Source organism: Ixodes scapularis, unplaced genomic scaffold (assembly GCF_016920785.2).
Source record: "Ixodes scapularis isolate PalLabHiFi unplaced genomic scaffold, ASM1692078v2 PGA_scaffold8__174_contigs__length_109621045, whole genome shotgun sequence".
NCBI lineage: Eukaryota > Metazoa > Arthropoda > Arachnida > Ixodida > Ixodidae > Ixodes > Ixodes scapularis.
The window spans coordinates 103,579,482-103,706,927 of record NW_024609883.1 but is presented as its reverse complement, the minus strand read 5'-3'; the positions used below and the strand labels follow the sequence as shown (position 1 = coordinate 103,706,927).

Sequence of the window (127,446 nt, the reverse complement as noted above, 5' to 3'; positions counted from 1 at the left end):
TCAAAGTCGCGACTTTTGAAAATCGGCAAAACGTCCGAAGTCGCCACCAATATCCTTACAAACCAAATGCCCTCTCCCCCCTCCCCCCCCCCCCCCCCAAAAAAAAAATATATATATATATACCGGGTGAAACAAGGAGACGGTAGGCCCTTTAAATCGACCGGAAAATTCGGTTTCTTAACCTATCGCGCTACGACTTTGTGCAGCGTCGCCCACAGATGGTGCATTTTTTTTGTAAAATTTTCAAAGTGCGAACTTACCTGAGGAAAAAGTAAAGAAAGAAAAAGGCTTAGCTCCTATGGAAACGCAGCGACGCCACCGGTCTGCAATCAACACGGCGCCGTTTTGCACGGTAGACAAGAGATGGCGCAACGAACGCCGCCAACGAATGAGCATACGGCGCCGAGAGCCAGCGTTTTTAGCAGACGATCTTTTCGAATCAAAAGCGGCGCGCGTTCCGCAAACGGCGAGAGTTGCAGAAACAAACACAGGCGCGGTAACAACAAGCAACTGCAGTTCCTTGTCTGCTAAAAACGCCGGTTCTCGGCGTCGTCTGCTCGTTCGTTGGCGGCAGTTGGCGTCGCGACCGCTTGCGCCATCTCTTGTCTACCGTGCGAAACGGCGCCGTGTTGATTGCAGACCGGTGGCGTCGCTGCGTTTCCATAGGAGCTAAGCCTTTTTCTTTTTTTACTTTTTCCCCAGGTAAGTTCGCTCTTTGCAAATTTTACGAAAAAAATGCACCATCTGTGGGCAACGCTGCACAAAGTCGTAGCGCGATAGGTTGAGAAACCGAATTTTCCGGTCGATTTAAAGAGCCTACCGTCTCCTTGTTTCACCCGGTATATATATTTGTAAGTTTTTTTTTCATCACATTTAGTTACTTTCATTTTTACGCGCAATCGTTTTGCCAATCTCAGCCTTTCCAGCACGAAGGAACGCCTACCTGCTTGCAGGTCTGCTCACTGCAGCAAGTTTCGTTGGCGTTGGAAGCCGGTGAAACAGTGGTGAGTTTTAGTATTGCGTATACAAGGGCCGAGCGAACGCAAGCGCTGTGTTTGCGTTAGTTTTGCGTGTTCCACACTGCGCGTGCGCGTAACCCAAAATTGCGGTCTTGGATTGGCGCATGGCGATGACGCGCATGCGCAACATGGAGCACGCCAATCTAACACAAACACACAGCGCTTGCGTTTGCTTCTAAGAACAACACGCGGCCCTGACGTCACGAAGCTGCGGTGGCACTGCCGACGGCACTGCGCATGCGCAAACGCGTCACTCCTCCCGATTCAGGTTTCTGCGCTGGTGTGGGCTTGTTTGTAAACAGGGTGTCAGTCTATACGCTACGCACTACTAAAACTCTCTAATGAGGTATAATCCCATACCGGCTGCGGCACTACATTTGGGACAGTGAAGAGTGTTGTTTTGCTTTCGGAAATGACATTTCGCCAGCCATGATCGCGGCCAGTTCCGTCGCTGAGCAGGAGAACTGGGGGACCCTCACTAGAGCGCTTCCCGTTTCCGCCGCGGGAGGGCGAGCAACGAGCTGGAGACGGGATAGATTTCAGAAGGGGGCTGAAGCCCCATAAGCCTCCCCCGTGGCTACGACACTGCACTCCCGCTGTCACTCTTCATTTGGCCTTCAGGATCACGAATACCGAGATCATTTTTTTATTTGGTGCACTGAGGCTGCAGAAATTAATTTTTAAAGTACCGCGGAAGCCCTTCCTTCCCGGGGCGTGACGTCGTACTAGGAGTTTTCGGAATCCCTACTCTCGCGCATTTTCAGCACAGTGTCAAAGCTATGCACGCGCACTCTTTTTGCTTTCAAAAAGGTCAGAAATAGACGTCACGACTGGTGTCAGTGCGGAAAAATATACCTGGCAAGCTTGTAATTGCACGCGCAGCCCACACGAGCGACACGCGATTGGCGGCCCAACGATCCTAGTATGACGTCACGACTGGTCGGAGGTTTTTCCGTTTTTTTCTCGCGTTTAGTTGCATCTTCGGGGAAAACGAACGTGATATTCAAATTCACGGGATAAAAATGCGGCAAAATTCCTCTAACTCGTTTTTTTTTTTTTTTTTTTTTTTTTTTTCAAGATGTGTTTCAGCTTCCCTTTAAAGGAGCGACGAAACAATTTTTGTATTTAGCGCAAATACTGCTTAAAACGGATCCATAACGCTAATGACCTATGAAACACGCGTTCGTTCTTCACCCCACGCAATAGAAGTTAAGAAAAAAATTAAAGAAAAACGAGCAGCGTTCACCCCCTCAACTTGCAGCCAGAACAAGCGTCCACGTGATCTGGAACCGATTATATGCCGCCAATATTGATCATAGCCACGCGCTGGGGTTGGCAAAGCACTGGACACGCGCTGAGTTCCAGACATTGTTATGGCTCGGATGTTGTCGTCGTTGCAGCGATTGGACACGGGTCACAACCCGAATGCTTCTCGAGCTAGCAATTGTCACGAGCCCAATTCGAGTGCCCACGCAATGCTCGGGTCCAATCTATGAACCACATTCAAATATCGTCACTTGGGTGTACTGCGATCCCCGAGTTACGTCATCAAATTTTGCAAAGGAGAGATTGAAAGAAAATGATCGCTTTTGTCCTTAAGATTACACCGCAACAAAGGAGTTTCTTGGCCAATGGCGTTGCGTGTGAGTATCCTTGAGTCCCAGGTGTGCCAGTAAGCTCTTGTAGAGAGAAAAACATTCCAATTGAATATCGTTGCACAGCTCCTTTAAGATTCACGGCTTCGCACCGGCGCGCGAGCGCTAAGCTTCGCCACTTTGCACCGGCGTACTACGAGAAGTGCCCTACCTGTCAGAGCTCTCGGTTGTAACTATGGCCTCGGAAATTTTGCACACTATATTAGGATAACCGCCTTCACTTATTTTCCCGAGGCCCGATTTTAAATGACAGTACCGAAAGCGAAAATCCCAAGCTATATTCAAAATATCAGTAAGGTGGTTACTGCTTTGTTTACCATGTTACATTGTTTTACCCCACTCATTGTGGCCTTTTTTAACACAAGTATTTGGAATATTTTCGACGAAATTAAACTGTTTCTTTTCAAAGGTATGCTGTTTAGAATAATTCCAGCCGCGATATCTTGAACTGTCCTTCACATTAAATGTAAAACATTCGTATTTGAAAATATTCAAATTCGATATGTAGTGAAAATTCAATACCTATTCTCAACTTGCTATCAACATGCGATATTCACACACCTCTACAAACTTCTCATTTGCTTTGCTCTACTTTGAATTACTTTTGACTTTTCTGTTTTCCATGCTAGCCAAAGAGTTGAAGTAGCACACTGTCCAAAGAATTTAAAAGGTCAAGCTCCGACTGCACCAGTTTACCTCCTCGTAATTTTATCCTTTTGCTCGTCTGTGCGCAGCATTTTTTCTCTCCCAAGTTGTGCTACAGCGAGACTTCCACTTCGTGAGAGCAAGGTCGAACTGCATTTTCCACTAGACATGCATTCATTCATCAGGATGCTCCAAAGAAACTTTTCTACGGCGGTTTACCCCTTGTGGAAGAAGCACTGAAGTGGCACACAGTGCTCTAAGTGGTTTGTCAGTCAAGTTCTCAATAACTTAAAACCCGCCCCGCCACTTTTGGAGGCCACCAGAAGCATAACCAAAGGGAGCTTATCAGGCTCCCGAGTCCAGTCTCCTCCGCCTCTCCTCTCCCTCTCCCTCCCCCCCCCCCCCCAAAAAAAAAAGAAAAAAAAAAGAAGAAAAGTGTAGTCGATTTTGTATGCACGTACATATGGTGCCAAGTCAACACCACCTAGAACAATAAAAGCCTGTGCATTAGCATATCGACATCATTACTGCGAGATCGGACACAGACATAGACCGGACACGAGTGCTGCATCAGTGTTTAAGTGGGTCTTGTGTTCAGGGGACGCATCGAGGAACGCTCGGCTTTAGGCCCAATTGCCGAGTTGACGCCATTCGAGTGTTGACGTTACAGGGGGGTAGAGGGGTCGTTCACAGGCTTCCATTTTTCTAGGTTATGTTGGCACACCCCCCCCCCTCCTCCAATCATAAAAGTTCCAGCCATGCCCCTCCTCACCCCCCCCCCCCCCCCCCCCCCCCCCCCCCTGAAAACATTCCTTGCTATGCCACTGGAAGCCAACTACTACAGTGTCCAAGAAGCATGCTGTCATCTACTCAATGCCTCCAACACAAATGGCCCAGGCCACTTGCCCAGGGAGTTCATAGCAGTTGTGCCGCATTGCCAACAATGGCGAAGCCCATTGAGAGGGGGATAGTTTACACTGCATGGGACAATACACTTGGTGATGGCAGCTTCATTCCTGCAACTCAAGTGCATAAAATATGTAGAGTACCATCCCATCGGTTTCTACAGAAATTAGCACTTTCATGTAGTGCTACGTAAGAGAAGAGCCTGAAGGCCTAAATACGCAAAATAAATCTCCGAAATGAGATGTCGGCTTGCTACTGAAAAATGCTGATCTTCCTGTCCGACACAGCTTTTTACTGTTGGCATTCACGTTTGGCAGACATGGGTTTCCCACATCAAAGTATGAGGATCAAACACTCAAGCAATTCCAGAGTGCGCTCTCAAACTTACTGCATGGAAAGAATGAAACTGTGTTTATTAATATAATACGGTTACAATAGCATGGTAAGATCTCAGAGCGTATCCTTGTTCCTGTCATCCATTAAGATGCTCACTTTTACAGATGTGCACATTTCTTACCTTGAATGGCACAAGACGATAAACAAGCCAGATAACAATTTGTTTAGTGTTTTCTTACTAGAACTTTTCTTTGCAGGTCGTTTAAATTGCTTGCAAGTTTTGTCCCCAAGCAGAGACCTCTTCAAGCGACACAAAATGCATGCAGACGCATTAGGGCACAAAAGCAAGGACGCTTTTTAGAACCCTAAAGGCAACTAAAAGAATAGATGCTACAATGTGTATTGAAACACTCGGATATACTTAAATGCAATTGATGCTTTCCGTGACAGTGAGACCAACCTGTCTTGTCTGGTGCTCAATCCCCAGGTCCAGGCCAGGCGACAAGCTACTAATGGCCGTGATCCTCCCTGATGTGACTTGCGAGATCACTTAGATAAGCACATACCCTCAGACAAAAAGGGCACCTATGATGACTTGGCCCTCGGCCAGTCACTTCCCGAACAAAGGGCCTGTGGCTTAACTGTCCTGGGCCTGGCTGTCCTTGGCCCAACTGTCCTTGGACCAAATGTCCTGGAGCTAGCTGTCCTGGAGCTAACTCTCTTGGAGTTAACTCTCTTGGAGTTAACTGTCTCAGACCCAGCTGTCCCGGACCCAACTCTCCTGGACTTGACTGTCTTTGACCTAACTGTCCCCGACCTGCCTGCTGTCGGCTCAACAGGAAACTGCGCAACTGCCCCCGACGTTGGCCAATGCGTCCCAAGATCTGCGCCATCATGATGGTCTTCCGAGTCACACTGGAGAATGGCGCCTGTCGGGTTTGATTGCGGGCACGGAAAGTCTGGCCGCCTCTCTGAAGGAAGGCTCCCCGTTGCGAGACTATGCACTGCGTAAGCTTGTGCTGCTTTAGCCGGTCTTGAGTGAGAGTGAGACATCCGCAGGCATCACATCTGAGTAAAGGTGGTTGTTGGGCGGCTGCCAATGGCTCAGGTGTCGACGTTGGATGTGGCTCATCTGAATTGGCAAGAAAAAATGGCATCAATATTGTTGAAATCAAGAGAATGCAAGTATGGAAACGCTGCTGTACATACATGGCTTGTGTGTGACGCCATCGCATCATGCTGGTTGTCATTCTCAAGCTTTCTTGGAAGGAAAAACAAATTTGGTGCTGCGTAATGTATACTTCGAAAAGTATGTGCTCAGCAGCAAGGCCACCGGGGGCATTTGATGCGATGTCAGTGCAAGCCATGTAATGAAGCATGGCAAGAGTGAAGATGCTTTTGTTTCGAAGCTGACAGTCACCATTTTTTTTTATCCCAAAATGGACACCGTGATCTATCAGCACAGCTTCTGGAGATCCAGGTACTATTTCAGAATTACTTAGATAATAGTGGGCATTCCTGCAGATCAAGATGTCGATCACAGATGTCCATTTTGTCTCAGTCCCGGGAAAGGGCCGAGATGAACGTATCACACTTTTACATCATCCTGATTAGCTCAGCTTAAAAAACGACGTCGTTGGGATAAAATCTAAAAAGTTAGCAGTGTCTACTAAGGCATTATTCAGACTTGCACACATGGTATCATTCTTCTGTTTCCGACAGACATTCCAAAAGTACACAACGTGGCTACTTTAGCTGAGGAACAGCGTCGAGAGTAGAGGACAGTTGCAGGCACATGCATGGTGCTTGGCAATTGTTGCTGCTCATGATGAACGTGGACTGTCACCTATTTGCAGGTTTCTTCTACAGTGCATAAAAAATTGAATGTTATAACCCAAAGCATTAAGTTACCGAGTACATCTCTGTGCTTTTATTATTATAAGTATGACATGCGAGATATCCTAGAAACCACGAAGCACACTCTAAACTTCACAGCCACCCTTACATCAGTTTCCAGTTCACCTGTTAAAACTTTGCATTTGGAAAAAGGCAATCCGCTTGCTGTCAAAGATCACACACAATGAACATGAATGCTATAGTAATCATATTGCATATTTTCACTGATACTACAGGGTGAACTAATTCACACAAGCCCACCATATGTTGACTGATTCACAAAAACACATTGAAGAGCCTGAATGTCAATTTAAAACAAACAGCATACTGGTCTTTGATAGAAAATAATAAGTATTGAAATACAAGCCAGCTCGTTACATGGCCAAAGCTATGTTTCACCTACGTGCTATGCAGGGTTCCACATAGGAACAATGAACCCTACGTAACTAGTGCGTACCTCACGTGCAAAAAGCATTTGTCAGTCAATGTGACCGTTCATCCGATGCAAGAGAAGGCTATTCCACATTTATCCTAGTTTTGTTAAGACTTATGAATAAGCCATAAAAGTAGAATCAAAATAGAGTGTAATATACAAGAGAAACTCCAAACTGACTAGAAGAAAAAGTTAATGCCCTGGGATGAAACAAAACCAAGGAACAGGCATACTCAATTTTATAATTCCTCTCTAACAAAGTGCAAAGAACTGGTGCCATAGTCATCACACAACATCACCTGAAAAACTAGCAAGGAGTGCCAAGTCACAGACCAACTGCCGCATACAAACACAACAGATAAACACAATCTGAAAGGACACTTCTGCCCTCGTGCTCTGGTGCACTGCAGGAAAGCGACAAATGAAAAGTAGCAAACATTGATAACCATTCCTTTGGGCATTTCCCAGTGATTGCATTAAACAGTACAGCCTACCCTGCACTTGACTGCTACTTGCTCTTAATTTCAGGGGAGCCAGTCATCTAGATGTTGCAATACACAGACCTGGGAACTACACTACTACTAAATTAGTGTTTCGTGCTAGCTTACAACGAAATTCTGATATCTAAAGCGGAGCCCCAGCAGCCTGAGGACCATATCACTGATGCATTCAAGTATCCCATGGCGAACCTATGCTGAACAAATGTAAATAGCCTATGTGAGCCTCACTATACTCTGTGTCACTAGTTGCGTGCAGTACAGGCGAAGGCTATGCCAGGTGAGGGTGGAAAAGGCAAGCACTAGGAAGGTTGGAAAGGAGGAGTGAAACATCTCCAAACGTTCCTAGTGCTCTCACTTTCTCCCTTCACCCTTTATAGCCCTGCTCTCCCGTCCCACCTTCCTAGTGCTCAGCCTTTCTCTCTTTGCTTGGCACTGCCTTTGCCTGCACTGCACATAACAGGTGACACAGAGTATAGTCTGCTAAACACACCACATATGTAGAACCAACATTCAAAATGTTCACAGAATTCTAGACCAACTTACCTTCTCTGGATGCAGTCGCCTCACGGATCTTTTCAAAACGTTCAAAAACAATTAACCAAGTAACATAAGCTTTATTATTTCCGTTGCATACTGTGTTTTAGAAGATACGAGCATTTCCTCATAAAGAAGGGGTCTACACGCACGAGCCAAAACCGCTCAAATCAAATCCGACTACCCTATATTCCAGACAATAGTCCACACCCAGTGTATAATCTGCACCTATGGCATAGTCTGCAGCTGAAGCATAGTCCACAGATAACATATTTGAATACACAAAACAGCCTAAGAAATGCCCACTTTATGGGAGCGCAAAGAAGCTTGTATCATTCGGAATTCATTATGAACCTAATCTGTCATTCATAAAATCCGTCTATAGCTTTTACAAAAAATATGGCATACGGGAACCCATCTTCAGTCAAATTAGTTTGTATGAAACAATTTTTACTTTCAGTATAGGAGCTCCCAAAATGCTTGTAACCGTAAGACAAGCATATTTGACTCTGCTTCATGATACCATACATTCATTATATCTGTACTTCATCTCTGATCTCTGCTCATATAAAATCAGAATGAGTGTCATGTAGACATAGAGTCGTGTAATTCGTGCTGCATGACGCATGTTAAGGACTAGATTATTCTCCATTTCACCTTCCGACATACTAAAGCAGACGGTAAGAGCCATCAGAGCCAATACCCGGCCTGGAGCATGCCACCAAACCTTCTGCGGAGACACCGTGTAACCCTGCGGCCTCTAAACCTAAAATCAAATCTGACTCTTTTCGAGATCCATACTTATTCAATACTGCACACTTTTGCTACATTGTTTTCCACTACAGTAGACCCTCATTATTTCAAAATCCAGGATGCCACGAATTTTGCTTGAACTATCAGAAGTTTGAATTATCAGAAATTCATGTAAATATGATGCAAGGTAAAATTATGATTTGTTATATGGATGGCTATACATAACAAAGCAGATATTTGATGATTTCCTCTACAGAGGCTTACTAATCCTAAGCAGGTATGCCACACATGAAACATTGGTGAAGCGTATGAGATCAACTTATTCGTCCCTAAAATATGTTGTCTATTATGGACTGTTTAAACGGGACATGACACCTCAAAACAAAATCAAGTTTGTCCATTTACCATAAAAGTTGTCTATTGTGGACTATTAGCTCTGTTGAGCGCGCTTCTTACCGATCACCTCTGCACTGCGAAGAAGCAACACCTGCGGAAGCGAGCTTCGTGGGTGTTGCTTCTCCACAAGGCACCGGTGCTCGGAAAGAAGTGCGCTCAACGGGGCTCCAAAAACAAAAAATATGACTAGGGTTCTGCGTTTTCGGTTTCTATTTTTTCAAAATTCGGCGTACTTTTTTCGGTGTTTATTTTTAAATTCAATTTTCGGTTTTTTTCGGCGTATATTTATGCCCGCAAAAATTTATCGGCTTTTTTCGGTGAATATAAAATAAACACCAACGGACACCGGATCAGATGATCCTTGTACGTAGCTCTAATATTTGTGATCACTCAAAGAATAACGGCACGGATACATCGAAAAAGAAATGGACACTTCATTTGCAAATGTGTGCAACTGTAAAAGAAACGAGAAAAAAACGCAGAAGTACAAACAAGTCAGATATGAAGCCTATGCCCCAAAAACATGAAACCTCACCTTCTGTACATCAGGAATACGTGATCTCATTATAGTACACACAGACATGTACTTTCCCAGGTTCTCCTTCTTGATCCACACTATTTCTTTCCTGTTAATATATGACCCTGAGCTTCGAGAACGCCCTCTCAACGCTAACACTGGACGCTGGCAGGTTGAGGAGATGACGCGCTGCCTGAGCCAAAATCGCCGAAAGAGACACGGTGCGACGTTTTGAAGTACAACACAACATGCAGAGCTTGCATCCAGTAAGTCTTCCTCACAACGAGTTTGAAAACACGCTCGCCACGGCTCTGCGGTACGACTGAACGGTAAAAGTGACCTTTTACGGTTAAAACTGAATTTTAAGAAATGGATTCGACGAAATTTTGTCGGTCTTTATCGGTTTAAATCGAAACTGCCGAACCTAAAAACTGACCTTTTACGGTTAAAACCGAATTTCCGAAAATGGATTCGGCGTACTTTTATCGGTTTTTATCGGTTTAAACCGAAAACTCCGAACCCTAAATATGACTTACACGAAAATGACGTTTGAATTGTCTCATAAATACATTAAAAACCTTACGGAACAATCAAAATTTTAAAATTTGTTTGAATTACCGAGAAGTATTAATTATCCGAGTTTGAATTATCACGAGCCTACTTTATAGGGCGGTTCTACAAGACGCCTTTTCCCTTTGAGCAAGCAGTTTTCCACCACGTCGATGAACAGAGTCTGGCACTTTTGTCGTCTGTTTACATACACAGTTCACCAACATGGCTTAGTTATTGCTTCAAATAATGAAACACAGCGAGCAAGCGACAAGGAGACAAAGAAATAGAAGGACACAGGACTAGCGCCGACTTTCACAACTGACACGTTTAATGGAAAATAAAACACAAACAAACAGCGGTAAACAATTCAGTTGTGGTCTATCAACACATGTCGAGGAAGGGGGATTTCCTTCCAATGTAAATGACCTCATGTTTAGCTGACACATCAATCCTCCCTTCTTTCTTTCTTTTAATTGGGCAAGCTTTTACAATTTTTCTGGCACTCTTATTCCCGCCACTTACAATGACGGTGAATTTATCAAAGTCAAGGCGACACCCACAATCTGCACAGTGTAGTCAAAGGTGCTTCCTACTGTCGATTGCAGGGTTCAGTCATGCTCTCTCATTCTCCGGTTTACACACCTTCCAGTCTGGCCAATGTACACTCGTCCACAAGTCAGCAGAATCTTGTAGACAACATCTACTGTACAATCTGTATAATTTGTTTTACTGCACCCGTGGGTTATTGCCACTTTTTCTTGCAACTCTGGGGCACAGTTGTGCCAACTTTGATGGTGCTGAAAACACCATGGGTATGTCATACCAAGTACTATATGTTAATGTTTACGAGGCCTTACGGATGTATCGGGAAACCAGAGGTCTCCCCTTCAGCCTTTCTTTACGTACAAAGGGGCCACCCTTTACCTTCTTGAGTAAGGTTTCTGCTAGAGGCAACACAACACTCATTGAAAATCCTGCCGATTTTAGCCTCTCTACCTGCCTGCCAAAACTTACAGGCACTGAATGGTGGCACGTCGTAGCTAAAGCAGCCTCCAAGTACATAAAGAAAGGCTCAAGGAGAAACCACTGGTTTCCCCACAGCACTTGGGTAGGATGTACTCCTGGTGTTTTCGGCACCCTAAAAGTTGGCACAACTGTGCCCCAGAGTTGCAAACAAGAGTGGCAATAAGCACATGTGTACAGTAAAGCATAGAAAAAAAGTATACAGATTGTGCCGTCGGTGTTGTTTACAAGATTCAGCCGACTTGCAGACGAGAGTGCATTGGCCAGACAGGAAGGTCCATAAACCTGAGAATGAGAGAGCACGATCGGACCCTGCGATTAACAGAGGGAGGAACACCTTCCACTACACTGTGCAGATTGTGGGTGTCGCCCCGACTTTGATAATGTCACCATCATTGAAAGGGGTGGGTATCAGCGTGCAAGAGAAATTCTGGAAGCTTGCATCATCAAAAAAGAAAGGTATGACCAATGGGTCAGCCAAACATCGGTTTATTTACATTGAAAGGAGATTGCATTCCTTGACATCTGTTGATAAACCATGAATAAGTTGTTTACTGCTGTTTCAGTTTCTTTCTATTAACCCTATCAGTTGAAAGTCACCACTAGTCCTATGTCCATTTTCTTTGCGTCCTCGTCGTTGGCGTGCCGTGTTCCATTTTTCAAAGTATGCGCCGACTAGCTTGCATCGCCACCAAAATTTAGTTATTGCTGTTGTTTTTGGCGTTGGTGAAACACTGAAGCATGACCGAGCGAGTCCGTCGACGACAGAACTCTCCAAGTATGACCGGGGACACGTCTAGGATGCATAAATCCATGCTTATTCCAATTCGCTTCCTTTCAGAATCTACTGGGGCCTGCTGGGGCCTGTATGGCCGCCGATAGGTCGACTTCTCGATCACCGGCTCAACATAAGTTTGAATAAAGAGCGATATGTATGAACGTCGAAAGTCAGACAGTGCTCCTTTCGTCACCGACTGCTCCAGCAGACGCAATCGATCGCGACGCTAAAACAACCGACAGAGCTGGAAAACACTGCCCACGAACATAAAAAGACACCTAGCAAAATTTCACCAGCATGGCATCCGGCAAGGAGCCGGAAGTATGCCACGTGAAACCACTCAATAGCAGGGCCTCCCTACCCGTTGCGGCACCTCTTCATGTGCTGCGTCAGCGATGACCTCGACCTGAACCTGAGCGGACAGAAGTCGCACTTGTGCGGGCGTTCGCCCGTGTGCCGCCGAGTGTGCTCCACCAACGTGAACTTGCGGGCAAACGACATGGTGCACAGGTGGCACTTGAACGGCCGCTCGCCGGTGTGTGTGCGGTTGTGGTCCATCAGGTGGTGCTTGTACATGAACGTCTTGGGGCAGAAGCGGCACTCAAAGCAGCGCCCGCCCGGAAGCGCCATGCACGGCCGCACGGTCCTCCGCCCGATTGGCCGCTTGTTCACGCCGAACACGGTCCTGAACACGTAACCGCCGACGTGATCGGGCTGGAGATCGGGCACGCACGAGCGGCGTTGGACGGCGTCTGCAACAAACGTGCGGCATTCGGTTATCCGGCGGTGCCATGAATTTGTTTTCGTTGAGCTCCGCGTTGGTACCACACAGGGAGCGACAAGCTAAAAGCTTGTTCTCATGTACAGGGTGTCCCACCCCCCAAAAAAGATTTTTTTTTTTTTACCGTCGAAATGAACTGCTTTACACTGAACGCTCATTCTCGGTCAAAATGTAGCACTGGCAGTTTTCTGTTCAAAACTAACCGTTATCTTATTAAAAAGTTAGTGATTTTCTTCAATTTTCAATGGGAAAATGGCGACTGACAGAGCCCCCCATTACATGAAGATGAATGGCACCAGTTACCAAGAATGGGCCTCATTTACCCATTAAAATGTCCAGAAAATAACATAACTTTTGAACAAGGTAACGGTTCATTCTGAAACTTTGGCATCTGGTCCAGACTGCTAGCGCTTCATATGGTCGGAGCATGAACACTTGGCAATGCATGCTTCATTTTTGTGGCGAAATAAAAACCCGTTACTTTTTTGGGGAAAGACACGCCGTACACCACAGTGCTACCTCAGTGCCAGTGGCGCAGCCAGGTACCATTGTCGGGGGGATTTTCATGATTGGGGCAGGGGGTGGTTGCTTTGTATCATTTTCGCGTATAGTAGTAGATGTACTGTATGATACACGGGTACAAACACAACCGTCCCAAACCCCCCCAGCTGGCTGGAATAATTCGGTGGTCATTCAATATTTCTCTTCGTTTACTCAAAAAAATAAGTTAGGATTTTGGGGTGGGGGAGGGGGGGGTTTGACTTCCCCAGACCACCTTTCTGCCTATGCCACTGCTGTACGTCAGCACTGCAAACAGCACCGATTTTGTTGATGCAGCACTGACTTTGCACCATATTAGTCATACAGCACTGCATCAGTGCCAAGTTACGTTCTGCATCAACTCTGTTCATCGCATTGAATCAGCACTGGGATGCATGTGAACCAGCCTTTGTCCTTCCCACTTTCCGCTAAGGAGCAAACTGACAACTGTTGCGAATGAACAAACTACAATCGACAGAAAGTTAGGTTAAAGGGGCAGTGCAACAATATTCGCTTGGAATGTTTTTACTTTACAAAAGGTTACTGACACTAGTGACACCCAAGTACACTCGCATGCAATGCCATTGACCAAGAAACTTCTTTGTTACAGTGTCATTTCAAGAATAAAAACAAGCGTTTTCTTTCAATCTCTCCTTCGCAATACTTGACGACGCAGCTGGAGGATAGCCGTATCGCCCAGTGATGATATTTGAATGCGGCTCATAGACTGGACCTGAGCATCGCATGAGACCTCGATTTAAGCTCGTGATAATCAATAGCTTCACAAGCATTCAGGTAGTGGCCAGTTTCCTATCGCTGTAATGACAACAATAGCTGAACCATAACAATGTCTGGAACTCAGCACAAACCATGTCCTTTGACAACCCCAGCACATGGCTATGATTAGGCGGCATATAATCGGCTCCAAACCATGTGGCCACTTGTTCCAGCTGCGAGTGGAGGGGTAAATGCTGCTTTTCTTTAATTTTCTCTGCAGCTTCTATTGCGTGTGGTGAAAAACGAATGTGTGCTTCATATGTCATTAACATCAGGGATTCATACTAAGCAGTATTTTCGCAAACTATAAATATTGTTGCATCGCCCTTTTAAGTGTGCCCATACACAAGGTTAGCCGACGGTTACTAAAAAAATTCTTTGATTGAGGCAACTTAAATATTCAGTTTTGTGTAGACAAAACTTGTGGACTAAGTTAAGAATGTGAGAAGAGAAAGTGGTCTTTACAAAGAACATGAAAGTAGCGAATGACAAGAGTTTCTTACAACCGAGAACCCTATGCGTCAGGAACTGAACCTGAAGCAGCCACCTATGAAAGAAATGAAGGAGTGGGGGGAAATCTGAATATATCCCTAGTCAAAGTAATTTGGGGATATGGGTTCCTGTATGTTTAACTTCAGAGAAACCATGGCATACATGTCGGTCAAAAAGCTAGTCAACCCGATTTTTCATTACATGAATATGGTGTCTCCACAGTATAGTAAACTACCTATACTGTAGTAAATGCAATAAGTATAAGCTACAACATAATATGGTACACATAATGCAGAGCAGTATACATAGAAAATGATAAAATTTATGAATTCATAGAGTAAACATATGGGTCAAAGTCCTGTTGAACAAACTAAGTGTAGGACAAGCAATAATAATGTTGCGTGTATGTTCATACAGTCTGAAGTTAAGTCTGCCTCAACGGCGACTTGTCTCCAAGCTGTAGATGAGCAATTTAGTGAGTGCAGTACAACCGCTAGTTTGGGGTCTGTAATGTGCACCATGCAGTAGTGATGCATGACCGCACGCCGGTACTATGCTATTCCAGATCGAAACGGGCAGGGGTGGAGATTGAACCAAGGATCCTATGTTCTGCAGCGTGAGCTTCTGCTCCACGTGCTCCGAGCTGGTGTGCGCTAGGCCACTTGGCCACCGATCCCTCGGTGTAGGACAAGCAAATGGTTGAGACTGCATCTTTTTCTTGGCCCATGTCGAAAGCCACTTAAGTCCCACGTTTTAACAAATTTTTTTCTGGCAGTCTGGAAATATTTTGTCAACATTTCTTTCATAAAAATCACCTAAAAAACAATTTATGAAGAAACATGTATAAAAAGAATATCTGCTAAACAATCTATCAGTCCCTCTGTCCCACCAGCAATGTTAAAAATTAAAATGGAATTTAAGGAGACACCTTGGGCACAAAGAGTAGTTCAGAAACATCTGTCACAGGTACAACATGCGAAAAAGTGGCCAATGAAACAACCGGTGATGAAGCGTAACAGCACTAAACCATCTTCCAACATAGAATTACTGCGCTATAGTACATACCACGGAGTAAACAGAAAATAAATATGAAAGTGCTTGACCATATCAATATCACAGAATAGAACTCCTACCGGATCACGTATCATGAAAGCCTCGGTAACAACCTTGCTTGAGACGACCCACATGTTAAAAAGACTTCAATTGGCGCAGTGCTCATCACGTGTAATCCTATGAAATGCTCTAAGAAACAAGATGGCCGATTCCAGGTGACTTCAATGCTGCTTCTGGAGATTCAACTCTGAAGGTCCGCACAATGCCTATTCTCCGAAGATCTGCAGGAGGACCTTGCCACGGCTTATTGTGGGCCTCACTGTAAATGTTTGTAAGAATGTTGAAACTCGTATACCTCAAACCTGAAAAATAAAACGAATTGCATAAGTTTGAAAGCTCTTTGCAATGTACATTGCACCAAGGTCAATCATAAGTCAACAAAAACGATCTGTTCCAAGACAAATACAAATCCTAGTCACCAAATAAGCTACGCTTCAGAATAACAACACTTCAGCTGCTAAGTGAGTAGTGCCTTTCGCCAGGGCCGTAACCAGGGGGGGGGGGTTAGGGGGTTCTGACCCCCCCCCCCCCCCCCCCCCCCCCCGAAATTTTTTTCTGGGTACGGCCCTGGTCGGTGCACTGGCAGCCAGCCGATTTTAATCTCCACCTCTGCGCACGCGCAGTGGCGCCGGTTGGCTACCGGGTACCAAACCGGGACCGGTTCTCCGGTTTGCTGTAACTCCATTATATGCCACCGATGCACATGATTCATAGGCGAAAATAAGACAATAGACACTTTCAAAATGGCCGCCGTTGTCCCCAAAAACGCCCCCCCCCCCCGAAATGTTTTTCTGGGTACGGCCCTGCCTTTTGCTACTTCCTAGAACAGTCTGTCAAAGTATCATTACCTGAAAGATGGTGCATTAAACCATACACAAAGCCAGACTTGTGGCCAAATCGCATACTTATTGAATGTGATAGTCTTTGACCAATCGTGCCAGCCCAATTAATCTTCCTGGCCCTCCTGCCTGAGATGCCAAACTAGAATTCTATAGAATAGATTCTATAGATTTCTATAGAAATATAGAAAGAAACAGTCAGCAAAACACACAAAACAAAGAGGAAACAAAGAGGAAAGCATAAATGCATTAAAATCAGGAAAGCCTGCACTCACACACAATAGAAAAATATATATGGCAGTCAGAAAAAACAAGAAATTTAGGAAAAAATAGCAGTGCCCACCCCCTCGAATCGTATCCAGAACGGGCGGCCATCTGATTTGGTGCTAACAATATGCCGCCAAAGTTCATCACTGCCACGAGCTGAAGTTGGCAAAGCAGAAGCGCTTAGAGCTCGGCTAGTCTCATCGTCACAGCAACTGGACACGAGCCGCTACCCAGACGTTCGCCGAGCCATTGATTGTCACAAGCCTAAGTCCAGTGCTCATTCAGTGCTCCTGTCCAATCCTTGAATCGCGTTAGACTATCGTCGCCAAGCGGGAATTCCCTCGGCTATGTCAACGCTGCAATTCCCCTCGAGTACATCATAAGGTTTTGCAAACGAAACTGAAAGAAAAGCTCCGCTTTCATCGTCGAAATCGCACCGCGATAAGGAAGGTTTTTGGACCACTGGTGCTGGCTGAGAGTATACTTGGGTCTCACTAGTGCGAATAGGCTTGAGAAAAGTAAAAAAATATTCCTACCTCATGCACTGCCCATTTCGCTTTCCCACGAATGGTACCAACATTAGTAGAATCTATAGCAGACAAAAACAGAGCCGATTTGTTTGTTTCATCTAACTCTAAGAAAAAAATCTTGAAGATGGCTGAAGGCACTTAAATGATTAATTTTATGTTGCTGTCGAGAAACTTGAGTTCCTTCCAGCGGAATTTGTCTTGTAAGTGTAGCTTTTATGGGACACTGCAAGTAAATATGTCAGAGGTAGGCGGTTATTGTTCCAAACTTGCTTAGGGTGTAGGTACCGGTCAGTCTCGTGGTGAAGACAACAAGAAGGAACAGAAAAGCTGAAGGAACTGAACTCTGCCCTCCCTTCCCTTTTCGTTTTTCCCCCCACTCCTGCCTGGGCCCTAATGGGGGCCTGCAGTACAGTCTAAGCTCGTTATAACAGACCTTGATTTTGACCAAGATTTTGGTCTGTTGTAAGTGGAGTATGTTGTATGCAGATATGAAGTTGAGTCAATAGAATGTAGAGGAAAACCAACTTAACTTCACAAATCGGTATGTTATATCCAAATGTCTGTTGTAACCAGGTCTGTTGTAATGAGCGTAGACTGTATTGTGAAATAAATAAAATAATAAAGATTATGTTCAAGTGCAAAACAGTTGGAGAAAAGAAAGATGAAACTAAAATGCATCTTGTATGAAGAAGTCACCAGAAAGCTGGCTTTCCCCTCGCTTCTACGTAATATTCGGGAGTAAAATAAATTGTGTGTGACATCACATGAGCAAAGTCAATAAAGGTGCATTCAGAAGGGGTCACGATTATCACTGCATCCAAAATTTCTAAACTTTTTACTGACTATGGGGAAAATGCCTGTCTTGTGTGGCTTTCCATTATGCTCATTTCCTGGAGAAACCATTAGCTTTATAATATGATGCTGTATATAGAAATGAAGCTAAATAAATGAGCTTTTGAATGATACAGACATCAAAGCAGAGACTTGAATCATAATGCAATATATAATTCATCAAACACAATTGTTTTCCGAAAATCGGTACAAATTGGGTAAAGATTTTGTCACGCGCATCTGCGGCCGAACAGTTATCGTACTTGGCTCCCACGAAAAGTGCCGAGGTATGATTCCTGGGAGCAGACAGACATTTTTGTTATTTCTCTAAATGTCTCATTCCGGTAAATTTGAGAACCCTGACGCTTGTTCAAGGTCCGAATGCTCTACGCGCCGAACCTTCTACGCTGATTGGTCCAGAAGCCCACATGTGTACATAACGGGCTCCGCGTGGCAAGCCGGATTCAGTCTCACTTGCGCGCTCAATCCTGCTGTTATGCCACCATCGACGCCTGCGAAGCTTCGGCGAAGGCCGCCACAGCAGCAGAGCACCTATCCGCCCATTGTCGTATGTCAGTGTGTACCAGAGTTTTCTAGCCTAAACATCCTAGCAAGAAAACGCCACAAGTTTGCTTGAGAAGTCCTGGAGGCCCTCGCTATTGACGCAAAGGTGGACAATTGTATGAGTGCGCCTTCCATCGCGCTACACCACAAGGAAGTTTTGTATCTTAGAGGGGCCGCACCCATGGCAGACAAATGAAAGACGAGGAAGGTGCTCGGTTATAGGACTAGAAGAAAAGGAAGAAGTTCCTCAATTAAATGAAATGCAATTTAGATGTAGATAAAGAAAAAGAGAAAGTGAAACTCAATATAGATGAACAAAAAGATTATGTATTACACAGTAGCTAGTCCAGCGATGTGTATGCCTTTCTGTCTCTCTCTAATCCTTCTTTCATGTTGAGCTGGCACTATATATAGCAATGAATCAACCAGCTCAGCTTCAGGCCCATCACATCCTAGTCTTCTATTTCGTTTTGGTCACAAGTTTGCCACAATCAATGTTTAGCTTTCTTCAGTCATTCGTCACCTCATCAATTGTCATTCGTGACAATATGGCTTATCTCAAAAGAAAAAGTGCCAAAACGATTTTTAATATGCAAAATCTTTTTCATTTTAACAACATAAGCACTGCAAAATCTACAGTTCTAGCTCTAAAAATATTTTGAACTACCACTAAACTAGTCAAGTTTCTCAATGTAGTGAAGCACAGGTGATCAGAATTATAGAAGGGTATGCACTTGGGCTAGTTGGTGATCCATGTTTTTGAGGGTAAAAGTGCTAAAAACAACGAACAAGTAAAAGAAAAAGAAACGAACAACACAGATTGCTTTGTGTTCTTCGTTTCCTTTACTTGTCCGTTGTTTTTAGAGCTTTTACCCTCAAAAACATGACCAGAATTAAAATACGATTATCTAGCTGGCTTCATCATCAGGCCTACTGCTGCCATCCAAAAAATTAATCGAGGATTTGCCACTCTTGCAAGCACATGACGGGCGTATAGAAGCGGGGGCTATGGCGGTCTATAATGACGACGTGCCATCAGTTTCATGCCTAGATTAAAAATTGTTGTCATGCAGAAAGAGGAAGAGAAACACAAAAAACCCAAACTGTAGACTTCCAACTACCTACGAGATAGTGCAGCAAGCATGAGAACTCCGCGGGAGTTATGAAATGGGCCGTTATGCCCGTCGATCATGGTTGATCGACATTTTTTGGGCACGGTCAGGTGAGAGAGTTGCTGAAAAAGAAAACAAAAGATGTTTTTATACGATACGATTATGGTTTTGCATTTTCGGTGTTCATTTTTCTTCAAATTTGGGGGTGTTGTTTAGGGGTTTATTTTTATCCTACAGATTCTGTGCTTTTCAACATTAATTATTGGCGTCCGACAAGAAAATTGGGGACAATCGGGGTTTATATCGAAGAAAATGGTGCACGGACGTATATTTTCCCAACCTTCGAGGAAAATACGCGTGGCCGGGATATACTTGGAAAGCATCTCCATAACGATAATAAAAGAAACCAAAGTAATGTGTTTGGTTCCGAAGAAAACAGCAGCTTCGAGGGTGGTTCGTCAGGGGTTGTGTTCCGGGTGAACTGGAAACAAAGCCGTAGATCAAAAGTTCTTCCCGTGGAGTTCGAGTTTTTCTTCTTCAAGGACATCTCGAATTCAAGGTTTATTGCTTTTCCCAGATTTTGATTAAACCGACTCGGGGGTTAATTTTTGGGGTCTAACGGTATTCACCGAAAACATGGAACCCTAGATATGATATTCTTATCTTTGGAATAGACATTGCACCACAACATGAACATCTCTGTATGGCGTCACAAGTGAGATGCTGCAACACAGGTTTACTACACAAATGTCTGTAATATGCATTTCAAATGTATACAATGGTGCACTCTACACTCATGAACCAAAGGCTCTGAATCAAGAAGGGAACTCCCTCTACCTAATGCTGCATGCCCATCACTATAAGTATGGTACCTGGGATGCATCTCGGACCGGTGTGTTCACCTTCCTATCTCTCCCATGCATCCCAAGTGGTCTCGATGTGGCAACAAGTGCTGCTGCAGGAGCTGGACTTGGAGATCAGTGAGCTGAACTGTCTGTCATGCTGTAAGACATTGCAAACCTGGTGGATGGTCATACAAGTTCCAGCAAGAAAAGCGAGCAAAGGCAAGTGTCGCTGTCATGACGGCGTCCTAACTCGTCTGTGCTGAAGCTTTCGTGCATTAATTTTAAACAAAGCGCGCCGATGGATATTGCTTTCTCTACGTGACGTCGGAGAAATGGTGCGTTAGCGTTGGGCAATGTTACTAGATTAGCTCAGTTAGGGAACTGCCTATGGACGCTATTTGCACAGGCAGTACCCGATTTTATATTTTCGTCACCGACGGATGTTCATCGGTGTTTTTCGGTAAAAACCGGAAAATACACACCCTTAAAATAACCAATTACCGGTGTTTTTCGGTTTTAACCGATTTTGTATTTTCGTCACCGACGGATGTTTATCGGTGTTTTTCGGTTAAAACCGGAAAGTACACACCCTACCTATAAAGCAAGAAGTCCCGGCAGCTCAAGTGAGCGATATACTCAACTGGTCATAAACAAGCTGCGCTGACGCGTCGAAATGCGGTGCAATGACACAACCGGTATCTCCAGTTTTGGAATGTGTAGCAGACGCAAGTCATCCGCGAGCGCTATCTCTGAGGCGGTACCACGCGCCAGATTCCGAGTTAGGCGCCTCGTCACAGAAGAGCGGGAAAACACACATGTTTGCAGGCACAGTAGGACGCGCATGCGCTTTTGTGTGATCTCGAAACCAGGCGACCCGCCGGCAGATGGCAGAGCAATGCGTTTCAGTCGCAGCTCGCGCGTCCTGGAGACTTTTGTCCCCGACTGTACAATCTAGATGGCACTTCAAATGGCGGGAGGCGGAGTGAAGGGAGGGGGAGGGGATACCCCCTTTTCTGCGGGAGTTCCAAAACTGACCTAATCTAGTAACGTTGGCACTGGGTGGCGTAGGGACGTTATTCCTCCCCTGCAGCTTTTAACACTGAAATAGGCTCTAGAAAAATCTCAAGAAAATGTTGACACGGGCGACGTGGAAGTTTTGTTTGTGGTCGCAGAGATGACCACTGATAGGGCAAATGGATCGATACTTATACGGCGATGCGTCACACTCGGCTTGCCGTTTACTGTGGTTGTGGATTTTGAAACTCTCATGTAATTTAAATTTCTAAATCTTAGAGATAAACGTGTGAAGAAAGAAAATATTATTCGCTGCACACTGCATGAAGTGTGTGCAATGACACAACCCAAACCACAGGTAATATTTAGAGTAGAGCAATGTTAAATGTCCAGAACAGCAGCTCACCGTAAGGTCGATTCCCTCACTCCGACAGCCGTTAAGCTTTCAAGCAGAAAGGGAGGAAATATTCTACGAGTATTCTCAGAAAGTAGCACATGCTTGGTGGCTGTAGTCTTCGGGGAAATTATGATGACAACGAACTAACCTACGAAGTAAACTATCAAGCAACGACCAAACGACGACAGACGGCAGAACTGGCAGAATCGGCAGTCGGTTTGCTTGCTTGGATATTTGGATTGGATTCTGTTGGTTTCTTGAGGCCTAAACAACAGCAAGAGATTTGGGCAGTTTGGTGTGGGCCTTATTTGCCTTTGTAATAGTTTAGTTATTACGCACCTCTCTTTTAAATAAAATATAGTATGAGCGTAGTTTAATTTGTCATTTATTTAAAACGCATTCACCAAACGTGATTTTTGGAGTTTCAGTTTCGGTTACGGCCGCGTCAGCCAGTTTTGAGCGCTCACGTTGTGATGCTTGCAAAAATATGAAAAGTAAACTTAATAATCATCATGGAAGAATAATTTATTTTATTTTCTAGTACTCCCGCTTGAAGGTTGCTTATTATAGTAGAAATTATTTTTTTTTCTTATTCCACCGATTGCTTTCAAATGCATTGCCACCAATAAAGCTTCCCATGCGCGCGGATAGTGCTGAATGCTAAAATGCAAACGGTGACCGTCGGTAAATAAAAAATAAATAAATAAATAAAACTGTCTCGTCTTGCGATGCTCGGCGCTTGCAAATCAACAAGGTCGCTACGATGTATACCAAGAACCAGGACGACAATTCGCCTAAGTGGTCGTGTCCTTCGCCATCCAGAGAGGGCTTCGGGGAATATGTTGCTTTCGCTTAATGTCACAGCGGATACTCTCACACACACTCCTGTTTAGAAGTCAAATCAAATTTCGTCAAATGTTGACAGAGCGGAGATTATTCGAACATTTATCATTTTTCCGCGCAATCACAAAGCCAGAGAAGCGACAATATGACAACTCAAATGTATGTTGTTCTTTTTTATAAAAAAAATTCACAACAAGGATGTGTTACATTAAACCGCACACTCGCCTATTCAGGGAGTGGCGCATCGCTTACACGAATTTTTTGACGAGAGGGGAGGGGGCATTACCATACCCTTCACCTTATGTCATATGTCTGGTGCAAAGAGGGGGGGGGGGGAGCATTTCTTCCCCCCCCCCCCGCCCCTAAATCTTGACGCCAGACATAATGACGTTTTTTTGTTTGTTTGTTTCGACGCCACTGGCTTGGACTGCCCAGACGAGCGTATTATTCACATTTGACACAAATAAACGAAAAGGAATGGTTGTCTGCTATCGACACGTGATACGCCTGTCGTTGTTTTCATTCGTTCACCTTTTCCAAAGTGACTCATATCAGCACGTCAGTCGAAGCTGTTCGAGAAGTTTCCATCGTTGCCAAGGTTACAGCAATCGGTGCTCGCTCGAAATTGATTCGCTGCCGTTTTGAGCACGGCGCCTAGGTTTTGCAGACGGCGCGGGGGACGGCCTCAGCCAATCAGAACCGTTTTTGCGCACTGCGCGAAGACTTCAAATCTGGCTATAAAAAACGTGGCGCGAACAGGAAAGCTCCGAAGAGAGCCTGCAATTTCGAAGACCTTCTCCAAGGAACTCCAAGAGCAAGATATGGACCGTGTCTGCAAGTGTGGTGGTGAGTTGGCTTCGATTTTGACTTTTTGTTTTCCTATTTAGCGACTTTATCTTAGAACATACGTGACCTACGTGACAAAGTTCATTTTCCAATTTTTGACTTTGCCATTTTTTTGTCGCTTTCTGACATTGCCTTTTTTTTTTTTCTTTTTTTAACGTCTTTTGAGTTATTTTTCGTCGTCTTCCGACTCTGCCCTTTTTGCCGCTTTGTGGCAGTCATTTTCATCGTTTCCTACTTTTATCCTGTTTTGGCGTTTTCTGGATTTGTCGTTTCCGTCACTTCCTGCTTGGACTTGATTTTGTTTCACTTTTTGATTTCCCCATTTCAGTAGTTTATACCTTTTCCATTTCCACTGTTTTCTACATCAGAGTGAATGTAGGAAAAAGTGTAAATGGAAAAGTAAACAGATTTTCAACCGATGAAATGTCGCATGAATAAAATCTTAGTTCCACCAAGCACTCGCAGCAATTTGGTCAAAGCTGAAACAATTGAAAGAAATCGAACGACAAAATGTCACTGTCGTTTTTTTTTTTCCTTTTTTCTTGTTTTGACCGGTTGTTGTGGGTGTTTGGTGGAACTGCGAACATTTCATGTTCTCGCTATCCGCAATCAATACTAAATATCTAAGTGAATTCACCTACTCCACTTCCGCCTGTCAGTGCGCGGGGGTGGCACTCCGTTGGTCGAACGCCGACTTTTCATCGAAAGCCACTTCAGCTAAAAAACATATCAAGGGGCTTTAACTTTAGCGAATGGTCGACGCCGCCAAGCGGCGTTTTCGGGTGGGTCGCGTAGGTTCACATGTTTCGTATTTAGCCACCGCAGACCGCCGCCGCGAAGCGCCGTGAACGTAGCACCACAAGACCTTGAAATGCTTAGTAGAAGAGCGTGTTGGTTGAAGTCATGGATGAAGAAAGAATAAACAATTAAAACAGGGACAACACAACTACATCTTTTCAACTAGCAACAGACGAGTAAATTTTCAACAGCGAGCAGCCGACTATACCCAGTAGGAGTAGGGGAGAGAAGGGGAGAGAAGGAAAGATAAAACACGCGAAGTGCAAGTCAGGGTGGTAGGGTTATCTCGGATTTTAAAATTCAACAGCAGTTTTCGTCAGATGTAGTTGTGTTGTCCCTGTTTTAATTGTTTATTCTTTCTTCATCCAAGACCTTGAACTATGCAGACAAGGCTGGCGGCGCGCATGCGCAGCTGCGGCGTTAGGGAGTTTTTGTAGATCGTTTTCGCTGTCCCGCAAGGCCCTCCGCAACCCGCTACGATAGCGGGAACTCCACAGTCAAGGCTATCGGTGCGCAGGCGCAGTAGCAACTTCTTCGTTGCGGAACGCTTAGCGGAAAGGGCAGCGCGGTCTACGAAAACTCCCTGTTTTCTTCACGGATACCGTAGCGGAGGAGAAAAAGGGTCCTAGTCGCTCATGCGATGTGGACCCCTAGCCGTTTTTCACTGTGTTCTCTTATTTCTTGACGCAGACCCCAAGTGCACCTGCACCACCTCGTGCAAGTGCCCTGATGGCGATTGTCCCTGCGACAAGTGCAAGGCCAAAAGCCCCTCAAAGTAGTACGTATGCTCTACAGCCTCTTTAAAACGGCAACTGCCGGTCCTACTTTTTTTTTTTTTTTTTTGCCTGTCTTTATTGTTTTCACAATTAATGGAAGGTACAGCTCCAAGTGTTTTCCTGGGCAAAGCATGGTTCCCAATCCTAAACCCCCGCACTGCGATCTAGTCCAATTTGAAGCCCTAGAACCAGTGCTTAAAGTCTGGGGGGTCTCAAGGGGTCCGGGACCCCCCTCCAACTTTGGCGGGGGGTCTGAGACCCCCCTTATACCGAAGGTCCTTTTCTCTTAGTCCTGTGCTTGGGGAACAGAGATGACAAGTCCTGGATAAATTGAAAGAATGCATAGCTGTAGAAGTGTTGGTTGAATGTTACCCAAGGAGCATATATAGAGGCCCCCCCCCCCCCCCCCCCCCCCTCCCCCTCCTTTTTACGGGGCCTCTACCTGAGCTCGAGCTAGGAGAGACCCCCCCAGACTGGAGGGAGACTAGAACCTTTATGGAGCCAGTCAGCGTCCTTGATTTTCAGAGGCGCCAGGACTCAGTATTTTTTTTTATTTTATTTCTTTTTCTTAGCTTGTAGCTTTGAAAAAGTACATTCGTGACATCATCTAGAGGAGAAGGGAATCGGTGGCCTACAGTGCACAGGCCAACTTTATGCTGAAATCTCAAGCCCGAGTTTATTCGCTGTCAAGAAACAGTGTGCCCTTCGAAACTAGTTCTGATATCTTTCACGGTGTGTGTCTTACCTACTGTTACTTACCTGTGGTTCCTTCATTTGTGACAGAGCCCTGCTGCGAAGCATCGAGGCGTTCACGGACCCTGATCTCTTCTGCAAGCACCAGATCACGAAAGCGCAACATGCATGGTGCACGCATCGTCGATGGGGTTTGAATAAACGCATTTTTTGCGAAAGGACAATTTCAGTTTACGTTGATTGTTTTGATCGATTCTTGCAAGCATTGCTTGGGTCAGCCAAGAGGCGCTACAACGCCACATGTCGCAGGTTTTGTCATCTTCCTGTGCCTATGTGATCATCAGCGAGACTGATCAAGCAGACTGAATGTGGAGCGACTTCGGCGCTTTCAGTTTGTGCTTGGACGTCTTCCAGCCTTTCATTGCGGCACACCAACAAGCAAGCGCGCTTGCATACGCCAGAGCACCAGACACCAGTCTGGAACACGTCCGCGTCCTAAAAGGTTGTCCTTCGATTCCGATCTCTGGAACGATGCTCGCATATTTTTATGTGATGCGCACTAAGAGGCAAACTTCCGCTCGTGTACCCTTTTCATTTGCGCTCTCGACAGCCCGTTCCCGGATAAGATAACGCTACCTCGACGTGCGCTATCTGAAAATGAAAGATGGGAGTTGACGCGTATGGAAACGTTTGAATGCGTTGCTTCCCATTTGTAGTTTTCGACGCATAAAGTATTTTTTAATGACCGGATGATTAAAATGTTAACTTCGCTATTTCTTTATTTTCGTCAATGCAGCAGATATGATGACGTAATCGCACAGGGTAATGTAAAAACAAAACAAAAAAGAATAGCGATTAGCTGTGCACATTTAACGCAAACCTATCGGTTGCGTCGTGTTCTATGCTACTATTATTCAAATGCTCAACCCCTGGTCATGCTGTGACGTGCTTTCATCGGTTGACTTGACTCCGATTCGAAAATTCCGCGCTAATGCTGAAATGTCGATAGTACCATACAGGGTGTCTCAAATATCGGCCAGGCTCTTCGAATGCTTCGAATAGACTGCAAAAGTCAGTTTATTAACCTATCGCGCTACGATTTTGTGCAGCGTTGCCCACAAGTGGTGCATTTTTTTTTATAAATTTGCAAAGAGCGATATTACCGGTCGCGACGCCAAAATCCGAGTCATCCGAGTCGCGGATCGTTTACTCGCAACGTCCTTGTTTACCAAGGTGTTTACTCGCGATGTCACGTGGTACCACCCGCTGACGTAGGAGACGACAAGTCCATTCCTTCGGCCACTTCGGCTCTGGCGCACAAAACAAACAACTTCCTCGCCCCTACGGCTCACGTGCGACAGCCGCGAGTGTGCTCACTGCTCGCTGTCTTTGCATCTAAACTCTTAGCTGTAATCTTTGTCACTGCAAATACGGCACTTATCTCCAGCGTTCCTGAAGCCGCCTGAACAACGTATCTCATGAAACAACCCTAATTGTGTAAGTACCCCAAGATTCTTTAGTCAAACATACCGCATGTGACAGGCTAGGTATGACAAAGGAGGAAGATGAAGTAGCTCGGTTCATCGTGGTAAGAAAGAGGAGGAAGCCATGTAAATCGGCGCAGTGAGGTGGCTTACCCTGTCGCAAAATTGAATAGCGTGCACGCCTCGATGGAACCGAATTGACACGTCTATGTGTTTCAGAAATTGATGTGTATACTGTGCGTAGCCCAGCCAAGTTTGATGCGCCGTTGACACGATACGGAGGTTGTCTTTTTCTGCGCTCGGACGCGGTCTGGGTGTGGCGTCTAATTTTGAACGAAAAAAAAAAAAAAAATCGATGCCTAAACCCAGGTACGAGAAGACGACGTACGATGACCGTGCGAGACAGACAGTCGTCGAGGAAACTCCCCATATACCGACGCCGCCTCCGAGCCCCTTCTGCATCAAGGAGTCCGTCAAGGAATACAGGGACAGAGTGCGGCCCGACTGGTGGCAAAAGGTACGACGACGGGCTGACCTGCAGAGTGTCCCTTGTCTGTTTCTAGTGGAGGCGCCATTTTGCCTTTGTATTTCGTGGATTTTTTTTTTTTTTTTGGGGGGGGGGGGGGGGGGTGGGGAGGGAGGAGGAGGAGGGGTATTACTTCAGGGGGTAGGTTTACCCCCGCTAACCCCCACACCCCTGCCTACTCTACTGCCTTGGTAGAGATGCCATATATTATCTGCCAAGAACAACAATTTATGGCGAATTCGCGTGGTCAATCGTCGGCAACTTATTTTGCCGGAAAACCGGCAATAGTGTTCGCGTGGTCAGTTTCCGGCCGGCGCGCACCGTTCGGGTGGTGGTTCTCCGGCAAGCACCGGCAACTTTCCGGCGCTTTTTCCGCCCGAGCTCCGAACGGCCGGGCGAGTGGGCGCCAGACTGTATCCGGTGTCGTCACTTCCGAAATGAGAGAGAAGGTCAGTGAGAAAAAAAATGAACGAAAGAACGAAACTGGTCTGAAGTAACTTTAGCAGCCGCTACGAAAGTTAATCCAAGTCGTTGGGACATGAGTGACGGCGGCGACAGGCTCTCGCTAGCGGTGTCGCGCGGGCAAGAGGCGAAGTAAACTGCCACCGTGTGGCGTTTCGTGTTCGGGTGGTGAGGGTCACGTGGTGTGCCGCCGGCGCGTTTCTGGTTGCCGGTTCCACCGGCTCGTTCTCGCCGGCAACTGACCACTCGAATTTGCCATTAGATGGGGCAAAATGCAAGTTAAGTAAAGGTGCCCATTCAGACACTTGCGCTTGACTCCGACCAACTGAGACAAGACTGGTTTTTAAGCCTTTTGCGACGGCTTGACCGGCTGCATTGCTGTGCATCCTGTCGTAAGCCATCCTAAGGGGCTTAAAAACCATTCTTGTCTCAGTCAATCTGAGTCAAGTGCAAATGTGTGAGCGGGCCTAAAGTGTCGCAGAAGCTCAGAAATGCAAGTTGAGTAAGTGTCGCTGAAGTTCGGCGTCTGTATGTGCTCTGTGATAAGACTCCAGGAAATAGTAACACCCATACACCTTTGGCAACGTTTACAAATTCACATCGCAGCGTGTCATACAAACAAACTCTGGAAGTTGTGCCTTCCAGGTACTATCGCAGACAATATGAGCTGAAACAGTGCTCCGGCCTGTGCATTGCACTACCTGCGCCGCCTGTCGCATTGCTCTGCAAACATGGTGCACCCTGAGGCCGAGATAAATTCTCACTTGCGCTCCCTGCGCCGCTGCGCCCTTCCGGCCGTCTGCTAGCGAAAATATTCGCCTACGGAACCATCATCACAATGCCTGTGCCGTGCAACCCAATGTTCACGTTTTCAGCTATCATGCATTTCAGTGCATTTAAAGAAAGCTTTGAAGTGGAAAATGCGCTTTCACGCTCGTATCTCCTCGAGGAGCGCTGCCTGATGGAGCTGCCTTGGCTAACCCAAAAGGAGCCGATCTGAATGTCATCGAACACATTTGGAGGCGCATCAAGGTAGCCATGTCACGACGTCCCGTCCACCGCGCCACTGCCGACGAATTGTGGGAAGCGGTGAGAGGTGAATGGGAGAGGCTGCAGGCCGATTCCTTATTAGAGAGAATGAAAGCCGTGGATGTGGTATTAACTTCTTTCATACATTTTACTGCATCTCGGGACCCCCTTAAAGGGGTACTCCACCGATTTTTTGAGCTACCTCAACTAACTATATTTTCTGACTCCCCGGCCTTTACTCTCTCCGGTATGCTATTTAGAATCGCGAAATTCGTAATAGTTATTGCAAAATGGGCAAATGAAAATGATGCAAAAACCAACATTCAAATATACGCGCGCTTTTCAGGGCCGTGACGTCAGTGGCAGGCAGGCTTGCCAGTCGAGCAAGCAGCCAAAAAATAGAATATGCCAATCATTTGTTCCGTGCTGGAGCACGGGTACTGCAGCGAGCTTCCCAAGCATTCATTTGACACCATGAAACTGCTTCGAATCAGTTTAAAACGAAATCTACAGCCCAAAGAGTGAACCCCTGCCTTCCACTGACGTCACTTTTTCATTGTTGCCAGTAGAGACTTCGAGCTTGAAAAACACGGTGAGGACCAAAACTGTAAATTCAATAACTTCGCGAAAAAACAATATTTTGACCTAATATTTGGGATACTATTTTTGCGATGTTTGTTGGTTAGTTTAGCAAAATTTCAAGCAAATCGGAGACAATGAAAAAATCGGTGGAGTAGCCCTTTAACTGGACCTCTGCCGATTGCAACAAAGCTTGCTGCTGCAATTGCGATACACTGTTTGACGACGGTAACCAGCGCATACTTTTGAGTGGTGCATCCTTGATCCTGATCTACTTGTATAGTGCAGTTGAACTTTCAAACCGACTATTAATTTTTTCTGTCTGACATTGTCGTCTGCGAGTGTTCTTTCGATGGACTTTTAAGCTCCTTCTCTTGGCAAATATATTGCTGTTTGTTGCATTGTTGCACTTTATTAAGACTAGGAATTTGTAAATAAAACGAAAATGTCTTGTCAGCATTTGTTTTGTTTGAAACAAACACGTGGGCCCAGTAACAAAGAAATAATTATAAGTCTTCATACCAATCAAGGTTACCAAACCTCTGCAGTAACATGTAGGGTTACCGTTGTTTCATTTTTACACAACTGTGCTCAATAAAAAGAAAAAAAAAGTAAATACTTTGAAGTTGGCCTAAGTCCCGTATAGAAATTTTGGCCCATATTTTACGATGTCCTACTTTGGGCATGCACTTCATAAAAAAAAAATTTAAAAAACTTTTGTCTTTTGATGTGACTTCCGAAAAACGATAATCGCAGCTGCAATTTAAGATACTTCAACATTTTTTCTTCACCAGTCAGAGTTTTTTTTACGTGATTCTACACAATGGAATGAAGTAAATCAATTTCAAAAAAGGAATGACAAGTATAATCTTCTGCCCCCCTCCCTTTCCCGTCTTGCTTTCAGACGGCCGCAAGAGTGCAGTGGAGCGGCGAGCGCTGTACTTTGTTTCAGCTTTGGTCCGAGCGCGGCCGATGTTACGAGCTGAAGGGCCAATCAACAGCGAAAGAGGCACAACGTCATGGCGTGCTTTCTGTAGTTGATAGGACCAGCCGGCATTCGCTGTCTCTCTGTGCACTGCTCCTCCACCAGCTAGTTAAGCGCAGAGAGCACGCCATGACGTTGCGCTTTTTACGCTGTTTGATTGACACTTCGGCTCATAACATTGGCCGCGCTGAGAACTAAGGTGAAACAAAGTATAGTGATAATTTATCTCGGCCTCAGGGTGCGCCGTGTGTGCGAAGCAAAGTGACAGGCGGCGCAGGTATTACCGTGCGCCGGCCGGAGCGCAGTTTTAGCTTGTATGGTCCGCGACAGTACTTGAGATGGGCTGCGTGGGTGTGATCACAGCAAAGTTACTGTGTATGCTGAGTGCCATGCTGCTTGTTAGTAAATGGTTTGTTTGTCTATACACCAACTCTTCTTTATTACGTCGCACTTGAGACACTACACGCTCACTTCTGGTCTCGTTTCTGAGCAAACACACACCAGTGAGCCAGGCATTGCTAAGCTGTTTTGGTAGAAACCAGTAAAAACCTGACTTGTCAGTAAAACATGGTAGACTTGTGAAAACGGGCTGCACCAAAAGACCCGGAAAGGGCGTCGAGGTCAATTTTTTTTTGCATTTTCTGCCTGTCTGATCTGGCCGGGAATGTGGATAAGTGCTGTGAAAAGGGAAAACTAGGTTTCATTGTGTAAGGATCACCTTTGTGGGAAGCACTTTGCTACCGGTGGTTTCACTGGGGCTTGTCGTAACATTTATTTCTATTGTTCTAACATGGACCTGTGAGCATCGTCAAGTGGATTGTATGATGTGCACACCACGTCGACGTGGTAACTGTGACGCAAAGTAACTATGCCTCCAGTGACTTGCACACATTAATGGTGTGTGCAGTAAATCAGCATAGTGTTAACAGTAGGTACAAGGCAATGTTGGCCATTGTGATTGGTGGCAATCACTGATTTGTTGTGCCTGATTCACGTGGTACGGTTCTGCGTGCATTTTTTGGCTGCGATTCCGAGCCCTGCATGTTTCACCCATGCTCCTTTTTTGCAGCATGAGCAACTTCGCAACTGAAGGTCATGAGCGGAATTACATCACGTGAATCAAGCTTTATGTTCATTCTGAGGCACCCAGGTTGTACTAATTGCTGTACGTCGGGTCATTTACACAAAGTTTTGCGGTGTAATGAGGTTTGTCCATTTTGCTGAGGCCACTTCAGTTGTTGGACATTGCTGTGCTTTGCTTCACTTCATATGCGAGCGAAGCTGAAGCTACAAGTACGAAGCATGTTGCATGGCACGGCTCTATGCAGAGCCCAAGTTCGTCTGCTTCTTGTACAGGGGTTGCAGTGCCATCAGAACGCCGAGCTCCGATTGGTTTTGTTGGAAGAATAGTTGGCAGACCTCAATGCTAGATGCCTTGAGATCTACCCACTATCTTTCCAATCGAAGCTCTACGTTCTGACGTCATTGCATCCCCTGTGCAAGATGCAGACAAACTTGCACCCCTTATAGTCGGTGACGAGTTAAAGAAGCGGTGCAGCGATTTTCAGATTTCAGTCAAATAACTGCGGGAATTAATCTGTGCAACCTCTAAGAAACAGAAAACCATTTGTTTTTGCGCACGCTAGGTAAAGTGAGTAAAGGGTTCTTCAACTCTTGCGCCATCTTTCGAGTGACGTCTCTGGTGGACCACCTGGTTTCCCTTTGGGCTACGTCTTCAGAGCCCCCAGCCGCTTCCTCCGCGATTGTCAACTTCTCAAGGATTAGCATCGGCGGAGGTCATAGCGAGCGATTGACATAAATGCCTGTTTGCCACGGAGCTGACGGCGAGCGTCGCAGTGGATTTGTTCACTTACACGTGTCTTCCTGCGATGCGCCACAGTAGTTCCCGTAACCGCCAAACGTGGCTGCAGGTTGGCAAATAACATGCCATTTGAAATTACGCAGTAGAATATAAATTTCTGGGGAAGGTCACACATTTTTTTTCTCTCTTGTTCCTCTGTAAGCTATATAAAAAAATACAAGCTGCAAATTCTTTCAATGTTAAAATCGTTGCTCTGCCCCTTTAGGAATTTCCAAAGGAACTCCACTTTCCATTCTAGCAGAGAGAATGCCAGAGAGGCGGTGACCTCCTCTCCTGCATTTGCTCTGCTAAAGTGGAAAGGGGTGGGGGAGCTTCCCCTTATCTCCTGACTTGTAACCGACTACAGTGCTGCGCAAGCGTTCATGCTTGGCAGGGATGCTGAAAGCCCGGCCCTCACTTGTGTAGCTTTTTCTATGCTCAAGCTTAAAGTGAAGTAAAATATAGAAACTGGTAGGATCAACAATTTGAACACAAAAAAGAGCACGGGAACTCGCCCCGATCCTGACATTGTGTTACAATAGTTTATTACTGGGGGACGGCACACCTTTTGCCAACACCCCCAACGCGCTCACGTTGCGTCACTGGCGTCGCAGGGGCACTCCAGTTTTTGTTTTGGAGCACGAATATGTGTGCTCGGGGCATTTCACTGAACACCAATCAAAATTTAATGTTTAAATCGGCGTGTCCTTGGAGGTATGTTCCTCAGGCTGTGGCCGCCTTGCTGGGATTTCATTTGACCAGCTGGGGCCCACGAGGTCAGCATCTTTTCTCTTCCTGAAACAATGGGCTTGAAATGCTGACTAACAACAACGCATACCAACTGATCCAGTTATTCATTCTGTTAATCTCTTCTCCGAATAAATTGAGGCAGTGTACCAAGATGTTTCGGAGCTTACCAGCCGTATAGAATTGTACATGTGTCTAAAATTGATCTTTGGTTGTAATTGCTGTAGATACCTGGAACATGGGGTGCTATTGCACTTGTTGAGGGCAGGATAACTTTGGAGTATTTTTGAGGCACCAACATATCTGTGGCATTTTTGTTTGAAGCCTTAAGCTGTAAGTAGACATAATATTCTATCTATTTTATTTACAAAATTGAAACATGCCCTTTGCATTTGGAATGCGACTTGCATTGCTGACCCAAACCGGTACATGCAGGTGACCGAAGAAGACGACCAAGCCCTAAAGCTGAAGAGAGGCCAGTCCAGGTATTCCCCTTCTGCAGACGGAAGCGATGGCCCTTCAGGCAGCAAAAGGGTCAAGTCGAAAACCAAAGTAAGTCGGATTCAAATGTGGGCACGCCAGTCAGCTGCTGTTTGCGCAATGTAAACATCGTGGGGGTTCGAGAGTGTGACGAGTACCATATTTTCCGGACTATAAGTTGCACTTCCGTATATTGAGCCGTTTTCGCGGAAATGTTGGTGTTTAAAGGGACAATGAAGGCAATTTCGGAGATCTTTTTGGCGATTGAACTGGGTTCCAGGCTCGTCTCGGGCCACGTTGCCCAAATTTCAGCCGAAACCGGCGCTTGTGTGCCGCGCAAATCAATTAAACAGTCGCGGTAACAATCGTACCGGGATCGACTGGGGCGACGTCCCAAGAGTTGCGGGAGAAGCCAGGAGAAGCGGAGCTCACGTGACCGATGCGGGGCCAAGGAGCGCGACGTCACAAGAGACGCGTCAGCGATTGGTCGAAACGGGAAACATGCCCTTGGTCACGTTTTGGTTCGCGATTTTTAGAAATACTGTTCTACTTTCCGCTTGAATAACCATCAAAAGTATAAATGGGATCGGAAATGATTACTAACCCGTAAATAAAGCAGCATCATTGTTTTTTTTCTTTGCTACGCTGGACACGAAACCGGCAACAAGCAACTATGGACCAACAAATAAAATTAAAAAAGAACACTGTACTCGAAAGATTTTGCAAAATGGTAGCGGTAGATGGCTGTTCTAACGGTCGACTGAAGACCAGTATTCGTTTGGGCGACGCTAGTTTTCACGTGTGGGTTGCTGTTCGTGTTCTTTGACGACGAAAAGAGGAAGTCCGCGGAGGAACCGGATCCCGGAACGGCGGGATCGCTGCCACTTTCCCCTCGGCATCTCCCCCGCGTCCGTCCTTCGGCATGCGGGCCGCTCGTTGCCGGCTGGGCGGTCTCCGTCGGTTGATGGCAGAGGCCGCCGCACACATACTCCCATTCCGTTGGTGTTCAATCACTGAACGGAAGCTCGAACTCGCTCGCGAGAGCGGCATTCGTCCATGCTGACAGAGTCGGCGCAACGACCGCGCCACCGCGCTGCTATAACCCACCGCAGTAACCAGAGTCTTGATCGCCTAAATACTGCCGATACCGACTATTCACACTTGACGTCACTCCTTACGTCACCTCCGTTTTCGGAGGCCCAGAAACAAGACTGGAGATGGTTCAGTTTCGGTTTCTTTACTTCTTCCGTAGGCACATAAATACGCGTCATAAATGTCTACAAAAAATTGGGCGGCAGGCTATGTTCCCAAGAAGCATTAAAACACCATTTAAAAAAATTAAATAAAATCGTCTTCATTGTCCCTTTAAGTCGCACCCCTCTGCACAGTTCATGTGATAAGTTTTTTTTGTTTTTTTTTGTTTTATGCGCATTGGTATTGTGAAATTGGAATTTCGCACAATTGGCTAGATCACACAACCTTTTGATGCGCAACAGCTTTGCCACCGCAACACCTTTGCCCACCGCAACAGCTTTGCCTATCGCAGAAATATTGAAAAAAAGCTATTTGAAAATATTGACTTTTTAATGTGCCCTATAAATTTAATAGGCAATACAAAGGCCAAAAACAAATGCCAAAAAATTTATTATATGAGCAATCTTTGAACACACTGTAAAAAAAAAGGGGGACTAAAGTCCGGCTTCACTGCATTACCGCAGAGCAGTACTTCAGACGCTGCATTACCGGGCATAGCAGTACTGCAGACAGTTCACATCATTTTGCATGCAAAGTGGTAGAAAAATGTGAAGGGGCTGGAGAAGGATTTCTTTTGTTGATTCTAGTCCAATGCCGACACGATGTCCTCATCGCAATCGGAGTCATCTGAACTAATATCCAATAACTCGGTTGCATCGCTCTCGCTGTCTGATGAAAGATTCGTCTCCTCATCTTCCGAATCTGAAAAAACGTCGCAATATCTTCGTTTTTGCCCCAATTTTGATGCAGGATCGTCACTACGAACGCAGCGACCAGAAGTTGCCTCTTCCATTTTTAAATCCCCTGTTGTCTGTGTTGAAACAATTTTCTGCCAAATTCAGAGATTTACCACATTTTTATTTTCCATGAAGTGCCATCTACCCACGGCAAAGGTAACTAGAAATACGTGGACTAGCCCAGTTCGTCCATGGTAGCGTATTGGAGCCCAAATCAACGTGGACAAGGCCAGCTCGTCTTTGGGGGGAGTGGTACAAACAGTGTGGACAAACTTAGGTCGTCCATGGCAGGGAAAGGGTTAACGTTTCGACTCGCAAGTAATGCCCATAGCACAATGCTGTTTGGCTGGGGCAGTCGAGCGTTTCGCACCAAAAGGACGTAAAACGTGCAAAATGAGAAGGTAGGGCTTTGTTTAAGCATACACGTAACGAGCAAACGAAGTTTGACGTGTTATAGACACCCGTGAATTAATCTTTGAACCACTAGGCCTAGCCTAGGCCAAGTCATGGAGATGACGCAAGCATGGATGCACTGGTGGATGGATAAATCGTGACACACTTTTTTCGGTGCCGCTAGCAGATTGGCTAGCCACAATCCTTCCTTTTACATGTAGCAACATGGCTGGAGCGGGTGTAGCCCGAAACAACCCATTCCCATTTGAACCCGTCCCATTTCGACCCATGCCGAATCGACCTTCCCGTTTGAACCCGATCTGTTTCGACCCATTCTCAAAACGACCTTCCCGTTTGAGCCCGTCTCGTTTCGTCCCATTCCCGAAACGCCCTTCTCACTTGAAGACGTCCACTTTCAACCCATTTGTATAAGGCCCTGCGCATCACAACCTCTTCGCAAAAGGTCTAATCGTTCTAGCCCTGGTCGGCGCGCCTTTTCTCCTAAACAATTCATGTTCTGAAATATTTTTGCATGCCAATGTATTATAAAATTATGCACCTCTTTCAAGTAAGCTTCGAAGTAATATAGTATTCTTCCTTCAACCACTTAACGTGTTTTTGCTTCTTTTTTTTTTATTTCAAGGTGATTCTTACAACGCGCAACTTCGAAACAGTCAATCTACACTCTGCGACACTGTTACTGGAAAGACGACCTTGTCGCTTTTTAACTATTTTACTTCGAAATGGTATTACCAGGCACCAAATGTTAGGGCTTAAGGTACTGGCTCAGATGAAAACTTCCAAAGACAATGATACTTTTTATGGCAGCCTTTTAACTCTATGACAGAAACAGCAACATTGCCGCGTTACATACCATAATGTAGTCTTGCGTACACAAGCACATTGGAAAAGCTAAACATAGCGTCGTCATCGTGACACTATTTTTAGGGTACCCAAAGTGCTTGCATACGTTTTTATAAAGCTCATATTAGTGATCTTGATATTTTAGAGACGGATAAATCAAACAGGGTGACAGGCATATGAATGCGACTCTATTTTCTTTTACAATTTCAAACACTGAACACTCGCGCACACAGGAAAACATGCATCATAGTCGAGAAAATGCCTTCGCCTTGTTGAGAAAGTCGAACAGGGAAATCGTGCCATCAGAAAGGCGACACTCCAGTTCTGATTGTTCGCGGTCCCTGCCGACCCACTTGAGCCCCCTCGCCCGTAAGGCACCACTCTTGCAAGCTGCTGCAAAGATACTCTTGCCAAAGCCTCATCCTGTTTGATCAAATCGATGAAGCTGTGAATGTTCAGGTGAGCCCTCCCTGACACCGTGTTTATCTTACGGTGCCATTTCTCCAGGCTTGTTTCGGGAGTGGGAGAAGTGAGGTCAGCAAGGAGGACTGACTTTGGAGACCTGAACTAAATAAACTGTTAACGAACAATACAAACGAACCAACCTAACTGATAACGGACGATGGCTGAAGCGGGAAGGCTGTTTCGGGATAGGGCGAAATGGGAAAGGATGAAACGAGAAGGTCGCTTTGAGCCGGGTCGAAACGGGAAGGTTGAAATGGGAATGGGTCGAAACGGGAACCACCCACTGGAGCATGGCAGATAAAAACTGCTCATTAAACAGAAACTCTGAAAGACGCGAGAAAAGTTTCTGCAATGCGTGTATACCAGCCCACTTACCTTTCAGTGTTACTGGACTGAAGCAAAAGAATATAGAACCATGGCTGAATTAGGCTACATCAATCACAGGCTGTAAAAGCTTTACCCTCACTGTCTTGCCTATCCACATTGAGCCTCTTCGGGGAAACCGTAAAATTTTATGAAAGGTGTAGAAGAGTGTGGTGGCAGGAGTGCCTCCTGGAAGGGGCAACACCACCTATGGCTACGTAGTTATGATGCTCTACGAAAGATGGCACGTGGTGCATAAAAAATGGTGTCGCACCATAAATTAAAGAATAAAAACCCGTCTAAATTGCATCGGTGAATAAGACGCACCAAGAAAAACTTAAAAAAAAAACAAAACGCGACTTTTACACCAGAAAATATGGTACATAGGCGTTTAACTTTGCGAAATCAAGGTGCGGAACACAAATCATTTTATGTTGTTTCGACCTGAAAAGTGCTCGAGCTAAGACCTGGGGGACTGTAGCCATGATATTGCATTTATCCTTAACAGCATACTTGCAAATTAAAGAGGGTTTGAAGTCTACCGTTTGGCTGGCAGTTCCACCCTACTCTGCTTTCCTGCAGCGCGTTCTGCGGCAGCGGCTTTACTGGGATATTCTTTGCGTTCCTTCATTCCTCTATGGTCGTTGATTTTTCATACCAGATACAAACGGAAAGAGAAGCGTTTGGGCACATACTCTTCCGGTCCTAAAACCTCAGTGTCTCCATTTGAGTTTTGCAAACTTAAAGGGGCGGTGCAACAATTTGCGGACTTTGGCTAATTAATTGCGGGAATTGATCCCGGCCACATATAAAACGAAGGGCCGAAAACTATTCTTTCCTGCTTGCCCTAGTTTTCATTAAAAAAAATGAAAGAAATTGATATCTCTGGCACCCCTCAACTCAACATTGAAGCGGCACCAGCTTCGCCTGTGACGTCATTCGGAGTGGCGTTGGTTTCCGGTTGGGTTCTTCTGGCTTCCGTTTCCCCAGCGCTCGCCGGCTCGCCGGGCTCGCCGGGCTCGCCGCTGTCCCGCCGATTCCCGACCAACATGGCGGCATGGGCGGACGGCCTGAGCGACGTCGGCAGTCGACGCGGCGGGCAATCGAAGTCGAAGTCGAGGTCGAGACACCAGGAAGAATAACGATACCACGATACTACGAACCACGACCAACGCACTCCGTCCAGTGAGGGAAAGACAAAACGTCCGGGTTGCTCGTGTAGCCGCCGTAGGCGCCTCGGGCGTCGACGGATGACGGCGACGGCAGGTTTTGTTGACTTGCGGTAGATGGCGCCACAAATAATTCATACCCTTTTAGCGGCAATATTAGGCTTCTGAAGCGTTTTTGCATGCCTAAACAACAAGATTTTTTAAACTTAACGTTAAATCAAGCTTACAATTGCGTAACACTATCACTTACAAAAACCACTCCGAATGACGTCACACCACAGGTTCCATTTGCGGCCACCATGTGGCCGCAGGTTGGGAAAAAAAAGCGTTCTTTATTTTGCGATTACGCAGCGAAATAGAGGTATTTTGGGATACGGTGGCACTTTTTCTCTTACTTATGCCGAAGTAAACAATATAAAAAATACAAGCTGCACATTCGTTCAGTGTTAAAATCATTGCACCGCCCCTTTAAGAGAGCATCACTAAAACGCCAGCTTATTCGAAGGAACTGAACTGTGCGCCGAAGACGTCGGTCGGATCGATGGAAAGTCGCTAGGGCAGGAGTATCAAGCTAACAGCAGGATCTGTATCCAGTCATTGCCTGAGCGGACGCTAGCAAACAGCTAGCCACGATTGCCAGAGCAGCACAAGTCGAGCGTCGTTTCCGTCTCGTTTCTTTCGACAGTTCCAAAACTACGAGGCTCGGAGCTGCGTCGTTCGCAGCTGCAATGCTCAAAGCCACGCCGGTCAAACCTACGAGCCTCGGAACTATAGGCCTCGAAGATGTAGTCCTCAGACCAGCCAGCCTCAGGAGTGCCATTCTCGCAGCTGGAAGGAGCAAAACCAGGGCACGCGAGGCTACGACACTCAAACCTGCAAGCCGAGAAGCTACGAGGCTCGAACCTCGGAGGCTTCGAAGCCATGTGCCGGGTTCTTCAGCGATGGTCGTTTCCAGCGCAGCTGTTACTACCGGCAGTACTCTCGTGACGAAGGAACTTGCCAGTCGTTCGTGCCCCTGCTGCACACGATGCAGGTTCTGCCGACGCTGAGGGCTCCGCACCTGGCCCGATGCCGCTGAAGAGCAGAATGCAGCATGAAGTTTGCCTATTCTATGCCGCTGAACTGTTGGATCTGTCCACCTAAGGCGCGACCCATAATAGTTCTGCCGAAGAAAGCCTTTCTATGGAACGGAATGTTGCAAAGGAGGAGTCATCCCTGAATGAAGCGTGCGGATTGTAGTTTAGCCGGCTTGGCCAATTATTTCAGGCTTCGGCTGTTCAAGAGTTTCTACGGGCTTCACTGGAGGTCGCTTTGCATGCGAATGTTGAGGTCTAGCAGCTTTTGATTTACCTTAGGATTGTTGCAGAACATGATTAAGTGCTGTGTTGTGGAGGAGAGGTATTAAATGAAGATCAAGCTGCCAGAATGCTAGTAGTTCACAAAGTTCGGAAGATTTGAGGAGGGCAACGTCAGGATATGTATGCCTGGTAGTGCCGTCGCTGTTGAAATGTTTCAATAAAATATTTGGGACAGTCCACTGCACACCGTGAGACCGCTCAGTGGTTCTAAGCCTACTCTAATTTTGGCCGATTGCAGGAAATTGTATACCGTAATAACCCCAGATATGGCCTACCTAAAACTGAAATAAAAATGAAAGTTGAAAAAAATTCTAGTTAGATTTTGTGACCTATGCTTGTAATTGCAGGGAGGGGTGATGAACCAGACTGCCCTTCCCAGTCAGCAATGTTTGCTTATCTCCCGGCGGGGTTAAGTAACACCATTTCTGCTGAGGTCAGCATTGACCAGGGCCCTGCAATTGCTAAAAGTGAGCCATCTTTCGGTGTCTTTAAAAAAAATAGTAAATCATACCGAAAATAGGGGTGAACTATCTTTCTGGGGTGAGGCACCTCGGGATATCGCGGTACTGTGAACATGAGAACCGGTATGCTGAAAAATGGGTGGATCTGAAAGAAGAAAAATGACCGCATCTTCACGTGGTGAATGATGTTGGTTGGGGCGAAGCTCTGGTGGTGCTGATGATGCTGATTTTAATGTTCATAGGTAGTGCTGATGGTACTGATTTTTTTATTGCTCATAGGTAGTGATGAGTTTTGGGCTGTGTTTCGACTTCATTATTACTGCTTTATGGTCGGTGAAATGCAGAGCCAGTGGTTCTTCTAGCGGATTACCTTAGATCCGCTAGAAGCCGTGGGAACGCATTTCCACCGCCTAAGTCAATGGTCCATGTCAGAAAGAGAATGTGTGGTGTGGAACGCGGTTATATACGCATTTGAGCATTTGACCGCAGCACCCTCTAGTCTATAAACGTTGAGCCAATGCATGCAAAGTTTAACGCGATTATATACGCATTTGATCGCAGCGCCCTCTCCTGTGTAGACGTTGAGCGGCTACATGCAACGCTTCATCCATGACATCCCCAGCTCTTGAGTTACTACCACATCTCAGAGCCCCCTACTCGTCCCGTAGTCGTGGCCGAGTGGTTAAGGCGATGGACTAGAAATCCATTTGGGTCTCCCCGCACAGGTTCGAATCCTGTCGACTGCGCAAACATTTTTTCTTTTTATGTGAGCACGGATGCTGGACAGACGGACGGACAAGGCTAGACCCTATGGAGCTTTGCCCCTAATAGAGACAGTGCCACAACTTAGAAGTAGGAATGACATCTATTCTGGTGTGTGATAAGTCATGAAACCATTGCTATCACTCAGTTTTGTTCTTGTCGTCACTGGATCTTTAATTGCACTCCTTTTCCATCAATCTTTGTCTTTGGTCCCTCTGAATTTATCAGAAGTAGAAAACGTTTTTGTTGATCTTATGATCAGCTAAGCCATAATATTCTCCCAGCATGCTTGATTCAAGTGGCTGGGATTTAGGGAGCCCACCCTTAAATGGTCCGTCAATGGCGAGGTTCAATGAATTATTTTAACTAGTCGTGCCTCTGGGACTGCTGATTAGGTTTGTCCTCTTTGGGGAAGGACATTTTTCACAGCACCCGTTGGGCCCCTGCAGCATGAATCTGAAACATGGTGTCTTTCCATAGCAGAGGACCTGACCCGCATTCCGAAAGTCACTCAACCTGTTCCTCTACCATGGTACATACTTGTCATCCATTCTTGGGTGCTGCACGATGGCATTCTTTGGGAACACTTCCTGTGGGAAAGCAATTTTCTCTGTCAAATTTGTGCATCAATTGATTTCAATCGGTTTCACTTAAAAGTTGCAACATCCTAGCAAACAGACATTTGTCGTTGGTGACAATGTTTGAATTGCCTTGTGAACCTTTGCAGCCTGTCCTCACAAAGCGCTGCTTTGAGCCTCGGGGCCACTGGAAGTGCCACTGCACTTTGAATCCTGGTTTCGCATTGCATCATCTATTTTTTGCTTCACAATGTCAATCTCAATTCCATCCTTGTTGCTGTAAAGTTCAGTAATAGTTGGCATGTTGCTTCCTCCAGTTGCAATCACTGTTTTCGTCCATGAAGTCTTGCTTGGCCTTGTAAATTGATGATTGCTTTACTACTCAAACAAGTTTGAACTTGAAAGCCACACCATAACATCTGTTGGTTAGTGCCATTGCATTGAAAGACGAGACAGCCCTTTGCAATTGTAACCCTGGGTGCAAACGAATAAAAGAATGGAAGCATGGTTGCTTACGCTGCGTGTATCCCCCCACCCCCCCATATTGGGCACCGGGCACGAGGTAATGTTCCACAGTTGTGGCAGAACCACATCTTCATATCCAGACTTGACTTCAGAGTTTCATATTTTGTGTTTTTCTTGAAAGTGCTGGCCTAGTTTTGAGTAAGAGTGTACCTCATTGGATTTGGCAAAGCAACCTAACATTGTCTGAGAGTTGCTTCGGTTATTGTTTCGCGGTTATGGTAGCGTGAGCTACACTGGGAAGGGGGGGGGGGGGGGGGCACGGGACGAGGTTGAGCAGTTTTGTGTTGCTCCCAAACAGCCGTGCTGCGCAGGCACGAGGAGCAGTGACGTCACACGGCGCACAGCTGGCGCGCCGGAGCCGCCGCCGCCGCGCGCCTTGCGCTTCGCTGGCCTGCGCATTTCAGAGGAATGACGTCATAGCCGCGGCAGACGCACTGGCGCCGCCGCGTGCCCAGCTGTGCGCCTCTGTTGCGCAGTAGCCAAGTCCGACGCTGCACCAAAGCCGCTTGATAGCGCCTCTCATTTTGTGCTCATAAGCTCACGCTACGTATATCCTGGCATAGCCAAGCTAAGCCACCGCAATTTATTTTCTAAACCTTCTTAACCAGATCTCTATGGGCTTTTGCCAGACGTAGTAGGTTTCTATCTGCTTCATGCTGATTTAAAAAGCTACATTGGAGCGGGACAGCTTGACTGTCTGAGTGCAGTGGAACTGCTAGTATTCCTTATTTTTTTCTTACATTAAATGACATTGATCTTACATTCTCTGACGTGTAACGTTCACATTTTTATAGCAATCGACAAAGAAAGCTTGTTACCTTGCAGGAAAAATCCAATCCTGGGACACCTACAGGAACCAATGACAAAGCTAAAAAGGCGAAATGATTGGAAAAATCGGTCTCAAGTGCAGCGCCAACACGAAATATGGCAATTCGACGAAGACGGGGTAGCGCAGTCTGGCGTGAGACACATTTACATGACCCAACATGGCACGCACGGTACCTTACCTGCCGTTTGGGCCTCTTAGCATACCCTTTAGCATTTTGATCCGAGTAAAGTTACTGCACCTCTCAATTCCTTATTTTGTCTTACTTGTGCTGAAAACTTGTGTGCTTGCTCTTGTCTCGTACTAATGGCAGTGGCTTTCAATTCTCGTTATAACTGTAGTAAGTTACAGCTCAAGAAGGTAGGGCGAAAGAAAGGAAGGCCGGGGAGGAGGAAGCAGACGGAACACTGGAAAGCGGAGAAGGTTTCGCCCCCTCCTCCCCTGTTTTTCGTCTGCTTCGTCCTCCCCGGCCTTCCTTTCCCTATTCTTACCTTCTTGAGTTTTAACAGAGTATAGATGTGCGCAAAGAGTTCAAATAGATGCCTTTTAAAAGTCCATCGGGCAACATTCGTGGTCGCCGTTCTTCGGGCACGAAACGTGTTATTGGATCAGTCCTGGCTGAATGATGACGCAGCACTCGTTTTCAATATGGGCTGAGCAGAGTTCATGCTGAACTTTGATGCAGCTCCTCGTGTTCAATATGTAATCAGAGTTCTTGCCCAAACAATGGCGAACTCGGGTGATTGGTGCAGCTTCTACTAGATGGCATGCACTCGGGGTCGGCCCTAGGGGGGGCCACCTGGGCGGTCGGCCAGGGCGCCATCAAATGGGGGGGCCGCCGTGTCCCTTTTTAGTTTTCTTTTTGCTTTTTGATTTATTTTGAACACTGCGCCCGACATGATGCCATATGCTCAATCGCCATTCATTATTTTAATGGGGTTCTCGTCTCACCAAATGCTCAATTGGTGCCACTACTCACATGTTTACTAATAATGTGGTGTCCTACCTACTAGATAGGGGTGCATAAAAAAAGGGGGGTGGGGGGGGGGGGGGGGGGGGCACGGCCCTAGTTTGACCAGGGCGCTTGATGGTGTAGGGCCGACACTGCATACACTTTTGAAAAGGGTCTATTGATAAGCAAGCCTCTCTTGGGAGTACAAACTTAAATGGACGTTTGGGAAGGAAAACGGTGGCATTCTGTATCTAGACTGAATGCAGAGAAGTGTAATAGCCTATGTAATCTTGCTACAACTCGGGTGCCATTTAGCTTACATTAAGGGGGGACACTACCCAAAAAAAATATTTTTGCAAAGAAAGTTGATTTTTAAAAATGTCATATTTACATTCACCAAGTACCAACATATGAAGAGTATTCTCAGAAAGTCTAATTTGTTTACGCTGCATAGTTATTTTTTTTATAAATTGTTTTTGGTCCACTGATGCTAAGAACAGGTATAGGTTCCAGCACTTAAAGAAAACTATCGTTTGGTCACAGGACAAAAGGAAGGGCTCGCTCATTGTTTTTCCTAACTATAATTTAATGGGCGATGACACTGTGGCATTGTTCTTTTATTTATTGATGTCTTTTATAAATTATCTAAGATTTTTTCGTCATAAAAGGCAAAAAATGTTTTTGATTTTTCAGGACCATGTTAGCATAAAATAAATTACTTTTTAGAAATTTTGTTTTCACAGTTGCACTCTCCAGGCATTCTGCTGTGTATCTAGTGAAGAAAAAGGTATGGTATTACATCAGTTTTTTAATGATAGCTTTCCTAAACAATGTCAGTATGTTCCTAATAAAATACAACTGCAATTACTTTCACAATTTATGTACACAGATGAAACTTTGCATTGCATTCTGCCACACAACTGCCCGTGTATACTGTAAATTTCACTCGTACCACGCCAAAGGTTTAAAAGTTGGCTTTTTTGGGTAGTGTCTTCCCTTAAAGGGGCACTCAAGTGGATCCTGAAATAGTCTATTTACCGTCATAACTCAATCTACGGGCTCTAAGCATTATAAAAAGCACGAAATCACATTCAAGAGCCACACAACTGCCCGTGTATACTGTAGATTTCACTCGTACCAAGCCAAAGGTTCAAAAGTTGGCTCTTTTAAATAGTGTCTTCCCTTAAAGGGGCACTCAAGTGGATTCTGAAATAGTCTATTTACCGTCATAACTCAATCTACGGGCTCTAAGCATCCTAAAAAGCACGAAATCACATTCAAGAGCGGCCGGAGATTGTACCGTGCCCCCCTTCCTGGCCCGTGGCGCAGAACACCAGGGGTCTCCACCGGACGGGAAAGCAGCAGGGGAGGGCACGCGACAGCCAATCACGAGTGACGACTTCCCAGCTGACTGATTTTCTGAAGCGCTCGTATTCGAAAATTCAGTCCGCCGGGAAGCCGTCACTTGTGATTAGCTATTGCGTGCCCTCCCCTGCTGCCTTCCCATCTGGTGGCACCCTGGTGTTCTGTGCCGTAACGCAGAAAGGAGGGCGTGGCACAATCTTTGATTAGATTTTTAATAGAAAACTAGGCCACCCTCGTATGGAATTTCGGGTTTTTAGGATGCTTAGAGCCCATAGATTATCACGGTGAATAGACAATCTCAAAATCCACTTGAGTGCCCCCTTTAAGTTTTTGCATAAGAATTTCTACAGCCCTCATTTATCGACCGAGTGCAATCCGCGGCAGTATCGAAACCTCACAACCCTCTTTGATCACCAGAATTCTACATAAGGCATAGAATATGTTTAGTTTCATTAAGCCATCTGCAGTTTTCGCATCTATGATCATAATATATCAGAGACCGTAGAGTCTTCATTGATACACTCTTCAAATGCATAACGTTGGAAAAGTGTTTCTGGGAGGCATTCACAGATCTTCGACTCTGGCAAACGGGGGAACCAGAAATATGTCCACTCTAACGGGTTGGCTTCCCGTCACTTCGCGAAAAGGGGTGGCTTCTGTGTGCATCAAATGTTCTTGCCCAAACTTGCTTTTTCCAGAGAGCAGATGGCTGACGAGCTGGTGGCAGCGCTGCCGGCTTGTTCCCTGGAGCAAACAGCCACACACTCTCTGGCGGAACCCGCAGACTGCGCTTCGCATTGCGCAACCTGTGTAAGGTGCAACATGACCACTTCCCTCCTTCGTCTGCAACGCAGCTTCGACGAACGGGGCATCGAGCTGCTCGCAGACTGCACCACGGACTGCTGGCTCAACAGGCAGCTGGACATCTTGAACAACATCCTTTGCAATGTCATCATGAGCTTAGAGAGACGGACGCCTGGCACGCTGTCTCTCTTGACGCTCACGTCCTTGAAGAGTTCCGAGATGAACGTCGACGCCAACCAGGCACTGGCACTGCTGCTCGTCTTGCTCCAGCTGCACGGGTGCATCGAGGAACTGGACTTCGAGGATCGCCACGCCATGGGACCGGACGTGCTCACCGTGCTTCCGGCGGGTATCTCCAAGAGCTGGAGGCTGAAATGTCTGAACCTAAGAATTTCAACTCCGCTGCCGGCGGGGCTCGGGCAGTGGTTGAGGTTCCAGACTGTCCGCTGCTTCGGTTTGAGCAATGTCGTCATCTCAGCGCAGGAGGCTGAGGAGTGGTCCCTGTTTGTGGACAGCTGTCCTTCTCTGCAGAGGGTGGTGCTGAGCCTGAACTACCTTGACGAAATGTCGTCCTGTGCAGTGCTGACAGGTCTCAGCCGAGCCAGCAAGCTAACCGAGCTAACCATTAAGAACAATAGGTTAGGAGTGAAGGGCTTGCAAACTCTTTCTCGTGCTCTAAAAGAGAGGTCAATTTTGACATCTCTGACCCTGTGGAATTGTGATCTCTCAGCCAAGCACATGGAACCGTTGGCGGACGTCGTGGCAGAAGGCTGTACCATCAACACACTAGATCTGTCTTGCAATTTCAGGATTGGTGATGAAGGCATCAAATGCCTCTCCGAATGCCTGCACAAGAACAGGACGCTCAAGAGATTGTGTCTTACTAATGTAGGTTTGTCTTCAGACATTGGTTGTGGAAGCCTAGGAGCACTTCTGGCTGCGAACACTACCATTGAGTGCCTAAACTTGTCGGAAAATCACATCAACGACATTGGCATTGCTTGCATGGCCGCAGGACTTGAGAGCAACGCCACTTTGAAAACATTGATTCTCGAAAGCGTCAGAGCAGGTGCAGATAGTGTGGTTGTTCTTGCAGACGTCGTCCTTGCAAAGTCTGGGAGACTCAGGGTCAGGCTTGGCAAAGTTAAGGTAGCAGGGGCTGACTCTATAAGGTTGGCTCTGAAGCTGAAGAATAATAGAGCACGGGAACACCTGGAAGTCTTTTGGGACTCCAACAGCGTAGCGAACCTTGTCGATATGCTCAATCGATGCACGCACATGGACGAGCTAACCCTACCGGACATCACATTTGAACGTGGTGCCACAGGAAGCCCAAACTGCTTCAGCACTCTTTTCGAAGGACTCTGTGCTAGCGACAACGTAAGGGCACTGACAGTCACGAACGCCGACAGCGTCGGAAGTGAAGAGGCATTCTCCAAGTACCTCTCGAGGACGAGGACGCTAGAAAAGCTCAGATTTCTCTATGGTGCAATCGTTCGGACAGACAACCACATCATGGCGGGACTCGTTGACAACTTGTCTCTAAGAGAGGTTCATTTCGGCGACTCCTTATTCGCGAGCAGTTCGGCACTTGCAGAGGTGTTGCACCGAAACTCGACCTTGGAGGTGATAAAGTTCTACCACTTTGAAGTTGAGGAACTTGGGATGACCAAGCTGATAATAAACCTCAAGTCCAACACGAGCCTGGTTCGGTTTGAGACCAACCCAGGCTGCATACCGCCGAAGTTCTACTTCCGTTTCCACGACCTGTTGAGGAGGAACTGGGACCTTTTGGTATGTGCCGTGGCATTTGTGCTGTATGGCGTCCAAGACAGAGCTTCGGCGGAGGCGTTCGAAGGGAAGCGGCATTCGGCCGAGCTGCAGGCAAAAGTTGCTTCCCTTGGGATGGTCTCCAAGGAAGAGGCTGGGTGGATGATAAGGAGGGCTGAATTCCGCAGAAGGAGCGAGTTCTTTCTTCTTGCAGGAGTGGTTCGTAAGGACCTCCGCTGCCTCCCAACTGCAAGCGGTCAGCCGCAGCTCGAAAACCTGGGTGAAGTGCTGTGCGAGATTGCTTCGTACCTGAGCATTAGCGATGTTCGGGGAGGTTTGACGCCCTTACGATGGACAGTCCCAGCAAGTCGGTGTCGCCAATGGCTGCGCCGTTGACTGTGGATTCATGTTCAGCAAGAACTGTATTCGTGGAACGATGGAGGCAAAGTTCTGGTATCGGCCTTGCCTCGTTTTGTTTTGCAGCACAGCTTGGCTGTGCTGTGGGAAAGTGAATGTAGCTTTTGCTTTCTATGTGGTGTACCGTCTAAGTAGACTAAAGGCAGAACTGAGTCATTTTGGCCATGAAATGGCCAGCCTGGCTCTTGCTTGTAGATTTTCATGTTGCTATGCATGCACTGGAAGTGGAAAGAGTGTCAGTTCTGTACATAGGAAGCAAAGGGCAGCCACTTCTGTGTCCCATTTCTGCAGATGTACAACTTTTTGTTTTTATTTTGCTGACGGCGTTGTTCAGGGGTTAATCTGCTTGATGCTCCAACCTGAAATTTGAATAACAAGTCGGCATACTCTAATATAATATTTGGAGGTGCATTTCAGAGCGGTGTCACATTTGTCTTGTAAATAAACAGTGGTCAAAATATTTTTATGCCTTCAATCATTGTAGTGTGCAAAGATGGTTACTAAATTTGAGGCAAAGTTTAAGAGTGAAAACATTAATCTGGTATTCCCATTCCTTTAGTGAGCCAAGATTTCAACTCTTCACACACTCTTCTTTTATGTGCCTTCCAAGTGGAATTAACTATAGTAACATGCCTTTATCACATCTATACAGTAAGAATGAGGACTTTCTTGGTGATGCACAAATGTACCTGCGCATTTTTAAGCTATGTATTAAATCCATGTTCCAACAAGGGGGTTCTTGACGAGTTGTGAACATTGTCATAGCCGTCATCAAAGTTGCAGCATCTTTTATTGAACCATATCCTTGGACAGATTCATTTGAATCTCGTTTGTCATAGGAACGATGTTGCCTAGAGTGAAGTACCAGTAAAGAGGAGTGCACCTGTAAACCACCCTCAGTTAATGAGAAAACCGAAAACTGTTCAGTAGGAAGCTTTCAAGTTCGTGAGAGAGTGGTTTGCAGCAATCAAAAATGTCTATAAAAAAAAAGAAAAAGGTTGATTGGAGACAGCTTCAAGTTTTTTTTATCTTTTTTTAAGCTTAATTTGGAAACTGACATGAGAGCTTCAACTTTGTTTTAATGTTCGTCTTAGGTGACGAAAATGCATGTGGCATACTTGATCTACCGGTATCGATATTCGCTGTGCTATAGTCAGTTACAGGTTAAGAAGGTAGCGGCAAATGCCCCTCAAAGGGAATCGGATATCCCTCCGCCACCTTTTCATCCAATAGCGTCCCACCGTTTCCGTGTCGTCGCGGCCAACGCGCGAGGAGGGTCTTGCCCTTCTGTACATATTTGCTTTATCTTTCGACTTGGACTTAGCATTGTGGGAGCCACGAGAGGGAGATTAGAGTTCTCCCCCACGGACGGAAACAAATACGACTTTCGGGGATTAGCTTCCCCCCCGATGGATACAAAGGTCGCTTTCTTAAAAAGTGGGATCGGAGACAAGTTGGAATCCATTGAAGCGGAACAAGGAGTGTTTCCAGTGAACTCTTCTTTCGACTGCGGAGAGACTTGAAACGGGCGCATCACACTTGTGGGAGGAGCTTCTCCTACCTTTATTAGCCCCGAGAGCGAACACAAGCGTCGCTGCAGTCGCCGCGCCCGGATTGGGTGAGGTGTACCGTGACGTCAGGGGGAGTACTCCGCTCCGCGATCTCGCATCGGCTCGCTTCCCAGCACCGGTTTCCTGGTTTGGCGTTGTGTGCCGCAAGCTCTTCGAGGAGCTGGACTTCGTTTACTCAATGTACATGGCGTTTAGTTAGGCCGATATTGACGTGCTTCCGTACATTTTATAAGCCTGCTTGTACCTTTTAACTTTAAAATTGGGTTACAAATCCCGAAAACTATCGGCGGAGGCAATTACGCCGATGAATCTCCCCGTCCGTCCACACGACGCAAGGCAATCTTGAGAGGGGTCGGTGAAGCGGTGGCGCGAGTGTTTCAAACGCTGGAATTCTGTTCCTTGCACGTTCACGATTTAAGACGATATTACATCCCGCTTTCAAGGCATTTGAAGTGGCATTTATATCATGGGCCTTTGGGTGGTCGGCAAATTAGCTCGCGACCCTGACTCTGCGCTGCCACTCTGCATGCGCTGGTTCGCAGATGTTTTAAAGGCCCTGCGTCTGATGATCTTGAAAGTGCTCGTGGAACAGTTTTTTTTTAAATAAATGTAGCTTCTTCGTGAATTAATTATATAGTTTACACACGAATGCAGGCATATTTCTTAGAAGCTGTACAATTACTGGAAATTAGTTTGTATGGTGGCAGCAAAAACGGCCGAATTGCCCCCAGTTGTCTGTATATGTATTGGCCAAACTATGCACGGCAATAGTGCCGTAATATGGGATGTTTATACTTTTTCCTGACATTTTTTATTCCAGCCTTGGGTATTTCAAAAATACACCGTTTAGCCTGAATTGCCATTTCCAATTAAAAGGGACACTGCTGCAGGTCCCCAAAAGCTTCCTCAGCCTCCAAACTCCCTAGAGCTGGACTCTCCGACATCAGAGGAAAACAGGAGTAAAAGCAAGCATTCGAACGTCTGTCCAGTGGTAGATGCAGCACTATCAGCAGAAAATGTAGAACCTGTGAAGGGCGACACTCTGCGGAAGAAAAGCTTCAGGTATTTTAGCTTCAGGACAATTCGATTTAAGTAAAATTTCAATTTTAGGGTTGAAGGGGCTAATAACCAGACTTGGACGTAGTTCAACTACTCTACTCAAACTACTGTAGTTTAACTACTTTTCCGAGTAACTTGGTAACTTTCAATTACAACTCTATTTGGGTAATTAGTAGTTTAATTTAACTACGTTTTTCAGGTAACTTCTACTCAAATTACTAACTACTTTCAAAATTTAATCCTTTTTTTTTTTTCATCACAAAAGTTTGAGTGCAGAAATAAATAAGACGCTGGCAGATTAAGTGCTATTCCCGAACAAGGGGCCCCCTCACATTCCGTTCCCACGCACTTACACTCGGCAGCCCTAGAAACTGCATCACAGGCGTCCTTGGGCCAAGGTGGCGACGACGAGCAGCCAAAAGATAACACCGGAGCGCACGAGCGCAGTCAGAGATGCTTGACAAGCCTTGGTCGGGTGTTGACCTAATCCGATAATGCACGCAAGCGCCGCGTTTCCAGCTGCAAACGTGAAAGACGGGGACACTCCGAGGGTTGTTGTTGTTTTCATGGTGTGCCTTTAGTGAGTTGTGACTCAAGTGGTACACTCTTAGAAAAAAGGGTCAGTATAGTCCTCCCTAAAGGGAGGAACGCTCTTGACACATATGTTCCTTCAGAAAGGGAGAAACTTTCGTCCCTTAAGCAGGGGAGGAAAAGTTCCTCCGTCGACTGCATCTCATTATGGCGGCCACGAATCGAGCAAATCGAGCTCGGTAAGGCTTAACGAGAACACTAAGTCTATTGCACGAAGCGAGAGGAGCAGGAAATAAAAACGTAACACGAGCTTTCCGCGAACTGTATTTATTTCCGAAGTTTCTTTACCCCTGCAGGTAAAGAAACTTACGTTTCGAAAGCATGCAGTCACTCAGTCTTCTCATCGTCAGCACTGCGATGTTCAACGGAGACAACCGGCACTCAGTTCGCGCACTTTATGTCCTACCTTTGCTATTCCTCGAGCCACAATTCCTTCGTCAACCGTAGCGTCAACCGCACATCACGGAGGAGTGAAAATCATTCGCCCGCAAAACCAGAAGCCGCTCTCAAAAAAAAAAAGCAAATCCGAAGCAACCTCTTGGCTTATCTCAGCACGGTAACACGAAATTATGGCGTAGCCGCGTAGCGTAAAAGGATGTTAAATCGCTTGCCACCAGATGGCAGGGTCAAGCAGAGTAATCGCACGTAGCTAGGCTAGGTGGCGCTAGGTACCGCCCAATTCATGTTTTACAAAAAAATATTTTTATTTTTTTTGCGCCACATTTGCGTTTCCTTTTCTTCGGAATCTCTAACACATGTAGACACGTTGCGCACACTACAAACATCAGGTCAACATATATTGAACGCATACACAGGCATCGCACATACAAACATCAATACAACAGCACACTACCCCGATTTTTTTTTTTTTTTCTTTATTGCCGTTTTTACAAGTCACTCACTGCGTACATGTCTGAGGTAGTAAAACAGCAGAAATGACAGTGTTACTTTCTACCAGCCGGCCTTTGGGCTAGTAGAATAAATTAAAATGATTTCAAATGCCTAACGGTTTCCGCACATTGAATCCAATCTGGCACGCAGCTCTGTGCCTTGTGTACTTCTACAATCAAGGCAAGACTCTCGCCGAAATATTCCCGAGCCTCACGCGCGTCGATATCGGCATGGCGCGTAGCCATCCGAGACCGCCAAATACTATGCAGGCCCAGTAACATAATCATATCAAAGGGCACGCCGTCCTCGTTTTCAACTGGAAGGTATCTAATTCCCTGCATGTCTAACGGAAAATCCTTCTTCAGGGTGCGTTGGAGGACATCCCAGAAGAAGACGCCATCCCAGCACTCCAGGAATACATGTTCGATTGTCTCGGGCTTTTTACACAAAAAACAGTGGTCGCCCCACGGGACGAATAGTCCCTTTTCTTTCATCCATGTCTTTACAGTTAAGGTGCCGGTGTGTAATTTGAAAAAGAATGACTTAACACCAGGCGGGACGAGCATTCTCTTAACGCGCTTTAAGACATCCTGTCCCGGGCCCGCACAATACAAGCTTCTATACAAAGGTACGGGAAAGAAAACGCCACATAGATCTCTATACAACTTTTTTCTGGATACTTGGCTCAAATACTCAAAAGAAAACCTGGCTGCCAAAAATTTACTTGAAAAGACAACTTCCTTGAGATATCCGTGGATGCCGCCTGGCACCCATGCCGAGGAAACGATAAACTCAGGCATATGTCTGCACAGTCTCACCTGGTAGACTGTTCGTAGAAACGGGTCACTGACATCCCGAAAGTAAATAAAACGATTCACAACTTGGCGCAAAAATAAATGTGACAATCCTAGTCCACCATCGCGGACGCGCCGAAAGAGGTTCATACGACTCGTCCGTTCAAATGACGAGCCCCAAATAAAAACAGCAAAGACGCGGTGAAGTTTTTGAACATTAACTCGGGAGCAATGCAATACCTGTAGCACGTACCACAGTTTGCTAACAAGAAACAAATTGCACACTGTGGCACGGGCAAAAATAGACAATTCCCAACCTCTCCAGCCCTCCACTCTCTCGCGCAGTTCTAGCGCCCGCCTGCGCCAATAAGGCTCACTGTCACTGTAATTCTCCAGAGGTACGCCCAAATAGTTCACAGGAGTTGTTGACCACCTTATATTTTGAAACACACTGGGAGTGGAAAACCAGCGACCATGCCAAAAACCCAAACACTTATCCCAGTTCACAGCACTTCCACCAACAGCACAAAAACGTTTAACTATGTTCACAACTTCAACTATGCTTTCTTGATTCGTGCAAAACACAGCGATATCGTCAGCGTAAGCTAAAATACGTACTTCAGATGCAAAAAGATTAAACCCGCGGATACTGTTGCTTCTAATGATGCTCAAGCAAAACGATTCTATGTAAATGCAAAAAAGGAGAGGTGAAAGAGGACATCCTTGGCGTACGGAACGCTCTACTTTGATGCGCTTTCCAACCGACCGATTTACTATAAGACTGGTGGTACAACCGCTGTACGCCATTCGCACACCTTCTCGTAAAACTGAACCGACATTTACATGGTCCAAAACAGTTAACATAAGATCATGCGGTACCCGATCGAAAGCTTTTTCGAGGTCAATTTGTAGCATGGCTACACCCCTATTCATGACATCACTACACTCCAGCACGTTCCGAGCCTTTTGAATATTTGTAAAAATAGTTCTTCCCTTTATCCCGCACGTTTGGTGGGGACCAACTAGTTCTGTTATTACCGATTGCAGTCGTCTGGCCAGAATTTTCATTAGTACTTTATAGTCGATATTGGTTAAACTTATGGGGCGATAAGCTGTGACCTGTCTTAGTTTGATTTCGTCTTCTGTTTTGGGAATCAACACAGTGTGCGACGACAAAAACGTAGGTGGTAGGACATTTAGTTCAAATGATTCGCCTGCGTTTCCGTCTTTTATAGTGGTCGTTTTGAACGTGCGGAATTTGTCGGTGACTCCCTAAGCAAAAAAAAATATTCCGAACATGTTCATTTTTTTCCAGCAATGTCATACATCTGAGGCTATTTTTAATGGCTCAGGGGATGAATCTCTTATTAAAAAGAAGACGCTCAATCATGCCATAATTATTTGAAAGCCAATAAATCGAGCCGCTCCAATGTGGTTCCAAGCCATGAGTTTGTTTTCCCGCATGGCCCTTCGTAGCCAGTATTTATATTGTAGTGTTCGTTTTTCTATTTGTGCTGTTCGCGCAAAGCTGCAATTGCCATCTTGAATTAATCTCTGTAGAGCGGATATCCACTCAGCTGGAAGTGATGCTTCACGGGCACAGAAATCGCTTTTCGATCAACTTGAATGCAGTCAAAGCCGCGACTTCCGACAACTGTTAAGTGTACGGAGCTGCGCCGTTGCGAGCTCGAAAACTTCTAGCGCTCATCCCAGCGCGCCACTTAGAGGGCAGTTTCTACAGGAACCGTAATATATTTAAACAGTAAAATAAAGGATAGCGTTTTTTTTTTCGATTTTGCCTGTCTTTTTTTTTTTATGCTAATCTTCCATTATAAATATACGTACTTTCCGTCATACTTTCGTAGTGTTGTCTTTTCCCCAGAGCGCAATCGCTCTCGGGGACCGACAGTCACATTGGCCACTGTACGATAGGAGCTTACCGTTCAGACCAGCGTTCCAACATGACTATCCACACGTCGATCGACTGCACCTAATCCCTCAAGTGGTTTTAAACTCTTTAATGTAAAGCGGAATGTCATCCTGCGACACCCCGGCCCCTCCGATAACGGCCCGACCAGCGGCATCAATGCCCGACAGTTTACGTCATCTCATCTTGTTGTTACACCACTGATACGCGAACACACGGTCACATCGGCGATAATTCCAGTCTTCTGTTCACAACCCACAACACTGCCATCACGAAGTCGCTGACACGAAGAAATACAGAACCACGTTGACGATGTTGCTGACACGCAGAAGAATCACGTTGAACGCCGGTTGGCACTCGGCACGGGACAACGGAACCGAACTCAGCACGGAAGGCACCCAGGCAGCCGGCAGGAAAACCTGCCTTCCTTGGACGCAGTTCCCGCGATTTCCATAACGTCGAAAACGTCGACACAGTTCCTCGTGGTTTCGCTGCTGTAGTTCCGCGTGTGTCCCGCAAATTGGAGACGGCCGTCTTACCCAGTGTATGTACCACTGCTGGCACTGCTCCGGAACTTCGCTGTTTCTAGCGGTTTCGTTAGCTCATTTGATAAAATTAGTGGTAAAAACGTCAATGCAACCGAAATGTTCTGCACGTTTGGACTAGAAGACGGAATTACAGGCGGCCTTCACTGCCGCTGAAGCTCAATCAACTCAACATTAATTTATTAAACAACGTGCGCGATGTGCTCGAAAAACGAAACCGAAAGAAGATGGGTCGGGAGGGCGAAAGCTTTCTCCGGTCTGCCTGGAGGAGGAAAACGTCTCGGAGAATAATAAGGACTTTAATTTTCCTTTCATCGGTCTGGGTTTGTTTATGTGTGTTTTGGTAAACAAAAATAAAAAAAAAACTTTACAAAAAAAAAAAAAAAAAAAAACACTTTCCTGGGGATCGAACCGTTGACCACTTGGTCAGAAGCGCGATGTTCTACCCCTGCGCCAACTGAACAAAGAGGAACTCACCCCCCTCCTTTCATCCGAACTGCCGTTCCTCCCTTCTCTGGGCAACTTGTCCGCAACAAGGAGGAACAGTCGCTTTTGCTACCTTTCTCCTCCCTTTTTTCTTAGAGTGTAGGTTCCACGGTAGGCGCCACTGGGATGACCTCGAAGCTGGGCGCCTGTTCTCATGGTCGTCTCGTCGTCAGCGCATACTTTCTTGCAAAGCCGGACTCCCCCGCGCATAAACGCAGACACGGATAATCCGTTCATGGGAGCACGTTCCCGCTTCCAGTACGAGCGCCGATGCTTGTTCGCGTAATCCTTCGCGTCTTCCGACCTTCCACGCCAGGGAGACCTCCTCTTTGTTGAAAACGTTTTACTTGTCAGGCGCGTCAGGATACCGTAGTCGCCGGCGAGGATTTCGAGTCACCCTTGGGAGATCCTATTGTTGAACCCAACGTCAACGGCAAAAAACAATTTTTTTTTAAGTGGCGTAGTTATAACATTGCAACTAGGCGCGCAGTCGTCCGGATGATCTCATCGTCGTGGCGCGAGACTTGATCCCTTGACGGTCAGGTGCACTCGCTCGGCGAAATCTCCGAACATCGTGAGAATAAAGAGGGGCCAGTCATAACAATCTCAACTTTCCGAAGAAAAAAAAAAAAAAAAAAGGAGAGTTTGTTATAAAAAAACTTTCTAGTCGAGGCAAGCCTCACATGTTTCGTCATGGACACCAGAGATGCCGACACTCGCTTACCCGACCCTGCACAGCCTGCTTCTGAAATTGAACGCTGTCTTTGCATCCAGCACCACGATGGAACGTCTTTTTAGCTTGACCGAGGACGTCATTAGAGGGAAAAGAGGAAAACTCTCCGATAATTACTTTGAAGACAATTGCTTCGGCGAGCGAATAAACTATTTTTGAAGTCATAAAATGACGGCATTTATTTCCGGCTCGCAGGGTTTTTCACTGATCAAAACTTCTGTTCATTTTGCTGCCACAAAAACATAAAAAGTAACTTCGAAAGTAACTTCAAAGTAATTCGCTACTTTTTAGAGTAGTTAGTATTTTACTCAATTAATATTACAAATGCGTAATTTCTACTCTACTTCAACTACTTTTGGCGTCGATACTCAGTAACTTAACTTAACTACCTTTTTTGAGTAATTTGTACATGTCTGCTAATAACGAGCTAGACACCTTCGCTTACGTTTGTTATGCATTACTTGAGGGTTGATATAAACAAGTCCACAGATACCACCCGTGTAGTCCATTGAAATACTATCCGAATCCAGCAAAGGTCAAATGCGAGCAATGTATATAATAAGTGTTCCTTGTTTTTTTACTTTGCCCTTGCACTTGGGCTGTCTTACTTGTAATTCTCTCTTCATGGCCCATGCTGTATTTAACATGTTGCGCGAACAGCATGCAGCTTTTCTGCTTCGGCGACTTGTTTAAAAACAGATACAAAAAAAATAATATACGTAACTTGCCAATTCATTCAGACCATCAGCAGCATTTATTGTGCGAGATGTAAATCTATAGTGATGCTCCTGCAATTGCGGCCATATTTCTTTATTTTCATATACCAGCTGCGATTCATGCGTTGCCTGCCCTATCAACCATGCTTAAAATGTTGGTTGAAGTTTCGCCTGTAGCTACAGGCCATACCTCAATAAAGGCACATAGAAAAAATTTACACTTCAAAGAAAAACACGCCAAAAAAATTAAATAGAAACGAGCGCGCCGTCAGCTAGCGTCGTCACAGCCTCCACAGGGCGAGCGGGCCGAGTCGGGTAAAAATTCTCTCCTCGCCGTGACGTCACCCCGGTTCGCCGTAAGGGGGCGCCACGCGAACTTCTCGGGGCTAATAAAGGGGAAGTGGAGGGTTTCGTGGGGGGGGAGCTTGTGCTGTGCTTTGAACCATTCCATTTAGCGCTCTCTGGGCGGCACCATTTTGTGCGACCGCAGCGCCCTCTCCACACATCCGGGACGTTCAGCGGGTTCGGCGGGGTAAAACGAGAGAGAGGGCACACGCCCGACTCCGCTAGCAGACGACAAACCGGGAGGTTGCCGTTCTCCATCCTTGGGCTGTATCGGCGGGCTCTACCGAACATCGAACTCTCCCTCGTGGATGCCCTTCTGAAGTGGTTCGCGTTCTTAGAATAGTTGTGGCTACTCCAAAATCAGCCTATAGCTCTCTGTTGTTCTATTTTGCTAAATGATCAACTAGCATATCTTTTTTCCGTTACTTAAGAAGCAGTTGAGTGAGCCGGCAGTACTACCCTCAACTACTGCTTGTATTGCGGCAGGTGAGCACGTTTTATTTATTATTTCAGACTTCCACTCACGGTCGCTAAAGGCCTACACCAGTACGAACTATAGTTCGTACTGGTGTATAGTAAAAAAGGTACAGCAACCGGATTTACTTTTCGCCAAAGAGACCGGCCAATCTGACACAGTTTTCCCAATATTTTTTTTTATTTGCACGCAGGTAACAGCGCAATTGGATCCCGTGAGTCTTTTTATCTAGCATAATATTGCACGACAACTGGCATACCAAAATCTGCGCATCTGCGCTTGAAAGTTCCAAAATGACGCGATTTTAAACAGAGTTTGCACGCCAGCCGGACGCTAGCTACAGCCCACTCGGCGGAGCGGACGTTATGCGGGGTGAGAGGGGGAGTGCATTTTTTTTCTCTTTTACCCTCCCTGCTATGACCCTAATGGAACGGTCTATAGACCTTTCCATTAGGGTCATCAGAGAGGGTAAAAGAGAAAAAATGCACTCCCCTCTCGCCCGGATGTCGTCTGCTCCGCCGAGTGGGCAGTACCTAGCATCCGGCTGCCGTACAAACTCTGTTTAAAATCTCGTAATTTTGGGAACTTCAAGCGCAGATGCGCAGATTTTGGTATGCCAGTTATCGTGTATTACTATGCTAGATAAAAAAGACTAACAGAGTCCAATTGCACTGTTATTTGCGTGCAAATAAAAAAAAGGAAAACTGTGTCAGACTGGCCGGTCTCTGGCGAGAAGTAAATCCGGTTGCTGTACCTTTTTTTACTATACAAAGTTCGTACTGGTGTAGGCCTTTAGCGACCATGAGTGGAAGTCTGAAATAATAAATAAAACATGCTCTTCTGCCGCAATACGCGCAGTAGTTGAGGGTAGTACTGCCGGCTGACTCAACTGCTATTTAAGTAACGAAAAAAAAATAGGCTAGTAGATCATTTAGCGAAATTGAACAACAGAGAGCCATAGGCTGATTTTGGAGTAGCCACAACTATTCTAAGAACGCGAATCACTTCAGAACGGCAGCCACGAGCGAGAGTTCGATGTTCGGTAGAGCCCGCTGATACAGCCCAAAGATGGAGAACGGCAACCTCCCGGTTTGTCGTCTGCTAGCGGAGTCGGGCGCGTGCCCTCTCTCATTTACCCCGCCGAACCCGCTGAACTTCCCGGATGCGTGGAGAGGGCGCTGCGGTCGAACAAAATGGTGCCGCCCAGAGAGTGCTAAATGGAATGGTCTATAGTGCAGTAAACTTAACTCTCCACTTTAGTACACGGAAGGCTGGCGAGGAGTAGGAAGCTCCCCTCTAGCCTTCCCTGTACCATGAACTGTACTGCACAGCCCAGTAGTTGTGTCATTCCTAGCTTTAGTACTATTAAGGGAAATATTTATCATTGCTTTTGTGTGGTCTGAAGGTTGTGCATGATGCAATGCTATTAGATTCTAACCTTTATTAACCTGCTTTTCGTTTAATAAAAACAAAAAAAAAACCTGAGGGTTTAGATTTGGTTGGCTTGAATTGGCTGCCATTGACTATAAGCATCTATTCCTGACCTGGTTGACTTGAATTGGCTATGAATGACTATAACTGACTATTAGTGATATATATTGGATATTTCTGTGTCTACAAATATGAATCGCTTCATGTGGCTGTGGCTATTTTCGGCTATTGACATTATTTGTTACTAAATTGGCTACAATGGCTATTTGTGAATTTATAGTTGACAATTCTAGGTGTGTCGCAAACTTTTGTCGAACCAAGTTTTTAGGTGGAACTTTTAGGGTTCGACTTTTTCGAACCGGTTCGACGAACCTTCAAACTTTTAACCAGATTCGACCAGTTCGACTTTGTGGACGATGTGGCCAGACCTTGATACAGGCATGTCTAGGTTTGGAGAATTTTTATGGAAAGAATTATGTTAATTTTACGAACAGTTGCGATTAAAAGAAACTAATTCTAATCACTGAAGAAGTTAATAACTTTATTTTTTTGTTCTGTATTAACTGAAATAACCAGTCAGTGCTGCTCTTAATTCATCCCGTAGCCATCACCATCCAATCTGAAGCCAACTCGCCAGCGCCGTGTTGTTTGAAGACCGGTGGCGTCGCTGCATTTTCATAGGAGCTAAGCCTTTTTCTTTCTTTACTTTTTCTTCAGGTAAGTTTGCTCTTTGCAAATTTTACAAAAAAAAAAAAAGCACCATCTGTGGGCAACGCTGCACAAAGTCGTAGCGCGATAGGTTAAAAAACCGAATTTTCCGGTCGATTTAAAGAGCCTGGCGTCTCCTTGTTTCACCCTGTATATGTGTTCAAAGGAGCAGTATCACATCGAACATACCAATATCTTGTTAAAAAAGTCACGAGGATAAAGTAACTTGACCCCGTAAAGACTGCTTCAACCAACAAAATTTATTTCTTGCCTGAATTGCTTCCTTCACTGTTCACAGTCAGTAACTAATTAGTGAAGGGATAATTAAAATGCTTCCAGTCATTGGGAACAATTACAGGAATGAGCGCTCTAGATTTCCGCGGCAGCTGTCGAGTTGCGAGGCATGCCATCTAGGGCAAGCGAAATTTTGTCTTTTTTGTGATGGGAATTTTGCGGGTATCTTTTCGGTCGCTGCCTAACCCATTTCATATCTGAAAAAAAGAAATGACCTGCTTGCTTCTATATTTTGTTTTAATGTTGTTTTATTTGTTTTCGCCGCTTCTCCATAAACCTTCGTGTCTCGTTCTTCGAAGCAATCGGCCGGGGATGATTAAGCTCTTGCAATTCAGCGTACACACGTGATCCTCACCGCGATAAAGTTGTGTGTTACAGTCAAAACTGGAGATTCATTCAAAAGACAGCACCTGCCCGTCGGCAAGCCGGCGATGTTTATCGATATGAATGAACGTTGTAGTTCAAGAAAGTCATTTTCGTTCTTTCTTTTTGCTTTCTCCTAAACAAGTTCTAGGCGAAACGACAACCAAGGAAATGCTCATTAACGGCTGCGGTGTTAATTGCTGTAGCGTCAAAATGAAGATGAAAGATATGTGTAAAGATTGCCTTCAACTGTAGACACTCGCAGCTATTTTGATATCGTTTCACCTATTCGTTACATTTTTGGCCCTTAAAGGGATACTACAACAAAATTTCCGCGCTTATTTTTTGGTCTCTATGTCTTCAAAGGAGCAGTATCACATCGAACACACCAATATCTTGTTGAAAAAGTCACGAAAAGTAATTTTAAAACGAATCAAACGATTAGCCAAGAGCACCTGGTGGATGTCGCTAACACTTCGTTTGTAATACCCGTCTAGGAACCTTGACAGCTAGTGACGGTGAGTGTCTCGCCTCCGGCCACGACGAGAGAAGAGGGGAAGGAGGAACTCCCCTCTTCCCGAGAATGCCTTCTGTGTGTCGCAGAAGTCGCTATTGTCCCCCTACAAGATTATAGAAGATTAACCCGTCACTCAAAATTCGTACAAAAGCAGCCGCTTCGGTGGCTGGAACGACTAGGCCATCCTCTGGACGTCAGCCTCACCGTAGCTTTGCTCGTCCCGAGACGACCGACGTCACGATTGCGTTGATGTCACGTGGTCTCCGCTGGGCCTTCTCCGAGCGCTTGCCAGAGTGGGCCGTTTATAACGAAAAATACAGCCACCAGGCTCAAAATACAAACGTGCGAGTGTCATTTACGGATATTGTGGATCACATTCAACCTATTTTTGAACACGACGGGGATATTTCAAATTTCGTTGAAGTATCCCTTTAAAGGGTGGCGGTCAGTGGGAAAAGGCAGGATTTTTTTTTCTTTTTTTTTGTGTGTGTGTGGGGGGGGGGGGGGGATTTAAAGTTAGATAAACAGGACTCCAGTTCCGCCTTTTGTTTTAGCCGCCGCAGAACCACACTGCGCCGACGGCAGCTAGATGTGCGCCGCTGCGCCGACTTATTGGCTCCAAGCCGTGCTTTGAAACCGACGCCGCGGACATCAGTTCCTCGGTTGAAGCGACGGAGTGGTTCTCCAAGTTCAGAGTACAAGTGTGCCTGCTAGGGTGCGACCTACCCTATTTCGAACCCTCGTCCTTGAGTACCGAGCCTTCTACCACCTGGCCGGCCGGTAGTCGGTTTTATTCAGACATGTACAAATTACTCAAAAAAGGTAGTTAAGTTAAGTTACTGAGTATCGACGCCAAACGTAATTGGAGTAGAGTAGAAATTACGCATTCGTAATAGTAATTGAGTAAACTACTAACTACTGTAAAAAAGTAGCGAGTTACTTTGAAGTTACTTTCGAAGTTACTTTTTTATATTTTTGTGGTAGCAAAATGAACAGCAGTTTTGATCATTGAAAAACCCTGCGAGCCTAAAATAAATGCAGTCTATTTATGGCTTGCGTTTTCGCCAAAATAGTTTACGCGCTCGCAGAAGCAATTGATTTTCAAAGTTCTTGATAGGAGAGTTTTCCCCTTTTCCCTTTAAAGACGTCCCCAGCCCAGCTAAATAGACGTTCCGCCGACGGGCTGGATGGAACGGCAGCGTTGAATTTGAGAAACAGGCTGTGGAGAGTCGGGTAAGCGAGTGTCGGCATATTAGGTGTCCATGACGAAACTTGTGAGGTTTGCCTCGGGTAGAGGGTCTTTAATAACAAACTTTCCTCCTTTTTTGTTTCTTCGTCAAGTTGAGATTGTTATGACTGGCCCCTCTTTATTCCGTCAAGGGTTCAAGTCTCGCGCCACGACGATGAGATCATCCGGACGACTGCCCGTCCCGTTGTAGTGCTAGTGCTACGCTACTGAAGAAAAAAAAATTGTTTTGGTTTAACAGAAGATGAACCGAAGTATACTTCGCCGCTGAAGCCGGGTCCAACAAAAGGATCTCCTATGGGTAACTCGCAATCCTCGCCGGCGACTACAATATTCTGACGCGCCTGAATGGTTTTTAACAAAGAAAAGGTCTCCCAGGCATAGATGGTCGGAAGGACGCGAAGGATTACGTGAACAAGCATCGTCGCTCGTATACAGTTGCAGCTGGAAGCGGGAACGTGCTCCCATGAACGGATTATCCGTACCAGGGTTTGTGCGCGGGGAGTCCGGCTTTGCAAAGGCGTATGCGCTGACGACAAGGCGCCCAGCTGCGAGGTCATTCCAGTGGCGCCTCCCGTGGAACCTACCGCTTGAGTCCGAAGTCACTAAAGACAGACAGCACGAAAACAACTCTCAGAGTCTTTCTTCCACGGTTGCAGCTGGAAACGCGGCGCCTGCGTGCATTACCGGATTAGGTCAATACCCGACCAAGGCTTGTTCAGCACCTCTTCCTGCGTTCGTGCGTGCCGGTGTTATGTTTTGGCTGCTCGTCGCCACCTTGGCCCAAGGACGCCTTCCCGAACAAGGGGGCCCGTTGTTCGGGAATGCCATTTCATCTGCCGGCGTCTTATTCATTTCTGCGCTCAAACTTTCGTGATGGGCAAATTTAGCACTATATAATTTCGAAAGTAGTTAGTAATTTGAGTAGAAGTTACCTGAAAAAAGTAGTTAAATTAAACTACTAATTACCCAAATTAAGTTGTAATTGAAAGTTACCAAGTTACTCGAAAAAGTAGTTAAACTACAGTAGTTTGAGTAGAGTAGTTGAACTACGTCCAAGTCTGGTTTTATTTCGGGGGGGGGGGGGGGGGTCTACTTTGTTTGGCGGAGGGGGGGGGGGGGGGTGGCCGCCCCCCCCCCCCCTTGCATTTGCCCCTGGGTAGCATACGACTTAATAATAATAACTTTGCTGAATTTCCACGCGTGTGAAGCGACACAACACAACTTTTAGCAAGAAGAAACGACAACTGAAACAAATCCACGCTTCTGAACACAGTGCTTCTAAACGTGCGCCCGAAGCATACGACGCACGGCGGTATCCCCACCACTTTTGCATGTTTCCATTTTCGCCCGCATGGTGGCGACACGGTTCGATCTCGAGGCGTGGGTGTCATGAAACTGGAACTCAGAGTCACGTCTCTTATAGGGGACTGGTAAGTGTAGACTTTGAAAAAAAAAGACCCTAGTTTGGGGAGTTATGTCTTCTTTTTCAATAAAATAATGCAACATGTTTTTAATATAAATAAATGCCGAAATAGAGTATAACAAAATACAAAAAGAAATTATTTGCATTGATTTTTTTTTATTATTTCATGAGAAACAGGCCTCCAAATTTCGCCATTTGTCGTTCGAGTAGGCATGTTGGGCAATTTTTTGAAAAAGAAATATGATTTAGATAAATATTATTCCTACATATTACAAGCAAGCTCCACCCATTGCTGGTTTCTAAAAAGTATTAGAATCCTCATAATTTTATCGTTTTAGTTATTCACTTTCAAATGTGCCCTGTCCATCAGTGCGCGTTAATGCAATCCACCTCTTCATGCCTTACGACGTTTCCTGTACACAAATGACTTTTCTGGTCAAAACTAAGTGTGGATTTGTTTATACCAGACACTAGACAATGGCGTATAAAAACATCAGTTGTTTTAAAAATGTCGACCAGCCACCCTTTGGTCGATCTGATTTGAAATCACTCATTACGAATAATATTCACTTGTGTCAGTTTGAGGCATTTCAAATCGACCTCATCAAAAATTTATGTTCACTGCCAATTATGATCACTTAAAGCCAATCACATCAAATAAGACGACATGTATCGGTAGAAATAAAACAAATGTGTCAACAAGCTAAAAAAAGGGTAATTGTTTCGATTGTATACAATCGCTATGCAATTCCTGACACGCCTAACAGCACACACTGCATTTTGACATCAAAAGACCAATGCGTCCAATATATTCTAAAATATATTTCATAGCTTATTAATTTTTCTACTGAGTAAGACCACTTGCTACATTTCCGGTAAAAATTGTCAGTTGTCCATTCCCTGACGCCGGGAGTGATCTTACTTGTGTCCCCCATTTCACTCCGGAGTTTCCTGTATTTGTCTCCAAGGTATTCGGTATTACTATTCTCATTTGACACAAATAAACGATGAGATAGGGTTGTCTGCTATCGACACGGGATACGTTTGCCGTTGTTTTTATTCTTTCAGCCTTTACCAAAGCGACTCATATCAGCACCTAAGTCCAAGGTGTTCGAGAAGTTTCCATCGTTGCCAAGGCTACAGCAATCAGCGCTCGCTCCGAGTTGACTGGCTGCCGCTTTGAGCACGGCGCTTAGGTTTTGCAGACGGCGCGGGGGACGGCCTCAGCCAATCAGAACCGTTTTTGCGCACTGCGCGAAGACTTCAAATCTGGCTATAAAAAAGGTGGCGCGAACAGAAAGACTCCGAAGAGAGCCTGCAATTTCCGAAGACCTTCTCCAAGGAACTCCAAGAACAAGATGGACCCTGTCTGCAAGTGTGGCGGTGAGTTGGCTTTGATTTTGACTTGGGATTTTTGTATCTATAGACTTAGCCATTATTCTACTTGCCGACTTTCTAGACTTAGCCATTATTCTACTTTCCGACCTTGTTTTTGAACTTTTGACGGTTTTTCACTTTGGCAATTTTGCCTTTTTCTAACTGCCATTTTTTTTGCCACTCTTGATTTTGTTATTTTTGCTGCATCTGAAATGTGTCGTTTTCTAATTTTATCACGTTTAAAGGCTTTACTTAAGCTATACACACCTTTCTATAAAAGCGTTTGAGTGCGCGTTCGTTGCTGTGGTTGGGTTATTATGCACGCTCACTTTCTGCCTGCCCGCAATCGCGCGCGAGAGTTGGCTGGACTGTGATTTAGCACGTGTGGACCGTGCTACTTGTAAACAGTGGAAACGTCTATAGGGAGTATTCACTGGCGGCCATAGCTGTGTGCGCGAATGCTGAGCGCGTGCTGCTGGCGGGCTTCCACAGTTTTTTTGCAACGTGCATTCCGCACCGTCAAGAGTGCCGGTTTTAGCAGCCTATTGATGTGAGCTCGTTCTGAGCATGCGCTCTAAACAGCACCCACAAATATGGCGTCCAGTGAATACTTCCTATACTCGGGGACAGCGTTTTCTGGCATTTCCGAAGAAGTGAGGGCCGCACGAGCAAAACTACACTCTTAAGAAAAAAAGGGTGTAGGGTTGCACCCTTTGTTCCATATAATACACCCCAAAACTTCATTTCGACGCACAGAGCCCTATAGTCGAACAGACGGCCCCACGTTTTACGAGGGGCTTGATAACGGTGCGATATAACTTTTTAAATAGCTAAAGTACGTATCAAATAGCACATAAAGAAAACACCGAGTTTTTACAGTAGGTCCAAGAGAACACCGATTTTTAAATTTTTTTTTTTTTTTGTCAGTAAAACGTACTTTACCTGTTTTAATAGGTTGTACCACACGGCTATCAAGCCCCTCGTAAAATTTGGGGCCGTCTGTTCGACTGTAGGGCGCTGTACGTCGAATTGAAGTTTTGGGGTGTATTAATTATATGGGACAAAGGGTGTAAGGTGACACCCTTTTACACCCTTTTTTCTTGAGAGTGCATAGCTTTGGCTTCCTTGCCAAGAATGGTCGAATGCAAATGGTATATCGGTGATGGGTCAGCTGTTTTGTCTTGTTCCGTCCTTTCTACGGTTGTTTCTGTAGGTTCAAGGTGACCCGTCACAGAATTGATCATGTTTGTCGTTTTCTGACTTTGTCATTTCTGTCGTTTCGTGCTTGGACTTCGTGTGTCAGTCTCTGATTTTCTTTTTTTTTCCTTTTCATTCTATTGTTTCTTATTTTGATTTTATTTCGATTTCCGACTTCACTACCTCAGTCGTTTTCTGCTTCGACTTTATGTGTTGGGTTCCGCCTATCCCATTTTCATTCTTATACACTTCGATTTTTTTTTTTTTATGTGACGCTTGCATAAAGTCACATTTTTGCCTCGTACCCTTCCCCTTTGTGCTCTCAAATCTGTTCGTTTCTATCGCTTCGTGCTTTAATTCTGTCGGTTTCTCAATCTTTGATTTTCATCCTTTCATACTCCGATATTATTCCTCCGTTTCCAACTTTCCTATTTCCATCGTTTCTTACATTGACTCTTACGTTGTTGTTGTTGTTTTTGTATCGCTTTTTGTTTTGACCGGTCACCAGTTTATGATGTATCCACGATGTTATCCATTATACATGGTAAATAAAACTATTATTATTATTATTATTATTATTATTATTATTATTATTATTATTATTATGACATTTTTTATGGATTCGGAATTTGCGACTATTTGTCACCTTAGACGTTTGGTATTCTCATTGTCTCTAATATACGTTCATTAGTTTCTGACCGGCACCACACAATTATAAATCTCGTAGTTTTGACTTTTGTTTTCTGTCTACCAACAACTCTCCACTGGCGCCAGTCAGTGTTCGTTTAGTTTCAGTTCTCATGCTAACGTCATTACACGATGTACGAAACGAAAAATGGCGGTATTAATCACTTTGTTTAAATTTAATTTGTTTCTCGTTGTTTGTGGAAAGGGTGTGTTGAGCTTAATTGAAAAGTCTATAGTTCGTTTCTGCAGACTTTTAATCTTCTCCGCCTAAATGTGATTTCGGCTTCTTTGGTTTTATTGAGCTATTCAAGCCACTCAACCCGCATACGTTGTGTAAAACGTAGGTCAAAAAGAAAAGAATATATAGTTGAATGTGCGATTTCTCGACCAGCGCTATCGTGTAGTGTTCTATTCGTTGTTCATAGTGTTCCTCTATTTTTTTTTTTCGCGCAGACCCCAAGTGCACATGCACCACCTCGTGCAAGTGCCCAGGTGGTGATTGCCCCTGCGACAAGTGCAAGACCAAAAGCCCCGCCAAGTAGTAGGTACACTCTACTGCACTGCCTCTTTAAAACAACAAGTGCTGCTCTTAATTATTCACGGGAACACCTCCAAGTGCCTTCCTGGACAAAGCATGATTGCCAATCCCGCGTATCAATCCCTGCACTGCGATCTAGCCCAAATGTGGGGCCATAAAGTCTGTATATCGCCAATCAGCGTCCCGGATTCCCGGAGTCGCGAGGGCATCTTTTCTCTATTTATTCATTTTTAGCTTGTAGCTTTGAAAAGTGCATTCGTGGCATCGTCTTGAAGAGAAGAAGGGAATCGGTGTTCGACAGTGCTATTAGTGGCGAGATGTTTTGGTGGCGCCCTTCTATTGTTCCCTCTCGTGACGTCATTACCTCGCGAACAAAAAGTTCGATGGTGTTTGTAATGAGCATGCTGGATGCTCGAAATCCTTGCGCTCTCAGAGTAACACTGCCATCACCGTCAAAATTAAAATTCCTACATTCCTCTTAGCTCCGTCGATGAGGAATCTTTTGCTGACGTCATAGTCAGCATTCGGCCAATCATGGCAGGCCGACCATAGCGACGCCTTCGATCACTCGCGCCGCCAATAGCGCGCCGAAGCCCCAAGCGCGTGGAGCGAAAATTTGCGCTGCAGATTTCCAGGCTTCGTGGGTTCAGCCCCTAACTACACCCCAACCCTGCTCGTTTTGAACTGAATGAGCAGACGTTATCCCAGCTCCTTTCGCAAAGCCTTCCTCCCTTTCCACTTCGCGAGCGTTGTACCAGTCGCCTCCTTTGCAGCGTTTTCTCTGCTGAAGTGCTTTATGAGAAGAGCTTGTCCTACTTTTTAAAACTTCCGGCTAGAAGATTATAGCGATAGCACTTCACTGGCTGACTGTCTTTTATCTACAGCGTGTAACATTGCTTCAGAGGTGCTCTGCACAGACAAAATTTACGCGATTGTTTCAAGTCCGAGTTTCATCACTGTCGATAAACGGTGCAGCCGTCGGAGCTAATTCTGACATCTTGCTCGCTACTTACGCGTGATTCATTCATTTTCTACAGAGCCCGGATGCAAAACATCAAGGAGTTCACAGAACCCTGGCTTATCCTGCAAGCACGAGATGACGAAACGCAACATGATGCTCGTATCATCGACGGGGTTTGAATAAACGCATTTTGTTTCGCGAAGGAACGATCTGATCTTTTTTTTTGTTTGTTTCAGTTTCGTTGATTGTTTTGATCTATTCGCACAAATGTTCATGTTACTCAGAAAACAAAAGATGAAACCTGTTAGTAAATGTGGAGTTAGTACAGGCTATTAAGTTCGTGTTCCCGTAAGTCACAGCGAAGCCGATGCTACGAGCTGATTGGGACAGCCAAGCAGTGTTAAAACGCCACACATCGCAGGTTTTGTCGCCTTCCTATGCTTATGGGGTCATCAACCAAAACCGATCAACCAGAATGAATGTACTGTGATTTTGCGTTTTTAGTTTGTGCGCAAACCGTCGAGAAAAAAAAAAAAAAGCCGCGGTTGATTGGGGACAGCTACACGTATTTTCCTGTTCTAAGCTTAATTTAAAAACAATTACATGAGAGCTTGGACATTGTTTTAATGTTTATGCTTGGGTGACATACTTGATATTTATTTGTTTATTTAGTTCCTTGAAGGCCTGGAACAGGGCATTATACAAGGGATGGGCAGCTCGTATGTTGTAGGACAATAACAAAGCGCAAGCCTTCATAAACAGCAAAAAAAAAAAAAAAAAAAATCAACGAAACATGAAAAACAAGAAATGAAAAAAAGTTGCAACTCGAGAAGGTTGGGCGAGGGAAAGGGAGGCCGGGGAGGAGGAAGCAGTTGCAACGGACTATCATAGTCCGTTGTGGATTCCGAAAGGTATGAAAGAGCTAGCGTAAGAAGTGGTGGATGCATTTATGGGTTGTATTGTACAGCTTTTATCTAATCTCGGCAAACATTGAGTGGGAGGAGGAAATAGTTTACTTCACTTCAATTGTTGGGTTATATGGTGGTAAACCTTGTAGAATAATGTCAAACGAAATATGTTTCGCCTTAACGTGAGTTCAGGAAGGTTCGCTCGTTTACGCAATTCAGAAACGCTTGTGTAAAAAGAATAATCGGAATAAATAAATCGTAACACTCTTTTTTTTGGACACTTTCTAGGTCGTTTGTTTTTAAGACAATTTTGCCACGGAGACCTGGTTATATGAAGACCAGGATATTTATAAGATGAGGATGAACCAAGCGTAATAGGGTGATTTCAGATAAGATCGACCAAAGGTTGCTGGTTTCCCCGGAGTTTTTGTTACCCGAACTGCTGCAGCCACTTTCGGTCTTTGATGGAGTAATGAATGTGATTCTCTGAAAATTCAACTTCAGGTGTTTTTCTTGTGTGCGTGCACATTTTCTAAAATTACCAGGTGAAGTGTGCACATAATTACTGTTTATATATGCCATTATATAGCAATCAGCTCCAGTAGCCGTAAAAGCTAAATGTACACAGGCAGGGGCGTACCAACTTTTCATTGAGGGGGGGGGGGGGGCAAACAGGACCCCCCCCCCCCCCCCCCCTCGGGGCCGGGGGGCTGTGCCCTAGGTATGCCTTGGGCGCCGCCGGCCATTGCACTCTAAAAAAAGCCCGTGCGTCTGCTTTCCCGCACAACACTCAGAGAGCCAATCACCGCAACTTACGGAGGCAGCTCAGCGAATGACAATGCCGAAACATGTTTAGACCAAAAAACGCAGTCTTTGCATTGCTTAATAGAGAGTTTTAGAATAGGGGGCCCCAACGCTTTGGGCAACCCATCGCTTTGGGGTACCCAACGCAACGACACTTGTTTGGTTTGGCGCCACCTAGAGACTGAAGCAAGGAATATTGGGTACCCGTGGGAGTGGCGGCTGCATTGTTCAAACGTGAGCTATTACTCTGGTGGCGCCGCTCAGCCTAGTGTCCTAAGCAAGAAATACTGGGTATCCCAGGAAGCCGTGATCGCGTAACGTGCCAGTAGAGCGGAAGCTACGGCCCTGGCGGGCCATTCGGAACGTGACTGCGTGTCACCGGAGCGCGCCTTAACACTGAAGGAGTATCAGGCTTTTCGCTGCGTCATGCTCCAATATGTGTGCGTTACGCTCGTATACGTCGCGTATTTCGAAGCCTTCGGCACGCAATGTGGGGCTTATCGTTCGCCGTTTGCCAAGTTACAACGAGACAGGGTATAACCGTGCGCTCTCACCCTGCTGGCGCCGCCTGGCCGTTGCCGGCTGCATATAGAATAGGGTTTGTGACGACGCAACGCGGCACGCTCGCCTTTTTCGCATGCAGCGCCATCGAGGACAACGAAGGAACTTCTTAACAGTGAAATATTATTAAAACACAAAACATTTGCGCTGAAACGACACTTTATTGTGGCTTGCGGTTCAAATGCTTCACTTCAGTGCACGTCCATTGAACACAACTATGACTGTGAAATTGTTTGGGCTACTATATGTTTTGGTAGCCAGTTAATGCTTGTAGGAGGAATGTACAGATGTCCTCAAGCTAGTATCGATGTTTTACGTAGTTTATTTGAATTTCTTTATTTCAAAACTAAGCAATTTTCACGAGTAGTATTGGCCGGTGATTTCAGCTTGCCAGACGTAGACTGGGACAGCGTGATACCCAAAGGGAGCTGTGAACATTCAAAATTCTTGTTGATATTGCTTTTAGCAACAATTTAAGCCAGGTGGTCAAATGTCCCACGCGCGTGTCAAACGGTTGCGAGTCATTACTTGGTCTTGTGTTTTTATCTGCGGTCGTTGCCAGAAGTGTTCTTGATGTATTAATCGCGGATGGCATATCTGACCACACAATAGTTGTGTGTGACTTATCTGCTCCGCATTATTCTTACAAAGTGCCCGAGGTTAAACGTTATCGTGATTTCACCCTGGCAAGCGATGTCGATATTCTGAACTTCTTGGAAGTTGCTCTTGGCAGATTTACTCTTTTTTACGAGGAAAACGATGAGCTTTGGCTCTTTTTCAAGCAGGTTGTCTTTACATGTATTGAGAAGTTTGTTCCAGAGCGTTCAACAAAAAGAAAGAAGAACAGTCCATGGGTGACGCGAGATATCTTACATCTAAACGAAAAATAAATCGATTAGAAAGGTTCCATTCAAGTTTAAAATTTAAGCTTCCACATCCACGCCAAGAGTTACGAACCTTAGTGCGCACATCTAAATATCGTTATTTTAATGTCACAATGCACAACTTCCTAAAGGAAAACCCAAGAAAGTTTTGGGCGCACTTGACAAAAAAGAGTGTGACGATCAAGGAGCTTAGTCATAGCGGAAGGGCGATTCTAGATGAAGAGAGCATCGCGAGCGACTTCAATTACTTTTTTTCTTCTGTGTACACAGTTGACAACTCTGTTTTGCCGTCATTTGCTTATAACAATTGTGGGATCGGTGACTTAGTGGTCTCAGTAGAAGGTATTTTCGACAGTCTTTTGCGATTATACATTAGGAAGTCGTGCGGCCCGGACGAAATTCCTAATGCTTTTCTACATAAGTGTGCTGAATGGTGTTCCAAGTTTCTTTTTTGGATTTACTTTTGCAGTTTAAAAACGGGTGAGGTGCCACTAGACTGGAAAGTAGATAAGGTAGGGCCCATATAAAAGAGTGGCGAAAAAAATAGTGTTTGCAACTATAGACCAGCGTCGATTTTAAGTACGTGTAGCAAAGTTCTCGAACATTTTATTTTTAAGGATATCATAACTTTCCTAGAATCAGAAACGTTCTTAGTTGATGAACAGCACGAGTTCCGACGAGGATACTCGACAGTGACTCAACTTCTTCACACGATCCACAACTTTGCCTCAGCCATCGACAACGACGTTCAGGTTAACACTATTTTTCTAGATTTAGCTAAGGCGTTCGATAGAGTTTCGCATAGGAAAATTATTACATAAGCTGGAGCAAGTACTTGGCAATGAATGTCTCCTGAGGTGGCTGGATTCTTACCTCACGAACCACAAACAGTTTGTTTGTGTGGGCAAAGCTGAATCCACTGAGTTACCTGTTCTTTCTGGTGTGAGCGGTGGAGCGGGCGTAAAGGGGTAAAAAGGCTTTAATTTGGTTTAAAAGGGGCTGGGTTACAAGTTCGTCAACACACGAGGCTCATGGCGGCTCTTCACGCTCCTCGCGCCGGGCTGCCCAAGGTTGTTAGACCTGGTCTCAGTGTCCGCTGTCTGGAGGTCACCTCAGCTCACATCCCACCCCACTTGCAAGTCCAAGTCCTCTTGGAACAAAAGAACAACCTAATCTTGCAACGACAGGTCATAGTCCTTTTGTCGCTTTGGTTTTGTCCGATGACGCTGCGGTCTTTGGTTTGACGGGTGGCCTGGGGCCTCACTTTGGGGCAAAGGCACCAAGTCAGGCTCATGCTTCAAATCCCACGGAGTTGTGTACGGGGCTTTGATCTTCAGTGGTCGACTCTGCCAGAATTGGATCGAAATATGGGGGCCGGTATCTTTTCATTTGGCTTACGTGGGCGACTCGGGAGTCTGTTGTAGTCGTCGCCGAGTTTGTCACACGTCGCACGTCATACGTAACTGGAGTTCTCTTGCGTGTGACTTGATATAATTTTTTGAATTTGGGAGCAAGTTTCTTCGATCCCTGAAGGATAGGCTCTTGCCGTCATATCCATACAAAGGCGCCGATGTCATAAGATGCATCGCGGTGGGTCCTGTCATATATCGTCTTCCGTGTTTCCTGAGCTTGTTCAGAGTTACTGACTGCTTCGCTTCGCAGGTCTGGTAGTGCTAGAAGTCTTTCGCTGAGGTCAGAGGCTTGATATGGGCGGACTTTCTGGTGTGGCAGCTTTGGTATGAACCCGAACAAAAGTTCGAAGGGTGAAAATCCGGTGCTTCGGTGACGGGTTGTGTTCACAGCAAAGGCGGCCTCTTCCAGTTAGCGATCCAAAGTGACTGATCACCGTCACACAGTTTCCGAAGTACTGTCACAAGTGTCCCGTTGGCACGTTCAACAAGTCCGTTGCTGGCAGCACGTTATGCTACTGAAAAGTGCATGTTCACACCATGCATGCGCATGAAGCTCCTGAACTGGTGGGACTCGAATGACTTGGCATGGTCGGAGAGACAGTCATCCCAGGCTCCGAATCTGTAGAACAGCGAATGCAAATGTTTCAGCACATCTTTTGTTGAAGTTGTAGGCACTGCTGCTGGGACGATGTATCTGGTTGCGAAGTCGATGACGTTGAGTATGTACTTCTCTTCCGTTCCTGGCATTGTGATGTGATCAACGCCTATTGCACTGAAGGGGATCTCTCTAGTGGGCATCAAACACATTGTGCCAACTGATCGCGTGGTGGGCCGGTTGTGCGCTTGGCAAACTTGACAGCCTTCGACATACTCTTTCGTAGTAGCCGTCATCTTCGGCCACCAATAACGGTCTTTGACCTTTGTGAGGGTGCGTGACACATCCATGTGTCCATTGGCGTCATGAGCAAGTTCAAGGACCTGCTGTTGCATCTTGGCCGGGACAACAATTTTGCACAGTTCTGGATTCACAACTCTGCACAGAATCTTGTCGACCACAACAAAGTTCTGAATGTCCTGTCCTGACAGAAGTTTTGCACGAATGGTCTTGCATGTTTCGTCTTCAGCTTGCATTGCGATGAGTGTGTCGACCTGGGACACCGTGGCACATGAGTATCGCGAAAGCATGTCAGTCACGTGGTTCTGACGTCCGGGTCGGTGCTCAACCGAGAAGTCAAACTCGGCTAGGTCGAGTAGCATTCCTGTAAAGCGTCGCGACGGCTTGAAGTTCGTGGTCATGCAGGTGACTGACCAGTTGTCAGTTAGAAGAAGGAACCGTCGTCCCAATAGGTAATGTCGAAATTTCACTGTGATGTCCCAATGCATGGCCATGGCTTCCCAAACATTGCTGTGCAGTTTCCGTTCAGGTTCCGTGAGCAATCGGCTGGCATACTCAATCGCAGTCTCTTTTCCGTCTTGCTTCTGGGCGAGTACTGCTCCAAGGGCTGTAGCAGATGCGTCTGTGGCGACTGTCGTAGGCGCGTCAGCATCAAAGTGGCCTAATATTGGTGGGGACGTTAGTGCAGAGCGAATAGTTTCAAAAGCCTGTTGGCACTCGGGTGTCCACTGGAACTCGACGTTCCGAATGGCGGCTTGAAGAGGGGCTGCAATCTTGGAAAAGTCACAAATGAAGCGTCTGTAAAAATTGGCCGTTTGGAGCCATGATAGCAGCTGTTTCGACGTTGTTGGCGCTGGGATTCGCAGGAATGCTTCGATCTTTGAAGGGTCTGGTTGTTTGCCTTGTTCAGAGATCACAAATCCAAGAAACTTCACAGAAGGAACCGCAAACTTGCACTTGTTCAAGGAAACCTTGAAGCCGGCCTGCTGCAGGAGAGTCAGGGCCTCTTCGAGAAGATCCAGGAACTCCGAAAAGGTGTCGGCAAAGATGATGATGTCATCCAGGTATGTGCTCACACCTGATTTGGACTGTCGGGGCTTCAGCTGAGAAAATATCTTGTGCATCGTCTTTTGAAAGGTGGACGGTGCATTTTTCAAGCGAAAAGGCATTCGCTTCCACTTGAAGGTACCTTGATGAGTGATGAATGTGGTTTTCTCTTGGTCTTCATCTTTCACTCTGATCTGCCAGTACGCACAGCATAAGTCCAAGACCGCAAAAAGGGAGCTTCCACCAAGGTCATCAAAAATGTCGTCAGCTCGGGGGAGTGGCTGCAGGACATTTACTGTCATCTGGTTTAGAAGTATGTAGTTCACACATAGCCTCTTTTTGTCTTTTTGCGTCACAACAATCGCTGGGAATCCCCATGGTCCAGAGGATGGACGAATGATGTTATACTCGAGCAGAGATGCCGTCTGACGCTCGAGGAATTGTCTGTCACTGGCGGTGTAGCGGTATGGCTGTCGACCGTAGGGCTTGGCGTCGGGCATCAGCTTGATCTCGTGTGCAATGCCTTCATAGAGGCCAATGTCCTCAGGGCTGCTGCTGAAAAGACCAGCATGACGTTGTACAATGCTCTTTACGGCTTCTTGTTCTTCGCGACTTAGCTGAGCTCCTAGGCAGATATCGGTCAAATTATCATCGAGAATGATAGCAGGTTGGTCTGGAGGCAACGGTCTTGAAGGGCCTGTCTCGAGGTGGCTCGAGCAGCAAGTTGTGTCCACCTGAGCCAAGGTTGCCTTGTTGAGTTGAGTCCACAAAGGTTCGTTTCCATCTGGCTCGTGCTCGACTTGGAGTGGCTCTGCTGTAGAGTGCGGGGGGTCAAAACGTGTCAACGCAGCAGTTGTCAAGATTACTGCATTTGACATTCTTGGCAAGATTTCCTTCTTACACTGCACGATAATGTTGTTTGACGGTTGGCAGATCACAGGTAGGAGCGGAGGTTTGAAATGCAGTTCAGCTTGGGCTGCGTAGAACCAGTCTTCTCCCAGAATGAGCGGGAGGGCGTTCCTTTCAAGGACGGCGGCTTTGACAACTGCAGACAGAGGTCCGATAGTTATCCGCAGAAAAACTGATCCTTCGGGCATGACTGAGCTTCCTCCGACGACAAGCAAAGGTGGCTTGATCCACGGTTCCAGCTTGAGGTTTGATGCTAGGCTTGCTGCAAGGATGGTGACGTTCGAACAACTGTCTGGGAACGCACTGATCTCTCCCAGTCCTTTGACTTGTGCGGTGACTACAGGACATCTAAACTTGGATCCAGACAAGAAGTCATCGGCACGGCCAACACAAGCCGTTGGTGCTTTGGGGACTGTCTGCTTGTCACGAAAAGGCTGTTTTGGTTCGGTGCATTTGCTTGCGAGGTGGCCCTTCTTTTGACAGTTGTAGTACACAGCATCTCTCAAGTCTTGTCCTCGTCTGTATGCTGGGGCACCATACTTCGTCGAAATGGCCTCATACCTTGATTCTTGGTCAGGAGGTGGTAGGCTGGTGATGCGAGGAGGCGGCATAACACGTGTGGTGTGCTGGAAGGTAGATGATCGAACAGACTGTGGGGAGTTCACGGCACTGTCAGATTTGGCGATGGTACCTTGAGGCGTGGGGCGTCCTGAGGCTTGCTCTGTTGACTTTGAAGACCAGGCCAGGCGGGTGTGGTCCAATGCTCGATCCACTTCAGACACTATGCTGAGGAAGTCGTCCACGGTCCGGGGTCGCTGAACAGCGATGGATGTGGCTACCTGTTCGTCACGAATGCTGTGAACGAGGTATTCAATGCGTTCCTTGTCGGCAATATGAACTGAACAGCGTGACATGCGCTTCAGCTTTGCGAAGGCGTACTGCTGCAGGCTCTCTCCGGCTTTCTCCGTGATTGCTACGACTCTCTGGTGCCACTGTATGAGTGAAAGTTGTTCACCATATTGCTCTTCAAGTCCGGCTTTCCAAATGGTCCAGGTTGTAAGTTGTCGCCCTGTTGACACATGCCAGTCTGCTGCGACACCACGTACCTTAATTACCTTGTGCGATGGCCAAGAGAGTTAGGTCTTCCCATCGCGCAAATCGTTGAGTGCGCTCGAGCGCTTCGACCCAATGCTTGAGGGTAGGGGTGCCACTTCCGTTGAAAGCAGGCAACGAAGCTGAGAGATCCGGTAGCGTCGTTAGGTGCACCGGATTCGCTTGACTCGCTATCGTTGTCATCATCACGGCCATGTTCTGATGGAGGAAGGTTGTCATGCGCTGCATGTTCTCTGCTGGGTCTGATGTAAAGGTTGGCATTTCCGGGAATGACATGGCAGGTGCTGGCACGGTTGGAAACGACGTCGAAGCTGCGGGCAAGAATGTACGTATGGCAAAAGCCCCGGAGCAGTCTTTCTATGATCAAATCAACATGACCGACAACGTCGCTCAGTTACTTGGTCGCGACGACCAACGGACATTCATTTTTCTACGTGCTCTTCTGGTGGGTCCCGATTTTAAGCAGCAAGAAAAAAGAAGGAAGTACTCGAAACCGGCCACGACGAACACGAACGCTAGATCCACAAGCTCCCGGGAAAAGCGACAATGGCAACCATGACACCGACCGACCGAGCGAGCTCGGCAGAATTTGGGCCTAGCTGGCAGTCCGACTCGGCGCAGCGTTGCTCCGACGGTCCTTGCCCAAGGCCGTGTGCCCACGACCGGCTGGCTTGCTGGATGGAATACCCGCCCGCGCGACCCTTGTGGACCCTTCCCGTATTATAGTTTAATCGCTGACCTCAATTTTAGATTAAGAGGTCAATCTCTTCCCCTTGTCATCTTGCTTTCCGAGGCAGCGGTGACAAACGCTGTCGTCGAAAAGGGACTCTCATCGATTTTATCTCCTTGTTTTGTGTGATATAGAGCTCAAACAAACGTCGTATGGATTACCTTCGCAACACGGTATGTACACTTTGTTATTAGTATGCCATTTTTATTCTGACACGACGGTACGTCACTGTCGAGCTATAACAGTTTGTGGGAGATACGCAATGCCGGTCCCACCTTTCTTTGCGGAGTGTCACGTCAGTATCGAGTGGTAATCGTAAAAGATCGGTCCCGAAGCACTTCCATCAAACGCGCACGTCCGCTCCGAGTGTGCACAGGTATTTACATGGCTCTTGCTGACACTCGTAGTTGAAACGCATCTTTTTAGAGCGCAGCTCTTAAGCGCCCGTTTCCGGCTTGAGCGACGTCGCCGTCGGCGTAACCGTAAGGTCACGTGACCCCCCCAGGTCATGTGACCCCCCCAGGTCACGTGATCCCCGGGATCACGAGGGAGGAGGGGTATACCTTTTCCTCAGTACCCTTCCCTCCTTCTCCTCAAGAGCTGCGCTCCAATTCGGCGTTACAGGGAGTTTTAAACGGCGTTCATTTTTTTAACGTCGGCTCGCTCCTGCATCTCCGAGGCCGCGAAAAACGCCGCGGCGATTTGTTTTTATCTACCGACGGAAGAGAAGAACGTAGCAAAAAGATCACAGACATCGGACAGCTCAGATATATACCCAGAGTCATCTTGCAATGCAATAGTTTTCGATCGACTAGTCGTCCTCATATACCTCGCATAATTCCACAGGGCATTAGGATTGCATTTTAAATTGTGTTCAACTGAATTTCGCCAGTTCCCCCTATCACGCCTGTAATTGATATGGTTGTTTCACATAAAACAACTTCTTGATAATAAACGAGGTCTTGACAAATGGGTTTTTGGAATTAAAGAAACACTGGATTTAATATTCTCGATACAATTTTAGTCTACAAGACGGACACTATTGGTGGTAGCGTACCACCATCGCACATACACACTCGCTTTGAGTTCCGCTGTTAGACTGCCGCATAGTTTTCTTGAGCAGCTTGGTCTCGGCCAAGGCTGTAATCCGATCCGCATCCTGCCCGACGCCAGCCATTCGCGCCTTCATGGCACGGGCATCCACACGTGTGAGATTCCTGGCGCCGAGGAGTTCGAATAAATCACAATCTTCCGAGAACTCAACCTTGCGCCCAGCAAAATAAAAGAAAAAGGCAAAACACAATGGCGTTCGCTTGGAATACGCTTGGCGAAATAAAATAAAAGGTCCAGTACAGAATGGCGCTTGCTTACACGCCGTATCAACTTTTTGGCCGCCGAACGATACACTTTAAATAGACCCTGCCATTTCTTTATGCCGGTGTTCTTGTACTTTTTTATTATTATACCTCGCTTTTTACGCAACGCATCACGTAGCTCTCTGAAAAACCAAAAAGGATCGTTGCTAGTTCGACCACTTCTGCGTGGAATTAAATTATTCATGGCTGCAGTGAACGATGTCTGTTAGACCCTTAACTGCGCTATCGATATTGGAACAGAGTGAAATAACGCTTCAGTCTACGTTGCAAAGGTGATTATAAAAATCAAGGCAATCCCCACGAGCGTAGTTATACCCTAGAGACTGATTACTCGCCGACGTCCGTGCAGGAAGTACGATAGAAAGGGTGAATGGTGGATGCCATTTATCGATAGATACAAGAGGACAGTCAGCAGCCTCAAAAGTGATTGCTGATACCTTAGTCATGCACAAGTCAAGAGCATTTCCAGCCCCGTTTGTTGTAGTATTAAGAAGCTGATAATGCCCATTGAAGTTCGCAAACTCCATCGTTTCTTCGGCCCTGTATAGCACGTGCTTCACTTGATGCAGCACTAATCGTGTCTGAATTCCAATCAACGCCAGGGACGTTAAAGTCACCAACGATCACCACATCATCTGTTGAAAAATCTACAGCACCGGAAATGTAGTTCAAAGTGCCTATGGATGATTGTGTGTCAGAACGAGGTGGAAAGCAATAAATGGATTGGAAATGGAAAGTTGCATTTATATTTACGTGTTTACTGGACGATTTGAATACAATTGCATTTGTTTTTGCTTCATTAATATGTAAGTAATTTGTCTACGGCCACAAAAAAAATCTAGACAATATAAAGTGAGCTTTGGTTATTAGGTTATCTGCATTCGCGTCACTGAGGAACAGACTGGTGTCGTCGGCATAGAAGACACAAAGGACATTTTCGGAACTATTCACAAGATCTTTGATATAAATATTCAAAAAGCAACGGACCCAAAACGCTACCCTGTGGAACGCCGCACTTTATCCGTAACAGTGATGAGAAATGACCATCGATTATTACAGATTGCCTACGTTCATTTAAGTGTGAAGATAAAACTGAAAGTGATGTACCAACTATACCATATATGCTTAGTTTGTTAATAGGTATGTTATGATTGAGACAATCGCTTTACTGAAATCAATAAAAATGCCAAGTGTCAGGAGTTTGCTTTTCATATTCTGTAATATGATCCCTTTCTGTAAAACAAGCGCGGATTCGGTAGATTTTCCTTTCCAAACTGGGATTCTGCAATGACAGAATGTTTCTGAAGAAAACTATCAAGACGACAAACAATGTTATTTTCAAGTCCCTTTGAAAAAAAGAGGTAAAACGGATATTAGTCTATAATTTGACAGGAAATTTCTGTCGCCACCCTTATATATCACAGACACTTTGACAAGTTTCATTTTTTTTCTGGAAATTTTCCGCATGAAAAACACAAATTAAAAATATGTACATGGCACGGTATAACATCAAGAACAAATATAGTTGGTTTTATTTGAAGGTCGTAAATATCACAAGTTTTGCTGTTTTTTTAGGCCCATAAATACGCGAAACACTTCATGTTCGCTCGTCGGATTGAAAAACAGGGAGGCACTAATCGTTTGAGAAATGTTATTTACTGCAGTTGTTGCCATATGCGTGTTGCCATGAAACTGTTTATCAAACCCACATCAATATTATATTCTGACGGTATTAAAATTCAGAATAAACTGATTTTGCATATACGGGCAGCATTACTTTGCAACGTATACGAACCATAGTAATAACTACTAACATCGCGCTCACTAACAAGTCAATGCTAAATTCAAAATCTGCGGTCGGTCTTGCATGTCTCCCTGCGGTCGAGAGCGACAGCGTAAATTAAAAGAAATGTGACTAACTTTTAACGTTGAAACCTCATTCAAGTCTGCCAGACGTTTCTATGCAATTCTTGTTATTTGTGTGAAACAACCTAACTCCTCTTTGAGAGTGTCCCCCATTCAAAACCAGATGGCGCCACGCGTACATCCATGTGGTTATGGTCCTCGTTGAGAGATGGCGCCACGAGCCTGGCACAGAGTTGCAAAAAGTCCTGGTCATCGCAGGCCCCGTTCGTAATGGCTCTCCGCTTGTCTCTCTTCTTTCCTAGTGTAGGTGATAACGTGATTATGAAATGTAGTACTATTGATAGCTAGATTACGTGGTCAAGTCAAATTTTGGGGTTTTGCGTGCCAAACCAACGATGGTCATCTGGCACACTCTAGCGGAGTACTGGAATTAATTTGGACCACTTGGGGATTTTTCGACGAGCGAGCGAAAGCTCGGTTACGTGGCCTCGGCCGGGATTCGAACCCGCCGCCTGGGGATCCGTAGGCCGGCGCTTCGCCCAGAGCCGCCGAGGCGGCTGATCACGTGGTGAAAGAGAGACTTATGACTGGTCCAACGAGCAGGTAGCTTCCTCCGCACTGTCAGTTTAACGGTAAACAAAGTACACAGCCAGACCTGTACGATAGTCATTACTAGTAACCAAGTTACAACAAGCAATAAAATCACTTGTAATCGATTACCTTTTGGAGTAATCTTGTAACCAATCGATTACTTTTTATAGGTAGAGCCCGGCTCTTAGACGCCCGTTTCCGCGATGAGCGGCGTCGGCGTCGCCGTCGGCGTAAGCGCGCGCATTGCATTATGGGACGTCACAGTTCCTTTCTAAATTTAGCGGGGAAACTGAATTGGTGTTGAGGTTACGTGGCGTCAATTTTCCAGCTAAATTTAGCGGGGAAGCTGTGGGAGGAGGGAGGGTACGGGGGAGGAGGGGAGAGTATTGAGGAGGAGGAGAAGGGGAGAATACGAAGGAAGAAGAGGATAGGATACGGAAGAGAGGGAGGGGAGGATACGGAGGGGGAGGGTACGAAGGAGGAAGAGGACACGGAAGAGGAGGAGGATGCAGAACCAGTATGTGAGGAGAGTGATCTCTCTCTCTCTCTCTCTCTCTATATATATATATATAGATATATAACTGAGAAGAAAAAACCCTTAGTGAAAACAGCAACAACGGACGATTTATTCTTCGACGTTTCGGCCAAAGTCCGGCCTTCGTCAGGAAGAGAGCTCGAAGGCCGGACTCCGGCCGAAACGTCGAGGATTAAATCGTCCGTTGTTGCTGTTTTCACTAAGGGTTTTTTTCTTCTCAGTTTTATACCCACGCCTTCGGCCTCCCGCCACCATGCCCGTTAAATATATGTATATATATATTTCTTTCTCAAATCGTTTAGCCCGGTATATCACAAAATCAAAGTACCTCAAGAGGTGCGCTCTAATTTCACGTTGCAGAGATTTGGAAACGTCTCTTACTTTTTTATAGGGAGTAAGCACATTTTAAAAATATTAATCTTATTACTTTTGAAAGTACTAAAATTACTTTCCGTTACTATTTTCCAGTTCCCTTCCTAATGACGCCCTTTCCTTGTGCAAGTTTCCTACGAAAGAAAAAAAAAACTTTGACTAAGTTTACGACGGGAAGATACGGTTTCCCAAAATTGGTAGATTAACAAGATAATTTGTTTATAGTTCGGCGATCCTAATCCAGTAATGCAGAGTACGAAAGACCTGTTTTCACACCGGTAGAAACACCCGTCGTTCTGAAAACCCGAAGTACGATCAGAAAAGTAACGTTCACTTTTCCAAGCCAATTACTTTTCTTCTCGAGTAATCTAACTGAATACTCTTTACCCAAGAGTAATTGTAATTGTAATCGATTACTTTTTTTTTCCGAGTAACGTGTACAAGACTGGTACGACATACCAACACGCGCCTCAAACACCACGCCACTAGGGTGGCGCTGCTATCGGTATACACGGCTCGTGCGCAGGCGCTTCACCTTACGCAAATCTGGTATCTGCGCATGCGCAGTGCGCTTACACCTGGTGTGGACAAACGTGGGCGTCTTTGTAAACAACGTGTTGACACACAAGACGTCGCCAAAGTTCTTTAGTGTTGCTGGCAGGGACTACGAGGCGTAACTTATGAGGAGCACAAGTTCGTCTGCTTCTTGCAAGCAGCAGACGAACATCGCAACCCCTGCGCATGCGCAGGGGTTGCGAAAGGATCGTAACATTGAGCTCTACCCACTCTTCTTTCAATCGGAGCCAATCAGAGCTCGGTGTCGTTCTGACGTCAGCGAAACCGCAAGTTCGTCTGCTCCTGCGCAAGAAGCAGACGAACTTGCGCTTTCGACATGCGTTTCACTACGGGCCCTGCAAAGAGCCAATCAAATCCGCGTAATACGTCGTTGCACCGTGCTTCGCGCTTTTAGTCTGTGCACACGTGTTTCTGTTGTTGGCCCGATCGTTTTCACTGAACCAACTCGTCCCGTGTAAACGAGCGTGCTTGCCAACAGGAGCTGTCGGCAGCGCGGGTGGAGGAAGTTAACGCTGTTAATTTTTTTTAAAATATGTTTTCCGTAGGAGTTGAGAAAGCAGCTATAAAGGAACGAGTGTTTTACACAAGCTATGAGCATGAATCACTTTAGCGAAATGAAGAGAACTTTCACGACCCATTTCATTCTTCGCACTCGGTCAGACTTGTACACACGCCTGCGCGCAGATTCCCTTCTCAGACGGGAAACAGCTAATCTGGAACAACATCGTTGGGCGAGCTTCTTGCGTGCCGCGGCGTAATTTGAGCCCGTGCGTTCGCCTGAGGGGGACCCGCACTTGAGATGCCCGCCTGTCAGCACCACACGCGCGGCGAAAGAAGATTTCTTTGAACAGAAGGTGCTGAGCCAACATCTGCATCTGTGCTAAAGGAGCGAAGAAGAAAAACATAGTGTATGCATCTGAAGAAAAATGGCCGAGACGCTTTTTACTGCTGCACACAGTTGACATTGCCGTGCCTCAATGCAGCGGATTGGACGCTTTCCACTGCAGCACACAGTTGACACTGCCGTGTCTCAATACAGTGGACTTGCGTCCCGCTAAATTTAGCGGACGGCGTTCACGTGACGTCGGGCGACGCCATGACGTTATATGAAATTATGACGTCACATTACACCGAATTTTCCGCTAAATTTGACGGATAAATATTCCCACTAAACTGACGAAAAGAAAAAAAAAAGTCTCAACGCTTCGTGCATTTATGGTTTCCGTTCCTGTTTCACTCTCCGACCGACCGCTAGGACGTGTCAGTCTCTCGCAGAACGCATAAATCATTTAAATTTTTGTTTCGTTGATTTGTTTGCTCGCTGCGCGGTGGAGGACATGCGGAACCTTCCTGTTTCTCTCATTCACCTCTTTTCCGCTGGCTGGCGCCACCTTCCTCGAAGTTGCGAATAGGAATGCGCGGATAAGGAGCTTTATCTCACACCGCCGTGGTAAGAGGCATGCTACAAGTCTCTTCCCGGAACTTTTGTCAGATAAAGTCTCAGCTGCCCTTTTAACTTTCCCAAACTAACGTGTCTGCCGTTTTTCACTTCGATCTCACTTGCTCCTTGCCGTCTGCCCGCCCGATACACACGTTATTTTTTAGTCTAGCACAATCATATATCTTTCGCGACTTTCTGTCTGCCTGACGTCTGGTTGAACTCAGCGACTGAGTGGCGAGACTTCAAGTCTTAACAGGACTCTTCGTTATACGTAACGGTGCGCAGCAGACGCCACGTGATCACGTGACCAAGTGCGGCTGAACCTCAACCACTTGCCGTGAGTTATGGCGTGCAATTTATTAATGGGCACAAATAAAAGCACTAATCCACACAAAAAAAGAAAATAATATTGAATAAATGTTAATAATAAAAAACACACACAAAAAAACCCTGCAAAGTGTGTGATAATTCTGAGAAGCGATGTCCTCCGGAGCGGAAAGGCAAGCAGCTTTGGGAAGATATGTCAATGTGATTGAAGATCTCGGAGGGCGCGTGTAACACGAGCGTCTAACTGCTGACGTGGGTATAAAAGCAGACAAGGAACATCGTCGAAGGTCACACGGGTCGAGGTTGAATCGGCTGCTGCTCCAGGCTAACGGGCACGCCGGATAACGTAACCTATCCTCCACCTAAAGGAGCCCTGCAGCAACCATGTTGGAGCCTGTGTGTCCGTGATGTTTTTGTTTTCTTTTTTTGTAGCTTTATGGCGGTGGATACACGGACCGAACTGCAAAGTACTGCACCAGTGCATGAAAGAACAAATTAGATTGTTATTTATTTAGAAGGTGATCGCACCGTAAATGCATCACTATAGATACAAAATCCAGACTCCAGAGACTAGAGATAGGGAGTGTTAGGGAACCGTTTTTGCACGCCCTCCGGTATGAACTGCGTATGCGCGACCACAGAAGGCTCCCGCATGCGCAGTTGGTACAGGAGGACCCATCGTAAACGCGTTTCTTCCTTGCATTCCTCTCCCGTCCTATTGGCCATACAAAAACTGATCTTGCAGACACGTTCAAAGCACGCAGCAAGCAAAACGTGCTTCGAAGATGCGTGAGACGCGCGTCCGAAGATCATTCCGTCATCTTGTCTGCTGAGAGCACCATGCCTTTTTGTATGACGTGTGAGCGGTGTCAATGCGGCTCGAGTTTAGTCTGTCACAGCACGGCGACGTTGTCACCCGCTGTAGATGAGAGTTGCAGCCAGTGCAGTACGACTACTAGCCTCGGATTCGTTTACGTGCGTCATCACGCAGTGGTGATTCACAACCGCATGCCGGTACGATGCACATCCAGATCGAAACGGACAGGGGTGCCATGATGTCACGGAGGAGGGGGTGGGGGGCACTTAGCATGGAGGATCCAGGCAGTGTGTTCTGCGACAAAGCGAGTTTTCGCTCCACGTGCTCCGAGCCGTGGCGCGTTTGAACACACTCGGCGTTCCCATACCGTTACGGAGCGTGACAGCGCGAGGACATCAAACCCAGTGGCACCTGTCCGTTCTTACTCTTCCGCCTAGGAAAGGACCCACACATCAAGTACGGCGCAGGCTAATTATGCGTCCCAAAGAATTCGAGCCAAGCCCCTAGCCAAAGCCAATCCAGTATCGCCAGTTGATATAGAAACAAAACGGCGCAGAGGGAGGGAAATAAAAGGGATGCGGAGCCAAGAGCCCAACAGGGAAAGTTTTTGCCGGGTACGTACTCGACCCTACACGTCGTCGACGACGTCTTGGAAAAGTCTCGGGAGAGGGACAGGGCCCTCGGCGATGGTGAGAGAGGAGGTTCGAGAAGAGCGGGGAGAGGGAGATCGGTGTCGCCAGTCTGTCTGGCTCACACCTGGCCTGTCGGCACAGGCGAGCACCAGCACCAGGGGGACCACGTGACCCTGTCACCCTCCCCTCCGCGGCGGTTTCTTTGCCCGAGTCAGTGACGTTCGGCTGTCCGTACGACCGCACGTGCACCGGCCTTGCTTGCTTTTCAGCCCAAAGACGACGTGTGTGTGTGCTGTAGTACTACTACAAGCATGTGTGCGTCAGGGTGTGTGCGTGTGTGTGTGTAGACGTCCTTCCGGCGCATGCACATTATAGCACGCTCGTACGTCACTCCCGTCAAAGTTCGGGAGTTCCGAACACATTGCCTTTTTTTCCTCGAGGGAGAGGGGGTTCCGCTCAGCTGTGTTCTGGCTGAGCGTCCCTCGATGAAGATTCTCAGAAGTTAACCTAATACTTTCTCTGTAGCCCTGGTTTTTCTCGGCTCTAACTGCCCGTTTCATCCTCTTTTTCTTTTTCTTTTTTTTCTAGCACGTTTGGTTAGTTGACGGAGGCGGAGGCAAGGAGATTGGTGTCTGTGTATGTGTGTGTGAACGAGTAAGTTTCGCGAGAACGCATGGTATAGACTATAGATCACACGCATGCCTGCGCTGATCTTTCTAATTATATCTTTTTTTTTTCCTCATTGAGGCATTGAAGAAATTCTCAAGCGCGCGAGAGCCAGCGGAAGCCGATTGTAGGGACCACTTCACTTCAGCCGCAAATCCAGGAACACGACCTGTTTAAAGAAGCGACGAATTCTTCCTACTTGGACGATATTAGAGTGGAAAAATAAGCCGACGTCTTGAAGTATTACCCCCCCCCCCCCCCCCCCCCCCCCCCCTCTCTTAGGTCCGGATATTATGAACGGGAAGTCTTTGAGGAAATGCAATATGCTCAAAGGGGTCATGAAACGATTTTTCTACTTCTTCCTCCTTAGCTTTAATCCTCAACTCAAATGCGAATTGTGATATCACGTGATCGTGACATTCTTTCGGCACCGGTGCGATGGCTCCTAGCTTCCATCGTGCTTTAATGCACACCATAAAACTTGTCATTCCCCAGTGACAATAATTTCCGTCAGGGCACTCATTGGCCACGAACGCGAATCCCAATATTCGTCGACGGATTGATCGTTGACGAGCGCATACGTCCGAGTGACGCAGTTCTCGTGTCCGATGCGTGAGCTGGGCTCTGCTGACGTCAGTTTGGCGCCGGTGACGCGCTTTTGGAACCGCGGATGTATCATAGTGAAAAGGCGGAGAGCTTTCGAAGACAAGAAGGTACAAAATAGTCCGCTATATTTTCAAATGTTCGTACCGAAAAGCTGGCTTTTGACTTTCTAGCCTCTTTCTTTTGGCCAACAAAACGCTATGCGATTAGTGAAGTCCCAATTTAAAATCATTCATCCCAACCCAAAATTCATTTCATGGCCCCTTTAATTGCACAGCGCGTAGCTCTTGACCATGATTTGCTTCGTAACTGGTAACTGAAAAGCGAAACACCATTCACAATGTAATCGAGGCAAGCACATCGCAGCGCTACTATTACCGTAGCTACTGCTTCTCCCAGTAGTACTGCAACTGCTGCTACCACTCATTCTAATAATGACCCTAAGTAGAAAGCGAACAAGAGCAACAATAATGATAGAAGTATAGTTGTCATTCATGTTCATGCCACCAACAAAGGACCTAAACTATTAATGTCCGAAGCTTTGGGTCAAACTGAGACTAGATAAACTCCAAACGAAAAAGAAAATATCAAAGACGTTTACAATTCTTTGTAACGCGAAATTAGAGCGCAGTTCTTGAGGAGGAGGAGGGGAGGGTACGGAGGGGAAGTTATGCCCCTTCTCCGTACCCTCTCCTCCTCCTGCTCTTCCCGTACTCCTCCTCCTCCTCCTCCCGTTAAATTTCCCCACTAAATATTAGCGAAAATTTTCCCGCTAAATTTAACAAGAAATTTATTAAAAATTTCCCCGCTAAATTTAGCGGGGGAAATTGACGTCACGTGACATTAACACCAATTCAGTTTCCCCACCAAATTTAGCGGGAAAAAGGACGTCACATGACTTCGTGTCACATCACCCACGAACAAAATCAGTTTCTCCGCTTGACTTTTGCGGGAAAATTAACGTCACGTGAACTGAACACCGATTCAATTTCCCGCTAAATTTAGCGGGGCGGTTACGCCGACGGCGGCGCCGCTAAACACGAAAACGGGCGCCTCGCTCTAAAATGTAAGGTACAGAAGTCGTTACCTTTTTCATGCCTTTTATGGAATGATGATAATCATGGATAGATCTGTCGCGGAAGCTGGATAGTGCGCATTCACGACCATAGAGTGATAATCTACGACGGTGCACTTTATCTCGGAGACCACTGTCCGTTAAACAACGAATTCAGAGGGTTAATATTGATTGACATCTACTATGCCCTACTGTACAAGAACTAGGCAATGTTGGGAGAAGGATCCAAAACTTCAAATACTGACGAACAGGGGTTTCTACCTAATGATGTTCAAATGGCCAGCACTGTGCATCAGTACCACAGCCGTTCCGAACTTAGTACCGAGCAATGCGAACAAATTCGCCAAGTTCTAATAGAGTCACCGAAAACCGGTTTTCTGCCCCAATTTTTTTTTCTTCTTCCATTTGAGGATACATTTTTGTTTCGTCATCTAGTTCGTGGTGAGAAAAACATAAATGCTTTCTCTAAAAAAAAAAAAAAAAGTTTTACGCCCGGCGTTTGAAAGCGTTTCCAAATTATGAATCACAACTTTATTTGGGTTTTGTGGTTCTGTTGGTGACCTTTGCGTAACCGGACAATAATTGGATCATCATAGTAATAAAAGTAATAAATAATAATAATAATAATAATGGGTTCTGCAGGAAAGTAAAGGTGCCGCTGGCATTCCTCACCCTGCAAGTAGGAAAAAAAAGCTACTTTACTCCCAATTCAAATTGAGTTTAGGAAGAGCGAGCAGAGGATAAAAAACTTAACGCATGGAAACGAACAAAAAATGTTGCAGCTAGAAAAAATATCCCGGACTTGTTTTTGTTTTTCTTTTTCTGGGGGGAAAAAAAAAGGGGGGGGGGGGGTGCAGAAGAGGAGCTTTTCGATTGCCTCATTGTGCAGCAGCTGACTACCGAGTCACGACTTTTGGATAAAACGGCGGTCCCCCCCCTCCCTTGACGGACGAGAGGCATAGCTTCCAGACAGACTCCGCGAACACCTGTGAGCGCTCGCTCTTCGGGTCTAAGTTGGGCACCGCCTGCCAAGCGAACTTCGCCTCCGTTCTGGCCCCAGCCCGTCCCTTGCTGATTTTAATTTGACTTCATCTCTTCTCTTCACTTCTTACAGATGCACTCTTCTCTTCCCAGCACCGGCCTCTCTCGAGCAGGCTTCCCACAGGGAGGAATCGAAGCCGCCGGGGCCTTCTCGAACGCGCACGTGCACGCGCCTTACGGAAGATTGCGCCGGTGCCGTAGCTTCGTTGTTGTTTTATTCTTCGGTTTGGTTCTCGGCGAGACGGAAGGAGGGGAGAATAGTTTTTGTGTACACGTGTTTCATCGCACCTCGAGATGTTCGACTACGAAGTGCGCGCTAAAGAACGTGACTGGTATTTTTGGTTATTTCTTGGCATTTAATTTGATCCAGTTCGAAATGGGCTTTTTCAGTCCGAGCCATGAACGCGCGACTGTGTGAGCTGCTCGCCTGTGAAGAATATCTTATCGCCGGTAGCCTCCATATACTATTCGTTGTCTGGTTCTTCTTTACGTCTGGTGTTCGGTAGCCTTCGTCTCCGAGTTCGTGAGGCCGCTTAGCGAAATCCGGGAGGAATGCGCAACGAATCTTTGGTCAGCTCCCTCCAGCCTCGAGAAGTTTTGAATTTTACGTAGTAAATACGGCCGTCCTTCTGTATTTACCGACAGGAAGCACCTGGGGCCTCGTTTCACCGGAGCGTCAAACCTCGCGGATGTGCTAAACGCACCTTGTGCTGGGCGCGTTCCACTCGCCCGGCAAAGATCCGTTGTGCTGCCGACAATGTGAAACAATTTCTCGATCCTTCTGATTAAGCCGGGGAGCACAGACTTTTTCGTGCATGCATAGTGCATGCTTTATAATTCTGTATGCTTTATTACGACGGGGAGCCTTGGGTAGTCTCGGTTGTTTCGCCTGACGCGGGAGGTGCCTCGTACTGTGGGCGACAACGTCAGGTGTCCCGCGATGCCGTATCGCGAGATGACGAAGTTCAAGCCGCCCGCTACGCTATCTATTGGTTGCTGTGAGAAATCGGGACGTCACACGCCCTGCAGTGCGCCCCATGTCTTAGAGCAGGCACGTAGCCAGGATCTTGACTCGAGGGGGGCCCGCCCATGACAAAGTGCGGTATGGGAGGGGGGGGGGGAGGCCCGGGCCCCATGCCCCCCCCCCCCCTTCTTGGATACTTGCTTGTCCTAAAGTGGGTGTTACCCAGTTAGATGCCCCTAGCAGAACTCAGCTGCCACAGGATTCCGGACGAACCAGCATATAGCAGGTATATCCCGTTTCAGACTAGAGTCACTGAATTTTCCCTATTTCAGACTAAGTCCAATGACGTAAAGTGAAACGGAGTATAAATGAACCACGTATCTTGTAAGAACCTCGCTCCCAGCAGCAAGCTCCGAACTCCGAGTCGGCTGCAATCCACCATCGTGCAGCTGACGGATAAAGTGCAGTTCACGCGTGCCGTGTACACACGCCAAAGCATTGAGCCCAGCACCACCCAAGCCACACATGGACACCGGCAGTGGAATGCGGTGCCTGGAAAAGTGGAGGTTTCTTCTCTTTTCATTCCTTATTGCTCCGTTCTCACACCGGAGCAGGGAGCGGCCTCGGAGGGGAAAAAAAGCTCCACTCGAGCCCTCTGCACACACACACATACACACACTCTTGGCAGCAGCCCCGGCACCACACGGACCGCGGCGATGGCCAGACGGCTACACACCTGTGCAGGAGAACCTCCTCCCCGGCTTCCCCGATTCAGCCGGAGCGTTTGTCGATCCACCGCCAAAGTCCGACGCAGCGAGACTCCGTCGCCAGACTGTCTGCGTCGCACCTGGGAGGAGAGCGATACCGCCTACAAGACAAGGCCTCCCCGGAAGACGTCATCGCAAGTGGACCCGAGCAGTGCCGCCGCCCGCGGGCCGCTTGCGCGTCATTTGCAGCGTCTCACAACAACGAGCGCGACGCCAAGACGGACGCGTCTGCCGCTTTGCATCGTCCCTCGTTGAGTTTCAGCGTGTTTGCCTCTTGGGACCGGTTGGGGTGGGGAGCCACTAACTATGACGTTATGCGGGGGAGGACTTGTCTTGTAGGTGCGTGGTGGTGGGGGAGAAAATTGGCTTAGAAGAGCAGGAATCATATGTTTCTCTTTTTAGACTTAGGCTAGGTGGCGCAAGCTACCACCCGGTACGAATGGTATAGCCGTTAACATCCATCCATCCATCCAGGTGGTGTTTGGACCTATAGACCCTTTCAGGCAACATTTCATGGGCGCCGCCATCTTGGTGTCACGTGACCCTGCCGCCATAGCCGCCCTTCAGTTTCTCGCCGTTCCTCCGCGTTGTGTGCTGCACCGGCCACTACCGGAGCTTTGTTTTCGCGTTCTCTTACGTTCCGCGTTGAAATCGTGTGTTTTCTTTAGGTCTTTTCGATATTTCGGGATTTCATTTAATCATTTGATATCTATATTTCAACATAGCTCTTTTATTTTCTTATTTAAAAAATGGAATCGGTCAGCGAATGGATCGACGATACAAGATTATGGCTTTAGAGACGATGTAAGTTCATCCCATTCTAACGTTTTTGTCGCTAATAAAGGGCAGTCAACACCATTGCGACATATGCAAATTTCAACTGACGCAGTGAGGCTATCGCAGTCGTGCTTCTCGCTGCATGCGCACGCTCGTTTCTGCAAAGCCGACCCGCATGTAAGCGATTTAGCGTGCGACGAAACGAGCGACGGCGACAACGACGAGAGTCAGCGACGAAGATTTCTCACTGTCGCCTGTTGCATCGGTCGATTTCTAGAAAACGTCGCTCACCGTCTTGGTCGCTTGCTCCCGTCGCTTCCATGCGGTTTGCCTCGTCGCGCGACTGCCAGAGCGACAGCGAAGCGGGTCACCGTCGCATGTCTCGTTGCTCGCCGAATCGCTTGCATGCGGTTTATACTTAATATCGAGGCGCCAATGCTTCAGTGCTGTGTGAATGGGAATTAATTGAATATAAACCGCATGTAAGCGATTTGGCGAGCGACCAGATACGCGACGGCTACCCGCTTCGCTGTCGCTCAGTCAGTCGCGAGGCAAACCGCATGGAAGCGACGGAGCAAGCGACCAAGACGGTGAGCGACGTTTTCTAGAAATCCCAAAACCGAGCAGTGCGACGGGCGACAGTGAAAAATCTCCGCTGCTCGTCTCGTCGCACGCTAAATCGCTTATATGCGGGTCGGCTTTACAGAAACGAGCGTGCGCATGCAGCGAGAAGCACGACTGCGATAGCCTCACTGCGTCAGTTGCAATTTACATACGTCGCAGTAGTGTTGACTTACCTTTATTAGCGACCAAAACGTAAGAATGAGATGAACTTACATGGTCATTGAAGCCTCATAATCTTGTATCGTCGACCCATTCGCTCTCCGATTCCACTCCATAACTAAGAAAATACAAGAGCTATGTCGAAATATAAATATCAAATGATTAAATGTAAGTCCTTAGTATAGAAAAGACCTATAGAAAATACAAGATTTCAACGCGGAACGTAAAAAAACACGAAAACGAGGCTCCGGTAGTGGCCTGTGCAGCACACAACGCGGAGCAACGGCGAGGAACTGAAGGTCGGCTATGGCGGCCCGGAAAGCACGCGAAGGACGCGCCGACTGGTGGCAGCTCGAGTAACTGACTCGCTGAAAGCGTCTGTAGTTTGAACGAGCACCCAGGGAGGAGGAGCTCCTTGTTGCCGTGAGGCGCCTCCGTCCGTCGTCTGCAACAAGGACCTCCCCCTCCCTCAGTTTCTCTCTTCCCCCAACTTTAATGTTTCCCTCGCCCTACCGTCCCAAAAGCGTGTTGTTGTTTTCATTCACGGGAGAGTTTAGCAGGTAACCCTTTCTGCGCGGCACACCTGATGACGATGGGAAGGCAGTGAAATACCTCCTAGATAAGAAAAACTAGCACCGGGATCACCCTGCTAATGCACCATGCAAAAGACAGTTTGGAGGCAGTGTCTGAGGCGGGTTTCTTCCTTGCACGACGGTCTTGCCACATTAATCGTACAAAAGCTCGAGGTACACCTAAGCACTTCTTATGAGTTGTGAATGCGAAAGCAATCAAGCCGCTCGTCGGCTCCCTTTTTCGTCTGCTGCGTACTTTTCGTCGCCGGTCAGCGCGTGTGCTCCCCTGGTGACCTTGGACGATCCGCGCTGAGAGACACGCAGCGCTATGGCCCGGGGTGAGCGGTCGTGGAAACTGACGAGTGCGGCGGCCAATGGGAGCCCCGTCGACGCGGGCAATCGAGCCAATGAAACCGAAGGCGATCGCGGAAACTAGGTGCCGTTTTCGCGCTTCAAACTGATGACGTCCGCTCGCTCCATGGGACAGTTAATGCTTTCGCATTGAAAACTGTCTGCAGACATGTTCCAAGCATACAAATGCATGAAGGAAAGATGCTTCAAAGTTATGTGAGGCGGAGAAACTCCGTGTCTTACGAGCTGTGGAACTTTGGCCTCGAGGGTTCTTGTCCTCCTCTAAAAAAAACTAATCTTGAAATTATGCTGAGTCACGCTGACTTTCCCTCTCTTCTCTAAATTCCTCAATTTTTGCTCTCTTTTTCAGCTGTTACTCGATTTGTGTTAGGTTACGTGGCTTAACGCGCGTCTATGATGTCGCGTGGATATAAGGCCCTCCTTGATCAAAACAGTCTTGAAATCTAGTTTTAAAACAAATCAGAGTCGCCGAGTTTCCAAAGTTGTTAAGGATTACGATCTCACGAATACTACTCAAAAATATGATTGTCTGCTACGGAATGGAATTACTTGCCAATTATTTTTGCTATTCGTCTTGAGTGTCATTCATGTGATCCTTAGTTTATATATTTGTTCGTTCCTGCCGCATTTTTGAGGAATACAGTTTTAAACGTATCTGTTGGAAGGGACCGGTTCTCTATAACATTTAACACTGCATAGCATTCCTTCTTTTAAGTTGTCTCGTTTGCATCTTTCACTCCTGCTTTGTCCCTACCGAGGCTGGCAGCATGGTAAAATAAATTATTCATTATGCAGCATTTTGCATTCATTACATTTGTTTCACCAAATGTGTTGGTTTAGATTAAGTTGCCGAGTTTGTAGCACCGCAGAAGAAATTGGTTGTTTTATTGTAAAGCTGGGTCGCAAACATTACAAAGGAAGTTTTTCTTTCTATCGAGCCAATTTAATAAGCGTGGGCGCTCATTAAATTAATGTCAGCACCCACGCGCTGGTGGTTAAACATTTAGACGGCCTGTGCGCGCTCTGCTTTCAGTAACTTCAAGGGATGTGGTTGGAAAACTTTGCAAAAGCAGTTGTAATTCAATTACTATAGCTGAAACTGAAGAACATCCAAGTATAACAAATGTGCAGATGAGGGGCTCTTCCTTTAGTTTCAGTTTTGACCATAACCAGTTTCAGTTCTGACGCTGCCATCCGGCGCCATTTTCGCTCGAACCGATTTTGATTTCGTTCTTCTCCAATTAATTTTGGCAGTTACGCTGAGCCACGTGATAGGAGAACATCTGCATATTACGTGATATCTCTTTCTTTTTCTTTTAATGACAAAGAAAAAAAAGTTTAGCCACGTGGTTTGAGGTGTTATTTCGCGGACGACTGCGCACAAGGAGCGTTTCAGTTTCGGTTTCGGTTTCGCGACTGCACCGCGCTCGCGGACGGAAAGCAGGGGGAACAGGAAAATAGTTGAGAGGAGGAAACAGACAGACGGCTTTGGTAGCTTTGGTGAGGAGGTTTTTGCGATTTGGTCGGTCGGTTCAATGGGCTCCGAGACAGACGCACCCTTTTTGTTTTCTTTTTTTGCAGACACCATTACAGCTTCTTCCATTTCTCGCGTTTGTTTTCCCCCACTGAATGTGATTAGCCTGTGGGAAATGCAAGTTGTCGATCGTTTCGGAGCCATTATCTAATGCGAACGAGTTTGATCAGAACTCATTTATGGCAAGCTTCTTATTTTCTCTGTCTGATATTTTCTTTCTATTGCGAGCCGAAAGCTTCTCGGAAATTTCGTCTTTCGCCTCTCCGGGAGGCCCCGCGATTGGAGGAACAGGTGGTTGGCGAGCTGCCCCCTTCCGATGCGGACAGTCGATGCGTCGAATTCGAGTTGAACGGGCGAGCGTCGGTACGAGATCACCGAGGCGGCGAGTTTAGCTACAACTGGAGTCAACAAAGCCGCGGGAGGCGGAGAACACTAACCCCAAGTTCGCCGAGCCAGATAAATAAAAGGCGAAGACGGCACACCTGTAACTCGCACCACTTAAAAAAAAAAATGTTTGCACTGAAGGATTCCTGAAATGATGTTTCTACTTTCGCTAAATAATACTAAGAATCACTCCCTAACGTTAGTAACCGAATGAACTTGCCTTAGGTTTTCTTTCTAGGCAATGGCAGTTGCCAAAAGAATTCGAGAAATCTGAGCCTCGTTCATCCCCTCAACACGGAGCCAGAACAAGTGGCCACGTGACCTGGTGCCTATCCTATGCCGCCGACGTTATTCGTAGCCACGCGCTGGGGTCGACAAAGTAGAAAACGCGTGCTGAGCTACAGGCATTGTTAGACTTCGGCTATTCTTATCACCGCCGTGGTTGGACACGAGCCACTACACTACCAGAATGTCCGCCGAGGCATCGATTGTTGCGAGCCCGAAGTCAAGTGTTCACGCAGTTCTCTGGTCCGATCCTTCGCCGCGCTCGACTGTCGTCAGGCGGGTGGTTTCGGTCCCCCAATTACATCATCGAGCTTTACGAAGGCAAGACCGAAAAAAATAGCCCCCTTTTATCCTCGAAATTTCGCCGCGACAAAGAAGCTTCTGAATCGGTGGCGGTGTGTCCGAGTATACTTGGGTCAGACTATGACCGATACGCCTCCGATCGCGTCTTTAGTTTTTTTTCTTTCTTTTTTTTGTCCGATTCTCCCAAAGGTCATTCTTGATATACCGCTCACTACCTGGTGATAGTTAGGGGGAGAAAATTGGCTTAGAAGGGGAGGAGGAATCATATGTTTGTCTTCTTAGACTTAGACTAGGTGGCGCAAGCTACCGCCCGTTACAAAGTGTATAGATATGAACATCCATCCATCCATACTGCAAGGTCATGAACACACCCCATTGCAAATTCCCGGGACCCGATATCGTAGAAGGAAGAGACACGCGTCTGAAAGTGTCTGTAAATACTGACAGTATATGCACTGTGACAGCGGCTTTACTCTTCTTGTTACCGGAACCCAAACGAAATTCCAGCGGTGCTATCACGTTTTACAGTGTTGAATAAAAAGAAAAAAAAAAAAGAGAAGAAGAAACAGGTGATTCAGGCATACTTTTACAACGCTAATTTGCTCATCCCCTCAAGCCCAAGCCGGTGTTATCCCTCTCCGCTCATCGTTGTATCGGCCTTCCCGATATCCGCTACGAGGCAAAGAGCACGGGGAGGAGAAGGAGAAGTCGGGAGTGGTGTTGTTGGTAGATTGGTCGGTCGAACTCCCCCTAAACCGATGAACTAACCATTCTGGGTGGCGCACACAACGTACAACTACATACGAGTTACAAAACCACACCGCCTCCGATTTCTCGCTCCCCCCTCAAGTCGCCCAAAACTCCCGTTGCCCCCTTGCAGGCGCTCTTTGCCGCACGGCATTCCACCCTCCCCCCCTCCCCCCCCCCCCCCCCCCCCCCCCCCCCCCCCCACCGCCACCACTACCACCACCACGGCACAGGTGCAGGCCAGACAGTCGGGCGTCAGCCGCCGCCGCCGCCGCCGTCGCGTCCGCACAAGAAGAAAAACCACCGCAGAACCCGAGGAGAATAAGAAAGGGAAGCCTGAAGCCACTCTCCCGTTTCTGGTATTCCTCCCTTTTCTTTTTTTTCCACCTGAAACCCCCTTTTTTTCCCACTCCCTTGTTCATTCGTGCTTTACTTTCGCTGCAGGTTACTCGCTCTTGGCGGTCGTTGCTCCGGTTTAGCCGTAACTCAGCGTGCCGTTGGCCCATACCTGGTGTTGGCACCGTCCATGCACAGATACCAGATTCGTGTTATGTGAATCGTCTGCGTACGCGCCATGGCGACTGCAGTGCCACCACAAAGGCATGACGTCTTTCTTTTTTTAACAAATTGTTGATACAGCGTGCTATAAACAAGGACAGAAATAGGCGTGGACAAGACGAGCGCTGAAGAGGAAGGCAGTACTTGTAACTCCGGCCGGCCGCTAGCCCTCTCGTGGACGAACGAAGAACCAGAGGAGCAAGGACTGCGGCAGACGGGGCTGCTGCACGGGGCCGGGCCTACCCGAAAGCCCGGGCCCGGCCCGGCCCGCGGGTAGCAGGGATTGTTTCTGGGTCCGGGCCGGTAGCACGGATTCTTTCCGGGCCCTGGCCGGCCTTGCAAAATGGCGCAGCACACTTTCTAAAACGTGGACGAGAAAATGCTAACCCATTGATTGTTTAGATCTTAAAGAAACCAAAAATAAAAATGAAAGACGTTTACAGTCCTCTCTAACGCCGAATTAGAGCCCAGCTCTCGAAGACGAGGAGACGAAGGTATGAAGAGGAGGGTAGGTCCCTTCTCCTCACCCGTACCCTCCCCTCCTCCACTCCTGCTCTCCTCCCATTTAGCGGGAAATTTTCGCTAAATTTCTCCCTAAACCTAGCGGAAAGATTTAGCGGGGAATTTTAGAGCGCAGCTCTTAGGGGCCCGTTTCCGGCTTGAGCGGCGTCGGCGTCGCCGTCGGCGTCGCCGTCGGCGTCGGTGTCGGCGTAACCGCGCGGTGCATCATGGGAAATGTCCCATAATGCACCGCGCGAGCCCCCCACCGGGGTCACGTGACCTCGTGGGGGGCACGTGACCCCCCGAGGTCACGTGACCCCCCCGGTCACGTGACTCCCCTGAGGTCACGTGACCCCCGCCGATGTTGCGTGACCCCCCCAATGACGTCATCGTCACTGATGACGTCACCGGCATCCACATCGTCATCGTCATCATCACTGATGACGTCACCGGCATCCACATCGTCATCGTCATCATCACTGATGACGTCACCGGCATCCACATCGTCATCGTCATCATCACTGATGACGTCACCGGCATCCGCATCGTCATCGTCATCATCACTGATGACGTTACCGACATCCGCATCGTCATCGTCATCATCACTGATGACGTCATGTGATGTCACTGATGTCATCACCGGCATCCACATCGTCATCGTCATCGCCACTGATGACGTCACCGGCATCCGCATCGACATCATCACTGATGACGTCACCGGCATCCGTATCGTCATCATCACTGATGACGTTACCGACATCCGCATCGTCATCGTCATCATCACTGATGACGTCATCAGTGACGTCACTGATGACGTCACCGACATTCGCATCGTCATCGTCATCATCACTGGTGAAGTCATCAGTGACGTCACTAATGACGTCATCGGTACCCGCATCGTCATCGTCACTGATGACGTCATCAGTGACGTCAGTGATGACATCATCGGCATTGGGGGTCACGTGACCCCCAAGGTCACGTGACCCCCCAAGGTCACGTGACCCCCCTGGTTAGTTTAACCCCCCCCCCCCCCCCCAGTGCCCTTCCGTCCTTCTCCTCAAGAGCTGCGCTCTAATTCGGCGTTACAGGGAGTTGTAAGCAGCTTTCATTTTTTTCCCTAAATTTAGCGGGGAATTTTTTCCGCTTAATTTAGCTGGCAGATTTATGTGCTCAATTTAGTGGGGAAATTTTTTCGCTAAATTTAGCGGGAAATTTTTTTGCGCTAAATTTAGTGGGGAAATTTTTTTCGCTAAATTTAGCGGGGAAATTTGCTCATAATGCAACGCGCGGTGACGTCACGAGTGACGTCACGTCTGACGTTATATGGGAAACGTCCCATAATGCAACGCGCGGTTAAGCCGACGGCGACGCCGCTCAAGCGGGAAATGGGCGCCTAAAGCGCGAGACACATGCGCGAAAAATCCATCTGATCCGACGTCCGATCCGGCAATACGACTGCCTGATCCGAAAAATTTGGTCGCTTCAGGCGTCGGATCGGCGATCCGACGTGCGTCCAACGCGCCAGATACTTTCGCACGGCGGACGGATTGTCGGATGCGTCCAGCCAATGACAGCACAGCTAGCGCGAACGTCATGATGACGCACTGGGTCTGGCGGGACGAAGCGAACGCGATAACGGGACGGGCGAGGGGAAGCCGAACGCGTGGATCCCGCCGACCCATTCGAGAAAGATGACCCCGGCAAAGAACGCACGCGCTAGCGAGAACAAGCTAATAACTTCGCTTGTGCAAGCTAAACCGTCAATCTAAGAACAGAGATCTATGAACGCGGACCTCCGCTGGAGTGCTTGGATCTCCTGGGCGGAGCCGAACGGATCGTCGTGTCGCGTGCAAGGTCGGAAGCGTGTGTCTCAAACTGTCGCGTGCGGCAATTCGGAGCGGCGTTCGGACTGTCGGATCGGACGTCGGATCGGACGATTCTGTCGTCCATGTGTCTCGCGCTTAAGACCAGTGTTCTAAAACGGAAGTGCCATCTTGCTACGATGCCACTAAAATAATCTTAGAGATAAGGAAAGCTGTTTTTGACTAAGCCCGCAAGAAGATACAGAGAATTCTGGGGATTCCATCAGCATAGCGGCACAACCGCCAGCAGGCAAGAAAACGAGGGCAATCCGGTGACAGGGGACGTTACGAATGTCATTCCCTTTCCTTTTCAAACTTTTGAAGAAGAAAAAAAAGAAACAACGCCGTCATGCTACCAGAGATGAGCTATGCCTTTTATATTTGTGCAAGCTTTCGAATGGTCAGCACGTGATTGCGATATGACAGTGTCTTTCATGAATATTGGTACACGAATCAAATGCACCAACACCTCCCCGGGCACCTCTGAACTTGAGAGATAAGGCACGCTTTGGCCTCTCACTGGGCCGCGGGCTCGGGCCGGGTCTGATCAGGCAGGCATCCCATAGGGTCGGGTCTGGGTCGGGTAAAACTAAAAGCCAGCGGGCCCGGGCCAGCCCGGGCCCTAAAAAATAGTCCCGTGCAGTGTTCTAGCACGGACTGCATACGCCCTGATGCGGCTATTAGCGGCGAGATGTTTTAGTGGCGCCCTCCTACGGTTCCCCCTTGTGACGTCTTTACCTTGCAAACAACAAGTTCGATGGTGTTTGTAAATAGCATGGTGGAAGCTTGAAATCATTGCGCTCTCAAAGGAACACTGCCAACACCGTCAAAATTAAAGTTCTTTCATTCCTCTTATTTCCGTCGATGATAAATCCCCTTTCCGACGTCATAGTCAGCGTTCGGCCAATCGTGGAAGGCCGACCACAGCGACGCTTTCGGTCGCGCACGTCGCTAATTACAGCACGGTTTCGGTCGGTATGTTCAGGCACAGTGCAGTTCTAACGGAAAAAGCGAGTGCGAAGATTTGTTCTGTTCCGCTTCGGATCAGCGTTGCACGAAAGGACCAGGAAGTCTAATTTCATTGGGAACTTTTCGTAGATCACATACGCTGCGGATTCCTGGTCCTGCGGTCTCCAGCTCAATCTGTGCTCAACAGCGCGAACACCACAACACCGTCATCACCCTCAATTATTTTTTTTTTTTTTCACACAATGACGAGTTTGGCGCTTTAAGCGCGCTCGCCCTTCACAAAGATTCGCGATTTCTGTTGTGTTTCCGAAACTTCTCAAAAAGTTGCGGAAACACAACTCGTTTTTATAACGCAACAACATCTCCATCAACTCTGATATGATCCTGTCCTGAACGATTCGAATTTGTGGCCGAGTGAAATAATTTAAGCACACTCACCAGCGTCAGCGAGCAGGCGCGAGGAAAATCCTGGAAAATCTTTCCCCATCTCTTCCACTATCTTGGAAGCTGGAACTATCACCCCGCCACAGTAATTTTTTTCACTTTTTTTATAGTGGCTTGCTCGCGGAATTGTCACATACATGACACCCCTTCCCTCTTTGGAGTGACCTCGACTTCCCAAATTCAAATCTAGAGTATAAAGGTTTACAAGGCTGCAAGCTAGGCCGCTTTGAAATCGTCTTCTGGTGTCCGGCTTGCAGGCGGGAGATTTGGCCAGTTAAGTATATGACTGAAAATCTGTAGTAGTTAACGTGCATCACGCAGCAGTGATTACACAATTGCACGGCGGCAGGACGCTAGTCCGAATCGAAACAGGAATGGGTGGGGTTCGAACCCAGTAGTTGACCAGCTGGTAACAAAAGTCGTGTAATCTGTCGTGTTTGTGAACACGAACGGTTATGCTGCAGAGGATCGTTTATATTGTCAAAGAGGATATTTTGCTTAATCATTAAAAAAAAAAAGGCTTTTCGCTCTGGTCACACTTAGCCTTTAGAAAACAAATATAGTCGCCGCTGTGTTCTTAAAGATAAAGCAGAGATATATCCGCTTAAAATGGACCTAAACTCTGGGTTCAGTTCAGCTCTCATAAATAAATAAAAAGTGATTGTTTCAGGTACATTTTAAACATGCATATTCTTACTATTGATGTGCGGCTGAAATTTGTTTTGTTTAGGGAAAGGATACGAAAGAGAAAGTTTACACGGTGAAAAACAACAAATATAATTCAAATGTTTGCTCTAATGGGTCGATTGGCAAGTAATCTTCCACGTCAAGAGAAAAAGAAAATAGCGACGCTGTGGTGACTTTGAGGAATGTTTGGCTCTGCAGTTCTGGTAGCGCATGAAGTGCAAAGATAAGACACGTGGACCGAAAGTTGGCCATGTGTTTCTGGCCTCTTTTGGCAAAGCAAAACAAAATGAGGCGGTCAAACTATTGGCCTCTCGATTAGGAATCCATTAGCCTTTTTAGAAAGGGGTCCGCCCCCCTGTCCTCATGACAGGTGCAAGTACGGGCTCTAATGCCTCTCTGAAGGTGCCACAGGTCTGGGAGATAGAGAGGTTTCCCAGGTTAAAAGGGAGGCGGTATGAGCGGTGTTAGTCTTCGCTGAATTGCTGTTCGGGCTTTCTACGAGGGATGTTACGGCGTGCCGAGTGTTCAGGCACTGTTTGATTTTATGCTTGTGGTTGTTGCTTTTTTCTCATGGAAGTAATCAGGTTAACAGGCACGCGCCTTCTGGCATTTCCAGCAGCTCTGAAAGAGCGTTACAAAGGCTGCAAATGTATTTTCCTTACTACAAAGTCAGCGGGGAGTCAGTGATTGGGATGGAATAGGACGCCCTTCAAATCGTAAAGCCAAACTTCTGGCTACAGATGCCCAGCTACACCAAGTCCCCTTGCAAGTCATGCTGAGCGACGCCCATTCACAGATTGAATTTCTTAAACAACCCGGCAATCTGCATTCAACCGCCGGCCAGGAGCCTGACGGACCGTAGCAGTATACAGCCGTAGCGGTTCCCGTGACGTATTCTGTTGCCTATTTGAATTCTGCAGTGTTATACACGCGACATCCGTTAACGACATCCGTTAATCCGAAGCAGGACTGCTCGCACATCATATACAAAAAGCCACGGTGTTGGCTGTATACATGATGACAATTGTCTGGAGTCATGCCTCAAGCATCTCGGAATCATGTTGGCTTCATACACATGTGTGCTTCAAACATATCTGCTGGCAGTGTTTGTATGACCGGAGTGACAGGACCGACAAACAACGAAGAAACACGCCTGAGACACTGTGTTCTCACCGTCTTTTCTATGACGTATTAGCAGAGGGACCGGGGCTTCTTTATAGGCGTCTCTTTCAGACACCAGAAATGGTATCGAGCATACGTGCCCAACAGGTTGGTCGATTCGCTTTGCGAACACGTGTTCGGATGCCGCGGCCTCTCTCTCTCTAGTTACCCTTGTAGCTGGGGAGAGTCGCCCAAATATTTGAGGTGTGAGGCATGGTGGCGTCTTGCACGCATGCGCGAACAAGACGCCACCAACTTTGTTTTTGGGGTCAGCTACCGCTCGCGATCTCCTCCTTCGACATTGTCGTCTTTTCGTTGAAACCCACGGAGGCCAGAGACAACGGGTTCCTTTGTTCTTTCCGGACGTCAGGAGGTTTCCGACCTGAAGACGACGAAGATGAGAGAAAACAAATTACGGAAGAGGGAAGAGGCGTTTTGTTGGCGGCGGCGTAACGTAGCGTGAAATTGGCGGGCCACCGTCGTCGCCTGGAGGGTCAGGTCGCTTTTAAGCAGGAATGCGGTAACAGAGCGCCATCTGGACTTCGGAGTGTGTCTAGGAGATCAACAACCAGTGTCTGGCAACCATATATGCCACGCAGGGGCTGTACGGAAAAAGGTTGTTTTGTTGTTGTAATTGGAGCGTTTGGAGATACAGGCAGTGCACTGCCTACTCTGCGAAATGTTACAAACAGGCTATACTACTGTACCAAACATCAATGACCAAGCCCTGTGACCAGACCCGATGACCAGTAGCAAGACTGCAACGCGCCTACGATCCTGCGAAATTCCAGGGAGTTTTTTTTTTCTAAGGTGACGAGTGTTTGGTGAAGAACCATGATTTCTCAAATTCCTAAATTGACTTAGCAGAAAACTGCATATTCCTAACTCCTTAGAAAAAAAAAGGTATGCTTATTTATAACATATGTGGACATTGCAATTAGCAGAGTGGAATGAGGAAACAGCTGCTGCGGTCAGGATTCGAAGTGCAGCTGGAAAACTGTTTATGTGGAATCTGTCAAAGCAGACAGTGAAACCTCAATCCGTTCGAAGTTATCGACACGCAATAAAATAATCCTATTAGAAATGAATTAATTAGGAGCTCTAGACGCGATGATTTTAGTTGTCTGAACTTGAGACACGTGCTGAACTTAGTTTATTCATTATAATGAAGACGCGCACAAAGAGAAATATTAGGTTAGGCAAACTTTCCGTTGCGAAGGAAGTGCTACAATGTATCTTCCGACTTTGAGTCACAAAACCTTTCGCCTTTAATTCTTCCTGAATTTGAATTCGAAATTAAAACGACACATGATGATACATTTTCTTGAAATTCAATGCAAATTGTATTCTCTTTCACGAAGACATGGAAGCATCAGTTTCTCGCACAATCCCTCAACCTCATATTCGTCGTGTTAACATCCGAAGAAAAAACAAAAAATAGCTCGCATTTAATCATAAAGCACCCAGCAACTTCCCCTCAGCAACTTGTCAACACCATCACGAGAAGCGCGTATCTCACAATGCACCCGCCTTTAAGATAATTACCTAAGTCTATTTATGAGCCATCCTCGTCGACAACTACACCATATTGACCCCTATCTTCTTCTCATGGCCAACTCGACAGAACGTCCTTGCCCCGGCATTCTATATTTAGCATCACGCGCTGAGCATACAACCAGGCTCGCGGACTCGCGCCTTGGGTTCTTTGTGTAAAATAAAAGCGCCAACTGGAAAAAAGAACTGAAGCGAGAAATAATTATGAAATAACTTCACCCATCTCCCCCAACCTCCACCTCCAATCTTCCGACACCATAGTCGGATAGTATGGTCACGTATCAGTACGGCTGAGATATCCATTGGACTGAGGGCTCAATTAGGCTGAAAGAACCAATTTGGCTGGACGTCCACTTTGGCTAGATGCCCAATTCGGAGCGTTCTGGCCGAGGTTGGAACTCTAGCCAAACTGGGCATTGAGCCAAATAAATGGGAGCGTCCAGCCGAATTGGCACAAGCATATTGGAGCAGTAATAAAGGCAATTGCCTAACTTCGTGTTACCTTATGATGTTTATCACTCCCTTTTTACTTAGTTAATACGCAAAGACGAATTATTACACAAATATCACTTTTCTCTCTTTTTTATTTCATGATACCAACTTGCCGGTTTTCTTTTTTTTTTTTTGTTTTTTTTTTTGAGAGAGGCTAATCTCTTTCGGTACGGGTCAAATAAGCTTCCGTCATTCAACACTCCCGAACTCGACGGACGAGGAACAACGCACTCCAGGTTGGACGAGGCGAGGAAGACAAAAGAATCGGGAGGACAAAAGGTGGTTTCTTCTACGCGGAAGCGATAAACGCGAAGGCGCGGAGGTGATTTACGGACCGCTGTCGACGTGGAGAGGCGGCATTTACATGCACGGTTTGCCTTGCCTGGATGAGCTCCAAGAATTTGTTTGCGGCGGAGGAGACGCTCCTTGTACGATGTTCAAGGGAGCGGTGAAGTCGGTTCGTGCTTCAAAGTTCAACCACGTGGCGTTTAGTCAGAAAGGCCCCCAGAGGCGCTCACTGGCGTATTTCATAGATCGATGTATCAAGTGAGATAAGTTCGGCATTGACTTTGGTACAAAGGCATTCTTCGGGCGGCCATGATTTTATTTTGCATATAGGAATGGCAGGGATGGGCAGTAAATACGTTTTTTTTTAATTATTTGAGCACTTTGTGTTTCGTATATTTAATTAGATATTAGGCGACGTATTTGTCAAATAACTTTGATTTTTAAATCTAGCACTTTCTTTTTAATCACTTCAATCTTGGAACCTAGACTTCACTCTTAAGTCGGGCACAGTCTTTTTATCAGGGCTATTTAAGTCTAATATATCGAACTATGGGAGACAAATGTACTTGGAAACGTATTTGAATATGATGAAATACTCGTTGTTGTATTTGCATCTTGTATGTAATTAACTTTTGACAAGTGTCATTTGATATATGTAATGAAATCCAGTTTGTAGAAGTATCGTGTATTTGTAATACGACACATTTTTGCAAGTGTTTCTTCTCACCCCTTACGTATGGTATCGCAGGCACAGTCTGACTCTGCCAGGAGGAAAGGTTATTTTACACACGTAGCGTTCATGCTTTGCACTGTGTATAAACTCCACGATATCAAGGAAAATTCGCTTTTCATTCATTGCGTGCGTGATGCTTATGTACGTTTTGAAGTAGGCGGTGTAGGAACGCAGGTACGCAGCTTTTAGATGGGGGGGGGGGGGGGGGGGGTGGAGGGGAACTTGCTGCTCTTATTTCCATGCTCGTAGGCACCAGATACCTTCCAGAGCCAGGCAGCCGCCCATCATGCAGCGTATACCACGAACGCACAACTTCTAGATGTGGGCTCGTTACAGCAAGGGAGGTAAAGGCAGACACGTTAATGCCTAACAGCCCTGCTAGTTGCACTGGCTCGGATAGGATATTTGGGCATGGGGTTAAAGGCTTGGTGGCAGAGGAGTTATTTTGTTTGGAAAAAAAAAAATGTTTGTGGCCCTGAGACCAAAACAACGAAAATGAAACGACAGAAGCTCATACATGTACACTTGTTGGCATTCCTTAATCATCCCCGGACAATAACGGATGCGCTCAATGGTAGCGTCACTGCTACTGACCTATCAGGAAATCGATATATCCCAGACAGCACACGACGTCGGGCCAACATTGGTATTCAATTGGCAAACAATGGTCCAATATTGGGCCAATGTGGCAATCGTAGAACCAATATTGGTGGTACAGTGGAATATACTGGCCAACGTTGGCCTGACTTGACCAACGGCTCACCAACGTTGGTGATCGATTGGCTTAGGCCGGCCAACATTGGCCTACATCAGCCAATGGCTTACCAACGTTGGCAATCGATTGGTTTAGACTGGTCAACATTGGCCAACCTCAGCCAACGCCTTAACAACGTTGGCTATTGGTTGGCTTAGGTTGGCCAACATTTGCCTGTCTTAGCCAATTGGTTACGAACATTGGTAATCGATTGGCTTAGGCTGGCCAACATTGGTCTATTTTAGCCAATGAGTTGCCATCATTGGTAATCGATTGGCAAAGACAGGCCAATGTTGGCCAGCTTAAGCCAATCAATTACCGACATTGGTAATCGATTGACTTAGGCTGGGCAACATTGGCCTGTCTTAGCCAGTGGCTTACCAATGTTATATATAATTGGCTTAGTTCTTTTAATGTGCTGATCGCGCACGCTGAGAACAATCTCTAGCTATGCCTCCGGGGGGAACGATTCTTCTGTTTTCACACGCAGAGCAAGTTAGCAACTGAATTAGAACGCTGTATGCATTGCGAGCTGTAGCAAGTTTGAACGTCCACGCAGAAAAAAACCGTGTTCGGTGACAGGTTAAAAATAAACGATTGGTTTAAGCTGGCCACCAAGTGCCTGTCTTAGCCAGTGGCCTACCAACGTTGGTGGCTTAAGGCCGGTTCAGACACTTGCGTTTGAGTGCGTTTGACTGAGTTGCGTCGAGTACCGAAAGCGAGTCACCGGCACATCTGTGCTTCGTATGAAGCGTGGAATCCAATTCAAGGAATCATCTTGGCACGCGATATAAGCAGCAGGGATGTCCTGGTTTCTCGCTGCCGCAACGCAGTAAAACGCAGTCAAACGCAACTGTCTGAACCAGGCTTTGGGGCTCATTCACACTGGAAGCGGATCCGCGTTCGCAAAGCGGTTGCGAACGCGGTTTAATAAGGATTCAGTACAATTGCACGCGCACACGATGACATCAAATGCGCGTGCAATTGCACTGGATCTTTATACAACCGCTTTCGCAACCGCTTCGCGAACGCGGATCCGCTTCCAGTGTGAATGGGGGGTTAGTCTGGTGTGATGAGCGATCCCGCGACCAGCCGAAGAGGACGAGAAAGAAGAAGACGAGGTGGGGGCATGCGAGGAGCGCGAGAGGGGATTCGGGCGGTTGACAAAGGGCGGTGCAGACGCGACCAGGCCGGACCTCCGTCGGCGTGACCAGACGTCAAGAGGCCCGACCCACAACCCACTTCTCACGCAGTCCGGGCGCCAACCTTCCGGAGGTAGACAAGACTGCATGCGTGGCGCAGTTGAACTCCCGCTGCCACTCCGTGCCACAGACGTTCTGAGCCTGACTCAAGCCTTCGGCCAACGCCCGACTGCCTCGTCGCTACGTCCTTCGGCCCAGGCCTTGGCGGACACCTGGTCATAGGCTGCCACCGGCGTACGGGGCCTGATTCAAGCCTTCGGCCATCGGTCAACTGCCTCGTCACTACGTCCGGACCTCGGCCCTGACATCGTAGACCCCTGATCATCGGCTACCACGGGTGCTACGCCGCAAGGACTGAAAAGTCGTGAGCGAGGGACTATTTAGGGGACACTCAAACCTTAACATTTGTTGAAGTGCTGCTTGGGAGTGTGCTTTACTAAGACCAATGTGGGTTTGAAAGTGTTGATCTTTGACCTTTGGATCTTTTCGTAGATGCCATCAGTGCGAAGCTAACAATTGAAGAATCGTCAGCTTAAAAATGGTGCTGAAGTGGCTGCCAAGGTCTTGCGACAGGGGAGGCTGCAGGAAGAGGCGTTCGGAAGCCGTAATGGCTCCCCAGCCCCAGGACTCGCCCCAGGACCTTCCCCAGGACCAGGCATAGGCTCCCCGCTGAGCTTCCTCCCTAGCCCCTTTCAATAAAAGTTCCGAAAAAAGTATTAATTGACCTTGAAATAGTCATTTGCTCGCCAGATAAAATAGTGCACAGACAAAGCATAGGACGACCTTGCCATTTGTGCCCAGAATGTTTTTCTTGCAGTGGGCTGCTAATAAGAAACAGGCCAGGGGTTCTTAAAACCCAATGTTGGAATAACCAGGATTTAAACACATTGCCATCATTGCATGGCCAGCATTAAAGATATGGCATTAACACTGGGACATGCCATTGAATTAGTGTGAAAGCCAAAATTGGCATAGCCAATGATCATTGGCTATGCCAATTTTGGCTTTCACACTAATTCAATGGCTATGCCATCATTGGTATACAAGTTCAATCATTGAATAGGCCGTTATCTGCAGTCAAGCTGATTCATTGGCATGTCCCAGTGTTAATGCCATATCTTTAATGCTGGCCATGCAATGATGGCAATGTGTTTAAATCCTGGTTATTCCAACATTGAGTTTTAAGAACCCCTGGCCTGTTTCTTATCCATCATTAGCCATCATTGGCACCTTTTCTAGGCCATCGGTAAACCAATATTTCAGCCATCGTTGGCATGCACACTATGTCGACATAGTGTGGATGCCAATGATGGCTGAAATATTGGTTTAACGATGGCCTAAAAAAGGTGCCAATGATGGCTGGATCATTGGTTGAACGATGGCCCAACGTTGGCGCCAATGACGGCTGGAAGGTTGGTTGAACGATGGCCCAACGTTGGTGCCAATGATGGCTGGAGCATTGGTTGAACGATGGCCCAACGTTGGTGCCAATGGCTGGGCCAACATTGGAAGAAGTTGCGCTCGGCCAGAATACCAATGTTGGACCAACCTCCGGATCCAGCGTTTGCCATTGTCGGCCCAATGTAGGTCCAACATTGGTGTGCTGCCAGTCGACTGGTTTTCTAAAAGTTCTTCTGATTCAGTGATAAAACCTGGAATATACTGATTTTGGTTTTGTTTCCGGCTGAATATTGGCAAGAAGTACGGCTTTTGGGCTCCTAAAATTGGTTTAAGGCCAATTTTAGACTTTAACCAACCAAGAGACTGAAATCAACGGATCAAAGAAGGCTAAAACCAATAAATTACACGGCGTTTATGAGGGGGGCAAGAACAAAGCACTATTGCGCACTGCTTGCCACGCCTCGGCTATCGGCATGTTAGAATACCGGTCCATGCTGTTTTTGAAGAAACGAAGGTACTGACTACGCCTAAATCGTGAGGGTGCAATAAATACCAACATACATCTAGTGTTTTTAGATTGTATGGAACCAGCGCCGTAGCCAGAGGAAGACTCTTATGCGGACTTTTTATTCGGTGAAAATTCATAGTTTATCGGAGTTCATTTTTGTTAAAACCCAAGTTCTCTGAAATTCGGAGTTTACTCTGCTGTGGTTACAGTTTTTTCTTTTTTAATTTAAAAACAAAATAAATAAAATTCGTTTACCGTGACTTGTTGTCCTGAAAGAGCGTTGACGATCTAGAAGGCAAATCCCTTTTTTCACTAAAGCTCGAGATTTCAAAGGAAACTGGAGTGGCATTTTCCCAGGACCAGCGACCCTGTGCTTTTATAAAGTTCATATATTTATTTTATTTATTTATTTCAAAACCCTCAGGTCCCAGTGGCATTACAGGGCGGGTGGTCGTACAATACTGGTTAAATAAAAGAATTCAAACTAGGGTACTTGGTTATAAAAGTTAGTCCGGCATTATCTTAGCAAAAGAGATAGTTAGTGATTTTATAAATAACACAATTGATGGAATAGTTACTAGTGATGCGGGGAGGTGGTTACATTCAGATGACGTTCTGGGGATGAAAGAGTCGATGTAAGCTGAAGTTTCACAATAAGGACTCCGATCGATGCGGGGAGAGATGTAAGAGGGGCTGATGAATAGTTTGTCTTTCGGAGAAGCATTGGAATGCCAAATTTTATGAAGGAGGCATAAACGAGATATTTCACGGCGTGAGGATAGAAGAGGCGGAGACAGGGTGGTTTTTATAGATGAAACAGTTGCAGTAGATGATAGTTTATGAAACGTGCGGCACGACTTTTCAGGGCTTCAATATTTGTTACAAGGGTTGAGTGACCGGGATCCCAGGTTGCAGCGGCATATTCTAGCTTTGAACGTATAATATTAAAGTATTGTACAGAAGTTTTAGTGACCTAGGGCTTAAAGAAAATTCTGTTTTTAAAATATCCAAGCATCGAATTAGCGTTAGTGATTATATGATCAAATTGAGTTTTTTTATAATAGGTTAGAAGTGATGCGAACACCAAGATACTTGAATGAGCCAGATGTGAGCAGAGTTTTACAAATTGAGCATGGAGATGGTCACGTGTTACGACGAGACTCCCTGTAAAAGAAAATTATTTTATTTGTTTTACAAAGTGTCTCGTCGTTTTATTTTTTTTTAAACACCGTTTTTTTTTTTTTTTTTTGGTTGTGACCAAGAAATTTGGAGCCTTTCGGGAAAATCCGCAGTGCTCTGAAATTTACCGGTGAGCGCTCTTTGAATTTTTTAAGGATTTATTTGAAAACAAGGAATCCTCCCTATAATACACACATGCATTTTGCCCCCCCCCCCCCCCCCCCCCCCTTGCAGGTCTCTATTCGTTCTTTCTCGTCCGAGTTGAAACGTGGTGGCGCCAGTGTGCCAATAGCCCCCAAACACTTCCAGAGCTGAACTAGATGGCGGGTTCAGAAGTATTTGCGAAATCAAATATACACGCTATCTTCTGGAAAAGGCCACTTAGAGCGCTGTCAGACTTAATTCACTCTTATGGTAAAAGGATGATGAGTAAAAAAAATTAGGAAATATACGTCAACCGGAAGTGTGGCGTGGTTATCTAATAGATGGCGACACGGAGTTCATGGTCAAATAAAAGAAGGGGTGAATTGAAGACATGTGCGTGTTTCGTTCACTCTCTGTTTCTAGTGCCGTGTGCAAATTCACCAGTTCGCCTGCACACTCTCCGTGATTTATAAAATAATTTTGTCTTTCCTACCACTTGGTGACCACTTTTGAAGAACTTCAAAAGCCCCGTAAATAGAGTAGTAACACTATTTAAGAAACATTTTTTTTTTAATCGAGCACGCTAGTTTGAGAGAAACTAGCTTTTAGATATGTGGAATAGCCTGTACCGCAGTTTACATTTTATTTTATTTATCCGATTTTACACTATTAAGGCCCGTTCGTACACTTGCGCTTGACTACAACCGATTGAGACAGGACCAGTTTTTTTAGCCTTCTTTGGCATTGCTGCGCATTCTGTCATAAGCCGTTCTAAGGGGCTTAAAAACCGATCTTGTCCAGTCGGGCGGAGTCAAATGCAAGGGTGTGAGTAGGCCTTTAGAACAGCACTGAGACGAGAACATTTGAAATAAAATACTGCAATAGATAATTTACCTTAAATCAATTATTGTCGTCGACATCGAAAGATCTACTGGTATTTGCAGTTCTTTTTTGTGCTGAAATCTACTATTATTTTTTCGCCGCCTGTTGCAACACTAGTTTGCAAGCGTGTTTAACCTGCACCGGAATGAAAAAAAATAATAAAAAAAGCGACAGCCAAGGTTTGATACACACCTAAACACAAACTCGGAAGAGACTATTCACCCGACCGGTGAAAACACTAAGACGACAACGTGTTTTTGATTTACCATAAGTGCAAAGACCTCGGCTAATAACAATACCAACAAACAAGACAAGACGACAACAAGCGACCAGCATTAAACTCTCTACGGCCGTGACGAGAATTTTGGGCCACTCAACTCTGAACCCCCTCCCCCCCCTTTTCTTTTCGTATTTCACCTTCAATCTATGGATTATCATGTAACCCCCCCCCCCCCCCCCCCCCTTCTCTAAAACACAAGCAGGGGCCGATCGAAGTTCGTTTCGAGTGACCACCTGGCACCAACTTAGCGGGTTGTTGCCCGAGAAAGCCGTTGACCGGACTGCGTGCCCTTCGTCCCCCTACCGTCCAGAACGCCGCGGCAACAGGTGCAAAACGAGCCAGAGCCGATCCAAAAGCCATTCCAAGAGCGCAAGAATGTTAAGGTGAGACTAGCCGAACCTTCACGCAGCCAGGACCAGCCAATCCAAGAGAGCGAGCAACTAAACAGCGTTATCGACTCCCGATCTCTACGCCAAGCGCAGCTCGGTCTTTCTTTGGGCAGCAGCAGCTTCGGTCGGCAGGTGCCCCTGGCCGTCTTTGTGGGTTCAATCTCTTTCTCTTTCTCTGCGGACGGAGGGGCGTCCTTTTCCGTGCCGCTTCGCGTGAATGCACACCGCGGAGATGAAGGAGGGAGGCACCTCCCCCGGCCTAAACCACACTCCTGGGCAGAGGGAGGTGTCTCGAAGTTCACGAACCCGGGCCGATTGGTAATGTGGAGTGTGAAGGAGAAGCGAATGCCTGGATGACGCGTGATGTGCCCCATTGAACGCGTGAGAGAATCCTAAGTGGGACACGGATAGATCCATCTGTACATCCGTCTGTTTGTGGTGGTATGTTGATGAAGGTTACGTGCCCCGACCGCGCAGAAACTCCATCAGGGACATCATAGCCTTCAAAGTGCAGTTTCGTTTTTATAGGGGTGGACTTTTGTGGGGGTATGCATCGCTCTCAAGAAGCGAATTTGGGAACTTTGTAAGCCTCTTTGTTTTCCGTTGAAATGCAATACTAAGCGCTAAAACGACTGCTATGAACTCGACAGGACGTGACATATCGTCTGCAGGGAAGTTATAAGACTTTGTGTAGACCGTTTCTGCCGTCCCACAACGGCTGTCTGCAAGCCGGTATGATATCTGGAACTCTCCCGACAAGGCTAGTGGCGCGCATGTGCAGTAGCGGCGTCTCCGTTGTGCAGACGCAGCCACTGCGTCTTCACAATGGAGACGCAGTAATGGTCAGCTGCCATCTTAATTACCTTAGCCGACCGCACTTTAAAGGATTAGAGTTCGCCTGATTGTGGAACCAATAGGCATCGGCATACCCTTCCGCTCTCATAGTGTATTAAAGTTACCTTGAACTTCAATCACAGATTACGAACTGCTTCATCTACATTTCTTATACGTTATTTAATTTACTCACCCCAATCTAGTACCAGTAAAACGTGATCGGACTAGATTATCAAATAATATACGAAAGTAAAATATTACTTTAAATCATCTTCGTCCTAACGTTGCGCAGAAGCGTGTGACAGCTTTCTCTGCTGCAGAAACCCCGATATAATTTTCCTTTTTTATGTCAATAACCCTGAAAAGTATAATCAGAATTTATATTACTTCCTACATGTAAATTATTTATTTTATCTAACCATTATTGAAACCGGTGTAGAATCACCGCTAACGTCCCGCGTCATTACAACGGACAAAAAAAAACAAAAACAAAAAAACAACACACGGCCGGTCTTTAAATTAGCGCAGGGGGGTGTGGCACTCCCGGGCGCGGCGAAACATGCACCGTCGGCCAGTCAGCGAACTCTTCCAAAGAGCAGGTGCATCTGGCACAGCTTCTTCCTTAGCGACGGCCAGAAAGCGTGCCCTGGATGAGCCGTGGCCAATAACCCGTAGCAGGAACATCCGAGACTCCAAGTATGCGGGACTAATCAAGGCTTCCTCCCGGGCAATTCAAGTTCCTCGTTGGTTCGTGTTGTGGTTTTATTCGTCTCGTTATAATATATCATCAATAAATTTCCTCTGTAAGTGATTACTGGCAATTGGAACGAAGCTATAGGACTTTTGTAAGCTTGCTACGATGACTTTTTCATGTTGTTTTGTTTTTCGGATGGATAATAAACATGAGATTACTTAGTTACTACTTTTCAATGCTTACCGGTTGGTCGCACTAATATATAACTAAACATTCGTCTTTTACGACCAAAACCGTGAAAGTAATTAAAATGCTTCTTATTCGCTAGCTTCCTTGGACGAATGTCTCCATCGACGCACCGGGCTTAAATTACGCTCATAAAGAATGAGCACCATAAAAGCGAATTGCTTTCGGGAATATGATCAGAATTAAAAGCCGACACCCAGAAATCGCCGAATTATAACTGCACCCGGAAACGGAAAACTGAGATTTGTGACTTTGCAGGAGGTGTCGTCCGGTTTTCGTCCTCTCTGTTATTCTCCTCAAACACCGTTACTTTCTTATTTTTCATTATTTCAATGTATAAATACATATGGTTTTTCATTGAAGATGGTACAGAGCTTCAGAAGTTCATTCGAATATCATCGATTAATAAATGTTTTCTTAGAAGCCTCCGATTCACTTTACATTTCATTATGATACTCTTTTTATGCGGTAAGCCCCGAAGAAGTTGAATTTATTTATGTTTTCAGTTCTCTGCAGTAAAAAGCCACTTAGCTTCCTCAGGAATTCACTCATTCGGGCTCGGCGTATAAACCCAAACCTCAACATGTCAATCGTTCTCGAAGCTGGTACCGTATTCGACGATCTATCTTTAACGGCGTTTTATGAGAAAGCGAGGTGCGCAACTAAATACGTTTATGTTGTGATTTAAAACTAACCGTTTTTTTTAAATTTGCAACAGCATGAAATATTCCTCTAAAAAAATTTGAATTGAGAAACACTTTTAGTGCACTCCAGCATTTTTCTTTTGTAAACACACCCGTAAACAAATTAAGCTTGAGTGTGTCTGAGCAAAATAATTTAATAATTCATAAAATTAAGGTGACAGTAAGTTCAAACATTTTCTGGTCAACGAACCTTCGCTAGAGAGAGCAGGTGCTTTTCCCCCGTGAAAGTTTATATTACGGGGAGGGTCTTGCTTGAGGCGCGGCCATGACTCATCAGCCCGACGTGAAAATATATGCAAGGCTAATAAGATCATTCTGAGTAATTTGGGATCCCGTGTGTGTGTGCCGTTGTTGTTATTATTATTAATCATTACTGTGCAGGATTATCTCGACGGTGACTGAACGCGGACAAGCCATAGACCTTTGCAGAGTGAAAAGACTGATGACCTAGGTGAAGGAACTCCTCGTGACCTTTCTAGAATTATACTTATTTTCTTCGCAGCCTTGGAATTTTACAGAAACGGAGGGCATTGACACCTAATATTTCTGAATAGCTACTTCAAACCTATTTTTTGTTTGTTTTATTTGCCAGCTAGGTTACCTTGCCGTACCCTGAATGATTCACGTTATGCGAAGTTTGGGCGGCAGTAGACACACTTAGAAGTGGTAAGTTTAGAAGGAACCATGCAGAATTGTTTCGCACATCCTTCGTAGCTCTGTGGAAGGTAATGAACCATTTACACAAAAACTCGCGAAAGATGCCCAACCCTAATGCCACCAAGACTGAATGAAAATCAACCTCGCGGTTCTCAATCACACTCAGAGAAAAGGAGGCAGATCGGAAGATGGGAATGGCGTTGGCACTGCGTGACACTCAATTTTTCATCCAAAATGTTTTTGTATTGCCGATTAGCTTCTTAGTGACAAAGATACTCTAGCGTTGTCGTCAGGTATTTTGTGCGCATAAAAGCGCACTTAAGACCTGTAACTCAAGAAGAAACTCGAAGCAACTGCGTAACTCTGAGAAAATCCATTGATCAACGGTTATTCCACTTATGAAAGTAATATGACTGCTTGCCATACGTTATCGCACAAATCTAGACAAAAAACCAATTTCTCTCCTCTGGGGAATACACAATGAAACTCAAGCAGGTTGATAGTTTTTGGATAACGTATTGTGTCTCCATGTAACTCATTTACTACTTCAAACCTAAGGAGTTAGGCGTTTTACTTTTATATGATCAGTTTGACAGATCTCCACTGACAGCGTCATCTCGTTTTGTGTATACACCGCTGTTTACTGAACAGCGGTAGATCTAACTCTTGAGATAATGTAATACCTAGAGTTTCACTGGCACCCTTAACCGCAGTTCCGCTTAATAACAACTGTTACCACACTGTACTCTTGGACGGCTATTTCAGAGAAAGTGAAGAATGCGCGTGCCCGGTTTTGATGGACGCTCAAGTTGCGCAGCCGCACGTGCACACGTAGCTTTGACTGCATAGCCACAGAAAGTTGTCCTACAGTAGTGTCTGGAGTTTAGTGTGCCCGTGAAATTGAAATTAGTGTTTCTTTCGAACTCTGAAAAAAAAAAAACATAAAAAAAACATAAACCAAAATTATATCCGTGGGTAACATGAGTGCTTGTAATGCGTCACCCATGGAAACCCATCCTGTGCAACTCTCGCAGACCGTATACACAAGGCCGCGAGACATAGGCAATCTATACAATTTGGCGAATAAAAAACAAATATTCCAACTTCTCGATAGAAACAAAAATCATCACAAGAGGGCACTGCGGTGGGAGAGGGGAAGAAGGGCTGGGGCATGCGGCAGGAGTGTGGGTGTGGTAGTCCGGCGATGAACTCTCCGACGAAGCAGCAGGTGCATCTGGTGCACGCATTCTCCCGATGGTAACACTAACACGCATTCTGCTGTCCGTGACCGTGCACGGAGAGTTCCCACCTTTGGCGAGGGGCCCTTATAGAACGAGCCTCCGCCGGCCGCACATCGTCCCTCGTGCAAGCTCCATGCTCAAGAGGAGCAAACGAGCCGAGCGAGCATCAAGGCCACGTCCGTGGGTGGGGCAGCTAGCTGCGGCGGCGTCAAGATCCCCGTTTGAAACTATCGGCGTGGGGCACCGCACAGCGCATGCATGTTTGGTATCCCACACTTGGTGAAGAGTAGGCGTTCGACGGACCAAATGTGGACCGGGTCCCTGGGACCTGTGGGGGCTGGCCATCTGGCAGCGTCTGTCTGTAAAAGTTGTCTGCAAGAAGCTTGGGGAAGAAGTTGTGGACGTGCGCAGCAGACTTGCAACTTGGGTGTTGTTGATCTGGAAGCGTATTGCGGATGCGAGGCTTATAAAATCTTTGACAACTGGAGTGCTGTAAGGTGAAAATATGGTGGCTTCTGGAATTAATGCAAGTTGCACCAAGGTGAGCATTTTGAAAATGCGCGACAGACATTGACCGCCAGATTCAGATGTCTGTGGGGCGCTAAAAACATAAAATATTTTGACATTCTTTGAAGGGGTGGAAATAAGAGCTTCAGAAATACTTGAAAGGTCAGCGAACGCGTCGAAGAAACTCTCACAGATGTTAAAACTTTCAATAAAAAGCCAGTTACGAAGTAATTTTTATTAATAAAAGCGAGAAGGAGAAAAAAAGTCACGGAAACAAGAAACAAAAATTGTCGTGATATTACAGAATCGAGTGCCATGTACAGTTTAATAAATGCTCAAATGTGGGAATACAGTGTTACACAATGAATTGTGAAGTCTAGCTTTTCAAATGATAAGGTTGGAACCGGAAGTACAAGGTCTAGTTTAATACCCCAGGGCTGGAATGATGCTTCAGAAGCATGAGTTTATGAATTTGAATGCGAGGTTTAACATCTCTGTTCGAAGGTCAGAACGCGTTATTATACGATGCTCAAAAATCAGATTATTTCCCCCAAAATTTGGAAACGCTTAAGAGCTTTTAAGCTTCTTATAAATCTTCTGTCGCGTAGTTCTTCAGGCCGGTAGGGGCAATGTTTCCTTCTGTGCACAAACCAACATTTGCTCAGTGAAACATAGGAACACCGTTCGTTCAGTGAAACACTGAACGAAACGAAAACTTGCGCTATTCCGACGAACTCGAGAAACTCTAAACTGCAGCCGTGCCGAGATGCGGATCTCCATCACGCGTACCGACCACGCATCTCATCCAGACACACGCTATTAACAAGCGAACACACAGGTTTCAAATCCAGCGCAAGGAGCAAAACGATAACGACCTCCACAGAATCAAGCGCACCTCAATCCTATCAAACCTCAGTCCACCCGATATCGCAGCGCTCTGTGAGCGGACGCTAAAATATTGCGATGCGGAGCAAGGACCCACATGCAGCGCGGCCACAACAGGTGCAATGCGGCGAATTTCTGACTCCAAGAGCGTACGGGGAGGGAGCGGCCCTGCCGAAGGGCAAGAACGCTGCGGCCAACGGTTTAGCTAGACCAGCGGCACGATGGCCGATCTCGATCATTTTCCGGCCGTGGAGAGACGCCGCCCGAGGGGTGCCTGCTCAATTGCCCCTCGCACCACGTTGCTTTCCGGACACTGGTCACCGATGTATCACCGAGGCTGGTCCCAGGTTCTCGCCTAGCTTGTCGAGCATGGATATCATTGAGGATTGATTGAGAGAGAGAGAGCGGGTTCGGAGATTTTCTAGAGAACGTTGCAGGGAAATAAAAGCGTGGCGAGCTCCTCCCACAAAACCCTCCATTGTTCTTCACTTCAGCAAAGCGGACGCTGGAGGGAAGGCGGGTGGAGAAGAGGACGCCACCAATCAGGCATTAGCAGAGAACTTTCTGGGAGGGGCTTGTTTTGCTATTCTAAACCTGCAACCGACTATAGACCTTTCCATCGCTTAATACCGGGGCTAAAAATGCTGAGTCACTGAGCTGCGGACGCATGCACAGCGTCTGATCTAGCGCACAGCAGAGCAACAGCGCATGCTCAGAAGGCGTTCCACAGCCCATCCGACAAAAATGGCAGCGCGCAGAAGTCGATTTGTGCAAAGGCCTATAGACCTTTCCAGCGGCAGTCTCGAACGAAGCGATTTACAGCGCGTGTCCCTGGTTTTGAGAGGGTACGTCAGTGTTGCCCAACTGCGCTGAGCTGTGGGTTTTCTAGTCAGGGGGCTGTGGCAGCCTGCGTAGGCACACTTCCGGATGCCGGTGGAGGCTAAATTGCCGCGTTCTATTTTTTATTTTGTGTTCTATGGTGAACATAATGTCTAGGGGTTTTTAGGAATGCATTATATTATTTTTGGGAACCAAAACAAAGAAATGAAAGCTGTTTTCGTGAGTCCGTGCGCGACTCAACAAATGCAACTGGAATGTTTGTTTCATTTTATGTTGGTCAGTTTCCGGCACCATACACTCAGTCGTGTCAAACTACAAAGGTCTTAACAGTCAAAAATATTTCACCACATAGGATATCCAAACTGCATGGATATTCTCCGCCCACAACATAAACCGTTGAACGAGTCTCATCAATCGAACAACATATATTGTACGTATACCCCACGGTGCCGCGTTATCCGAACAGGAATTGAGAAAGGTCTCAAATAACACAGCATATCCAATATACACTGTCGACGATAGTGACTTCACGACGATCGGACGGAATCCCATGTGCTTTGGGGCACATGTAGAGGAGAGCCGCTTTTTTGCACAGTTTCAGAGCAAATGAAGGAGCGTGTCTATTCCGTCCCCAGACCCGGGACCCGACCCTATCAGCTATTTTTCGCGAATACCCGGAAGTGGAACATAGCCGGGAAGGCTTTTTGGAGATTATCTCAACGGAAATAATCCTCCAAGAACGTCAAACTGCCTGCGTCGCGGGCTGCTTGACGTTCGCTCTCTTCGTTCGTTTTCTCCGAGGGCCCAGCAGGCTACGAGCCCTGCTTTTCCCTGGTTCTCACAGTGGAAGATAACATTCAAAGGGTAATCTTCCTAAACAGGCGAATAAAGTAAAAACTTTCAAGAAAAGCCGGCGAACTCCGAATGCAAAATGCAGGTGGGGAGTCACGCTGACCGGGTTTCCACAGCTCAGGCGGGTGCCAGAAATTTCTGGCTGATAGGGGTCGCTCGATTCGCAAAATGGCGGCTGCCAGAGAGCATTTTTCGCAAAGGTCTATAGTAACATGCAAGAATTTCCAAGATGACAAAACATCATCCTTAGTTGGGTGAATCGATGAGAAATGAAAACCCTATTTCATGATAACTGGCCCATCGCACATTGCGCCGAGAAACTGAGGGAGAGGAGGAGACGAGAGGGACGTCAGAACGCCGAGCTCTGATTGGATAGATTAGTGGGTAGACCTAAAGCTATACCAGCCTTTGTCTCCACTGCACCCGGGGAACGCGTTAGAACGGGGAACGCCGGCGTCCCACGTTTTCTTCAAGCTGTTTATTTTGGTAATTTATCTTCGATTCTTATATACGGGAAAGGCGAGCGCGCGCGGTGCGTGTACCTATCATTCCCAGCATTCTCCTTGATGTTTGGGTAATTTAGCAATGTTGTCTATCGAAGCGAACGGAGGCTTCGAAGAGCGAGGCGCACTAAGAGTCCGAGTTCGTTGACCCATGCCCATTGGCGACGTGGGCGTCTTTGACGAGCCCAATCATTGGACGCTTCCTGACGCTGATAAAGACGGATGACGTGTCCAACCAGATGGTCCTCTCTATTAACGGAACCGGCCAATTGTCCCTCGTTCCGGCCAATCAACGGTTCAACCCCCAGGCCGCGCATCGCCGTCGCCAGGAGCCCTCCCACGCAGCCAACATATACCCTTGAGTGGTATATATGTATATCCTGAAACAACGCATGATAGAGTCTAATCACTAACGGCTTTATAACGACTTAAAAGTTTGGCTGTATTCCTCATACGTTAGTTTATTATAATCATTGACATTTTAATAAACATAGTGTGTATCGAGTTGCCAGCATCTTATATCGTTCTCCACCGCAGTCAGTAGAGACGGGGGACATTAGCTGATGAAAAGGTCGCAGAACAATTCGTAGCAAGAGGTGTGAACATGATGTGATACGTCCTATTTTTTTTTTTTTTCAGGCTGACAGTGGCTAGAATGTTTGTGGTAAACGTTGAAATGATATCGATCTCCTTGAATGATTTCTGTTACGGAGTTGCTGATTTAAAGTTATCAAGCGTAAATCGAACTTGAAGTATATTTAATAATAAATTTAACACACCGCTTGATACGCGCGCTCCCCGAGACTGAGCAGTGTGGCTTGACGTATTCGGTTATAGCACAACCCTCTTAATGTGAATTCGGTTACAGTATAAGGGGCGGCACGTGTTGGTAAACGTTCACTCGGAAACTGCGGCCAACAACCTGGCTAGAACAATTTAAACCTGTTAAATTTCCGGATATCTGAAAATAATTGAGAATTTGGTTTATCTCTATCGTGTCCTTGTTTTGCGAAGAGTGTCACTCGATCCGCTGGCAAATTTTAAAGGAAACTCGCAAAGTTTGGTACAGCAATGTTTTTGTAATTGTCCAACATTTGTGTGCACGTAAATGAAGGATCATAAAATCTTCTGGCAAAGTGAACAGCGTCAGACGTGAGCGTGACAAAGGAATTTTCCACAATCCTTTGAGCTCTTTCTTTCTTGTTTTAAAAGTGTTGAACAACTCGTGACTGCCTGGAGCTGAGCCGGTTGGTATGACATGATTTCTGGAGAAAAGAGACACACACCAGCAGTGTGTGTCTCTTTTTCTCCACTCCTTGGTTTTTACTTCTACGTTCAGCTGGAAACCTTCAGAAATCATGTTGAACAACATCAGATATTTTTAGTTATTTACTGATAATTTTATATCATTGCCACACATCAGCACTTTCCACTGTCCTCCTACTTTTTATGAAGCATTTTACTGTTGTGTGTAAAATAACGTGATAAAAAAGAAGAAGAAGATCACGTACGTTTTCGTGTTACCTATATCGCGCTAAGCACATGACTGTCATCGTCTTTTTTCTTATGTGCACACAAGCCACAGAATCCTGATGACCTTACCAACATTTTCGTATCACTAAAACGCGTTTCTATTGCACGGATTCGCCCGAGCAGGTGTACGCAGCACGGAGTTACATTAAGCGAACGTGGCCATAGCATGAATGAAATGCCTCGCTCTACTTGGCCCACGGCCGCCATTCACCGTGGATGTTTCGCTGGTGCACACGGTTGGTAAGTCGTGCGTTTCAGAAAAAAACGAGAATAGTGGGTGGCGGTTGAAAGAGGACGCTTCGTTGCTCTCGACAGTCCACGTCCACCGCTCGCCAGTCAGACGCGTGGGAGCCAGCGGTCATTGTCTTCTTGATACGTCACAATCGGCCGGCCACTGCTGGAGTCACTCCAAACTCGGGGCGCTCAAAGTAGGGCCAACCTTTTTGAACTCCATTGTTCAATGTCATCACGATTGCCATTGGATCTTTTGTGTCGCGTGACTTATGTTTCGGCGACTGCGTATCAGAGCATACCGGACTACTGGAGTCACTCTAGACTCGGTGCGCTCAGGGCAGGGCTACCCTTTCCATTCCCATTGTTTCACATCGCCGCGGAGGTCATTGGTCTTTTCATGTCACGTGACTGGTGTTTAAAGTTTTGTGAATCGGTGCGTATCCGCCGCCTACTGCTAGAGTCACTTTGGACTTTTTTGCGCTGATAGTAGGGCTACAATTTTCATCCCCATTGTTTAACGACGCGACGGTGGTCATTGGTACCTTTGTGACACGTGAATTTTGCAGAGACTTGTGCTAAAAGAGGTGGATAATTTTAAGGAAAAAACCGCGGCACTCAAATATGATTTCCGCGTTTCAAAACCGAATCGGGAAACGAAAAACCTGCACTGCGATTTGTTACTTTTGATTTGTAACATGAACATTTTGGCTGAAAAGAAAAGTAATATTTGATGAAATACCCTAAAATCTTTCTATCAATATAAAAAACACAACGGCTACATAGCTTTCCCTAAGAAATAACTTGCTCATAGATAAATTTGGTCTTTCTCTTTCATTCTTTGATCCAGGTGACGTCATGTTTTCAAACTTTCGCCTTCTTTCCCAACCGCTAGCGCAACATTGTCACAGAGTCAGTTGCGATGTCTAGTTAATTTACACGGGCCAAAAAACTCGGTTATATTTCCTAAAAAAAAAAACACCTGTATATGAGAGGAAGAGGAAAGCATAAGACGCACTGCAATAAACATGCGTACAATGCACTCTAAAAAAACACAAAAAAAAACAAGCTTTTGAAAGGGGTTTCGACGCCCCAAGTTTCTTCGGCGCTCCGGACTGCGCCCGGGCATTGATCCTGTCTTTCTGAGGAGGTACGCCGAGTTCAACAGGGAATGATAAATATTGAAAATGAATCCATGGAAACGGAAAGTGACACTGACGCAAGCCTGTTGTAGAGCCGGATGCGGAGTTAAGAGTTCCTAAATTTGCTCGGCTTTTGGAACAAGGTACTGATTTGTAGAGATCGCGTTCAGTAAAGGCTGCAAAATTCATACATGAGCTTTCACGGTGCTGCCCTAGACACGATAACGCTCTAAGATTATTTGTATAATGAAAGAGCATCGCTGAGATGCGAGTCAATGATGAAGGGCTTCGCCTCTGCGAAGATTGGATCATTAAAGGGACCATGAAATGACCTTTTTACTTTTTCCAGATAACTTTTACATTAAACCGTCAATGTTCACTGAATGCCGAACAGGCATCCGTTTTCGTCTCGGTTTATTAACGTCTGCACAAAAAATTATTGAAATATCGACTTTTTTATTCTCTCCAACTGACCGCAAAACAAGCCCTGACGTAAACCGTTTCCGGAACCGGAAGTTCTCTCGGCAGTAGGAGAATGGGAGTGTTAGCGGCAACGAGTTGGGGTGCGCCGGTAGGTTTTACTGCGCTGATGTCACCGACGTATTTCCTGAATCGGCGCCTCTCATCGCCGCATCGCAGCTGAGCGAAATTCAATGAGATATGTTGCGCTACAGCGACAGCATGGGACTAGTCCCATACGCCGGTATGCCTGTTGGGAAGTGCAGCGAGTCTTCCGGTGAAGACTCCAGAAGTCAACCACCCTGTCATTGTTGGCGGAAGGGCCGGCCCGTGTCAGTCGTTTGCAAAGCGACGTAGATGGCGTTTTTCGCGGCCTCGGAGATGCAGGAGCGAGCCGACGTTAAAAAAGATACGTTTGAACTACGAGTGTCAGCAAGAGCCACGTAAATACCTGTTTACACTCGGAGCGGACGCGCGCGCTTGATGGAAGTGCTGTATTCGCGCTGTTTGTAAGCGCTTCGGGACCGTTCTTTTACGATTGCAACTCGATACTGACGCGACACTCGGCAAAGAAAGGTTGGACCGGGGTTGTACATATACCTCCCGCGAACTGTTATAGCTCGACAGTGACGTGCAGTCCGTCAGAATAAAAATGGCATACCACTAACAAAGTGTACATACCGTGTTACGAAGGTAATCCATACGGCGTTTATTTCAGCTCTATATCACACGAAACAAGAAGATAGAATCGACGAGAGTCCCTTTTCGACGAGTGTTCGTCAACACTGCCTCGGAAAACAAGAGATTGACCTCACCTCTTAATCTAGAATTGAGGTCAGTGATCAAACTATAATACGGGAAGGGTCCACAAGGGTCGCGCGGGCATATTCCATTTAGCACGCCAGCCGGTCGTAGGCAGACGGTCTTGCGACGAAGCAACGCAGCGCCGAGTCGGAGTGCCTGCTAGGCCTATATTCTGACCAGCTCGCTTCGTCGGAGTCGGTGGATCCAGCGTTCTTGTTCGTCGTGGTCTGTTTTAAGTACTGTTTTCTTGCTGCTTGAAGTCGGCACGCGCGGGAAGAACGTAGAAAAATAAACGTTCAGTCAGTCAGAGTTTTGAGAGGAAGGAAAACAAAGAAAATAAATGTTCGTCGGTCGCCGTCACCCAAGTAACTGTCGGCCCTGCCCTACTGCGCACGCGCAGTAGTTGCTTCGTTTACCACACGATAGATGGCGCTTGGCTCTCAGCATTATCAAATTTGGCAATTTTCGCTACACATCTCTAATTATGCTACAAAATGTGGATCTGAATATTATTTAACAAAACTTTTAGGAAACATTCGCCGGCTATTTATTGTTTACGATC

General features: G+C 46.5%; 2 protein-coding genes, 2 long non-coding RNA genes and 1 pseudogene across 7 annotated transcripts; 4 read left to right on the top strand and 1 right to left on the bottom strand.

The window, feature by feature from the left end:
* Window positions 1-11,778: 11,778 nt before the first annotated feature.
* LOC121048149 (zinc finger protein 316-like) lies at window positions 11,779-22,293 on the bottom strand. 3 transcript variants are annotated; one of them, XM_042286634.1, is made up of 6 exons: window positions 22,055-22,293; window positions 20,662-20,791; window positions 19,803-19,911; window positions 15,942-15,948; window positions 14,545-14,588; window positions 11,779-12,695 (listed from the first exon to the last, which is right to left on the bottom strand). In XM_042286634.1, the coding sequence occupies exons 2-6, from the start codon at window positions 20,710-20,712 to the stop codon at window positions 12,301-12,303; spliced, it is 606 nt and encodes a 201-aa protein (XP_042142568.1). In that variant the 5' UTR covers window positions 20,713-20,791; window positions 22,055-22,293; the 3' UTR covers window positions 11,779-12,300. The 3 variants fall into 3 exon arrangements, with proteins under 3 accessions (XP_042142568.1, XP_042142569.1, XP_042142570.1); XM_042286635.1 differs by having other exon boundaries at window positions 20,662-20,809; window positions 22,055-22,269; XM_042286636.1 differs by lacking the exons at window positions 14,545-14,588; window positions 15,942-15,948 and having other exon boundaries at window positions 22,055-22,245.
* A 1,316-nt stretch (window positions 22,294-23,609) lies between these two features.
* On the top strand, window positions 23,610-26,225 carry LOC115317186. Its single transcript, XR_003918002.2, has 3 exons — window positions 23,610-23,734; window positions 25,223-25,310; window positions 26,092-26,225. It is a non-coding gene; the product is annotated as an uncharacterized LOC115317186 (long non-coding RNA).
* A 999-nt stretch (window positions 26,226-27,224) lies between these two features.
* Window positions 27,225-49,951, top strand: LOC8039865. The gene is made up of 4 exons (XM_029976778.4): window positions 27,225-27,498; window positions 27,855-28,002; window positions 34,110-34,226; window positions 46,925-49,951. The coding sequence occupies exons 3-4, from the start codon at window positions 34,186-34,188 to the stop codon at window positions 49,194-49,196; spliced, it is 2,313 nt and encodes a 770-aa protein (XP_029832638.3). The 5' UTR covers window positions 27,225-27,498; window positions 27,855-28,002; window positions 34,110-34,185; the 3' UTR covers window positions 49,197-49,951.
* Window positions 49,952-66,610: 16,659 nt separating this feature from the next.
* On the top strand, window positions 66,611-70,301 carry LOC115317197. 2 transcript variants are annotated; one of them, XR_003918005.1, is made up of 3 exons: window positions 66,611-66,718; window positions 69,050-69,137; window positions 70,172-70,301. It is a non-coding gene; the product is annotated as an uncharacterized LOC115317197 (long non-coding RNA). The 2 variants fall into 2 exon arrangements; XR_003918006.2 differs by having other exon boundaries at window positions 69,050-69,141.
* Window positions 70,302-72,557: 2,256 nt separating this feature from the next.
* On the top strand, window positions 72,558-73,258 carry LOC115317218 (annotated as a pseudogene).
* The last annotated feature ends 54,188 nt before the right edge of the window (window positions 73,259-127,446 follow it).

What these genes read in the sequence shown, in the direction of transcription:
- LOC121048149 (XM_042286634.1), bottom strand. Translation starts at nt 20,712, where the DNA reads ATGCATGGGAGAGATAGGAAGGTGAACACACCGGTCCGAGATGCATCC. An exon ending in CGGTCCGAGATGCATCCCAG is followed by an intron (nt 19,912 to 20,661) that starts GTACCATACTTA and finishes TTTCTTTTTCAG; the next exon opens with CAACTCTCTCACCTGACCGT. An exon ending in GACGCATAGGGTTCTCGGTT is followed by an intron (nt 12,696 to 14,544) that starts GTAAGAAACTCT and finishes CGTTTGTTGCAG; the next exon opens with ACGCCGTCCAACGCCGCTCG.
- LOC8039865 (XM_029976778.4), top strand. Translation starts at nt 34,186, where the DNA reads ATGGCCCTTCAGGCAGCAAAAGGGTCAAGTCGAAAACCAAA. An exon ending in GGGTCAAGTCGAAAACCAAA is followed by an intron (nt 34,227 to 46,924) that starts GTAAGTCGGATT and finishes TGCTTTTTCCAG; the next exon opens with AGAGCAGATGGCTGACGAGC.